This window comes from Furipterus horrens, unplaced genomic scaffold (assembly GCF_987537825.1).
Source record: "Furipterus horrens unplaced genomic scaffold, mFurHor1.1.pri manual_scaffold_3, whole genome shotgun sequence".
Taxonomy (NCBI): domain Eukaryota; kingdom Metazoa; phylum Chordata; class Mammalia; order Chiroptera; family Furipteridae; genus Furipterus; species Furipterus horrens.
This window is the reverse complement of record NW_028327173.1, coordinates 46,853,899-46,975,794: the sequence shown is the minus strand read 5'-3', so window position 1 is coordinate 46,975,794 and position 121,896 is coordinate 46,853,899. Positions and strand designations below refer to the sequence as shown.

The 121,896-nt window shown below is 40.0% G+C and overlaps 1 protein-coding gene, 1 long non-coding RNA gene and 1 pseudogene across 2 annotated transcripts; 1 reads left to right on the top strand and 2 right to left on the bottom strand.

The window, feature by feature from the left end:
* Positions 1 to 447: 447 nt before the first annotated feature.
* Positions 448 to 77,164, bottom strand: AK4 (adenylate kinase 4). Its single transcript, XM_090269567.1, has 5 exons — positions 76,809 to 77,164; positions 28,750 to 28,869; positions 5,525 to 5,697; positions 3,608 to 3,726; positions 448 to 1,963 (listed from the first exon to the last, which is right to left on the bottom strand). Exons 1-5 carry the CDS (start codon positions 76,951 to 76,953, stop codon positions 1,849 to 1,851), a joined length of 672 nt encoding a protein of 223 aa, XP_090125693.1. The 5' UTR covers positions 76,954 to 77,164; the 3' UTR covers positions 448 to 1,848.
* LOC150015037 (large ribosomal subunit protein eL27 pseudogene) lies at positions 2,238 to 2,626 on the top strand (annotated as a pseudogene).
* Positions 77,165 to 108,943: 31,779 nt separating the features above from the next.
* On the bottom strand, positions 108,944 to 110,993 carry LOC150015035 (uncharacterized). The gene is made up of 3 exons (XR_016509957.1): positions 110,786 to 110,993; positions 110,339 to 110,391; positions 108,944 to 109,011 (listed from the first exon to the last, which is right to left on the bottom strand). It is a non-coding gene; the product is annotated as an uncharacterized LOC150015035 (long non-coding RNA).
* Between the last annotated feature and the right edge of the window lie 10,903 nt (positions 110,994 to 121,896).

Genomic DNA, 121,896 nt, shown 5'->3' with positions numbered 1-121,896 from the left:
GTTGTGGCGGTAGAAAGAAAACTGAGAAAAGCTGTCCCTTCATTTACTTTTCTCAAAACAATTCATCTTTTTACAAAAATTTAATCTTTTTCAAAACATTGAAGGAGTTTGTTGGAGAAAACCACTGAACATGAAACAAGCATCGTCTTTCAAAGACCATGGGAAAGGTGTTCGTCTTTTATTGGTATCACCTAGCAAAGGGTCCTCGTTGCTGGGCAATCTCTGAAATAGCAGACACATCTGAGATATGTGGAGTGGCCCTGTCACAGGCTATAACTATCTGTTTTGCTGGAAGGAGAGAAAGAGGGAAGTGCAGGATGGAGGTGCACACTATGGAATCAGGGCTCAGGTCATTTGCCATTTCCTATACCTCTCCCCCAAACTCCAAAGGCAATGATTACATGGAAGTCACTCCCAGGAACAGTAAAGGACCCTCACTGGGGATAATCACAATGCATGCAGAAGGATATTTATTTTAAGGCAGCAGGAATAAATCTCATTGTCCTTCCCAGAGGAGAGCAAGAATTAATTATATAAGGTGGCCACCAAGTCTGGAAACCGAGCAAACCCTTAAGAAATGATTTATTGACATTACATTACAATGAATGACAAAATAATGTTATCTGTATTTTTAGACTTCATGGCCACCCTGCAGAATCTTTGGAATAAAAAAAAAATTAAGATTTTGTTTTCTCATAATTGTAAAGCTGTGTACTTCTTCTAGGCACAGCTAGTGCAGCATGTTTCCTCAACCTCGCAGGCTCCATTCCCTTCACCAACTATTTATAACGTGCATGGGTCGCTCACAGGAGAAAAACACGGTCAGCATTGACATTTAGCAGCATTTTCAAATACATTTTCTTTATCTTGAATAAAAAGTAAACTATTCTTCTAGTCCAGTAATTCCATATGGTCTTATTACATCTATATAGATGATATGATCTTTTAACATTTATGAAGGTGAATATTTCTTACTTTTTGAGGATTTAAAGAAGACTCTGAGGATTTTATTTTTGCACAAAAATAAAGGAAAGGTGTCCACCCATGAGATTCAGACCAGCAGTTGAAGGAGACCCTCCAAGAGCTCAGTTCCTGGTGCGTGAAGTGATTTGACATCAGCCCCTGGCTCTCAGCTCTTAGAAAGGATTTTCAGAGGGATAAAAGCAATAAGTATCTGTATAATTTAATAGCCTAGGAAGGGTAAAAATAAAAATAGCAGGAGCCAAATCCTTTCATTTCAGGATGTCTGAAAAGGAGAGATTCTATGGTGCATGGATGCAGAAAAGAAGGTGTCATTCCTAACAGAAAAAAATAAACTGTGGATACAGTCACTCAAAATCAGAGAAGCAAACACTGAGAGCAGTTGGCTTCAACCTCATGGTCTCCAGAGGGGCACATACCAGGGAACGTGGGACAAAGCCCAGCCTGCAGCCCTTGGCACCCTCAGGCCTACTGGTGCTATGGTTCTGCCGCCCTTAGGGGATGGGGAAAACCAGAGAGCACCACCACCAAGGGTAAAAGGCTGCTACTACGGCAACAACATGACTGTCAAACATCAGCTAGAGCTGGGGTTATACACCGTTTGAAATCCAGCCTGTACTCGCTTTCTTGTGAAGGGCTTGATGCACATGCTGAGACATCTTCAAGGTGTCTAGATGACCCTTCTTTCGAACGCAGAGAAGAGCCTCTTCATTAACTCTGTTTACTCGTTAGTTTTCATACCAGTTCAGCACTTAAACTAGAAAAGACACAGCTATCTCAGCTAGCTTTTAATTGGGACATGGCACCGATACTACACATACAATTGAAAGAATGACCACTTCTTCATGGTTCTTCCTCTGGGTGGGCTCAGTATGCTTCCTGTGACTGAATAGGCGTGATCTTGTTTGAGAAAAGCGTGTAAACATAGGGCCAGATTTTGTTAGTCTCCGTTCCGGAAAATTGGTGGAGCACTCCTCGGCTTCTGAAAAACAAAGCCAAACCCACAAAGGCATTTTAGGTTCCCTTTAAATATAATATTAGAGCCAAGGAAGGTCCCAGATAAAATACAATCATGATTCATGGTGTTTATCACACACCACGATGTGTCTAACCAGCCCCTTCAAATGCATCAACACCCCCCACTGGGTGTATCTAAATAAGACCACAGCTTTTCAATTCTGGTATACTTGCCACAATGCCACCTTTTATTCTTCCCTTTAAAACATATCAAAGACGGCCCCAGTGGCTACTGCTGAAATGGGCAAGTTTTGAAATCTGGGAATGTGGTGCTGGTCTTGGCCAGACGCTTCTCTGGACGCAAAACAGTCATTGTGAAGAACATCCCTACAGCCATGCACTGGTGGTTGGAATGGACTGCTATCCCCACAAAGTGACAGCTACCATGGACAAGAAGAAAATTTCCAAGAGGTCAAAGATCAAGTCTTTTGTGAAAGTCTATAACTACAATCACCTCCTGCCCACAAGGTACTCTGTGGATATCCCCTTGGACAACACTGTCATCAACAAGGACTTCTTCGGAGACCCTACTCTGAAACACAAGGCCCAACAGAAGGCCAAGGTCAAGTTCGAAGAGAGGTACAAGACCCGCAAGAACAAATGGTTCTTCCAGAAGTTGTGGTTTTAGATCTTTTCTGTCATTTAAAAAACAAACAAACAAACAAACAAAAACAACACCATTCAAAGAATAACATTATTCCTTGGAGACAATTTCAAATCCGCCTCACTACACACTCCTTAAAGGCAAATCACTGAGAAAATTTGGTACTCTAAAACCAGTATTTCGACAATGATTGTAAAATACAGGATGAGTCACAATAATCTGATCAGGAATCTGTGATCTAAAGATAAGCTAAATTATTTGGAGGTGACAAAGTCAAAAATGGACTATAGCAAAGGCTGTAAACTGCTATCCTGAGCTGAGTGCAGGTTCGCGTCTAGGTTTCATTTGTCTTACATGCTGTTACAATTTTAAAGTTTGTTGCTAATATAAAAATGGGGCTTTTTTTTTTTCCCCACACAAAGAGCCATATTTCTGCTTCTCTTGAAAAACAGGGCTCATTGGTCACAATGAGCCTGGGCGCCCCTGTGATGACAGCTGGCTGGAGCTGCGCAGAAGCTGTACAGTTCAACTGTCAGTCAACTGCCCCCATCAGGCTTGACACTCATTCCAGTTACCTGCCTGCCCCCTGCAGAATTTGCAATCTGCAGCTTATAGTTTTAGCTTTTCTTTGTTAAATTCCCCTTCCAGACACATGTAGGCCAGAGGTCCTTTCTAACCTTCTATCCAAATTAGATATTTATGTGCAGCAGTATCAAAATGTAAATCATTATTTTGGCCACTTAAAAAGAAAAATGAAAATAAGTCCAGATGCAATTTACAACCAGAGATGATCAGGTTCCAGAGCTGATAGTTTCAGCATAAAGTGCTGGGTGTTATCTCCCACACACAACTCCCGCATTTCATCTGACTTCTGGGGATGTGCTGGGCTTTTAGGGCTTATCTAGCTGAAAGAAACACTACCCCACCTCAACCCAAGGCCCTTCCCACGAGGCCCCACACTGTTCCCACTGGCCGGCTGCCATGAAAACACTGAAGCACGCTCACTTGTACAGCTCAATGACTGGCTTTGCCACGTCCTTGTACTGTCTCAGCCTGGCAGCAACTGCTTCAGGTTTATCGTCCTCCTGCTGGACCAACGGTTCACCAGTGACGTCATCAACCCCCTACAAAAAACAGAGAAACCAATTAATATGGGCAACAGCTGGGCCATTTCACGGGTAAAAATTTTCCAGGGCTAACACATGTATTCACCTTTGATTCCTACCACATAATGAGTTAGGCCTGGGCTACAATGGTAATGATGAAGGTACTTGAAAAAGAAATAGCACTCTTTAACCGCATGTTAACCTGATTTCACAAGAGCTGACATTAAATGTTTATTAACTTCTCAGATTCTTGCAAACATGTTCCAGTGCTGTTGATAAATGATATCTCCAATTCAGTTTAAATTTCCATTGCAGCCTCCTTCCCTCAATAAGCAACCTTCACACAATGTCACTCTGGCCCTCTAAATACACCTGAAACTCACTTGCTTTCTCAAGCCTGAGTTCCTAATATAGAAAATTAAATGTTTCAAGGAACCAATTGGTTTACTTAGGAAAAACACTAATCTAGGAGAGGGTATTTCAGTCCCATCTTGGCTAACTTTCAAATTCTATCATGTAGCTTTTCTAAACTTAATCCTACTCAGGATATTTTACTAAATCAAATAATAACTTATCTAAAGGTGAATTAAAACAGGCATATCATACACCCATAATAATCAGGAACAAACATTCTGAGAACTAAAAAAAAAAAAAAGATTGCAATTAAAAAAGAAAACTCTATTTTTGATGTATTTTAACCTCCTCAGGAATCATACTTACAAAGAGCAAATTCGACACACTGGAATTTTGCCTCCCTTGCCCACGGCTATTACCCACCAGGGGAGAGAGTCAAAAGAAATAAATCTGTCAAGAGGACCAAAAGGCTCAGGCAACTCAACTGGATAATCAGAAACTGGCTCTAAATTTGAAATGCACTGCAATTCCATTACAGCTCAGGGTCTTGGGTACGTAATTTACACTCAGGATTTATTGGTGAGCCACATAATCATCGTGTGTGTATTCTATGGCTGTTACCCTGACACACAGGAGCGACAGGGATGGGAGAGGTTGTACATCACCAATATCCCCCTCTCTTTTATTTGGCTGCAAAGCTCAGAAATCACTTCCAGGACTTCAGAGCACCAGCAAATACAACTGCTCCCAGAAAGAGCAGAATGATGTGAGGGCAGCAGCCTCGTCCTTCCTGGGGAGCTGGACCACAGCAGCTGGCTGAGTTGGCCCAGACAAGCACTTCCACTGCTGTCTTTGGAAGCAGCATTGGAACTACAGGTGTTCCTTTTGAGAAACTCAGTCTTTGGAAAGTAAGTTGGTGTTAAAGCTTCTCAAATGTTATGAGAACCTTTGCAAAAGCAGGTGTAGGCAGGCCAAAATGTGAAGCATTTGAGTTGCACCTCAGTGCATATTCAGAACCCTCTTTTCATCCCCATCCATTTTTCCCCCTATACTAAGCTTCCTGGGATGGAAAAGAGAAAGAGCTCTCATAAAGGAATTCCAGAACTACTTACATTTTTAAAAGAAGACTTCAAAAGGAGACTAGTGCACAGCCCAAATAGCAAGATTCAGTGGAGCTAGGAAGGCATCCTTGTTTGTTGTTAGGCTGTTTTTTAAAAGACTATTAATATTTCATATACTTAATAAAGATGAGAGTTCCATTTTTCAGAGATCCCATCCAGCAATCGATGTTACAAACTTTAATGTACATTCCTTGACTACTAGTGAACAAACGTTTTAAATATTTGTTGGCTATGTATATTTGCTCATTTTTGAATAGTTTTTCCTATCTTTTACCTGCTTAACAACTAAAATGTTTTGCCTCTTTCTTGTCAGTCTGTGAGAGTACTTTGCATTTTCTTACATGTGCATTAGGTGGATTGAAGTCCAGGTTATACACCCTTCCGCTAGGAGGGTGAATCCAACGGCGGCTGAGACGATCTTTGAGCGTTTCAAATGGAATGTTCAAAGTGATCACGAGATCCAGGTCACAGATTCTGTCCAGGGCTTCAGCCTGAACTAATGTCCTAGGAAAACCTAAATGCCAAAAATAAAACACAACAAATGCAAGACATTTTTTAATTCTAATTATTTGATGAAATATTATCTACCTCCAAAATTTAATATTAGGAGAAAATATGCTACTTCATAATGTGGTTCCAACATTTGGAATACTCCAAGATGAAGGAGTCACATGATAAGAGTAGAAAGCGCACTAAACTAACAATCGCTAGACTAGCCCCAGCTCTAGTCTCTTCTCTGCTCTTGATCTGTGTGACCTTGGACAAGCTACACCACCTCCATTTCCTCTTCTGTTAAAGAAGTGAAGGGTCAAAATTACATCTGTGTCATTTTAGCTTTAACAGTTTGAGTATATTATTCTTAGTTTACAGCAAAAACTTATGTGCATATTTTTTAAGAGCCTAAATCAATTAAAGTAGAATCCTTCACTCAGTCTTCATTGGCGTCTGCACCTTACCAAGGTGGGCAAAGATTCAGTCCCAAAAAGAACTGGTGCCTTTAAAACTATCTGGATACTGCAAAATTTATAAAGTCAGTCTCATGAGCATCTCTTCCTTTTTTTTCTTTAAGCGTAAACTCTTGATGACTCCTAATTATGTACCCCCACCTCGACCCTACCCCACCAAGGGATTAACCTTCTTTAAAGGTAACTCCGGGTTTGGCTGGGGTGGGACCACACAGCGGTATATTTTTCCTAAAGAGAATCATTTCAGGTTGTCAGCTCTGTTAAAAACCTTCCTGTATCTAATATCACTTTAAAACAAAATGTCTTTTAAATCTGAGAAAAAAGAGGTAAACAGAAAGCTAGAAAAAGCTGAACAGAAGTATAACAGGAAGTGCAACATTCAGAAGAGAAACTTTTTAAAATATGTTATTGGTTATGCTATTACAGTTGTCCCAATTTTTTCCCCTTTGACCCCTCTACCACTCCTTCCCTCCAGCAATCCCCTCCCTTATTTCATGTCCATGGGTCATGCATATAGTTCTTTGGCTTCTCCATTTCCAACGATGTTCTTAACATCTCCCTGTCTATTTTCTATCTATCAATTATGCTTCTTAATCCCTGCACCTTTTCCCCCAATCTCCCCCTTCCCCTTCCCAGCTGATAACCCTCCAAATGCTTTCTATACCTCTGATTATCTTCCTGTTCTGTTTGTTTGCCTGGTTTGTTTTTTTTTTTTTTTTTTTTAGATTCAGTTGTTAATAGTTGTCCATTTGTTGCTATTTTAATGTTCATAGTTTTAATCTTTTTCTTAAATAAGTCCCTTTAACATTTCATATAGTAAGGGCTTGGTGATGATGAACTCATTTAGCTTTACCTTGTCTGGGAAGCACTTCATCTGCCCTTCCATTCCAAATGATAGCTTTGCTGGATAAAGTAATCCCGGTTGTAGGTCCTTGCTTTTCTTCACATTGAATACTTCTTGCCAGTCCCTTCCTGCCTGCAAAGTTTCTTTTGAGAAATCAGCTGACAGTCTTATGAGAACGCCTTTGTAGGTAACTCTGATGTTCTCTTGCTGCTTTTAAGATTCTCTCTTTATCTTGAACCTTCGGCATTTTAATTATGATGTGTCTTGGTGTGGTCCTCTTTGGGTTCAACTTGTTTGGGACTCTGTGCTTCCTGTGCTCGCCAACCTATTTCCACCTTTCCATCATTTGAAATAATAAAGATGACAATGTAAAGATAGGTCTTCATGGCCCTAAAACACTTCATAATCAAAGAACTCCTTTTCTTACTACAAGGCAGTTGTTCAAACAAGAATGAACATGAATGTATTATGCCCTGTGTTGAAATCCCAAAGTGGTATGAATGTCAAGCTGATTTCAGAGTGCTTACTGAGTAAATGTGACAAAATCCATCCAAAGGCTGTCCTTATGCCCCTGCTGCAGATACCAACCACTGCTGGAAACTCTCTTCAATACTCCCTTCAAAGTCTTCCTTATTGTCTGTTCATGAGGTCAGGCCCCTCTCTCCCAGGCTCCTCATCAACCACCTTTTCCATTCTGAAACAGGCTCCTCTTGCCCTCCTCTTCACAGAGCAGGACTCTGGGTCATGGGTGACATTCCTGATTTTCATGGGTCCTGCATATTACCTAGTTGCAATCCAACTCACCTGTTCCCACAATTTCACCTTCAGGCTGCCCATGATATCATTGTCCTTATCTACACTTCCCTGCTTTATTCTTCTTTTGTCATTATCAAATGACATGAAGCTCAAAGATGACTTTGGCCACACCAACTTACTTTCAATATTGCTCTCTGTGCACCTCATTAGCTCTTCTCCATCGTTGACTGTGTCAAAGATATCTCTGCCTCAAGGCCTTTGCACTTGCTGTTCTACACCTAGAATGTTCTTCCAGCAGACCTCAGAATTTCTGAGTCCTTATCATTTGAGTTATCTATGCATATGTAACTAACTTCTCAGGGAGACTTCTTGAACTACTAGTATATTTAAAATAGACCCATTCTGCTCCCGTTTTCTATCTCATTACTTTTTTATTTTCTGTTATTTTTACTATAAACAATTTCTTAGTATTTACTTATTTTCTATCCCTACCTCACTTCCTGAGAAAAGGGACTTTGTCTTGGTCATTGCTATACCCTTTAGCTCCTAAAAAGAAATTGACACAGATGGGCAATTTAGTATAGGGCCTTATTTCCAAAGTTTTTGCCCTGATAAACTTGCTTATACTTTGCATCTAAGGTTGCAAGTTCATCAGAAATTATCTCCTACATCTTACAAAATTCAACATGTGTTCTGCAGTCCAGTGCAAGTCTGGGTCACAGTAAGTACAGAAACGAGAAAAAGCATTTAGGAATTTCATAGCAATTCCAGAGTAATTTTAAGTCTGTTGAATCTAAAATTTGGGCTTGAATTTGTTTTTTAATTTTTCTAGTAATTTGTTTTTGTTGTATTTGACAAAAGGATTGTTTTGCAATGGAGTGGAAAATAATAAAGCTGGACTTTCACTATTGATGGTTTGTTCTAAGTTTCCCTTGGAGCTTACTTTCTCATTTCTCCAATAAGGGAAACTATCCAACAACTCCAGTATATAACTTTTGATGATGTTTATTACAGAAGGAATATAAATTAAGTTGCATCTCTTCCCAACAGGACACAAGAATAGAGAGAACCAAACCTGCAGTACATTTCAACTCTACTCTTACGACATGGAAAGACAGAATAAGTTCAAACAGAGGTGGCAAAAGACTTATCTTGCAGGTAACATCTCAATTCACTGGCTGTCATGTGCTTAACCCAAGGTATATCCTTGTTCCCACTAGGCAATAGGGCTGTTCCAGTATTACAGACACATCAGAAGAAATTGCTTTCACATTCCCAGAGCTGTCCTCTTCTGATCCACTTTGCATTCAGGCTGGTTTCAACAGAGAAATTCATCAGAGACATTGGTATTTCTGATCTTGTATCCAGACTCTTGTGCTAACAGCCACCCAGCCACCCATCCTCCCACACTGACTCTGGCTATGCAGCCCCTTCATATAAAGGCATCCAAATGCTGGGAAATTATGCTGCAAAGTATGTTCATAGTGGCTTTCTTTTGCAGTGAAAAGATGAGTGATTCCTTTCTACTCTTCTATAGTTTCTAATTTTTCTAATTGAGCATACAGTATTTTCAGAATGGAACAAAACTCTTACCTTTAAGTAAAGAATTGCTGACTACTAGATTTTTTCAAATCCCAACATAATTTCTATTAGACCAGGTTTATGACTACTTGACATTTTGGGAACTGAAAGGTTAAATCGTATTTTGCCCAAATCTCCCAAATACACCATGGAAACCTTGGCCCTAGCCTTCGAAGGCAGCAATGCCTGGCACACAGTGGGTAAACATTTACATGTAACACTAGGGCAGCTGTCTTCTAGTCTTCCGTTCAGGAACCATACTTATTTGACTAGTTCACCTTATTTTAAAATCCCAGTGTAATTCCATGAAATTATATGACTCTTTAGAGCTCTGTAAACTCAATATGTAACCTTCTTTCTATTATGGAATGGCTTGATTGCTTTAACATCAATGTATTAAGCAACTTCGCTTTTGATTATTAAGTTTAACAACAAATTGAATTTTATAATTGCAGCTTTATAGCACCTGGGTATATTCTTGAGCCCCCAGATATATGATAGCTACCAGGTAGATAACAATGTGATGCTATCTGAGTCGCTAAAGAGCAAGATTGGACCCATGTAAGCCCTCAGGGCTCAATTCAACATATGGCTACACAGACTGGAGGGTAGGGAAGGAGTCTCAGAAGAGTTCAGATGAAACCATGCCTCTTTTATCTTTCCCATTAAATACCTTTACAATACTACATACCCTCAACTCAATCTTTCCTCTGCCTCCCTTCCCCCAAAAGCTCACTGTAGATCACAATGGGGATGCTAAAGAGAAAACAGTGGGAGCAGGCCAGGGCACTGTGCTATGTCTGTTAGTCGACTTTAGCCTTACTTCCCCTACACTGCACTGGGGCCTGGCCTAGAAGATGAACTTTCTGATATAAGATTTAAGATGTGTCTTAGTCCCCCTGTTATCCTCTGGTACTGTGCCTGGTACACTGTACAATGAAACCCCAGCAAAGAGAGGGCAGTGCACCTTCCACATAAAGGCACTCTCTCGCTGAGTGCCAGCTCCTGGCCAACTGGAATTAGAAAGGTTCCTGCAGCCAAAACAACCCCAAGATCAATCTCTATGCTCTTTCCCAAAATCCTTAAAAAAAAATTTTTTTTTTAAGCTGTAGCTTCCAGTAACCCTTACTAGAGCACAGAAAGAAAATAATAGAACTTCCATTGCATTTTTTTTTTGTTTTGTTTTTGTTCATTCTTTTCAAGCTTCTATTGTGGAGGATACATTTTATAATGGATATAATGAAATTGAATGCACACATAATTTATACATAAATATCTATATATTGAAGATGAACACTCAACATTTTTACTGCTAAGTATGCACAAAGAATTTTAGAGATCATGCTACTGAAGACCTGAGTTCTCAGCCCCAGGCCCTAGTCTTGTATTCTAGGATCACTAGCTACTACCCTAACAAGAAAACTTTGTTCATTATCCTTTGGATAGAGACTGAGAGCTGAAAAAAGTAGTAGTAAAGAATAGGGAGCTTTAAAAGAGAACATAAGCGTTTGTTCAACAAATAAAAGCTCAAATCTTGTTATTGGCTAACATTTCCTTGCAAGCCAATCTGCTCAGCTTCCCGACTGTTTCTGAACTCTGGGGCCCTCTGGAGGAATGGGTAGAAAATGCAGCTGTGTACAAAAAGGGGAACTCAGAATGAAACTATTTTGGGTAGTCCCTACCTCTTCGGCTCTCACATTCAGAACTGCTAAGCACCACAGAAAATAGTTCATTCTGGTGGCTTAGAGGTCTTCTGTTAGGACTATGGCTCTTTTGTCCTCCCAACCTCAAAATAGGTTCAAGTTAAAAGAACCATGCAAAATACAGAAGTTCAAGGAGAGTTAAAATTAAAGTTTTAAGATGTTAATACTGTTGGAATGCAACCATTTCAACAGTTTGGAACAGTAATTTTTAACCAGTGTGCCGCAGTACATTGGGGCACCATAGAATTTTTAAAACATGAAATACCTGACTGTTTAGTCAGGGGCACTGACCTCTTTTCCCTTAGATAGTCAAATAAAAACTTTGAAAAATGACAACAGTCAACACCACAATAGCCGTCCAGTGTGAATGAATCAAAATTATACCTAATTTTTTGTCAGATTAGCAAAAAAATATATTTTGTGCGTGCCACAGAATTTTAGTAATTAGTTTATGTGTGCATGAGATGAAAAGGTTGAAAATCGCCAGTTTAGAAGTACAAGCATTTCACAACTTTAAGAGTTCCCCAACTGATGGAATGAGTCAAAATTATCAGGGAAGAACTAAAGGGGAAAATAAGGGTTATAGGTGCCCAGGTTTCATCCCAGATTTTATCATGATAAGCTTTCATTTGGGTTCAAGTTAAAGAGACTAGTAAATCAGCATGAGGACTCAGCCTTACGTGGCTAATAGCACAAGAGTACCATGAGGCAGCATTGAAACACAACTTCCAGGGAACTAAGCTACACGTATTAGCTGTAACACAGAACCCAAGCCAAGAAAGGTATAGCTTTGCAGTTTTTCCACTCATGAGTGCCCTAGTTTTAGGAGCATTCACACAGACAAACAAGGCAACTCTGCTCAGGAGAAGCTGGACTAAACGGTTTTGAAGTCCAGAGTTCAATAATAATTCAGCAAACACAGAATAAAGATAAGTTTGAGCTTTTATAGAAGTATAAAAAAGACAGTAGGGGGCTAAAGATAGTTTATTCAATAAATGGCATTGGGAAAATTGGACAGATACATGCAGAAAAATGAAACTAGACCACCTTCTTATACCACACACAAGAATAAATTCAAAATGGATTAAAGACTTAAATGTCAGACCCCAAACCATAAAAACCCTAGAAGAAAACATAGGCAGCAAAACCTTGGACACTGCTTGCAGCACTATTTTATCTGATATATCGCTCCAGGTAAGGGGAACAAAAGAAACAATAAACAAATGGGACTATATCGAACTAAAAAGTTTTTGCACAGCAAAGGAAATCATCAACAAAATAAAAGGACAACCCAGAGAATGGGAGAACATAGCTCCCAATATATCTAATAAGGGGTTAATATCCAAAATTTATCAAGAACTTACAAAAGTCAACACCAAAAAAAAAAAAAACAACCCAATTAAACAATGGGCAAAGGACCTGAATAGACACTTCTCCAAAGAGGACATACAGACAGACAATAGACATTTGAAAAGATGCTCAATGTCACTAATCATTAGAGAAATGTAAATTAAAACCACAATGAGATATCATCTCACACCTGTCAGAATGGCCATCATCAATAAATCAACAAAAAACAAGTGCTGGGGAGGATGTGGAGAAAGGGGAACCCTTTTGCACTGTTGGTGGGAATGCAAACTGGTGCAGCCACTGTGGAAAGCAGTTTGGAGACACCTCAAAAAATTAAAAGTGGACCTGCCTTATGAACCAGCAATTTTATTTCTGGGAACATATCCAAAGGAACCCAAAACACTAATTCAAAAGAACATAAGCACCCTTAGGTTCACTGCAGCATTATTTACAATCACCAAGATCCGGAAGCAGCCCAAGTGTCCATCAGTAGATAGGTGGATAAAACAACTATGGGACATTTACACAATGGAATTCTACTCGGCAGTAAAAAAGAAGAAAGTCTTATCCTTTGTGACTGTATGGCTGGGCCTGGAGAACATTGTGCTAAGTGAAATAAGCCAGTCAGAGAAAGACAAATACCATATGATTTCACTCACATGTGGAATCTAATGCACTAACTGAACTAACAAGGGAAATGGGGAGAAACTCATAGATGGGAGAGCAGGATGACAGCTAGTGGAGGTTGAGAGGGTGGAGAAATTGAACAAAAAAGGAAAAAGGACTCAAGGACATGGACAACAGTGTGGTGATTGTGGAGGTAGGGAGGGAGTATAAGGGAATTAAATGGTGATGGAAAAGATACAATAAAATTTTTATTTGAAAATTTTTTTTAAAAAAGAGGCAGTAGGGAGACAGAATATCACCACCACCATCACCCAGCAGAACGTTTTCACATGGGAGAATGAGTGTCCTTTACAACAGAAGAGACAAAGTAGCATCCTAAGGTGAGACCAGATTTCCTTGAAGGCAGAAAGAGAGAGCATTCTGCATAGAGCTAGAGAGCATGTGGAGAGGAGGGTGGAGGAAAGGGTTAGGAAAGAGGATTCAAAAGGATCAGTGAAAGAGAATCAGGAGGAAGGAGGAAGGGAGTCGGTAACAGAAAAAGAATTGTATAAAAAGGATATTGAGGGAGGATTACCTTTCTATTAATAACCAAGCATCACAGAGATGAAAGGTATATATAAAGTATTTAAATGCATTTCGACTAAGAAATTATCCTCTCTTAAATAAATGATTTAGACAAGGCAGACTTTGATTACATCGGTAGGCCCAAGGAGAATTTGCCACTCTAGCTGTGGGTGTGTATTCTCCTTTAAATATGCTTGCTCTATTAAAATGAGGAGCTCCCTGAGGGCTGGGGCTGTGTGTATTCCTGAAGTGCCCAAGCAAAATACAATCAGTTCCATGTGGATGTTGTATTCCTGGTGGGCAGGGATTACTGAAAAAGTGGGTTAGATGCACACTCAAATTCAGTCAACAGGTGGCACCATTAATAATTTTTCCTTTTAAGAATTACGACCCAGTTCTGGTACGCTTCTATTTTTACTAAAAGTAATCCTCAAAGACATGCTTTCTACACGACTAGCATATTCCAGCTTCCTTAGATAGCCTATTCCAAGTGCATATATTCCATTAATTGTTGAGGAAACCAGAAAACCCAATAGGCAAAGTAAAATAAAAATCACATTTTAGGCACAGAAAGCTTATTCTCCTCCGCACTAAGTACACGTGAGACTGTTCCATCACTTGATTTGTTGCCGTGAGTATTGAAAACCTACCTCGTGCTTCTATACTAGTCTACCCCTACCCCTCGTCTTACAGCCCAGCCTAGAAAAGCTGCCCTGTCCTGTTGGATCAGACAGCCAATCCACATTGAAGACTAAAATTGTATGTAGTTAAATTTCTCCCCAAATATGGCATGCTATCTCATGAACTATGGCTGCCTACAGGTTGCTTTTTAGACATCCCCCTCACCCCCACCCCCGTAAAAAAGATTCACTAGGTGCAGGGAGATGTTGCTAAATTCCTGATTGGCATTGTGTTCCCAGCACTGCTGGCCACTGGGCCTTGGCACCTGCTCCTCTCAGCCATGCCAAGAGCCAGAGAGAGGGCAGCTGGTGCCACAGCAACAAGCTGTAGCAGTGGAAGGAAAAAGGGAACTAGGACGCTTCTGTTTTTCTAATTTGGAGTGCATTCACTCCAGAGGAAGGGAGCAGAGCCAGAGTCCACTGCCACATTCCCGAGCAGAAAAGCAAGCCCTCCATTTGATGAAAATAAAACGGCAATTCTGAAGGGTAACATCTGTCTGTAACTGGCAGCTTGTGAAAAGGCCACACAACATCAGGCCTCCTTTCTACCTCCACTAAGAACAAAATCTTACCATTTGTGACAATATGGATGGACCTAGAGAGTGTTATGCTAAGTGAACTAAGTCAGTCAGAGAGAGACAAACACCATATGATTTCACTTATATGAGATAGCTGAAGAGCACTATAAATGAACAAACGAAACAGAAACAGACTCACAGATACAGAGTACAGACTGATGGTTGCCAGAGGGGACGAGTGTTGGGTAATCTAGTAAAAAGCGGTGAAGGGATTGAAAAGTACATATTGATAGTTACAGAAGTCATGGAAATGTAAAGTACAGCATGAGAAATATAGTCAATAATATTGTAATAATTATTTATGGTGCCGGGTGAGTACTGGAAATATCAGGGGAACACTTTGTGAAGTGTATGACTGTCTAACCACTATGCTATACACCTGAAAGTAACAAAAAATAATACTGAATGTAAACTGTAATTTAAAAAATAATAAAAAGTAAAAAATATCTGGGGCCAACATGGAAGAGATCATCCATCTCTTCCCAGTTTGTTGGGAAAGCAAGAACCAAAATTACAAATGCAAGCCATGGTTCATCACAATTAACCCTTGAACGATTAACTAAAGCTGAAAGCAGCCATTTCAGTTATTCTTCCACAGTCTTCCCCTAACTCAGAGGCATTCAAACATTTCATGTCATCAACCAGAAGCCTCAACAGCAAGTTAAAATTAATCACCATCAAAACAAGTTTTATGAAGGCCTCTTCTCTCTCATAATTACTTTATCTCTTTACACAATATTTATTGGGATGTGTACCTAAGACCTCTATATTCCACTTCAGATGGTGAAAAAAAAGTTAGAAGCAGCTGTGCTCCAGATGTTGGCAAACAGAGCCGAGGCTACACCATGCTGCTTGTGAGCTCCCCATTTCCCACTGTGCTGAGAGTCCTCAGACACACTTCCTGCTCACTGAAACCTCGCTGGGACACTTGGAACTCCTCTATGGGATATCCTAGAGTTTAAGAGATTTGTAATAAATGGGTCCTGCTCTCAAGGAGCTTGTAGATTAGTGGTAAATGGTCTTAAAACCTAGATATGCTATAATCACTACTTACTGATCCACTGATAAAGAGAGATATCCCAGAAAATCTGGTTGTAAGCCATATGTCCTGCCTCTTCAAAGTGGCTTAGTGAAATAAAAGATGAATTCCTACGAGGCAGGCATTCTTGGGGAAATTTCTAAATGGCATTGAGATCCTCTGATATCAGCATGATGATTTTCCTTTTTAAGGACAGCTTATAATCTTTGTTTTTAAACACATTATACTAAAATCTTTCAGCCCTTTTCCCAGTAAGGGAGAGGCATACTGCATTAAGGAAGGATATGCCATCTGCAAATTCCTTCTGTAAAGGCTCTTCTTTTAAAGACTTCTGCTTGTTTGTTCTTTGAACGCAAGTCTCTATAAACAAATTAGGGGGAGATTGGTCCCACTGTATCTAAGCTAACATAAAAGGAATTGATACATAATTTCATCATACGCCCATGTTTTTGCTCCAAGGAAAATACAGAGGCTGAGTACCCCCCCACACACACACATAGGGTCAGCCACAGGGCGCAAGTGAGACCTCTCTATTATCCAGCATATCTATCAGCCTTTTCTACGTGTCAGACACAGTTGTAGTCTTGGCAATACAACCAGGACCAAAACAGACATTATCTGCTTTCTGAGGCCTACGTTGTCAGTGAGGATATCAGGAAGGCGGCAAACATCAAATACACAGATAAATGTGTAGTGTCACGTGATTATCAGCTGAGAAGGGAGCACAGCATGGGTAGATGGGATGGCTTAGGAAGGGCTCTCTGAGCTACCCTATCTGGGTAGAGACCTGAACGCAGCAATCCACATGGGTATCTGCAGGCAGCGCACTACAGGCAGAGGGCACAGGATGTGCAGAGGCTCTGCAGCATGAACGTGTGTGGCACATACAGATAGAAAAATGACTAAGTAGCAAAGGAATATAAACAAGCTTTGCTCAACCATGCCCTCAATTAAAGGGGCTGAACATGGAAGGCAAAAAGAAACACAGAAGAAAAACTTAAACAAAATATGATTTAAAAAAAAGAGTTCTGAAGGACACAAGGACGACTCAAGAATATCACAGTCAGCTGAACTGGTGGAACAACAGAGAGGCATTTTCAAACATGCAAGCTCATTGACTATATAGCACCTCTAAGCCCTCTGCAAAGAGGGAGGGAAAGAAAAGAAGGGAGAAAAAACTACCTAAAAAAATCCAGTCAATCAAGTGGTGAATGAAAAAGTTGTGTCAAAAAGAAGTACAGCTTTATTCAGATAGAATTCATTACCACAGAATTCACTCATTTAAAGTGCACAATGCAATGGTTTCTAGTATAGTCACAGATGTATAACCAAGAGATTAATCAAAATAAATGAACAGAGAGGTGGTAGTAGAGGGAAAAAACAATGCAGAAAAGTCATTTAAAATTTTTAAATGTAAGACAAGAGTGGGAAATTAATAATACAGAAGAAATTTATAATAAATATTAATAACAAAAGCCAACAAAAATTGGGAAGAAGGGGAAAGTAGGTAGAGAAAATATAAAGTATAATAAGAGGTTACTGTTCACTGTAGAAAGACAATATAGCCTGTCTAATCTGAAATGTGAAAATTAAAAACAAAAACAAATATGTCTATCCCCTAGGCTTTCAGTCTTAAAGAGCTCCCATAGGAATTAATATCTCTGGTGACAAAGAAAGGTTTACCTGAATTCAGTGATAATTCTTTTAGGTTCACGTTAGCTTTGGCTGTTGAATTTGAGTAAAATTGAATATTTTTCAAAAGTGTGTAAAGTATGATGTCATTTGTATACATTTCTATCTGTATTTGTGCATGGAGAGGTATCTAGAATGATGGTTCTTAATTGTTAACCCTGGTTATTCCTGGCTAGTGGGATTTGTTGCTTTTCCTTTCATTTTTCCTCTTGGTTTGAATGTGTTACAGTGATCATGTATTCCTTTTATAAAAAGAGTGTAAAAAGATAAAACTAAATTCTTTGCATTTTTCTACATCATATTCTATTTTTAACCCTAATCAACTTGTTCATCTTTCCGAAATCTGGATTTTCTTATTAGTGATTACACAGTCAACACAGTTTTACATTGGTTTGCTTTACATTACTAGGTAAGACGAGTCATTTTATTTAGTGATTTTTCCCAGAGTATAATTAATAAGGGGTAAATATGATCATCCTTAATTATTAAAATGACAACATTCTTAAGTTCTCAGCAGTTTACTATTGAAACGTTAAGTTCTCACAGGATCTTAACATTGACGGGAACAACACATTTCTACCACTGGACCACCCACTGCATCCCAGACCTGCACGTTGGCCAGTCCTTCCAAACCTATGCCATACATGCTCATACTTTATGGGTGAGAGACACAGAATCCAAGAAAGGTAACTGCTTGTTCAAGACTACACAGCTACTAAGTTATTCAGGCAGGTCTGACTCATAAGTTCACGCTTTTCCCACCACATTACCATTTTCTTAGCTTTGTGTACACTAAGTGCAAAACTAATTGTTTAATTTTAAACTAGCAAAGCATACCTCTCAGATGCTTTGGATGAAGCTTTGTAATATTTTCTCTTAGTTCATTCAATTCCCAAGACATCTGTTTCATAAATTAGGGAAGCAGACTCTCCTAGGATGGGAAGACAGTCTCATCTTGTACCTTTCTTTAGAGACTTCTTAATTAACTAGCAATAACAAATGGGATTAAGTGCAACTGAAAGTATATGACATGACCCAGTGCCCTGGCCAGTGTAGCTCAGTTGGTTGGAGTGTGATCCCACACGTCAAAAGGTTGCAGGTTTTATTCCCGGTCAGGGCTCGTACCTATGCTGTGGGTTTGATCCCCAGTCGGGATGCATGCGGAAGGCAACCAACTGTTGTTTCTCTCTCACATCTTTCTCCCTCTCTACCTCCCTTCCTCTGTCTCTAAAAAAAAAAAAAAAAAAAAAAAATGGAAGGGTATCCTTGGGTAAGGATTAAAATGAAAAAGAAAAAGAAAAAAAAAAAAAAAATACATGCCCCAAATATACAGAAGACATAGTTTAATGTCTAAAGTGTAGCTAAATTAAAATTTTTTAATCAAGTTTAAAAATGTTATTCACTCTTTTAAACTCAAAGTTTTAAATTTTATTTTTAACTTCCTTCCAACTCATATTTAATATTAACTTTGATATCTACTCAACTCCCTGTTTCTGAATTTCATCCAGTATTGAACTTTTGGCCCCACCGCTTTTCCAGCCTCTTTGCTCCTGTTTTTGGTCCTAGGATTTTCCAACTAGTTGTGGTTCCCGGAACACGTCCTGTGGTGTCACGCCTCTCTACCTACTTCTGCCTATGATGTTCCCTCTGACGAGCTGTAGTGTCACCTTCTTCAGGAAGTCTTCTTAGTATCTGTCTCTCTCCCAAAACAGGGTCAAGCCACTTTGTCCTCTCTGCTACCTCTCCCTTTTCGTCTCTTCACCTGTGCTTCCAAGACCCTATTCTGAAGCTGTTTATGCAGCATTTGCTCCTCCTGAACGATGAGGTCGGGACTGGTGCTGTTGCTTCCTCAGATGGACCCATTCCAAGCACATTGGGATGCACCAGAAATGTACTCTCTTCATTTTTTGATCTCTGAAACAAGTTTTTCTGGGGTGTGCTCAAATATCTGGATACATATGTTTTCCATATGGCCCTTAATGCTTACATAATAAAACCTAGTCATCATCTGAAAAACAACTGAATAAACAAAGTCAGGAGTGTCTGCTATATTAAGACTGCTCCTCATCTGAATGCAGCAGTCAGATCAATGAGAAGAAGTCTACCAGAAATGGACATGGGAACAGGGTCTCAGGAGAGAATCCAACCAAGTGAAGAAGAGACTCAAGGCTTTGCCATGTTTTACACTTAGATACTCTTGAGTTCATATTGACAAAATTGGTAAAAACCGAATTGTTATTATTTGGATTTAAATCAAAGACATAAAAGACGACCTTCACGGCCTAGGGTAGACCAAAGGCTGAATCACCACTAGACTCTAATTCCAAGAGGGCCAGGCCCTGCCCACTCTGCTGCTCTATTGTGATGTCTGGGCAGTGACTGAACCCACAACCCTTCAATATTCAGGATGACGCTCCAACCAACCTAGCCCCACCGACGTGGGTAGGGGTTATAATATCTTTAATGGAATCACCAGGTAAATATGGATATAAAGTCAGAACAGGCTATGCACTTTGAATAAGGCATGTCATATGTGAGAGTATACTAAATTTCAATCCAGGTGTCACCAGAATGACTCTTCACAACCTAACCCCCGCTGAGTGATTGTCTTTCCTGTATAACTCAACCAATACTGCTTTATTTAGAATACTCTTACCTCGTCTAATTTAGATACAGACACTCTTTCATTTCTTTTGCCTACGTTCCCCTGGTGAAGTCATGTGTTCTTTCTCAGAAAACTATTCAACCTGAAATTAATTATACGCCTACAAATCCTTTCATTTAAGAATATCCAAATACTTAATCATGTTAGGAAGCATAATCACACATAGGCCTCAGGTTTTATAATTCATTCCTCCAAGAATATTATATAAAAATGACAGATTTATTTTAAAGCGCAAATTTAAAGATGCAAAATTTTTGGAGAAGATTATTATGGCTATCTGGATATAATAACAACTTTTTACATCAACCAAACCCAACATATAAATGTTGATCCTTCATGAAACCCAAACATACAATAAACAAATACCTTGATCAAACTCTACTCTCAAAGAACTAAAATAATAATAAAAACAACAACAACAATAATGTGTCCACATAGAAAATGAGCAAAACAACAATCATTTAAGAGCTGCTGCCTGCCCAAATTGCCCCTCTAATAAGAATCTGGGGTGCGGGAAAAAACAAAACAGAACATTTGTCAGACAGTTACACTGTTTGGGGGCATGGATGGGTCCACAGCAATGCAGCACTTAAGATTATACAGACACCCATCTTTGTTCCTGCTGTCATTTTCACCAAGAATACCATTCATTTCTTGAAAAAAATCTTTCCTCGTACCTCTCAGAACAGATGCCATCTCATCTGTGCCATGCTTAGCTGAATATGTCTTCATCAGGAGCTCCTTGGTAAGCTATTCTACCTCCATCCTCTCTCTAATAACTTTTACTTTTTTCCTTCACTGACACTAACCCAGTGCAAAGTCAGTCATTGTATATTTTATTCACTTTAGAATTACACGGGATTTAACAGGCATTTCATCTTTTTATGTAGGTGTAATAAACATTTGTAGAATCATCAGAGCTACAAGGAGGGGCAAGTCATGAGTGTGTCAGGAAGGACGAGCCCGGTGAGGCACCGAAGATTCTGATTGTTCAGTCTCTGCTTGGCAGACATAACTGCCCCCGTACTGCAGTAGAGTCCCACCAATTCTATAACCACTCTCCATTCCTGAGGAACCACTCCGACTGCTTTAAATCTTCCATTCAAAGTATCTGAATATGCATCACTGCCTTAACAATGACCTAAGGTACAAAGGTTATTTGATAATACTTTTCAGGACTACACATCTGAAGGAAAATGAGTAAGATAATCTATTACCATCTCACACACATGTAGGCATACACACAAACACACACACAAAGTGAGAGACAGAGAAAGCCTAGTGCTTTCTTTCCCAAAGAGAATGTCTCCAGTGACCTTCCCAACAAACCTATTGTACATTTTACTCTTGAAACATATCCTACATTCATAAGGGCAATGGAAAAAAAATGGCCCTTGGCATTTCTTAAAAGATGTGATTCAGAACTTATGTTGATTATTGGCTTTTTTTCTGTAGACATGTGTTGGTTGCCCACACAGTGGGATCTAACACTCTTTGGAGTATCTGATTCAAAAAGAAAAATATGGAGGGGGTAAGGTCAGTCCGGTACAGTAAAACACATTTGCAGAATCAGAACAAAACACTCCACATCCAGCATCTGTAGTTTGTTTTCCCAGCATCCGCCCTTTATTTAGATACCAAGGGCTCCGAGTGAGCATGTGCCCTGGAATATCTCTGGTCTGAGGTCATTTAACTCTCAGGGAAAACAAACACACAAAAAACACTGTACACATTCAAGCCACTCAGACTTCTGTTTTTGTTTTTGTTTTTAACCCAGAATTACCTACAGAAAGCACCAGTTAGGATTCAACACTGCTCAGAACGAAATAAATGAAACGTACAACGATGGGCCGAATGACAACTCCCATTCTAAAGGTATCTTTATCTCCAATGAAACGGCTTCAATTACATTCCACTTATACTTCCAAATTTTAAAGCTGCTTTCTGTGAAAGCGAACTTTTGAAAAGTGTAAACTATTTTGATACCTACACCTAAAATCATCTGGCAGACAATTCTGTTACATTTTGCTACCTGGAGATAAATTAGGACTAAGTTTAAGAACATATAAGTTACTGTTTAAGTGCACAAGTTGGCATTCAAGTTTAGAAATGAAAAATGTCTAATATGAGCAAACCTCCCTAATGGCAGCCCCACCTTATTGCCAGACCTCTTTTAAAAAGTGAAGAATTTGTATTTGTTTTAAAAAACTGGTTATTATCCCCTAGTTACTACTTCACCTTAAGATCACCTAGTAAGTGGTAAAAACCTTTTCTATGCAGAAAAAAACATTTTATAAAAATTTGGAAGTCTTGTGCATTACATTTCTCTGGTGGAATATTTTTCTTAAAAATTAAAGAAAACTATTTTTTTAAATACTGCTCTCACACATTAAACTTCCAAGGAAATTAAAAAGAAAAAAAGAGGGAGGGAAAACCCCACATGCATGTACACATATTAACGCATAAAGGAGTGTTTCTTACCCAGCTGGAAAGCACACTGTGAAGGCGAGGTAGTGCTGAACTTATTTTAGCAAGGGCCTAGCTGACCAAACCACAGAGCATTCACCAACCCCATCCTCCAGCCCCCTTGGTGTTCCCTTGGCTTCCATCCACTGGACTCATTTCCACCCACCATTTGCAGGATGCCTCTCTCCAGCCATATGGACCAAGATGATGAGTCATCTGTCATCCAGAATTTTCCTCTTGACCTTCCCACATTCAATCACCTTTCACACACTCATCAGGCACATCCTCTGCAGAGCATGTGCCCTGCACTTAAGGATTTTAAGGCTGAACACGGAACTCAGCACTCCTGACACCCCTTACTTTGCCAGGGGAATTTATTCCAGAGCTTTAAAGAAAAATCAAAACTCAGAAAGTGACCGGATGGGCATTCAAGGAGAAACATACAAACAAAGACCATTAGGAGACTGATGTACTTTATTAAAAACAGGCCTATGATGTCAAAGAACTCCCCAAGAGGAGAAGTTATGGCAAAAACAAAGCACTAAAAAGATACATAAAACAAGCCATAACTGAAACTGACTAGTCAACTTTGCATAGCTAAATGTTTTTAAAACTACTTTTGAACTTAATTCTTCATGCAGTCACCAAGAAAAAATAAAGAAAGAACTATACATCATCTACAACAAATAATAGGACCTCATACTTATATAGCACTTACTATATAAGCACTTTGCATATAGTCACTTGATCCATACAAGCCCTTTTCTGATCCATTTTCCATCAGGAACAGGATGCACAGAGGTAAGATATCTGGCCCAAGGTCACACACGCTACCAGTGAGTGGCAGAGCTGAGATTCAAAACAGGCAGAAGGGCACTACCTGGGCTTCATTATTATTACACTAACCACCTTCCCCAAAATATGTAACATAGATGATCACTTTTTAAAACAGATTTTAAAAGTTTACTAAAAATGTCCACTTAAGTTGAGAAGCCTTATAATTAAAAAATTTAAATTCGGGAAATCAGTCTTAGGTGGTGGCAAAGCCAAAGTTTATCAGTCATGGCAAACACCTACGCAAGACGTATCGGAGGGCTAATTTTTGGGAGTTAAATGTGTAAACTGTGGAGAAATTAACCTGACTTAACAAATATAGAGAAGATGATGTTAGCCAAGGAACGCAAAAGGCTTGGAAGACAATTAAAGAAAACCCAGGACTGTGATACCTCACACCAGCCACAATCCTGTCCACTCTTCCTGCTCCATCTGCTCTCTCCCAAATGGTGTCTCCTTCCCATCACACTGCTACTGTTTAAATTTGGATTTTCAACACCCATTGGTCCAACTATTCTACCAATCTCTTTCTTGGCTTCTAGTCACCACTGCCTCCCTGCCCCAGTACCCAATATCCCCTCTGCTGCTAAGCAAACAGTCTTTCTGAGGCACATATCTGATCATGCCATGCCCCTACTTAACAATTCTTCAATGGTCCCAATAGCCAACAATGTCCAGCTCCACCATCTTTGTATGGAGTCAAATACTATCCACTCCAGGATTTCCCTTGCTGCCTCCCGCCTGGAGGCCCAGCAAACACCGGCTGTCACTTCTCTCTTACCCACTTCACACTGCCGCTCTGCTGAAAAACTCCACCTTCCAACCCTTATTCATCACCCTACAAAAGTTCTCTTATTTACCTCTTTTCCAAAAGTTGGTCCAATCCCTCCTCCCGCCAATACACCTTTCTCCATTAGGTCCTCAGGGTACCACATATATAGACTTCTATTATACTTCAGTAATTAATTTTTTACATACCTGACTCCCCTACTACAAATAAGCCCCTTAAAGAACAGCAACAAGGTGTTACATTTTTTTTTCAATTCTCACCCAAGAATAAGTTTTAATTGATGAGAGAGAGAGAAACTTCAATCGGTTGCCTCCTGTATGTGCCCTGACCGAGGATCAAACCCACAACCCAGGTATGTGCCGTAACCAGGAATCGAACCCACAACATCTTGGTGCATGGGCTGATGCTCCAACCAAGCCACCTGGCCAGAGTAGCAATGTCTTAACCATTTTATCAACAACACTTAGTAGTTCCTGACACACAGAAGATGCTTTATTCATTATTGCCAAATGAATAAACACAGGCCTTCTACAAGCCATTACAGCCTTTTTCTTAACAAAAGTTTTCATGTCAGTCTATTGGTGCCCTCCAGCGCTATGAAAACACAGTTCCAATTTTTTTTTAATGGGAGTTATTCTAATAAGATATGATCTACTTTACAGTCAACTTTTGAGAATACTTACAAAGTGAGGAACATGGTGAATAACAGTTCACAAAGAAAGCTCTACAGGAAAAATCTGGAGGTTCAGAAACTACCTCATGACATCTCCTTCTGTGAAGCATTAAATTACATTACCATATTAAATTTGACAAAATCCTGAAGTAAAGGAAACTGGTTAACTTTGGCACTTACTAACTTTGGACAAGTAACAAAACCCTATTTTGTCTCAGTTTTCTCATCTATTAAATGTAAAAATGTTACCCACTTCATACAGTTATTCTAGGGATTGAATGAGATAATATCAAGCGTTCAGAACAATTCTTGACACACAGTGTTTGCAATTTTTAATATTTAAACTGACATTTTTTAAAACACACTTGAATGCAAAGTCTTTTTTGTGTTCTAGCAATTATGAGCATTGTACATTACACACTTTGAGAAACACTGATATAGAATAAATACTCTACCATATTAGTCATTCTGGAGATTCATGGCTCTAGACTTTAGCACAAATATAGGCAATCTGATAGTTTAAATGTAGGACAGTTCCTCTGGTTTCTCTGTGGCTGGCACACATCAAGGTTTCAACTGTCACAGCTTCCCGAGGCTTCAGTTTCACCAAATTAAGACAGAATGAGTGCAAGGGGGTGAACTAAAGAAAAAGAGCTCTGCAACCGAAAGAAGTCTATTAGAGCTAAATCTCACCGTCACGTTTTTTGTTCATAGAAAGCAATATGTTCATCAAGTTTCTATTTTCTTTGCGCTAAGGAAATTTGCTACTTAGTAAGACAAACAATCCACCCAGTCTGTCTCTTTCCTTTGGTCAATCAAAAGATTTATACTGGGCAGGATCTGGTCAAGATGGCAGGGTAGGCAGACACGGCTCGCCTCTTCGCACAATCTCATCAAAATTACAACAAAAATACCGAACAACCATCGGCCAGAACCATAAGAAACCAAGTTGAGTAGAAATCTGACAACTATGGAATTAAAGAAACCATATCAATCAAGACGGGTTGGAGGGGCACAGATGAGGAATGGACTGGTCTCTCACCCACGTGTGGTGAATAAAAATTTGGAAGGGATATCTCAGGAGTAAGAAGTCCCAGCGCCACACCCGGCCCCCCCAGCCCAGGGTTTCAGTGCCAGGAAGATAAGTCCCACAACTTCTGCCTGCAAAAACAAGCAGGGATTGAGTCAGTAAAAGAAACTGCTAGAATCTCAAGCAGCTTGTCTTAAAGAACCACACATGGACTCACCTACTCAGACTCACTTCATCTGAGCTCCAGCACTGGGGCAGCAGCTTGAAAGGCACTAGTGGTATACAGTACAAAGAGAAACTGAAGTGTCTGACATCCAGGCGAGCAGAGACCATTGTCCCTTTTTTAAACCCCTCTCCCCCCACCACAGAGCCAGCAAGCTGGTGCCATATCTGAGACTCCACCAGTCAGGCTAACTCTGTTTGGCCTACCTTGGAGATCCCCAGAGACTCTGCCCCATGCAACTTACAGGCCCACCCAAGCTGTTTTTCCACATGAATGGCTGGTCTTGGCTCATGCTTCACAACTTCGTAAATCCTATCAAACAAGCAACAACTGATCTCAGAGAGCCCCAGGCCTGGCACTAGCAGCAGCCAGCCTAGATTCACAGCTTGGCTTCTCCTGGGAATCTCCAAGCCCAGCACAAGCAGCAGCCATATCAGATGCAGAGTTCAAAACACTGTTGATAAGGATGCTCAGAAAACTCATAGAGTATGGCAAAAAAATAAAGGAAGAAGTGAAGATTATACAAAGTGAAATAAAGAAAAATACACCGGGAACCAACAGTGATGGGAAGGAAGCTGAGATTCAAATCAATGATTTGGAAGAAGAAACAAGAATTGAAAAAAACAAGGAGAGGCTTAGGGACCTCTGGGACAACTTTAAATGTACCAACATCTGAATCATAGGGATGTCAGAGGAGAAGAGGAAGAGCAAAAAATTGAAAACTTATTTGAAAAAATAATAGAAGGAAACTTCCTTAATTTGGTGAAGGAAATAGACATTCAAGTCCAGGAAGCAGAGTGTGCCACACAAGTTGGATCCAAAGAGGACCACTCCAAGATATATCATAATTAAAATGCCAAAGGTTAAAGCTAAAAAGAGAATCTTAAAAGCAGCAAGAGAAAAGCAGAGAATTACCTACAAAGGAGTTCCCATAAGACTACAAGCTGATTTCTCAAAGAAACTTTGCAGGCAAAAAGAGGCTGGCAGGAAATTTTCCAAGTGATGAAAAGTAAAGGCCTACAACCAAGACTACTCTATCCAGCAAAGCCATCATTTAGAATTGAAGGGCAGAGAAAGTGCTTCCCAGACAAGGTAAAGCTAAAGGAGTTCATCATCACCAAGCCATTATTATATGAAATCTTAAAGGGACTTATTTTTTTAAAAAAGATCAAAACTATGAACATTAAAATGACAACAAACTCAAAACTACTGACAACTGAATCAAAAAACTAAAAACAAAAACAAAAACAAGGTAAGCAAACAACCAGAACAGAAACATTATCATGGGTATGGGGATCATTTGGAGGGTTATAGCTGAGAGTGGGAAGGGGGAGAAAGGGGGAAATAGTTCAGGGATCAGGAAGCATAACTGGTAGGAACAAAATAGACAGATGGACGTTAAGAATATTATAGGAAAGGGTGAAGCCAAAGAATTTATATGCACAACCCATGGATAGGAACTAAGTGGGAAGGATTGCTGGAGGGAAAGTGGGTTCTGGAAGGAAGGGGGCAGAGGGAAAAAAATTGAGACAACTGTAACAGCATAATCAATAAAATATACTTAACAAATAAAATAAAATAAAAGGTTTATACTGGGCAAACTTAAAATAAAAGATTCTGAATTCCAGCTTGCTGAAGTACAAAACTGTACAATATTTTGTGTGTGAGCCTCTGTATGTATTTCCTTGAGTGAAATATCATAATTGTCATGAAGGGATCCACCGTGTCAAAAAAGGTTAGGAACCACTAGGTTTTTAAGTCAGGTCTCTGTATTGTTTAAATACATATCAAAATCTAAATGTATCAAAGAGTATATACAGTCAAAGGTAAATCTCTCTCTCAACTAATCCTTACCCAGAGTTGACCATTGTTATCAGTTTTTTATATCCTTCCAAAAATAACACATGCATGTGTTTATAAATATATACAGTAATATACATTTCTTCCATTTTTTATGTAAATAGTAGTACATAATTTACACTAAACTGCAACTAGCTTTGTTCACTTCACAGTTTATCTTGAGATCTATCCATATTAATACACAAGTACTGACTATTTGGTTAATGAACATACCAAAATTTAAGGCACCCTTATGAGATATATTTAGGTTTTTACCAATGTCTTGCTATTTGTAAATAATGCTGAAAATAAACATTCTTGAAGATATATCTTTAGGGAGGAAACCCAGCCCAGAACTGCTGAAAAGTCTGAAGATTGCTAAGCTTCCCGCCAAGGGTTCTCATTTTATACTCTCAACAGTACTTATTTCCTACCTACTCAATAAAAGATTTTCAGATTTTCTGTCTTTCTTAATCTGACAGGTGAAAATGTCAATGGTTTTAAATTGTGTGGCCTATTATGAACAAAAGAACCTCTGATTTCAGATGTTATACTTATGATGACTTAGTCATGGAAACAAAAGGCATCATCAAAACTGGAAAACCAATGGAATTCAATAAAGGACAAACTAACACAGAAATGCAGCTTACCCACAAGCTGAACTCACCATCAAGTAGCCAATGCTGATCACGCCTGTTCTCCAGCTCCAACATCATCAGGCGTGTGATCACATGATCAGGAACCAAAAGACCTTTCTCTATGTACTGCTTTGCCATACCACCAACTTCTATTAAAAAGACAGGGAAAAAAAAGAGGCACTCAAAAAAAGCTTCAAAAACATAAAAAGCTTACAAACTTTTTTTGATAGTTTTGCCTTCTCTGCCATTCCTCCCTGTTGGTATGGGGCGAAAGTTAAAGAGAGATGTTTTTTGAGAAATGTTTTAAATATTGGCTTCAATAATGGCACTGTCTCCCTTTTTTCTCCCAAAGAATTATAAAAGCAGCTCCTGAAGATATACACAGACATAAATAAAAGAAAGTATAAATTAGACATAAAGTGAAAATAAGGGTAGAAAACAAAGTTGGAGTCTGGAGGGAGGAAGGTACATAAAAGGTCAGGAAAGAAGTCGGGTCACTTCCTAAAGCTGAGCCACAAATGGAGACTGAGCCTCCCAACAGTTTATGATAACAAGGAAATGTGATCAGCTACATGACTCATGGTATAGAAGACTAACAGAGCCTGAAAAGCACAACCATTCCTTAGAGACCAAAGAAAAAAATATTTCCACTTTTCCTAGAAAGAATGTTGGATAATATAAACAACACGTTTATTTCCTTCCTTGAGCCTCAGTATACGCCAATGGCACCTTGCTGACGTAATCACAGTAAAACTCACTGTTATCAGTAGATTGAAAAGTTCCTAAAGGAATGAGAATTTTTTTTAAAAATTACTTTCAGAGAAATGATGCTTCTATTTTAATTTAAAATAACAATTCCCTATTTATGGAACTTGTGAGTTGGCTTCAGCAGAAAAAATTATCAGTTTAAATTGGTTAAATTTCTAGAAACTGATTTTTTTAACCAAGATGAAGTCCTCTGCTCTCCAGAGAACTAATAGTGCACCATAAAGAACCATATTCCGACACACACAGGAGACTTCCAGCCAAGATAGAGGCCTAGACTGACACGCTCCATCTCCCTCTACAACTAAGAAGGAATACAACTACCACAAAACCAGAAATAACCAGAAGCTCCAGAAAATAAATGGAAGTCCAATATATGAAGTTATAAAGAAGTGGTGCTCCTCCAGAGAGGTAGGAGGGGCGAAGCCAGGCCAGAGAGGTCAAGCTGTGCAGGCAGTGGCAGCAGTGGCGACAGCAGTGGGACAGCAGTAAGCACAGACACCCGTATTTAAGGGGAGGCGAGAAGCACCTGGGGAGCAACCCTGACTGCAGACCAGACCTGTCAGTTTGTGATTCCGACGCCAGGGAAGGCAGACCCCCTTTGCCTTGGACTGTGAGGCCCAGAGGAAGTGGGGACAGAGGAGGAGGCTCCCGGTCTCTCGGCAGAGACTGAACGGCAGGAATCCAACTTGGACCCCCGCCCCCACGCAAAATACCATAACATGGTGAGAAGGGTCACCTGGTAGTGACGAGTGCATGGGACTCTGCCCCCTATAGCATAGGAGGTGTGACAGCCCTGTCCAGGAAGCAAAGGTAAACACAAAACTGTCAGGATGGCACAGATCATGATAGAGATCCCAGTGACGCAGCTAACCAGACAGCAAATATCTACTCTTAACAGCTCAGTAGATAGGAAATCTTTCTGAGGCACAGTTCAGAGCTTTGGTTATAAGAATGCTTACAGACCTAACAGCAGATCTTAAACAAGATGGGGAAGGAATGAAGGCTAGTCCTGCTGAAATGAACAAAAATACATATGAAACTAGTGGTGAGGGAAAGAAAACCAGGGATCAAATTAACAAATTGGAACATAGGGAAGGAAGAAACCGTCAACCAGTGCAGAAAGAGGAAACAAAAAGGGAGGAAAATGAGGAGAGGCTCAGAAACCTCTGGGACAGCTATAAGCAGGCCAACACCCAAATCATAGGGTTGCCAGAAGGTGAAGAAGAACTAGAAATTGAAAAATTATGTGAAAAAATAATGAAGCAGAACTTCCCTAACTTGGGGAAGGAAATAGACTTACAGGTCCAGGAAGCACAGAGTTCCAAAAAAACTGGACCCAGGAAGAACCACACCAAGATACATTATCATCAAAATGTCAAAAATTAAGGATAAAGAGAGAATCTTAAAACAGCAAGAGAGAAGAAGAGAATTACACACAAAGGGGTCCCAATAAGACTATCAGCTGATTTCTCAAAAGAAACTCTGCAGGCAAGAAGGGACTGGCAAGAAATATTCAAAGGAATGAAAAGTAAAAACCTACAACCATGATTACTCTATCCAGTGAAGCTGTGATTCAGAATAGAAGGGCAGAGAAAGTGCTTCCAGATCCAAACCACTGTTATATAAAAAGTTAAAGGGACTTGTTTATGAGAAAGAGGATCAAAACTATGAACATTAAAATGAAAACTGTATCACAACAACCAACAACAGAAGCTAGGGAACCAAAACAAAGGCAAATTAAGTAGGCAACAAGAGTGGGAAAAGAATTATAGGTATGGGGAACATTTTCGGGGGAGGTCAGCAGGGAGGGGTAAGGGGGGAAAGGGAGGGAGATGGTCAGGAATTAAGCATAGTAGGAAGTAGTAGACAGGAAGATGTTGAGAAGAACTATATGCACAACCAATGGGCATGGACTAAGGGGGGGAGTACAACTGCAGGGAGGGTGGTCACTGAGTGGAGGGGAACAAAGGGAAAAGAAATTGGGACAACTGTAACAGCATAATCAATACATAAAGCATATTTAAAAAAAAGAGAGAACCACATTCCTGAAAACCCAATCAGGTTCTTGTAAAAACATAAAGCAAAATTATATTATTGGAGGAAAAAAAGCTCAAGAATCATTTTGCCCCCACCTTCACCTTGAATTTAAGGTAGAGCCTTTCCTTTCCAAGACTGTGTATACACTCCTAATTCCAACTTCAACACAAATATGAGCTGTGAAGAGCTCTGTATCACTCGATCACTACTACTGGACAAAAGTAGCTCAAAGTTAGGTCCCATGACTCAGATTCAGTAACTCATTGAAAGAAGCAGAACACAAAAGATAACCACATTCCAGAATGTGGCTGAACATGAATGTTCACAGAACACATTCATTCAACAAGTTTTAATAGTCTGCAATGCTATGTAACAGGTAATATTCTACAAACGTAGCAGTGAAGAAAAGCTGCTTACTGATATTTAAAAGCAGGATTAGTCTCCTTAAGAGTCACAATAACAATCATTAACTGAGCATATGTTATGTCTCAGGCACTGCTTTAAGCACTGTATGGGTGTCTCATTTCATTTAATCCCCATATATCCTCACTTTCATGTAGGAGGAAATAGCCAATTTCTGTGACAGCTTTATTGAGATATAACACACACTATAACAATCATCATTTTAAAAGGTACAACTCAGTGGTTTTTAATACATTCTCAGGGATGTGCAATCATCATCACTACTGTGAATTCCAGAACATTTTTATCACGCCTTAAAGACACCCTGTACCCATTAACAATCACTTCCCATTTCCTCCTCCCTCTAGCCTGTGGCAACTGCTAACCTACATTGTCTCTTTACAGATTGGCCTATTCTGCACATCTCATAGAAACAGAATCACACAATATGTGGTATTTGTGTCTGGGTTCTTTGACCTAGCAGACTGATTTGAAGGTTCATTCATGCTGTACAATATATATAATGTGTCATTTATTTTTATGGCTGAATATTATTATTCGATTGTATGGATATATCATATTTTGTTTAGCCATTTGTCCACTGATGAACACTTGGATTGTTTCCACTTGGTTACATATGCTTTAAGTTCTCCTGGGTAATACCTGTAGGGTGGGTATGCATGTTTAGTATCTGAAAAATCACTGTCACATAATTATGCTTGGAGTGCCTGACAAGTTTGGTGCTGTCATACTGTGCAATGGTCAGACCAACCAGCCCCAAACCTTGTTCTAGTCCTATCCACCAAACTTTACACATCAGCAGATACACATCTTCCAAGGTGAGGGACCAGGGTGTGAAATGTCTCCAAACATCCCATGAGGAAAGAGTAAAAGAGTAGAGAATGCTTTCTTTGGAAAAGACCCAGAGAAGGACATGATAACAATTTACCCATGCCCTGACACTTTACACATGGCAAAGGTATTATTTTATTCAATCCCCAGGATTTGGAATTAGGACTAGTAGTGGAAATTACAAGTGGACAGAAAAAGTTGCCTAAGGAAATGTTTGAATGGAGACTCAAAGACTGTCTAGGAAGGCGTACTGTTAAGGGTTTCTGACAACTGGACTCGGGACTGGGCAACATACTTTTCCAAGTATTTTTGGCAGCCTTGGCTCTTCTCTGAAGCAGGACAGACATGTCCTCATTCTGATACAAAATCAAACTTCCACCACATCTCTCAATCCCCACCATGAAAACCTGGAAAGGTCAACAGCCAGAGAAAAAATGGATTTAACAACGTATCTGCAACTGAATAAAGACATTACTATAAGAACAAACAGAAATAAAACACATGGCTGCTCCAATTTCTCCAGTAGAATTCCACAGAAAAGCTGCAGACAAGCACACATTGTCTTTTTGTTCTGATTGCCTATAAAAGTACCTATAAATTGAGGGCAAAGTGGATACAGACAACAGAGCTGGACAAGTGTCCACAAAGCAGCAGATTCCCCAAATCACCAGAAACAGGTAACAAACTCAATGTTCTTTTCATTGTTCACACCAGAAAACACTGAGAAGGAAAGACCCCAGTAAAAAAGCTTGATTCCCTCCCTCACGAGGCTGCCTAGAACTAGGAGAAACCATTGGCACTCCCAATATCATCCCTTCTTCAAAAGATCTTTGAAAACGTCAAAACACGCACGCACCATCCCAGGCACAGTCAAAATGAAATGTAGCTTTGTGATTCCGCCAAATACGATTATCCCCCATTCTTAAGAATATTTTGGCACTGGTGTAGTTACTTAAAAAAATTAATAAAACAAAGAAAAACTTCATTCTATAAACTGTTTATCCTTGATATCGCTTTGATGAATCTTTTCTAGTTAAGAAAATAAGCTTTTTAAAACATCCTGGTTAAGAAATAGATAACAAGGACCATTAAAGAGGTGAAAATTATGGAAGAGAACTACTAAATTTGGGGCCTTTTGGCACTTAACTCAATGACTCATTTCAGATATGCAGTATCCACCCTTCCAGTGGCCTTGCTCGAAGCCAGGCTTTCTTCCTTCACACCAAAAAGACATGGTTTTAAAGCACTCCATGACACTTGCTATTGATAAGTATGAAGAAAATTCTGAATCTGGTGTAATGATCAAGAGCATATACTTCAGAGTCATCCTTCCTGGGTTTAAATCCTGCCACTGCCACTTAAGACTTTGGTTATATTGTGTGTTTTCCCCTCAGTTTCTTAATCTATAAATTGGGAATGATACCACCTAGGGTTTTTTTGGAAGTTGTACGTGGTTAATGTGTGTGAAGGACTTGGAATAATGCCTCTTTGCAAATTCATTCAAGGATATAGAGACATTAAGTATTTGCTCCTATATGCCAGGTGTTGTTCTAAGTAGTTTAAACACATGAACCTATTTAATCCTCATAAATATCTACAAGGTCAATGACATTATTTTCCCCATTTCATAAATAAGTCAACTGAAGCACAGAGAGGTTAAGCAACTTGCCCAAAGTAATTCAGCTACTAAGTGCTGGCACCAGAGTTCATTTTCTTAATCACTCATTACACTATACTGTCTCTCAATGTTTGTGAGCATTTCCTTGAACAGAAGTGCTTTGACTGTTAGAGTACATGTGTACTTTTGTGATTTATAAGAAATATATATATATGGTCCAAAGTGGGGCTCAGAGCTCCCAAAATCCTTGGGATTCCCTGAGTCATAAGAGCAATGTACACATCTTTCACTATAATACTTGGTCTCTTGTCCTTAGTTCCTGAAAATGTTCCAGAGCCCTAAAAGTGAAATGGGTATCCTGCTTTCATAATCCCCTTTCCACATCTGAGTTTACATTAATGAGGTGACTATTGGAAAGCACTTAAGTGTGGGCACTGGTTGCCAGAGGAACCAACCATGAATAGAGGGATATACTTTCCCACTCCCTGATTTCCTAGAAGGGGAGAAGAGGTGAAAGTTGACTCAATCACCAATGGCCAGTGACCTAATCAATCATGCCTCTATGTATTGTGGCCTTCATAGAAACCCAAACAAGAGAGGGTTAGGAGAGCTTCCAGGCTGGAGGACTACAGTACTTCCACATGCTAGACCCCAAACTCCATGAGCACAGAAGCTCCTTTGTTCCCCACCCCTCTCTGTGTTATCTTTTCATTTGGCTGTTGATTTGTATCTTTTACTATCCTTTGTAGTAAATTGGTAATCTAGTAAGTAAATGGGTTTCCTGAAATTTGCAAGCTTCTCTAGCAACAGAACCCAAAGAAGTCGTGGGCACCTCTGATTTATAGCATCTTAACTACAGGGTGAACTTGTAGGACTGAGCCCTTAACCTGTGGTATCTGACCCTGTTTCCAGACAGACAATGTCCAAATTGCACTGGAATGCATGACACCCTGCTGGAACTGGAGAATTGCTTGGTAGTGTGCAAACTTCCCCTTCTCCCCCAACGCACACACCCGCCACCATTGGAAACTGAGTGCAGAACCTTTGAACGTTCTTCTGAAATAGTGAAGTCCCTGTGTAAAGCGACAAGAATTCAATTTATTTGTGAACCTCTGGCAAAACCTGCCCCCTCGGTGACAGTATGCCCCATGGGGAAATACCTGGTCCTGTTCTGTATAACAACTTGCTTCCATCAGGTACTCTGTCTTCCACAAAATAAATAAAATACTTAACAGCCAGTTTTTCTGAGCAGCTGCTTCCTACCAAACTCTAAGCACCCCACAATCCTGTACGTCCAAGCGAGTGAACCTCCTCCTCTCCCCAGGGCCGTCTCCCTCCTCTCATCCATCTTCCACTCAACTTCCAGAGGAACCTCCCCAAAACACCAGTTGGCACAAATCACTCCCTCCTCCAACACCAGCAAAGCATTTCCTGGCCTGCAGGATGACGTTGAAACTCCTCAGACAGCCTTCGGAATCACTCTGGTCTGGCCCGGAAATACTCGTCACTCCCACCGCAGTTTCATTATTGCCCAACCCCGGACCCCTGCTCTGTGCCAGGCACAATGTGAGTAACACTGTGGTCCCTTCCCTCAAGCAGTGTGTAGACTCAAGGAGGGAAGGCGGGTCTGGAGAGAGGCAGCGCTCTGACGGAGAGGTGCCCAGGACAGGGACACAGAGGGGGACACCTCAGTCCAACCTCAGACCGAAGGAATGCTTCCCACCCTGGAGCTGGGCTTTGAGGGGCTGGCAGAAGTTGGCTGGAAGAGCCACCCTTCGAGTTCTGTGTGTACCAGCCATGTCAAAGCCATGAATTTCCCACTTCCTTCAGAACAGTAGTCCCCTCTTCTGTATTCCTCCAGATCCTGGGTTGAAGCTAATCCATAGGTGCCTCTGTACAGAGGAGGAAAAAAGATATCTCCTTCAGAAGATGTCCGTTCCTCCAGGCTGATGCAGCTGTACACCAGGGAACACAGCTTGGTAGACAGAACCAAGGCTGGACTGCTGGCCCCATACACACCCCTCCACCAGGTATCCTCCCACATCCCATGAAGGTCAGTCTGTACAACCATATGTTGTTGTACCTCTACCCACCTCTCACTCTTCTTGTTAAGCGGAAGGTGTTCACATGTCCTCCACACCACATTAGAATCCCTTTGAGGTCAGACACTATCTTATTTTAAGGATCAGTAAGGGTCACCATACTTGAGATACACTCTGCTAATGATACTATCATATCTTTAGACTCTTCATCTTCCTGTCCCCAATGTCCTACAAATTATTAGATGAACCTTCTTCTCACTACAACCCCTTTCATATCTTGTACCTATTGTATTGTTCAACCGTCATGATCATTGTAGTTGTGGCTTTAAGGCAATTAAAGTTCAGAAAAACCTTCTCAATCACACAGTAAGGATTATGAGCAGCAGTTTCCTTTAAATATTATCTTACAGTCTAATTCTTTGCCAAGCTTTGACTAATGGAGTAAAACAGAGTTTTGAATTAAGCAACATTCTGTTATCTGATTAGTCTATGTAACTGGACGTTTAATGGTTGTTGTCAATGGTTGTCACAACTATTGCTTCAGTCTATTCAAGCTGGGGCAGAAAGATTATTACCACAGGTTGCATTTGGATCCCAAGCCTGACCTCTTAACAAGAAAGGATCTGTTCCTACAAGTGGAAGTTTGCTCCTCCTGAAGCTGACATTTTAAAACACCTACAAAATGTGTATGAGTCAACTTTTAAATATTTCTGAGCTTATGACTCCAAAATACTCTGTAACAAAAGAAGCAGAAAGTTTAGCATGAAGAAAACAATTTATTTTCAAACTAACACATAGGTAGGTACTTGGAAGTCACCCCAGGTAAGGAGTTATACTGTACTAGACCACCCAAAATCTGCTGCCTGTTTTTGAGCCATCTCTTCTGGGTGTCTGGGTGACACAGATGATCTTTACCCTAAAGCTTTTCTGATAAATCACAAGACATTAGGAATGGCGACCTATTTCTAAACAAGGCAAGAAAGATAGCTTTATAATTTATTTAATATAAAATAATACAACACTTTGAAACCATAAAGTAAAACTTTAATCCAATTCGTTCTTTGTTTCTTTGGACACCAGACTAAGATTCCCCTGGGATCAAGTCACTGATCACGTGTTTCTTCTGAGAAACCGTGACTTCATACAGAGTACATCTGTCTTCAAAACCTTTCTTTTGCTATTAACTTTAGGGTATAATATGTAGCTCATCATAAGGACAACTATATAGGTATATTAACCAAAGGAAATGGTAGCTAAAATTATTTGAATCTGTGACCTATATAAGTAATCATTCCCTAAGTCAAAAGGTTAATAGAAAAAAATTTTCTTGTAACCTAGATTTGAACTCAAATTTATATAAAGTAAAAATGTACATCTCTTTACCACTAATTGTGAGATTAAAATAAAACTATAATGTGATTTATCTCTTTATTAAGGTACAACTGACAAACAACATAAAATCAGTTTCAGGGGTACAATGATTTAATATTTGTATATCAAATGTGGAACGATCACCACAGTCAGTATAGTTAACATCTGTCACTATACAGTTACAAATTTTTTCTTGTGATGAGAATTTTTAAGATCTACTCTATTAGCAACTTTCAAATACACAACACAGTATTATTAACTATAGTCACCATGCTGCATATTATATCCCTGTGATTTATTTATTTTATAACTGGAAATCTGTACATTTTAACCTGCTTCACCCCTTTTTCCCACCTCCAACCTCCAGCAACCATAAATCTGTTCTCTATATATGAGCTTGATTTTTTGTTTGTTTTGTTTTTTAGATTCCACATACAAGTGACGTCATACAGTTGATTTATTCTCGATATCTGCCTTTTGATCATGAGAAAATGTCCTTTTAAAAACACTGGAATGGCTTCATAACGAGGCAGAGTCAATATGATTTAAGGAATTGCCCTCAGCCTGGGAATCCACAATCTTGGCTCTCAGTTCTGCTTCCAGTTGACTGCCCACAGGACTGAACACATCAGTGTGCTTCAGTTTCCTCCTCTGTGTGAGCAAGTTAGACCTTTCTATCTCTGTCATCTCAGAGGTGGAATTCCAATTCCCTGTACCTGCCTTTGGGGTCATGTGTGAAGGTGAGTGGACTGGCTTGCCCAGTATGCCTCAAACCACACTTGTATCCTTTTAACCACCAAGATTCCACCTCTGCAGTGAGATAAGGGACCTCAGAGATTAAGGAGAATCTCCTTGCTTTCAAGGGCAGCCAGGGACTTCCAGGCAAGGTGGAGGCATAGGTAGACACACCTTGCCTCCTTCTGCAACCGTAAGAAGGATTACATCTACTTCCCCAGAACTACCAGAAATCGAAATGCATGGATGTCCAACAAACAAAGATAAAGAAGCAATACTCATCCAGACAGGTAGGAGGGGTGGAGGGGACATGGTGTGGTGGCCGTGTCAGTGGTGGCAGCAAGGCAGTGGCTGTGTCCAGCCATTGGAAAGAGCAGTCACACATTATAAAAGCCATGAGGGATACCTGGGGAGTGGTCCCAGTCCAAGGCCAGAATGCGCAGCTCAGATCTCCAGCACCAGGGAAAATAAAGCCACACTGCTTCTGGCTATGAAAACCAGTGGGGGCTAGGGTGGCGGAAGAAACTACCTATCTCTCATGAGAGCCTGTTTAGAGTTACCCTTGTTCTAGAACATTTGCAAATGCACCCACTCTGGGAACCATCACCAGAGCAACAGCTAGAGCGGTGCCAGTCACATATGGGAAGCAGGTAAAGTGATGGGAAAAGGGGTGAGTGCTGAGCAAGCAGCATTGTTCCCCCTCAGACCTCCCCCACATACAGTACCACAATATGGTGAAACAGGTTGTCAAGCACTGATGAATACCTAAGGCTCTGCCCTTTACAACATAACAAGTGCAAGAGCTCTACCTAAGACACAGAGGCTGTCAAGTTGAGGAGACAAAAAAGTATGGCCTAAAAGAGGGAGCAGCAGATCAAGGCTCCAGTGGAAGAACTAAGCAACAAGGAGATAGTCAACCTAATACACAGAGTTCAAAACTCTGGTGATAACAATGTTCACAAACTTGACAGATATCCTTGGTTATGGCAACTGCATAAGGGAAGAAGTGAAGGCTATACTAAGTGAAATGAAGAAAAATCCACACGAAACCAATGGTGTAGAGAAGGAACCTGGGGTGCAAACAACCATTTGGAACATAAGGAAGAAATAAACAGTCAACTAGTACAGAATGAAAAACAAAAATGGAAAAAAACAAGGAGAGGCTTAGGAACCTCTGGGATAACTTTAAACATACCTACATCCGAATCATAGGGGTGCCGGAAGGAGAAGAGGAAGAGCAAGAAATTAAAAACTTATTTGAAAGAATAATGAAGGAAAACTTCCCTAATTTGGAGAAGAAAATAGACATACAAGTCCAGGAAGCACAGAGTCCCAAACAAGCTAGACCCAAAGAGGACCACACCAAGACACATCATAATTAAAATGCCAAACGTTAAAGATAAAGAGAGAATCTTAAAAGCAGCAAGAGAAAAGCAGAGTTACCTACAAAGGGGTTCCTGTAAGACTTTCAGCTTATTTCTCAAAAGAAATTTTGCAGGCAAGAAGGGACTGGCAAGACATATTCCAAGTAATGAAAAGTAAGGGCCTACAATCAAGATCACTCTACCCAGCAAAGCTATCATTTATAACAGAAGGGCACATAAGGTGCTTCCCAGACAAGGTAAAGCTAAAGGAGTTCATCATCACCAAGACCTTATTATATGAAATGTTAAAGAGACACATTTAAGAAAAAGAGGATCAAAACTATGAATATTAAAATGACAACAAACTCATAACTATCAACAAATGAATCTAAAAAACAAACTAAGCAAACAACCAGAACAGGAATAGAACCATAGATACGGAGATCATATGGAGGGTTGTCAGTGGTGGAGTGGGGTTGGGGGAAATGGGGGAAAAGGTGCGGGGATCAAGAAGCATAACTGGTAGGTACAAAATAGACTGGGGGATGTTAAGAATAGTATAGGAAATGGAGAAGCCAAAGAACTTATATGCATGACCCATGGACATAAACTAAGGGAGGAGGGTTTACTAGAGGGAGAAGAGGTACCAGGCAGAGGGGGGCAAAGGGGAAAAAGTTGGGACAACTCTAATAGCATAATCAAGGGCAGCCAAGGCATGGATCATTAAACCCACTCTAGATGTGATGCGTGGAGTCTGGACCAGGACTCAGACTTGAATCATCTGTCAGTGTTCTGTGTATCATACCTTGCCTGGAAGACTTTCTGGGAATAAGGGCCAATGCTTTGTTAAGCTTTTTGCTCTTCTCTCTCTAGCCAGACTGGGTATTTACATTCATTTAGTCTAATTTTATAACTGGGTCCAGAAATGTGTGGGCAGTGGGTGTGTTTCTGTAATAGCCAAGATAAAAATATGCATGGACAAAAGCCACAACAACGTTTGGTAGGGGCGGGGTGGGGGGCTTGCATAACTGAGAAAGAAGGTGATTCAATACATAAGCACAAAGGACATCCAGCAGATTCATTATACATAAGCTTTCTCATTCCACCAGCAGATCAATTATTATTTGACCCTCCATACTGACTCAAAGAATAAAATAGTGCAATAATCTCATTTAGACTTTAAGTAAATCATGAAAGAAAAAGATGTTGGGATTTCATATGCCAAAAAATATTGGATGTCCTATGTTAGGAGTGTTTTCTTGGCCCATAATAGGAACACATGCCCGTATAAACACACCATGAACATCTGGCATAGGACCATACGCTGCCTCATATAAGTAGCAAAGGAGAAAAAGCAAATTGGGATGGAGGTAACAGAAGTTGGGCAAGGGAACAAATGGGAAAAGGCAAGTAATCTGGAAGGTTTGCCAAAATCATGAGTTTTAGACCCAAAATGTTTCACCATCTCCTCAAGCCCACATTCCACAAGTCGGCCTTGGAATCTACCATACCAGGCACTTTTAGCCCTGAGGGGTAGGATCATACTTCAAATTTACTGAGCTCTCCAGATTTCCTTTGCCTGCCCTATAACCTTATCCCAACCCAATTACTAGTCCCATTCAGAGGAATTTCACTTTTAAAGCAACATGAAAAGAAATTCCTTCCTTTGCAGAAGGCCCAGGGTGTGGATCTGGCTGTGCCAGGCACCTTTTCAGCTGCCTCTCTGTGCAGCATCTTGGCTGCAGATCAGCACAAGGGAAGCTGCTGTTTCCTCCAGGACCATCTGCTCCAACAAGATGGACTGCTACTGCTGCCCATGCGGGACTCTCCTCCCTCCCTCCCTCCCTCGGTCATAGCTCTCTGGCAGTGCTCTCATGGAGAACTACTAGGCCACCAAAGATGTGCCATGCTCACCAGCCTCCCAGAGCTGGCAGCGAACAGTTCTGCAAACAAAGGGGAAGAGAAAGAGACAGAGAGCTAATGCTAACACTCTTTTCCGACAGGGCTCCCAGTGGGGTCATGAGGTCCACTGAGTAGAGTGACATGCAATCATCCTTCAACACCCAGCAAGAACAATAATACTATCAAAGGGCAGCCACTATGAAACATAGAATAGAGGTTCCCCCAAAATTAAAAATCAAACCATTTCTGAGTATTTATCCAAAGAAAATGAAAGCATTAACTGAAAAAAGTATATGTACCCCCATGTTCATGGCAGCATTATTTACAATAGCCAAGATATGGAAACATGGAAACACCTTAAATGTCCATTGATAGATGAATGGGTAAAGATAAGGTACATATATACAATGGAAAATTACTCAGCCATAAAAATGAAATCTTGCCATTTGTGACAACAATGATGAACCTTGAAGGCATCATGCTAAATGAAATAAGTCAGTCAGAGAAAGACAAATCTTTTCATATGATCTCATTTAGATGTGAAATCTAAAAAACAAACAAAAAAAAAACTACCAAGCTCATAGATACAGAGAATAGACTGCTGGTTGCCAGGGGCAGAGGGTCAGGTGGTGAGGGATTGGGTAAAGTGGGTAAAAAGATACAAGCTTCCAGTTATAAAATAAATAAGTCATGGGGATATAATATATAGCATGGTGAGACTATAGTTAATAATACTGTGTTACATATTTTATTTTATTATCTTAAAGATTTATTTATTTATTTTTCAGACAGAGGGGAAGGGAGGGAGAAAGAGAGGCAGAAACATTGATGTGTGAGAGAAACAATCAGCTGCCTCTCACATGCCCCCCAACTGGGGACCTGGCCCACAACCCAGGCATGTGTCCTGACTGGGGATCAAACCAGCGACCCTTTCGTTCACAGGTCGGCACTCAATCCACTGAGCCACACCAGCCAGGGCCAGACGCACATTTTAAAATTTGCAATATTCTCCCTTTTTGCATACAAAACACTTTTTAGTTTTAAAAAACAAGAACCAAATACGTAGTGATTTTGACAGCAGTCAACAACCATGGTCCAGCATTTAACGCACAATTATTATATACCTTAGTACATAAGCAACTGTGTTGCTGGCTTATATACTTATTATACTATACTTTTTACATTATTATTTTGGAATGTACCATTTTTACTTACTTAAAAAATCTTTTGCTGGAAAACAGTATGTCATGTAATGCCTGCTACTGCCTTACAACTTGTGCTTACTGCCTCTCTTGATTGCATATTTTTCTCTTGTCCTTAACTTAATTTTGTATAATGACATGCTTACAGGCTTACAGCTTAGGAGCAATAGTCTATACCAGATAGCCTGGGTGTGCGGTAGGCTGTACCATTTCAGTTTGTATAAGTGCACCCCGTGATGTTCAAACAACGATGAAATGGACAAATGACTCATTTCTCAGAATGCACTTCCTTTGTCAAGTGGCACACAACTAAGGGACACACAACATTACATTAGTTTCAGGTGTACAGCATAATGATTTGATATTTGTATACATTGCAAAATGATCACCACAGTAAGTCTAGTAAGCATCTAATAACATACAAATTTACAGAATTCTTTTGTGTGTGATAAGAACTTTCTACTTAGCAACTATAAAATATGCACCACATCCCTGGCTGGTGTAGCTCAGTGGATTAAATGCTTGCCTGTGAGCTGAAAGGTCGCCAGTAGGATTTGTGGTAGGGCACAGGCCTGGGTTGTGGGCCAGGTCCCCATTGGGGTCACACAAGAGGCAACCACACATTGATGTTTCTCTTCCTCTCTTTCTTCCTCCCTTCCCCTTCCACTAAAAATAAACAATAAAATCTTTTTAAAAAATGTTTGTCTGTTTTGTGTATTTGTATGTATATACTTATTTGTAAGGTTAAATGAATTCCTACTGTTAAAAAAAGTGGTCTAGGAAGACAATTTTGGTGGCTCAAAGTTTAACACGTCATGAAAAGGACAGTCTCCTTAAGGAGAACTGCAAAAATGGATTAGAAGGCAGGAAGTTTTTAATAGAATTAGAAAACAAAGAACAAAAAAGAGAAAGATAGAAAACATCTCATTGGCTGGGGCAACATGGTCAACCTGGTTTAGGGTGAGAAAACCCAGAGCTGGCTTGGTGTCTGGGGATGCGCTGACTGGATACAATGCATTTCTCGTCAAGCAGAGCATTTGCAGGGACATAAAAGTTTCTAAGCTTCCGTGTAGTGATGTGGCACCCAGGCAGGGGCAGTTCCATCTTGGGCTGAGAAATTTATTTCAACACTATTATGGGTCACAGTTTTAAAAATTAAACACTGGGCCAAGCATTACTCTAATCCCTTACATGCATTATCTCATTCTTACAACACGGAGAGGGCAGCACCATTATTATCTTGATTTGTAGTGGAAGAGATGCAGATACAAAGTGCCTGAGCAACTTGCTGGCCAGCTTCCCAGACAGTGTGATCCGGGAGGCTGTACTCCTGACACATGCCCTACAGTGGGGTGGCTTCCCAGGCCCAGCCTGCAAAGCATTCCTCCACTTCCTCAAGCAATTAGTCTCTTCCTCCCAATTCCTCCCACACTGGAAGCCTTTGTTCTACCATCTGCCCTCTCCCCTATGAACACCTCCAGAGCAGGTCGTGTTCAGCTGAGTAACTTAAACTAAGCCTCAGGGAACTATGCATACCTTCAATAGTTCTTAGGCTGAATAAGTAAATAAATAAAGATGGGATTATTTTTAAAGGAATAAAGAAAAGCAAAATAAAATGTAGCAAATAATAGTAATAAACCTTGACACGTGAGGGTCTATCGGAGGCCAAGGAAACTTGTTTTAAAAATATTCCTCTCTTACATACTTGAAGGGAAATAAGACACTTTAAAATTGCAATCAGGTTAAACAGCACACAGATTAACATTTTAAAGCATCGGCCTATGCTTTTGTTCCAGGTCCTTTGTTCAGGGAAAACAATCTAATTAAAGTTTTGAGCTAGGCAAAGGTAGGGCTAGAATTTATTGTGGGGGTTAATAATGAAGAAAGAAATTGTTCTGGATAAAAAAAAAAAGGAACAGGTATTGGAGAATTGAAATCCAGGAAACAGAAAAAGAACAAATTCTCCAGAAGGGAAAAGACCAAGAAGGTAACAAATTGAACTCTAAGGTAGCGGAGGGGCTGGCAGGGCTAGAGGACAGGGCAGGGAATGACTGACAGGTCTTATTTAGGGCAGAGGCGTCTAAGCTACCATGCCAAAATCATGCCTGTGCCAGACTAATTCTTATCACCCACAGAACCTCCATACAATCACCTTATGTTAGGGTCCTTTAGGAGAGGAAAATAAATGTAGCATCCAACACTACCGCACAAAAGGGCAGCCTTTACGAGACTGGAAAGCAGAAGGGAAGAATTCCAGAGAAGCATGAAATCTGAGAAAGAGGTGAGTGGGGAGAGGAGTATAGAGACAGCGGACCCACCAAGCAGGTCATGAAGACCCAACCAAGTCTTTCTAATTCAGTAGATAATGCTGGAGGACCCGCCAAGTGCCACGGATTGTTACCCAGTGTCCCCAATCACTCCTACTGTGAGAGCACATCTGTTCCCACCAGTGCAGTCCATTTCTTGCTACAGTGACTCAAAACTAACAACCAGGTTTGCAAATCGTTAACACAGTCCAAGCTAGCCCCAAAGCAGAAGTGGTGAGAAGGAAGAGAAGACAGCCTAGGATTTCATCTTGAGACTCGGGAAGTCCTACCTCACTAACGAATTTAAAGATGAGCTGCCAAATTTCCCAATAGGAAACATTAAACCCTGCCCATTAAACCAAGTATGACTTTCAGAGTAAGGCGATGCATTCCCACAGTTGCCTCTATTCAACAGGAGTTCCTAGATATCTGAGAATATTTCCCTCATAAATCAAACTACACTGGCCCCTCGATTTCAACTTCTAAGCTTATTCTGTACTCAAATCTCTACATCTTCTTCTGCTACATATTGCTATTTCAAATAGCACATACATGAAATTGGATGCTCCACCAGATATACTAATTTTAGACTCACTTGAAAACTTTCACTCTTTCTCCACCTGCCAAATGAAAGGAGGAGAACAAAGCAGGCATATATAGCTCAGCTGCCACAGCTGTTCTCTAAAAACTGGTATAAAAAGAAGGTGATATACATTCTTTTTGAGACAAAAATTTCCCAACCCTGTTTTTGTTTTTATTTTTTATTTTTTTTAATGCTAAGCCAGAAGATGCCTGGAGTGTAAAAATGACCAAACTTGTGCAATTGAGTCACCCCGCCACTGCAAGGCAGTAATGTCTGGCAGCAGCCAACAACTCATGCTATGTGTCTCAAGTACATAACTGGATTCTACTACTTTGCAATTGAAAAATGAAAGGATAAAATTCTCAGATAAATGTAAATTTAACCAAAGCCAATGATAACTGCTATGATGATTATTAGTTTATTAATCTCTACCTATTTTATGCAAAGCATCAACATCCATTTCATCTAACGATTTCTTCTAATTTGTGCAGAAAGCATCACTGAATAAATCTGTGTCAAAAAGAAAAAAGACCCAAGAGAGAAAGAGAAGGAGGGAGGGAGGGAGAGTGAGGGAAAGAGAAAGAAAGAGGGAGAAGGAGGGATTGGGAGAGGGGGAGAGAGAGAGAGAGATCATTACAACAGGGATGCTGCCCCAACAGATAACAGCTGCCGCGCCTTGTGCGACACTTGCTGCCAAGAATAAAGCTTTAAAAAAAAAAAAAAAGATTCTGCAACTTTTTTCTGCCTTTCACGTGCTATTAACTATGAAACAGATTTCTAAGGCATGTTTATAATCAGGTCTATGTAACTAAAAGGAAATTGGAGCAGAACCTGATTTACAGAAAGATTCCATCATCATAATTTAACTTCCAGAAACACCACTTCCCACCCCACCCCCCTTGGGCTCCTGGCTTCTGTCACTTCGAACATCTCAAGCCCATTAGCAGCAATGGCAGCTACGGCTCAGCCACCATCTGTGTCTGCCTTTCACAGTCCTGGCCATCAAGGACAAGCAATGTTTCAGTGCTGTTTGGCTTGGCTAGTTTCCTCTAGACATAAGCTAAGTGTTCACATTTTTTATTCTCTGGGGTTGGAGCTCCAGCAGTATTTGAAACATGACATCCAGAACCTAAAACTGACCTTGATTATAAGATTTTTAAACTGGTACTCCAAGACACCTAACAGAAATCTCTATGCTGGAAAAACAAAATCCATCTACTAGGCTCCTGATTAAAAAATATCATTGGAATTGAAGTGAAACAAAGTCTGCCACCCCAAAATATGCCTTTGGGATATTGATTATTTTAAGCTGGTTATTTTCAAGATATAAAAAGAATTTAGACAGAGGGCCTGCTTCAGGAAGGGAACTATTACCACAGGTTTCTATAGTTTAATATGAACAAAGTGTGATAGACAGGAAGGAACCTAACAAATCCTCCTTGGGTACCCTTGGAAAGATGGCCCAACAAGCATTTATTTACCAAACATTTGCATTTCATTCTCCTGAATTGCAGTCTGGCCCTTTGAAGTCCCAAATCACAACCCCTCCCCACTCTCTCCTTAGCTCAAGATGACATGTAAGCCATTAACTGCCCCATCTTTCCTTGGGTACCCTAACTTAGGCGACCCCCATAAGTACATATGGAATAAATTTGGTCACTTTCTCCTGTTACTCTGCCCCACGTTAACTTTATTTAGTCCAGCCAGAAGAACACAGAATAGTAGTTGAAAATCAATTACCAACAACAAATACCAATACACTGGCTTGCTATGAAGGTGACACCCGCCTTAGACAAAAAACCGAAGATGGTGGGAAGAAAAAAAATACCTCTACTAATCAAGACAAATATTTTGTTGCAATATTTTAAAATAGCAAAATTAATACAAAACAACCCATGATGAAAAGCTATGAAAACTTTAAATAAAAGACAGGATCCAATCCTGCACTTGTACAACTCACTGACTTCATCCTAATATTGATCCTTTTGGATCCGGTCTCTATTTAAAATGTCGATATTAAAAGCTGGGGTACAAGCTACATTTATACAATGAACTACTTAGCCATAAAAAAGAAAGAAATTTTACCTTTTGCAACAACATGGATGGATCTGGAGAGATGCTAAGTGAAATAAGCCAGCCAGAGAAACACAATCACCATACTATTTCACTTATATGTGGAATCTAATGAACAAAATAAACCAACCTACAAAATAGAAACAGACTCATAGAAACAGAGAATAGACTGACAGCTGTCAGAGGGGAGCCGGAAATTCAGGGCTGGGTGCAAAAGGGGAAGGGATTAAGCAAAACAAACAAACAAACAAACTAACAAACAAACAAAAACCCTCACAGACAACAGTACGGTGATTATCAGAGGGAAAGAGGGCTGGGAGGAGGTGGAAGAGGGTTAGGGGGGGATGGAAGGAGACTTGACCTGGGGTTCAGAACACACAATACAATATACAGATAATATATTATAGAATAGTACGCCTGAAACCTATAATCTTATTAACCAATGTCACCCCAATAGATTCAATAAAAATAAAAAATAAATATAAATTAAAATTTAAAGAAAGAAAATAAATTGGTGTTTTGTTCATTGCATTGCAGGAAACTACTACTTAATTATTTTCTTTCTGGTGCCCTCAAATTTTTCACTCAAAGAGAGTGCCTCGCTACGCACCCTAGCTTTGGCCCTGCCACCAACCGTATGAGGTGGCTCTACAGTTACTCTCATTTGTAAGTGAGTAAACACAAAAGATTAGCTACTTTGCCCAAGATTGTAAAGCTAGGGTAGCCAGGTCAGATTCCAAACCAGCCTATGTGTCTCAGAGCCCATGCTCCTGAAACAGCTTACTACCTCTCACGGCTTTGCATCATCCCTAAGGCATTCAGCATGAACCTCAATAGTCCTGAATATGAAGAAATATGTGGAAAACAATTCCAATAAACTATAATTAATCACAATTTGGGCAGATTTAGTCATGACTTGTCGCTGATCAATGTCCTGCCATGTTGAGATAATTCCACCAAGCTCCTATAATTTTTCTAATTTGTCCCTAATTCTTCAGCCATCCTAACCCTGGAAATGAGCCAAGAGAGAGGATATCTGGCTCCTCACTTTAAAGGACAGGACTACAGACTGAGTAGCCAGAAGTATCTGGTGCCAGTATTTAAGGTTCTGAGCTGACCCCCGGTATATAATCTCAAAATACTGTCAGTTGTACGAGGCTAATTGAGCTAAAAGTGTACATTGCAGGACAATGTTCAGAAATACTCCCCAAGAAATGTGTTTATTCACAAAGAGAGTAGAATTCAGAAAGAAATCCACTTAGGTACAATGGTCTCACCACCTTTAGTCAGTTGTTAGTGATGGTGGACATTGCAGGACAATGGGTTGGGGACTGACTGTGGGAGAAGGGGTGGGCTGGGGGGGAGCAATGAGGGAAAAAGTGGGACAACTGTAATAGAAAAAAATACAAAGATAAAAATATTGATATTTCTTAAAAAAGAAAAAAAAAGGGGGTCATAATGAAGCAGGCTGAAAAAGAATCCAGAAATAATATGGGAAGAATGGTTGTGGGAACTAGGGCTATTTTTCTTGGGGAGGAAAAAAAGACAAAAGTTGGGGACGTGGTGCCTAGCAACTATTTTCAATTATGTGAAGAACTAGTGGATTTAATTTATGTGAGACCAAAAGACTGAAGTTGGATAAGTGGATGACAGTTTACGGGTAACAGTTTCAAGGAGCTGGCTTTCATCTCAGTGTAAGGAAAAAAATCTTCCAACAATTAGACCTGTCCAGCAATGAAAGAGCCTGCCTCAGAGGAGGCAAGTTGGCTGTCAGCTGCTATAGAAAGGATCTAGCACAGAATGGCCACTTGGACAGAAGGACTTAAAATCCCTTCCAATTCTAAGACATTAAGAAATGGAACAAATAATTAAACTTAACACATTCATTGTTATGCATAGTGTTTAGTTCCTAAAAACCTTAGAAAACTAAAACAAAACCATGAGCCTAATGGAAAGGTCTTATACTTTCATTTTATTCCAAGCTAGATTCTTGATATTTTTAATTACTAACCCACTGAAGTAATGCAAGTTAAAAATCAATGTCCCTTTTGGAAAAACTAAATTTTGTCCTGAGACATAATTATGTCCTGAGTATTTATAGCTACAATTTAAGAAAATTGAGAAACTACTCATATATGCCATCAATATTTTATAGCTATCCTGCAAACTACATTGGCTATTCTTACCAAGATCTATAGGTATCATGCAAAAGAAAAAATACAGAAGCAGTTGAGTTAAAATTTAGGAAAACAGAGCAAAGCAAACATTGAATCACATATACCAGCAGCCCAATACATTAAAAGACCTTGAGAAAATCTACCCAATCAAATACAGATAAAGTTCAAAAATGGTCCATCTTAATAGTGAAACAATTTTTATTTCTTTAAATCCTCATGCAAGGACACATTTCCATTGATTTTCAGAGACAGAAGGAGGAAGGGAGAGGGAGGGAGAGAGAAACATGGATGGCTGCGCCCACCCCACGCACCCCAATTGGAGATCAGACCCACAACTCAGGCATCTAGGCACGTACCCTGATGGGGAATCAAACCAGCAATGTTTTCGTGCACCGAACAACACTCCAACCAACTGAGCCATGCGGCCAGGGCCACACGATTTTTAAAAGCAATTTTGCATTCAGGGAGGTACACACATAACTTTAATGTAAGTATTTTTGTTTGGACAGAGATGGAAGAAAGACACATTGACAGATAAATAGGAGAACAACACAACTAATAACAGATTTTTTTAAAAGATTTTATTTAAGTATTTATTTTTAGAGAGATGGGAAGAGAGGGAGAGAAACATTGACCAGTTGCCTCTTGCTCACCTCCAACCGGGGACCTGGCCTGCAACTCAAGCATGTGCCCTGACTAGGAATTGAACTGACAACCCCTTGCTTTGCAGGCCAGTGCTCAATCCACTGAGCTACACCAACCAGAACTAATAAAGAGTTTAAAAACAGTGAGCGAGTACTTGTAGCCTTTGCTACACACATACACACATGTACATAGCCTAAATCCCACTGGATGGTGCCAGTGATTCCATTCCATGGACTACATTCACTGGGGAAGATTTTAAATGAAATCAAATCATTATGACTCCAGGGAAGAGGGGGAACAAACCACGGAGAGAAGCCTCCTACTTGCAATGCATTTTACAGAAATGACTCCATATGACCTTCCCAATAACCCTGTAAGGTAAGGATTCTTTACAAAGGAGGAAATAAAGTTAACTAAATTCCCCAAACTTTACAAAGCCAGTAAGAGGCTGAGCCAGAGGTATGTCTGACTCCAAAGCCCAACTATATTTCTTCTCTCTGCCACATGGCCAACTCCTGCACCTACCACCTGCTATGCCAAAACCCACCGGATACTTCCACCTGGAACTTACCACAAACACGCATGTATGTTAAAGTCCTTATCCTCCCCAGCTCTGGACTGCCCTTTCTGTGAAATGGGAACATGTTTCCCCACAATCGTTGAAGTTCAACCGTTCGAGAGGCTGCAGCTGGCTCTGCCTTTCCCGCCATTCCCACACACAATCACATTAAACACTGCCATCACTACCTCTACTTTCCCCCAAACCCCCTCCTTTCCCTTACTTCTACCCTATACCTGGTCTAAACTGTTGGGACATGACCTTAGCTGTGCTCCACTTTCTCTTCACTACAATCCACTGCATACTCTGCCATGATAAACAGCAATCATGCCACTAAAAGAGTTCGAGGAAGACACCGACTCCCACAGACTTCCTATTTATGAACTCAGTCTGGAACTACATGCAAGCCCCAAAGGACATTTCCAGCTTCCTGCCTATAATTCCTCCAACTCAAGATTTCAATCAGAATACCCTTAATTCTAATTACCTAGTTGCAGACAGGATATGATCCCTCCTGCTCCCTCTTTTCCACCTGCCAGAATCTTACACATCCCTCAAGGCTCCATTTTAATACCATCTCTACTATAGCTTTCATTTACTCTGTCATGCAGAGGTCTAATAAATGACTATTTTTAAAAATTGTTTTTAAAGATTTTATTTATTTACTTTTAGAGAGAGGGGAAGGAAAGGAGAGAAACATCGATGAGCGAGAGTTACATCAGTTGGTTGTCAACTGGGGACCTGGCCTGCAACCCAGGTAAGTGCCCTGAATGGAAATCAAACCAGCAACCTTTTGGTCCGCAGACCCATGCTCAATCCACTGAGTCACATCAGCCAGTGTACAAACAACTATTAAGCACTGAGAGTAGGTTAGACATTGGAGATACAAAAAGGAACTCAAAAGTTTATAACAATAGCTTCTCTCTTCACTGTTCTTATTAAAACTTTTTTACATTCATTTTTAATAGCACTCAGTATATTCTGACTTATAAAACAATTAATTGGGTTATGTTTTACTTTGTCAGTTTCCTAAAGGTGGAGACCATTTTTTATTCCCATTACAGGATGCTATTGGAATACACTGGTTTAGCAAGTACTTACTGACATTTAACTCGACCCATTTGTCTGTGTGGATACTGTAATACCCTTTAAACTGTTCTTCCTAGTTTCACTGCAGAACCTTCCAATTCAGTTTCCAAAGAGCCTGAGCGATCTATTAAAAATGTAAATCAGATTGCCAGTCCCACACTTAAAAACAATGACTTCAACTTGGATTAGGCAATGGTTTGTTATCTGTGACATCAAAAGCACAACAAAAGAAAAAAACAGATAAACTGCACTTCATGAGAATTAAAAATGTTTGTGCTTCCACGAACTTCATCAAGAAAAGTAAAAAGACAATCTACAGAATGGGAGAAAATACATACAAATCATATTATCTAATAAAAGACTTGCATCCAGAATATATAAAGAACTCAACAATAAAAGGACAAATGAGTTTATTTACAAGTGGACAAAGGTGGCCACAAACTCACAACTATCAATGACTGAATCTAAAATATAAAAACAAACTAAGCAAACAACCAGAAAAGGAACATAATTATAGGCAAGGGGATCATTTGGAGGGCTATCAGCTGGAAGGGGGAAGGGGGAGAAAGGAGGATATGATGCAGGGATCAAGAAGCATAATTGGTAGGAACAAAATAGACAGGGGGAAGTTAAGAATAATACAGGAAAAGGTGAAGCCAAAGAACTTACACACACGACCCATGGACATCAACTAAGCAGGGGAGGGGATTGCTGGAGGGAAGGGGGATACAGGGTCGACAGGGAAACGGGAAAAAAATTTGGGACAACAGCATAATCAATAAAATATACTTAAAAAAATAAAAATGGACAAAGGATTTTAACAGACATTTCTCCAAAGATATACAAATGGTCAATAGCACATGAGAAGACATTAGTCCTTAAGAGAAATGCAAATCAAAATCACAGTAAGATACCACTCCACAACCACTAGGTATCTAAAATAAAAAAGACAAACAATAAGCATTAACAAGAATGTAAAGAGAATCGGAATCTCATTCATTACTGGTGGGAATGCAAAATGGGGCAGTTGCTTTGAAAACAATTGGTAGTTCCTCAAAATGTTAAACATAGTATTAGCATATGACTCAGCAATTCCACTCCTAGATATGTACCCAAGAGAAATGAAAACATATATCCACACAAAAACTTGTATGTTCACAGCAGGAAACAACCCAGGAGACCATCACTAATGAATAAATAAACAAATGTGGTATAGCCATACAATCAAATATTATTCTGGCAATAAAAAGGAATTAAGTATTGATACATATTACAACACAGTTGAATCTTGAAAATATGCTGAAAGAAGCCAGATACAAAAATTTGCATATTATATAAGTCTATTTATATTTAGTATCCAGAATAAGCAAATTCATACAAATAATCAGTAGATTGGTGACTGCCAGGAGCTGAAAGGAGGGGCAATGGGGAATGACTGCTAATGGGTACAGGGTTTCTTTCTGCAATAATAAAAATATTCTGAAATTAGGTAGTGATGATGGTTGTCGTCGGCGGCGGCGGCGGCGGCGGCGGCGGCGGCAGCCATCCGTCTCGAGAGACGATGGTGTAGCTTCTTAAGAGTCTATCTGCACCGCCGAGAATGGCTGTGCAGTCCGACTCGGGAGTGACATGGTATCTGTCTCCTCCCGTGTTGAATCGACATCTTGTGATGACGCTGAAGCTACAGAGCCTGGGCAGGGTAATATGGAGGGTCTGCTGTTGCCCATGCAGCAGACCCCCCCTCTCTTCGCAGCTGAAGGGTCCAAGGGAAAGACGGAGTCGATACAGCTTGGGTTCAGGTGCGCCGCAGGAGTTGCCGGTGTTGACTACAACGTCAAACCGCCTTAGGGACTCCGGCTCCGAATTTTCTGTCGGGGTTTACTCCCTTAGCCTTTCCCCTGAAGAGGTATGCCACAAGGCAGCGGAGGTTTTTTGGAGTCAGAGTTTTCCTTCTCTGATGTACCCTGACTGGAAGATCGAACCAGCGACACTTAGCTCGCAGGCCGACGCTCAATCCACTGAGCTAAACCAGCCAGGGCGTGATGATGTACAACTCTATAAAATGTACTAAAAACCACTGATTTATACACTTTAAAAGAATATATTTTATTATGCAGGTTATGTCTCAGTGAAGATGTATATATAAAAAAACAAACAAAAATAACAACGAGACCAAAAAAAAAAAAAAACCAATTGCTTTCCATCAGTTATACTGAGGCTCAAACTCTTGGTCATGCCTCCCTTTCCAGCCTCCTCTTCTACCGTCTCCTCCTCACTCACAGTGCTGCAGAGACACCTGCTTTCTCTCCTCTCCAGTTAAGGAAAGCTCGCTCCTACATCAGGGTCTTCCCACTTGCTGTTCCCTGTACCCAAATCTTTACACATCTGGCTCCTACCCTCATTCAGAGTTCAGCTTTAACATCACACAAGAGAGACCTTCTCCAACTTCACCATCTAAAGTAGTCTTCCCAGTCACCATCCATCATTGCACTGTTGTAGTTATTTCGTAGTATTTATACAAAATATAAGGTATAAGACATAAGGAATACAAGGTTTCCTTTGTTTATAGCACATCTTCCCTCCTGCCATATAGGCTATCAAAATATTTGTTGAACTGAACTGACACTACTGAGTTTACTATTCAGATGGCAAGAAACTATAACTGAAGTTATGAAATAGATCATCTTACAGGTAGATGATAATGAATACCATAAGTATGGAATAGAAATAAGAGAAATTTCTAAGAAAATGATGTGCAGCTGAGACAGCTGTGGAAAAGCTTCACGGAAGCATGAAGACTAAAAATACACTTTGAGAAATTAATAGACGTGTGAAAGACATTACTGGAGAAAGGTACACTGAACAATGTCCTCTTCCTCCTGATCCATGATTTTAACACTGCACCCACACACATGCAACCCACCATGACTCATGAGATCATACCACAGAACCTAGAACTGGAACCCTAGATTGTAAGTGCCTCTGCCATGTTTTATTTTTGCATGCCTCCCAATATCTAATGCAGGTGTAGAAATATCTGTGTCATGATTAATGAAATATCAAGTTCAGGTATTATGCCAGAATTCTTACCATTATGATGAAAGGCAATTTCTACCTCTGCACAATTACAGGTTTCTATTTTGGACCTTTTTTGATCCTTTTTGGAAGCAAGAAGAGGAAGTCAGTGTTTGCTTTTTTTAGATTTCTTTTTTTAATGCTTTAGGGCCAGAACAACAACAAACCACGTATCTCTAGCCTGTCCCTAAAGAACCCACTAAATCTCAGTGCTCCTGTGGAGAACTAAGCTACAGTAATTCCCTGCTATCTACTGTCCCAGTGTGGCATTTATGAGGACTGAAGTGGACATTTCACTAGTTACTGTAATACCTGAATGGTAGCATGACATAATGGGAAGTTTTATCCCTAGCTATGAAGTCCCAAGTTTGAATGCTAACTTCTCTATTTAACTGGCTGTTTGACCTAAGGCAAGTAACTCAGCCTCTCTGAGGCCATTTCTTTATTTGTAAAATGATATAACACCTGCTCTGTAGATTAGTGTGTAGACAAAAGGATAATATCCGTGCATTAGCCAGTGCCAGGCATAGCACTGCTTGACCCACAGCAAATGTCAGTTATGAAGACCAAGTCTCAGGAATTACAAAAAGTGCCAGCATCACAGGTTGCTGGTCAAGAAAAGTGCTGAAGAACAGAAAATAGTTGATTTCTAGATTCTTGGCAATTTGATGAGTAGGAGTGACTCTGCATTATTTCAACACTATCACTCTCACTGGCTAAGTAAGGGATGCTTGACCTGTCATTTAACCAATGTAAGAATTCTTGGAATTTAGATGTCAGTCTGTTAAAATATAACATCAGCCATCTACTTGGACTTCATGAAGCTACACAAATGAGACCTTCTGTACCATGCCTTAAAGGCCAACCTCAGGACTAAATTTCAAATGTTTGTGGGGTGGTAAGCCACAGAGTAATCCCAAGCCTCTACTACACGCCCATGCTTTAAAAAAAAAAAAAAAAAATCTAGTTTGCTGCATGACAATACATGGTTGATATATCTGACGCATTGTGAAAGCATGCTGTCTAAAACTTTACAAGAAAACCATAATTTCCAAGTCTTTAAATCTTTTCACAACATGAACCACACACAATGCTCAAGAACAGGCTAGCATAATATCCTTTAACAAGTTACTTGGTAGATTTAAAGGACACAGGCAATTCATCCATCCTTTATAATGGGTGGATTTATAGCTAATAGTCTGCTTCCCGGTTTCCTAGTGTCATGATCAGTTGCCATCACTTGAGTTTCAGGAAGTTTGAAGAAGTTTAAAAGTTTCATTAACTAGGATGGCACAGCATTTGTATGTGTCTTAAAGATAGGCACAAGGAATGGAAGCTGGAAAAGGTGACATGGAGCAGAATTATAATACTCTCTTTGATACCACTTTAGCTCACCTGGAGTCATTTCACACAGCATTCTGAAGGTCAGCTTTTAACAGGTTAATGTGAACATCACTGTCCTACTTAAAACCCTTCGATACCTTCCCAATGTCATTAAATAAAATTCGATCCTTTCCAGGACCCGAAAGGCTCCATATGTTCATCCCTCTCACTTGACTTCCTTCTGCATGCCCTCACTCACTAGGATCCAAAGAAACTGCCTTTCTTTTTTTTTAAGTATATTTTATTGATTATGATATTACAGTTGTCCAAATTTTTATCCCTTTGCCCCCCTCAACTCTGTACCCCTCTTCCCTCTAGCAATCCCCCAATAGTTCATGTCCATGAGGTTGCATTTAAGTTCTTTGGCTTCTCCATTTCCTATATTATTCTTAACATTCCCCTATTTTGTACCTACCAATTATGTTTCTTGATCCCTGCACCATTTCTCCCTCTTTATCCTCCTTCCCACTCCCAGCTGATAACCCTCCAAATGATCCCCATACCTATGATTCTGTTCCTGTTCTGGTTGTTTGCTTAGTTTTTGTTGTGTTGTTGTTGTTTTTAGATTTAGTTATTGATAGTTTTGAGTCTGTTGTCATTTTAATGTTGATAGTTCTGATCATCTTTTTCTTAAATAAGTCCCCTTAACATTTCATGTAATAATGGCTTGGTGATGATGAACTCCTTTAGCTTTACCTTGTCTGGGAAGCACTTTATCTGCCCTTCCATTCTAAGTAATAGCTTTGCTGGACAGAGTAATCTTGGTTGTAGGTCCTTGCTTTTCATCACTTGAAATACTTCTTGTCAGTCTCTTCTCGCCTGCAAAGTTTCTTTTGAGAAATCAGCTGATAGTCTTATGGGAACACCTTTGAAGGTAACTCTGCTTTTCTCTTGCTGCTTTTAAGATTCTCTCTTTATCTTTAATGTTTGGCATTTTAATTATGATGTGTCTTGGTGTGGTCCTCTTTGGGTCCAACTTGTTTGGGACTCTGTGCTTCCTGGACTTGTATATCTATTTCCACCACCAAATTAGGAAAGTTTCCTTTCATTATTTTTTCAAATAAGTTTTCAATTTCTTGCTCTTCCTCTTTTCCTTCAGGTGTTGGTACATTTAAAGTTGTCCCAGAGTTTCCTAAGCCTCTCCCCATTGTTTTGCATTCTTGTTTTTTCTTTTTGTTCTGGCTGAATGTTTATTTCTTCCTTTTGTTCCAAATTGTTGATTTGAACCCTGGCTTCCTTCCCTTCACTGTTGGTTCCCTGTATATTTTTCTTTATTTCACTTTGTATAACATTCACTTCTTTCTTTACTTTTCTGCCTTACTCTATGAGTTCTCTGAGCATCCTTATCACCAGTGGTTTGAACTCTACATCTGATAGATTGACTATCTCCCTTTCTTTTAGTTCTTTTTCTTGGGTTTTGTTCTGTTCTTTCATTTGGGCATTGTTTCTTTCCCACCTCAGTTTGGTATTTGTTTCTGTGTATTAGGTAGAGCTGCTTTTACTCCCTGACTCAGTAGCTTCACCTGTGTAGCAAAGGCACCTTTAAATGCAAGGGGCAGAGTCTAAGGTAACTGCCTGGGCAGGGCCACATGTTTCCCTGCTTTGTGGCTCTGTTTGTGGTGGGGTACTGAGAGAGGGAACAATGCTGCTGCCTGACTTCTGGTGATTTGCCTGGTACTCGCTCCATTTCCAGTCACTTCACCCAATTCCTGTATGCAAAAGTCAGCCCTTCCAGCTGCTGCCCTGGGGTCTGTGTACGTTCTAAGACAATCGGGCTCTTTAAGGGGCAAAAATCTAGCAGTTTCTTCTGCTGTTCTGTGTGGGCCCTTTAAATGGCAAAAATCCACCTACTTCTTCAGCCCTCCCCAAACCCCACTAGATTTTATAGCTAGAGGTAATGGAGGTTTGTCTTCCTGATCCTCGAACCCTGGGCTGTGAGGTCTAGCCTGGGGCTGGGATTGCTCACTCCCACGGTATCCCTCCAGATTTTTATCCACCACACATGAATGTGGGACTGTCTATTCTGCAGCCCCTTGTCCGAGTCACACTGCCTCTCTTCCTGCCTTGACTGGAAGTTCTGCCTTTCTGTTCCTCCAATAAGCCATTCTTGTTTTCACCTTAGGGACTTAGAACTTGCTTCTCCCTAGAACACTCTGATCCTAGATTATTATGTGTTCATTCCTTTGGCTCTTCATCTCCTAGAGATGCCTTCCCTAATCAAAGGACCTAGAACAACCACCTTAGCCCTCATTACTAATTCATCAATATTTTATTTCCATCGCAACATACATATCTATCTAATATTATCCTGTTTATTCCATATGAACTCATCTGTCCTCTCAACTTTTTTGTCCCCTTCCCTCCCTGTCAACTTGCACTTCTAAGAACAAAGGAATATTTGAGTAGGTAGTCAAAAAATATCTGCTAAATGAATATTACCTAGAAATTTAAAAGGCTTTATAAGGAGCTCTAAAAAGAAAGAAAAATTATTATAATACATATATCTAAGTGGGAGGGGAAAAGTCATCAACTAATATAACCCCAAGTTAGTTTGTTGGGGGTAGCAGGGCAAAGACACAGAAAAGAAAAAAATTAAGTAACTTAGAATTTCCAAGAGTCAAGGTGGTTTTATGGGCAATTTTTATTGCCTCTTCAGTTTCTTCCACAGTTTCACATTTTCCAGATTTTCTAAAAGTAATGACTTTGATCAGATAAAGTTACTTTTCCAAAATGATCACACTGAAAGAATACTCAGATTCAACAGCTCCTGTGGCTAAGGCCAACCTCTGTCATGGAACACTTTATTCAAGTCATAAATAGTTTTCTACAAATATATGTGAAAACCTTCAAAGAAACCAGAAAAAAAGATAAGGGGATGTGGAATGGACCTGCAGAGTGAAGAGATGCCTCAAAACTGGTCAGACTCCTTGACCTGGACTGTATCCCTAGTCTCATCAAGCTTGAAAAAAAAAAAAAAGAATGTAGCATGTTCTGGAAATGCTGCAATAAGCCAAGACCCTGTAGGATCTACACAAAGGTCAATATAAAGTTGTGTCAGATACACTGCTGAACTCTGTCTTTCAAGTGTCTCTAATACAGCTTCTTTATCCTTTATCATCCAATTCTCAGAAGTTTTCACTTAGATAAAAAAAAAAAAAAAAAACGACTGATATTTATACTTAATGAATACAGGAAAAAAACAAAAATCCTGAGCCCTCTGAACTAGGTCATCTTTTCAGAGAAGAGAGACTCAGACCATAGTCTAATTTGAAATGCTAGTCCCATCTGCAAACCCAGCAAGAGCTGCAGTTAATATTAATTAAGAGCACAAACAGGTCTTTTCTCTTAGTCAAATATAGGATGCTTCCAAATGAAAATCTGCTAACTTTCCTGCACTTGAGATAGATCAAGTACAGAAGAAATGTGATTTGTAAAAATACCACTATTTATCCAACCCTTAACAGAGATTCTCACATCCTTCAAAGGAAGATTTCAGTCAGACACCACTCAACAAAGGAAGCTATCACTACATATAAAAAGTTTCAATGGGCCAAGCCAGGTGGCTCAGTTGGTTGATGCATTGTCCCATACACCAAATGGTTGCGGGTCTGATTTCTGGTCAAGGCACATACCTAGGTTGTGGGTTTGATCCCCATAACATACAGGAGGCAACCAACAGATGTTTCTCTCACACATCAATCTTTCTCTCTCCCTTCCTCCCTCTTTAAAAATCAATAAAACCATATCCTTCAGTGAGTCCATGTAGGTGTGTGCACTCATACACACACACACAAACTCAAGCTAATATTACTTATGAAGGAGTGTAGGACCCAGCTTTTGTCAATCTAAGAGAACTCTCCCTTCTATTTACTCATGCAATCAGCTAAAGAAAACATGAGCCAAAGATCTAGGGGGTAAGTCTTCAAATAAGGTATTTGATAAGTCTCAGCCTGCACTGCTTCAGGCAGACTAGGCAGAGCCAATGTGCAACAACTAACATGAGACTCTCTCAGAACCGTAGTGATCTGAGTTTGCCACCCCAAAATATGCATCTTTGGGATATTATTTTAGGCTCGTTAATTTTGAGAAACAGCAGAGATGGGAGAAGCTCTAAAAAACAAGTAGAAGTTACCCTTTATAAACTAAAATTATAGTTGTAAGGAAAATCTCCGTTTGTGAGGGTGTTTCCCTCACTGTACCAGGCTTGCCTTCACTATCGATGGAGAAGGCTATACTTAAATCTGCATAGCAATCCTACCTGTACTGTGCCTTTCCTGGTAACCTCCCATAAGTGACTCTCCACCCGCAACATCTTTTTTTGTCTTTAGCTGAAGGTATTTAAGGTGATGGCTTCCACCATTTTGGCTTGTTACTCAGTTTTCTTGGGTCTCCCCCATGTACACAGGAGATATACATGTTATTAAATGTTTATTTGTTTTTCTCCTGCTTATTTGCCTTACTTCAATTTGCCTTATGTCAATTTTTCCTCCCCAAAAGTTGGGGATCCAGGCAGGAGGTAAGCCTTCTTACCCTGTCAGACTCCCTGAACTCTTATCTTCCAGGCTCAGTGAAAGTTAGACATGGTGAGCTAATTTTAGACTGGCAGGAGAAAATATTGACGAAACTAGTTTCCTGGGCAAAAGTGAGTCTGGTAAATATTTGGTTTGACTCTTCTGGTTTTCTGTTGATCTTGCGCTTCCCAGAGATGGTAAAAACAGGGGCCCTCATGGTTCTGGTTTTCTGCCAGCCAGAGGATGCACATTCTTCTGGTGGAAAGTAGAGTAGGCTGCGGATCTGAAGATAGAGAATTTTTTTTTAAATGAAGTTACCCTACGCTACTCAAAGGGGGGTTGAGGGAAGAAACACATGGTTCCTTGTATTTTGCAACAGCTGTTTTTAACTCTGGTGACATAAAATATGCAACCAATAAGGGCTGCAGGGACTGTCAAGGAGATAGTAAGACCAATACCCAATAGATCTATGACTTAGACTAAGAAGAACACCAACTTGATCCAATAGGGCAATTAATTTCACCTTACAGTGAGCCCTAGCCTCAGTATATACCCACTGTAATGTATTAGCACATGCCCCGCACCGCCATGGGCATCATGACCAGAAATGGAAAGCCCATAAGAACACAAATTGGCAGATGGGGCTCTTTCAGGAAATCTCTACCCCTTTCCCAGAAAAATCCCAACTATTCCTCCCTGCTACTGAATGCCCTACCCCTCAATTAAATGACTCTCAATAAAAGAAGTAAATACCACCAGGAGAACTGCTCCACCTGTGGTATACCTTTCTCTCTATCCTACTGTAAGAGAGCAGCCAGAAGCCCCAAAATTTGCAGGGTGGGACTCAGTGGATCACAGCCATGTTCCTAAAAAATATGTAGTTTCTTAATATGTAAATAGCTATGGCCATTCCACATGCCAAGGAGATGCGAGGGGCTTTGACCATAGAATGGTGATGAAAAGCTTACAGGGCCTGCGCAAAATTCTGCAAGTGGCTGCAACGGGTCACCATACCCATTATGACATGGTCAGGGATTTAAAAATAAGGCAGCAGCCATTAAGAAGGAGAGAGCCACACGACGCAGGCAAAACAGGCGAAAACTCACCAATCAGTCACGGATGAACGGGAGCTACCCGTAAAGCTGAATTGTGTCTGGGAAATATGAAGCCACAGACTTCTATTTTCCTAAAGGGAAACAGTACCTCTGACTCTTCTGTTCTGATACTAGCCTGGTTTGGCAGGGGGAGGCAGGGCTATGTGTTTGGGGTGTTTAAAGAGAATGAGACTTAACAGCAGAAATCTGCCACTTATCTAAATCTGACTAACCTTTAAATAAAAAACGCCTTTCCTTTTTCACCAAACCGTGGTATTGAAAGCTATGCTTTTTGATGATGAGCATCGAGCCCATGGGTTCTTTTTCACTACTGTTTCACCAATAAACTTTCACTCACATATGTATTCTTCCCTGTGTGAAGCCAAGAACCCATGGTGGGTCACGAAACTCCAGGTTCCCGGACCTCCAGACCATCTGCGTGACTAGAAGTGAACTTCTGCATCTTGCAAGAGCTGCATCCTTTGCATTCTCTTGTGGGGGCCTCTTGCTTCCTTGGTTAAGCCATGAAAAGCTTATTGGTTTGAGTTGCTATCGAGATTACTAGATCCCACTATCAATGGCCTGATGATCATTTCTTTGAATTAAAAAAAGTTCTAATTGGAAAAATTTTTAGGGAGACTTCATCATCAAAAGCTGTTTCATGACCACCCATGGAAAGACTAAATACAGACAAATATAATAGCTAGCCTCCTTGATTCAAGCATTACTGAAATGAAGTAATTCTTTATATAAGTGGATCAACCTACAGAGTAATTTAGGTGGCAGCTCAATTCTTTGAGGAATTTAAAACAGCTGTCCTTGTTTTACAGCTTTGTCCTTACAGTACCAGAAACACTGGGAAACAAAATTTTCATTTAGTTAGATCTGACACTTGTTTTTGACTAACTTTTGGCATCTGAATCCAAAAATGACACCAGTTTTGCTCTATCACATCTTTTCAAAAGACAGGCTAGGAAATGCCAAAATGACATACTTGAAACAGTCTCCTTCAGTTGGCAAAGCTTTAACAAATTGCTTCATGAGACCCAGTTTTATGTGCAGAGGTGGGAATATAATGTTCTCTCTGTCAATAAGAGGCTCATGTAGAATGTTTGGATCACCAGGTTTGAGGTAGGTCTTGGAGGCCAATTCAACTCCACCCAATGCTTCTCACGAGCTCTGCTGTCCCACATACACAGAAAACAGGGATACTTGGTGTATCTGCGTTACTGACCAAAAAGGAAGAAGATCATTTTTGGGTCAACACAGATGATTCAATTGTGCTTGTGATATTTCAACAGATCAGTTACTCTCTTTATGTCTTCATATTCTTCATGAAAACAAACTGAATGACCAATTGGGACGGCACCAAATAAATTGCCATTGTGGAGGAGGATACACTTTAAGCTCTGCTTTGAGCTATCGATGAACAGTTGCCATTCAGTTGCGTTCTAGATTGGAATTCCCAATTTTTCACTAAAACCATGTACGTTGTGGCAATTCACAAAGCCACCATCACTTTAAAAGTACTGCAGAAATGCAATTTCTCTTGATCAAAAGTAGAATACCTTCACTCCTTCTTCAAGCAAGTTTTTCTCACGCAGTCTTGATGCTAGGAGTTCTGAAGCCTTTTTGGATAGTCCCAGATCTTGTGCCAAATCTGTTATCTCACACTGATCAAATCCCTTATGAACTGAGTCATCCTCAATTTCAAAATCTTCATTGTTGCTGTCACTTAGTTCTTCACCATACTCCTGTTTTTCAAAAGAGGGTAGTTCAGTGAAAACTGGCACTGGGATTTCAGCTCAATGGGGCACTGGGCATATAGCTGCTGAAGGTAGACTAGGATATTCTATTTTATATTTATTTTCCTTTTTCTACCCTGACGTTTTCACTATACAAAAGTAACAATCAGTTGAATGATCTCTGGGCTCTCACCAAACCATAGGTATAACAAATGGCAATTTATTACGTGTTTCCTTTGTCCACATCTGTAAACTCTCAACACACTGCTTGCTCACCTTGTGAGGAGCCCAAGATTTATCTTGATCACCAACTTTTACTTTAAAATATGCAAAATAGGCTTGCCTGACAAATGCGCTGATGTTTGTCCTTTGACTGGGAATGGTGAAACTGACACAGATATAACAAAATGAATCAGGGTTGTCTGGGCACTTACGATGAGAAATAGCAGAGGCAGACATGATCTGAAGGAAAGGAAATAAGTACGTATGTAATTTAAAAAATAAATTCTGCTAACTCCTTGTATACAGACAAGAACTCGGACTACACTTTGGAATACAATTCACTATATAGAGCGGCACACAACCTCTCACCACACAGTCTCATGCGTAACTGAATAGCCTAGACGAGTGTCAACCTGTCGCTGGTCTCCAAGGTCGTCCCCCACCCCTCCCCACTTGAGGGATGTTTGCTCTCAGCCAATAGGAGAGCACTAGTGCTTCCCTTGATACAGGCTAGATCCAGCCTAGAGTGGTCGCTTTAAGATAAGCTGTACAGAAAAAAATTGACAAGATGGAAGAAAACTGCAGTTTTGAAATCGGCACGCCTATTTAAGTCTAAAACAGCTGAAAAATCGAACTCAACAGCAATTATGTTAAAAATTCTTCCCCTCTGAAACTAAAGCCTACCAAACCTCCCCTGTTATCTCAAAAAGCTTATAAATATAGGCCTTAGAAATCCAAAGTCCTTTTAAGAGGAACTTGTATTTCTTTCCCTGTGCCTTTGAGATGTAAATACCTGGTTTGCTCCAGGAACTCTTTGCTAGGCCACCTTTACTAAATGTACATCTTAGAAAGGTAATTCCTTTTATTTCTTTTTTTAGAATTTTTAGAAAGTTTAGTAAGCATGTTCAACTATTACATATACTTTTATTTACTTGTTTATTTATTTTTATTTTAATAGAGGTAATTCTTACCTAAAGAAAAAAGGTGGGGGGAGAAAAGTCATTTGATTGGATTCACTCCTTTTAAAGAAGCCATCAAAGTCTCCGTTTGCATCAGTTTGTAAGTTCATGTGTCTGTAGATGTGTGGTATTTTCTAACCCCAGGTGGTATTAATAATTTGTAAAAAGAGTTCTATTTAATTGGCTTAAAAACAAGCAAACACTTATAAAAATTGGGTATTCTAGGTGTGGAAGGGAATGGGCCATATGCTAAGCCTGACAAGCTCAGGGGAGGTCTGCGTGATAGCCTTGCAAACTTGGAGACCTAAAGTTACCACAAAGGATAGTCTTAAATTAAAACATTAAATCAAAGTTGTTCATGGCACATAGTCATGCACTAGGCTCCAATATTCCCTGCCAAAAGTCAATCTTTATCTTAATTGAGCCAGTCTATTGTCTTTTTGCATCCACGATAACATACCTTGGGAGCCTTGAGGTAACTTCCCTTTATCCGGACCCCTCTGGGCACAACCACCACACCAGAGCAGAGGCAAAAAATCTCCTCATTGTTATTAACATGTTAATTGCTAACTATTAACTATCCCGTACCCAACTGTGTAAAAGAAGTATAAAAGGAGTATGTGTCTATCATTTTACTTTCTAGCCAATTCCAGAGGTTCCCCTCCGCCCCTGCTTTGCTTTCTCCCTCCTCCCTGATCTATCACCAACGGATTTCATTTAACCACCTTACGTCTTGTTTGATTGTAATATATGAAGGGGCAAACCTGCCATTTTCCCGTGCATTTTCTCAGCTTGTTGAGGTTTTGCTTGCCAGCAATTGTCATCAGTTTGCATCAAATAAACTCACAAAAATTCTTACATTGACATAGGCCTTCTCTCTGTCTCAAGAGTTCACCTGCCCCTTTCCCTTCCTCTTCTTCCCCCAGGCTCATTACCTTTGCCTTTCTCCCTCTTAACCTCCAAGGGCCCTTCTTCTGCCTCTGTAACTTATTTCCTGAGCCTAGGTAGCCCAGCTGGCTCACTTTTACTACTGCTGAAACTTTGGAAATAAACTCTCTCTTATAATTGAAAAAAAACCTGGGTATTCTAAAATTCTCAGAAATAAGAACATTAACTTAAATGCTTTTCTTTCAGGTTTATGTGGTTTGGTAAAAATGTTCAAAATTAAAACTTGTTTGTTAGTTTAATTAAAACAGATGTAGAGCCCTGGCCAGGGCTCAGTTGTATAAGGGACAAAGAAGCTAGTAATTCTCAAACCAGTTGAGATAATTAACAGATGAATCATGGAAAAGGGGCCAGGAAATGACATTCCGCAGCTCCTCACACATCTCTCTGGGATCAAAAGGGGGAAGATTGTCAACACCAAACACAGAAGAATGGGAAGATGTAGCTAGATAACTTTGCAAATAAGTTGGAGATAGACCTGTAACTAGATTACCCTTACTTAATGACACCCTGAGTTAAGTAGTTAATCACGTTAGATTGTGAACCCAGATTAACCAGTAATAGAGAAAGGGGGGAGAAGGAGAGAGGAGGTGGAGCTATTCACGTTAGTATAAAACCAGTTTTCTTTGTCTACTTTGCGCATGCATGCCCCTGGCTGGCTGTGCGCCCGACTCTGCAGACTCATGAGTAAACGCCTCGCTTTCCTGCTAAGGTCCTGTGTCCTGCTGTTTTATTGTGAGCATTTCTCACAGTTTGTTGGAGTATCATGCCATACACCAAAAAGTTGCAGGTTCGATCCCCAGTCAGGGCGCATACAGGAGTCAACCAATTGATGTTTTGCTCTCAAATCGATGTCTTTTTATTTCTCTCTCTCTCTCTAAAAATCAATAAACATATCCTTGGGTGAGGACTAAAAAAACAGATGTAGAGTTAGTATTCAATATAATACTTTTTATTCTACCTAGGATTATAAACTTGTCAGCAAAAATAATAACTTAGACTGATGGCTGACTTGGTCTAACATTTCATAAAGTTTTTGTGAGTAACCTAAACATAATTATTGAGAACAAGTAAAATAAATAGATGTAAGTGAATTTTAAAGTTTTTGTGAACTTTTCGGCAATGTTCATTTCATGGTATGTCTACTTAAATAGTTTCCCCAAATACTTTGGTAATTTGAAACCTTCAAGTTTTACTAAGTTGTACTAAATGATGAAAATTACTAAGTATATGGATCATTTCACAAAAAGACAAAATATCGAAATACTAATTGTTAAATAAGTCTAAATTTATCTACTTTAGCTCTTATTACAGAGAAAGTAAAAGATAAATTTGGGTTTGCTAGTAAACATAATCTTGGGTCAGACTGAATGATTGTAACATTAAAAAGGGCACATTTCTTGAAATTATAAAATATATTTGTCAATAAAAGGGCCTGTTTCTCGGTTATGAAATGTATTCATAAATTTGGCAATCTAAAGAATGCTAATTGCTTACTTTTCATTAAAAGTCAAGGTTTTTAAGGGTTAAAAATCCCTATAATATGTAATCAAAACTATAAGGATTAAGGGAGGAAATCTTTGAATGGAAGGAATGTAGGATGTGTTTTCAATTAAAAAGGGGGGAGTGATGGGGCATATGAGATATGGAGATGAGTTTTTGGTAAGGGAAATGATAGTAATTTTGTTTAAACTAGAATTTGAGGTTATAAAGGGCAAAACTAATATACAAAAGTTGAAGAGAAACAGAAAATTTTACCTTGTGTAATTAAATTGACCACAGTTGAGTTGTTGTTATAATGGTTTTAAAAATTAAGCTTCAATATCAATGGTATACTTATGTAAAACTAAAACTTAAATTTTCTTTTATTTGCTAAAAGAACAAAATTTTCTTGAATGGTCAGTCTCCTCTTATAAGAGATTGTAAAGGGTTTTCCTTTTTAAGTAATCTGTCCAGAAAGCAAATATTCTGTTTATGTTGTCTTAATCACATTCTTGAATACTTAAAAATACTGAATCTTCTCAGTGGTAAGAGCTAAACTTTGCTAACAATTATGTAACCTGTATTTGTCTTTGCAATCTTTTGTCACTTTAGTTAAATAATTCACTATTGTTTTATCATGACCTATGATCCAATTTAGTCAAGTGTTTTTAAAACACTAATATTTTTTGACAACTTCCCAAAATTCAAATTTTTAAAGTCTTTTTCCTAAATTAAAAATAACTTTGAGATTTTCCAAAAAGGCCCTTGAGTCATTTCAAAGGATATCTTTCTCTTAATAAAGGGTAATAAATTAATTTGGCTTATTTGGTATGTTGAATTGCTTGGGAACCAAGGTCAAAATAAGTGAAAATAATCTTCTAGAGTATGGGTAAAAAATGACTGTAAATTAAATCAATAGTTGGCACTGTGGGAAACCCAAGAAAGCCTCTTGGTTCTTCTAGGCTCCTGGACAAACTCCATTTTTCAGTATTTTGCATCCCTTCATCCACCATAGGGCAATTCAGCTGTACTTCATTCTGCTGCCACATTATGGCTTATCAATACATTCTTGTTGTTCTATGTATGTTTCCAGATGGGTTGAAGTCTTCCCATGCTGCAAGGCTGATGCCCTCACAGCGACAAAGAAACTGTTAGAAAATGTGTTTCCCACTCACTTGGAGTATACTGTCCAAAGTTTCTAATGTTTGAGGCACCCACTGCACTGGGCAAATCATACGAGCTTTGATGAAGGACTTGCAATCTTCTTAGAGTCATCATTATCACCCTCAATCATAAGTCAAGGTAAAGAAAACTAATGGAAAAACTGTATTCAAGTAGAACAAGTCTTATTTACATGGGAATGAATGAACTGATAAGGATGATTATACTGTTTATGACTTTGTGTTTGAAATATTGCTGATTTTTAAAATCTTTCACTTTTCACATATAAAGAAAGTTGTTTCTCTTCAACTACCTATGACAGATCGATTCGGTAAATTATAACTTTATGAACAGAATTAAAACACTTATCTTTTTCTCCCTACCTGATCCCTCCAGAATTTGGAGTCTTAGTGAGTATTCTTATTTTCATATCAATATAGTTCTTTGCATAAGTTCAGTAGGAACCTGTTTTCTGACTTCTGGTCAAGAGAGACACATAGGTAGACATGCTTCACCTCCTCGCACAACCATAGAAAGAATTACAATCAGATCTCAAAAACAAATAACCAGAATTGTCAGAAAATCAAGCTATGTGGAAGTCTGACAGCCAAAGATTTAAAGAAGTCACATTCATCCAGACAGGCAGGAAGGGCAGAGAGGTGGTATGGCTCGGACAAACAGCAGTTGTGGTGGCTGCAGTGGAAGGGACAGTCCCACATTCACATGCAGTGGGTAAAAATCAGGAGGGATACCCTGGGAGGAAGCAATCCCAGCTCCAGGCCAGACCACACAACCCAGGGTTCCAGCACTGGGGAGGATAAACTCCCATTACCTCTGGCTGTAAAAACCAGTGTGAGTTGAGTGAGCAGAGGAAACTGCCAGGTTTTGGCCACTTTAGGGTCAACATGGAGCAGCAGAAGAAATTTCCAGTTTTTTGCCATTTAAAGGGCCTGCATGGTCTTAGAACGTACAAAAAAACCAGGGCATCAACTGGAAGGGAGAAAAATGCACATGGGAAGTGCATGAAGTGACTAGAAACAGGGTGAGTGCCGGGAAAATAATCAGAAGCCAGGCAGCAGCATTACCCCTCTCTGAGCTCCCCATCATAAATGGTACCACAAAGGAGTGAAGTGAGTGGTCTCACCCTGGCAATTACCTAAGGCTCCCCCACACACATTTACAGGTGCCTTTGTTACACAGGCAAAGCTACTGAGCCAGGGAGTAAAAGCAGCTCTACCTAATACACAGAAACAAACACAGGGAGGCTGCCAAATCAAGAAGGCAAAGGAATATGGCCCTATGAAAGGACAGAACAAAACCCCAGAAAAAGAACTAAACGAAATGGAGATAGCCAACCTATCAGAATGTAGAGTTCAAAACACTGGTGATAAGGATGCTCAGAGAACTTGTAGAGTATGGCAAAAAAATAAAGGAAGAAATGAAGGTTACTCAAAGTGAAATAAAGAAAAATATACAGGGGACCAACAGTGAAGGGAAGGAAGCCAAGATTCCTCTGGGACAACTTTAAACATATCAACATCCAAATCATAGGGGTGCCAGAAGGAAAAGAGAAAGAGCAAGAAATTGAAAAATTATTTGAAAAAATAATGAAAGGAAACTTCCATAAGTTGGTGGAGGAAAAAGACATACAAGTCCAGGAAGCACAGAGTTCCAAACAAGTTGGACCCAAAGAGGACCACACCAAGACACATCATAATTAAAATGCCAATGGTTAAAGACAAAGAGAATCTTAAAAGCAGTAAGAGAAAAGCAGAAAGTTACCTTCAAAGGAGTTCCCATAAGACTATCAGCTGATTTCTCAAAAGAAACTTTGCAGACAAGAAGTATTCCAAGTGATGAAAAGCAAGGACCTACAACCAAGATTACTCTATCCAGCAAAGCTATTATTTAGAATGGAAGGGCAAATAAAGCGCTTCCCAGACAAGGTAAGCTAAAGAGTTCATAATCACCAAACCATTATTATATGAAATGTTAAAGGGACTTATTTAAGAAAAAGATCAAACCTATGAACATTAAAATGACAACAAACTCACAACTATCAACAACTGAATCTAAAAAACAAAAACAAAACAAAAACAAACTAAGCAAACAACCAGAACAGAAACAGAATCATAGGTATGGAGATCATTTGGAGGATTATCAGCTAGGAGCGGAAGGGGAGAAAGGGAGAAATGATGCAGGGATCAAGAAGCATAACTGGTAGGAACAAAATAGACAGGGGCATGTTAAAAACAGTATAGGGAAGGGAGAAGCTAAAGAACTTATATCCGTGACCCATGGACATGAACTAAGAGGGGAGATTGCTGGAGGGAAGTGGTATACTGGGTGGAGGGGGACAAAGGGGTAAAAATTGGGACAACTGTAACAACATAATCAATAAAATATACTTTTAAAAAAAAGAATCTGCTTCCTTGTAACAGGACTCAATTGGAAACACTGGTTTTATTACCAAGACTTTGACTGGAATGTCATGTTAGAGAGAAATATGCATAGAATCAAATATGATAAGACAGATTTATGGAACTAAGATTGACTTCGTGAGCCAGTAAAAAGCCTCTTAAAAATGCCAACCTGATATCTTCCTTACAGAGTTCCCAGTAGCCTGTAAGGTGAGTAAAGAAGGCCACTCCCTGGCAGGTACAGAATCCTCAAGATATTTCTGGTACCTCAGAAAGAGAGTACTACACCCAAATCTATAGATACTGGAGCTGAAGTCTAATGGCAAGTCCTTTGCTTGGCTTTTCTGGCTTCAAGGGGCTATTAAAAGTTCAATCTAGAGATTCCTTATGAATAATTCCAGCAAAGCAGATTTGTAAGAGCCTATATAGTTAATTACTATTTTTGCTGAATTTACACAAATAATTAGGCCAAATTTACTGAAACTAGACTTATTTTGCAAATAAATTAGTCTTAATTTGACTATCTTTGGTAAAAATGAGGGTGATTTTAGTGAGAAATATTTGTTTCAGTAATATATCTTTGCAGATATAAGAGTTTAGCACCATTCATTGTCTTTTGAGGTTTTGCTCCACTCTGTAAACTGAACGGGATTCCAAATTACTCAAATATTTGGCTGACCTCTGCAAACTAACGTTCCAAATTTTCTCTTGTCCTCTGACTTGGAACCACTGACAACTATAATTTCCCTTTTTTCTGAAGCCCTACAAACTGCAACTAGACGATTTCACATAAACTTAAGAGAAGTCACCAAAATCACTGCAATAGCTCATGTTTAGACAATCTCTGGACCTGACATAAGCCACTAAAAAAGTATGCCTGAGCACATGATGACATCAGAGACATTTCAATGTGCAAAGGAAGCCCTGCACCTGACATCTAGAAATCCTTAATGGCTGTCCCCTTGGCTCAGAAACAGATTTATAATTTGCTCCAATCACAAACCTTTGTTTTTTCTTTTGTCTCCATAGAAATGCCTCTTATTAATCACCTGATTGCTTGCTCAATATAGGACTGAGGTTTGGAGCCCACCTGCAAGACTACATCCTGAAATAAGACACAACTGCTTAACTGAACTGACCAATTCTCAAGACTGAGGCTAGTTTAATAAGATATAGAACAATCTGTCAACATTGCTTCTGGCACATGAAACTTCTTGAGGTTTCAAAAATGGGATTGAAGGGGAGCACCAACTGCCACCTCAAAATATGCCTCTTTGGAAAGTGATTATTTTAAACTGGTTAATTTTAAGAAACAGCAGACAGGGGAGAAGCTCTGTAAAACAAGTAGAAGTTACCCTTTGTAAAAACTATTTACATTTGTAAGGGAAACCTTTATTTGTGAAGGTGTTTCCCTCACTGTACCAGGCCCGCCTTCACTGTCAATGAAGAAGGCTTGGACTTAAATCTACATAACAGTTTTATCCTTGTTTGTTGTGCTTTTCCTGGTAACCTCCCATAACTGATTCTCCATCTCCAGCATCTTTTGTCTTAGCTGAGGTGGTATTTAAGGTGATGACTTCCGCCATTTTGGCAAGTTATGCAGTTTTCCTGGGTCTTCCCCATGTACGCAGGAGGTAAACATTCATGTTATTAAACTGTTATTTCTCTCCTGCTAATCTGCCTCATATCAATTTGATTATTAGACCAGCCAGAAGTACCTTGAAGGTGTTAAAGAGAAAATCACAGGCTCAAAATGGCATCACTGGTGCTAAAAGCCCATGATACCAAACCTAGACTTAATACCTGGTCTAAGTACATTTTCATCCTCTCCAGAGACATAATCTTAATCAACCAGTCTGGACTTTTCTGGTCAACACCAACAAGGTAATCTGTCACATGGATCATATATATCCCCTAGAAAAAGAAGAGGCATCTTAGTTATTAAAATAGTCATGGAGATGTAAAGTACAGCATAGGCAATCCATTCAATATTATAATAACTGTGTATGGTATTAGATGGGTACTAGACTTATTGGGCTAATCAGTTTGTAAGGTATATAAATGTCTAATCACTATGTTGTACACATGAAACTAATATATGTCAATTGTAATTGTAAATCAACTTCTTAAATATCATTTTTTAAGACCAATATAGGAATAAAAATAAAAGAGAAAATGTGCATGATAAAAACTCTTCCCATTGTCCCCACTCTCCTCCCCTTCCAAAAAAAAAGGTGATGTCCTGGCCCCAAAATAATCTTCTCTCTTTTGTGAATGGCTCCCTTGCCCAAACCTTCTTACTACAAAAATCTTCCATTTTGTAAACCCCTCTGAGTGCCCTTCTAGTTGCTAGATGGGATGTTGACCCATTTATGAATGCTTAATAAAGCCAATTTGATGTTTAAATTTACTCAGTTGAATTGTTTTTAACAAAGGGTAGAGAAAATCTTTTCCACACCGTGCTCCCCACCCCCCAAATCTTAAGTACAAACTTTTACCAGAAAGCCAAGCTAATTAAACAGAATGGATTTGATAACTGGAGGCTGTTTGACTCCTTCTGGAGAAGATGTAGGCAGAATTTCCCGACCTATGCCTTCAACGCAGACTTGTTGAACTCCTTTTATGTATTAGTTACTTGCCAGATCCCTCTCCTCTAAGTCTCTCAGTGGGAACTGGAACATGGTGAAAGTATCATAGAAGGGACAAGGGGCACAGGATAACCTTAAATTTTTCTATAGCTCCCAGCACCTAGGACACCGTCTGACACAGCACTCAGTAAATATCTATTGGATAAATCAGACAGACATTTGCTGTACTTCATTGTAACTATATGTGACAGACCCGAACCAACAAGCTATGTGCAAAGGAAAGAGACAAATTCTGCCAGGGCAGGTAGGGAAGGAAGATTTCCCAGAAGCCATGAGCAGCCCTTCCCTGAAGGAGCAGCTTTTCACCAGGCAGAGGCTGCAGGAAAGCCATGTGGACCAGAGTATGCCCTAATGGAAGCTGGAACAGATGGCCTGAGCTACTTTCCAATTCAAATTCCTACCAAGGTTTTATTTCCTGGGGTTTTGTTGTGTTTCATCATCTCCTTCAAACCTTCAACTATAAAGGGGGTACATACACGGGGGTTGTTGTGCTTCTCTACCAGGAAACTAGCTAAAAACAAACAGCAGGTAACAGAAAAATAAATACTGTGGAATGTTTTATTTACTAGGCAGTAAGCCTGTAAGACTCTTAGACCTTCTGAGAGAGAAAAATAATCTGAGAGCACCCTCCAAGTCCACTAAAAACAAGCCACTTTAAAAATAAATTGAAAAAAATTGCTATCCTTTATTTTTCTGCTTCTCTAAACGGGTTCATGCAAAAACTACTTGATTCCCAACAGGAAAAAAAGTACTATAAACATTTCATAGTCATTTCCTACTTCTGGGAGAAACACTAGGGAGTGAAGGGGTGGGGAGGGGGCATTTAAAGTTATTTGAAAGAGAATGAAAACTAAAATTCAGAACAAAGTTAAAATGAAAAAAAAAATGCGAATAAGGGAAAAGAGCAAGTGGAAAAATTTCAAAACCGCTAAGAAAGCAGAAATATGCCACTTCCCATCATATTCTCTTTAAAAATGGAAAGGGCCCCTAACCCAGCCCCAGGATGGACCGTGTGAAGCCCTTCATGCCAGAAGGAAACAGGTCACAAAGTCAGGGATAGAGAATGCTAAGAAATGGGCTCAATCCCACTCCGGCACTTCCTCCACCTCCCTGTCTCCGGCAAGCCCCACCTGATCACAAACCCTTAGAGTGAGAACCAGCCTTCCCGTTCCAGCACTGCACTCCCAGAAAACTGAAAGAACCATCCCAAACACGGGAAGAATAAAATTCCTTTGAATGTGGTATTAAAATTAAAATAGACCTAATAGAAGTGGCAAGTCTCCCCAGAGAAAATTCAAGTTGTAACCTGGTACACAGAACTCTTCCTTCTGAGAGACGTGTGCGGCGGAGGCCCGGAAAATTCTTGAAACTCACAGTAAAAACGTGCTTTCAGCACTGACCGGTGTGGCTGGGTGGGCTGGGCGCCCTCCCGCACCAGGAAAGGTCGCTGCTTGATCTGCAGCCAGGGCACTTGCCTGGGTTGCGGCTTAGGTACCCCACCGGGGCACTTACCCGAGACAACCATCGATATTTCTCTCCCTCTCTTTCTCCCTCCCTTCCCCTCTCTAAAAATAAACAAATAAAATATTTAAAAATAAAAACGTGCTTTTATTACCTGCCTAAGAGGTAACAAAACTCAGCCTTTGAGACTTAATTCCTAATTCCAGGACTGTTTTCCAGCACAGTCCTCCACCCACCTCTTCAAACTACTGCGTGCGTCAGTAAGGAAGCTCCCTGGATAATAACCACCTTGGACAACGCGAACAGAAGCGATTGTCAAGTATCCCGTTGCAATAACAAGTTTTCATAAAGGGGCTGCTAATTATGAGCATCTGCATCCCTGGAGGGCTGTGCGCCTCACAGCAACACAGCAGCTACCTCTTTTTAATGCCAATTAATGACCTGGCGTGAACGTGGGGCGGAAGGAGAGCCAGATGGCTATTCTGAAACCCTAAGAGATCGGGCCATCCATATCCCCAAATGCATCACGCACGCCAGAGTAGGCATTCGTAAAAAGCCGGTTCCATGGAACCTGGATTCAATCTGATAAGTCTGTAATTTATCAGATTGAATCCTAACCGCCAGGCCCAGGCTTGGGGAGGAGCGGAGGAGGGGACTTCGTGGTGAGAATTAACCTCAGAAGACGAGAAGGAACAGGCAGGCTTTTCAGAGCCATCCAGGGCTCCGTCTGGAGGCCCGAGGGGACATGAAGGGACTGGAACGGCGCGCGGCACCCAGCACCGTGGCGCCACAGGTTCCCCGTCGCGCAGCCGGGCGGACTCCCACAGGTGGGCGGCGCGCGGCCTGGGGGGCCTGGGCAAGAGGAGGGCGGGCCGGGATGGACCGGAGGCGCTGCGGGGGGCAGGGGCAGTTTTGCCTTAAGAAAGCGGGGGGCGAAAGGGGAGCTCGGCGTTGTCAGCTGCCTGGTTGTCGCTCTCTCAGCTGGGTGGTGACCGGCTTTTCCCCAAGGCTGAGGAAACCCGGGCGGAGAGAGAAGCCCGTGCACCTCCCACCCTCCTCCCAGCGAGCCTCGGCCTTCTCTCCGGGCGCCCGCGGCCCACCGGCTGCATGCGCCCCGGCACGTAGGAGCCTGCACGACCGCACGCGGGCGGGGGAGGAACGCCCGGGGCTGGGGAGACCTGGCCCCTCTCCGGCCGTTCCTCTGCCCGGCCTAATTGGGTCCCGCTTCAGTTCACACCCGCTCCTCGCCCCCCTCACCGGTGTTGCCTTTGATGTTCTCCCGCAAGAAGTGGCCGCTGGAGAGATGCTGGAGGCCAAAGTTCTGGGCGATCCGCTGGCACACGGTGCCCTTGCCCGAGCCGGGCGGCCCGAGGATGACCGCGCGCAGGAGTTTGGAAGCCATTGCCTTCCCGGGGAGTGGGGCAGCCACACGGGCAACCCGGACAGCAGCCTCGGAGAAGCCCCGGGAACTTTGTTTCTTCGGCCCCTGCTTCGAACACCCTCTGCTCGCTCCAGGACTCGCCGGCCGGCCGTCCCTGCAGGGGAAGGAGAGACTTTTGAGACAGCCCCTCCCCTCAGCCCCGCGGCAGGGCGGCTGGAAGGCGGAGTGAGGCGCCACGCTACACCTCCCCGCCCTCTTCGCCCCCACGCCGGGAGCTTGGAGAAGTCCCGCGCCCCCGCCCCTGGCGTGGTCAGCCTTCGGGACTTAGAGGTTGGTCCGGCCAGTCCCACCTCCATCCATCCCTCTGTCTCCCCACCCCATGCCGCGTCCGAGGAAGGGGCCGGGCATCCCCATGCCAGTCCCACACAGTGTGGAGCTGCGTCGGCGGTGACTCCAGGTGCACCCTCCCCACCCCGTCTGTCCACGCACCGGGCGCAGGGGCACTCAACCCCTGCCCGGGTCCTCGCACGTGGGCAGTGTTTATTTAGTCCGCGCCTCGGCCCCGCCCGGGCGGCTGTCACATCCTCCGAAGTCACAGCGGCTGCCGCCAGCGCGGACGACTCAGAGACCACCTCTGCCCAGGGTTGACAGATGCGTGCTTCTGCGCAGCAAGGAACCGGAATCCGGTCCCTCTCCACCCAAAGCAGTCACAGAAACACACACCTCGGCTGGGACACAGCGTGCGCTGGGACAGGCTTCCAGCCAGGATCCCGCTGGGCGGCGCCGCCTCCGCCCGGCCGCCCGCCCCCACTCCAGGTCCCGGCCGGCGGCGCGGGACTCGCGCCTTACGTAAGCCGAGGAGACCGGCTCTGCGCGAGAGGCCGGCCCGCGCCCGCTCCTCTGCCCGCCACTGTGCCACCCCGCCTTCCCCGGCCCACGTGCTCCCGAGACCCAGTAGAGGCTGTGGGGGCAAAGGCAGGTAGCGAAGACTCAAGGGACAGAAAACCCTTTTTGGTGGTCGCCTAGGGACCCGATCTATTGTTTAAGGGAAAGAAAAACACCACTTGTTGAGCGCCTACTGTGCGTCAGGTCGGTGTGCTAGGGACACTAGGTAATTTTCTTACGCAACGACCATTCCTGGTAGGGTATTCACAAGTGGGAAAAGGAGATTTGGGGTTTAGCCATTCATTTCCTTCATTGATTCATTCATTCAACTAACGCTTATTGAGTGCCTAGTGTGTGCCAGGCACAGGTGCTTGGATATAGCTGTGAACCAGAGATGGAATCCTGCCCTCGTGGAAGCCGTATTCCAGCGGGCATCTTAAACCCTCATCTTCCTGACTCCAAAGCCCACGGAGTGATTCTGAGGCATGCTCAGGTTTGAGAACCAGCACCAAGTATCTGCTACATATTATAAGGCATGTGGCAGGAAGAAGAGGGGAGATTTCTCCCCAGGCTCCTTGGGGCAAAAGGAAGGAGGGGGTGGATGATCACTCACCTGTGCTCAGGATCTTATAGCCAGCTGATCCAGGACGTCAGGTCTCTGCCGTTGACACTACACTTAACAATGCTTACAACTCATCAAGTGCAGATGGGTGGTATTTCCTCCCTGCCCTCCCCTGCATATCTAAATTTATATAATCGTAAATCAATTTCAACCCCACACAGCCTTCATTTCCCACTGGGACTACTGTGATAACCCTTGGCCCATTAGTCTCTGACTTCCGTCAGTTCATTCCTCATAGCTGCCAGAGATATAGCTAAAGTGCAAATCAATTTTATTATTTCCCCACCTCAGATATTATTATCCCTTCCGGATAAAGTAAAAAAAAAAAAGTCCCGCAGAGGAACACAGGTGCCTTCCATATATGTACCTTTGTTTTCCACCAGTTCCCCTTCTCTGCCCTCCTTCCACGGGCTTCCTGCCCTTGGGAATTCCATTGCAAGGTTCCGAGTGCCACCAGCCATGGCTTACAGATAGGGAAGGACAGTGTGGAGAAGCACCTCCTCTAGATTCCTGGTTGCTCTGTGTCAGAAGTCTGGGGGTGGGGGCAGAGCCTGGCACAGTATCCTTTCCCCACTCTGGAAGCCCTTTTCCTGCACACACACACACCTAGTATCTGACTACCTGGGAGCACATGCAAGCCACCAATGCCAGGGCAGCATTATTTCCATAGACTCATCCCCCTCTAAAATATCCGAGCTGGGAGTTGTTATACTGAGCCCCTTCAGCTCTTCACCTGGGAACAAAGAAGAGCTGCAGTGTTGGGGGCTGGCGGGAGTTGGGGGGCAGAAATCTCCCCTCTTCTTCCTGCCACATGCCCTATAATATATAGCAAATACTTGGTGCTGGTTCTCAAACCTGAGCATGCCTCAAAATCACTCCTTGGGCTTGTTAAAACAGATTGTTGAGTGTCACTCCCAGTTTCTGATTCTGTGGGTCTAAGGTGGACATTTCTAACAAGTTCTCAGGTAATGCTGTGGCTGCTGATCTGGAGACCACACTTTAAAAACCACTGCTGTAGTGAAATGAGCGTTGAGACATGGGAGGCAGTGGTCCCTTGATTCCTCTGCCTGCTGTGAGATGTTTGGTCCCTAAACTCTTCTCTTTCTAAAATGAAGTTGAATTTAGTACATCCCCAAAGGTCCCTTTGTATCTATCAAGAATTAATTCTGTAAGTTCCCACAGGAAATACAGCTTCTAGCCTCTGTAAAAACCTTGCCCTATCGCCCAATTCTTTTGCCTAGTTTTGAACTGCCTTTACCAACATCACCTTATAATGTCATGGAGTGCCCTTGGCCACTCACATGGTCCAAGGACCTTGTGCTTTAGGAGCTTAATAGTGAAACAGAAGGAGTTGTGACACAGGTAAACTCAGAAAAACCCATTGGGAATGGAACCTAACATCTCATAAAAGAGCGCTCACAGGACCTTCCCTGTGTGCATGGCCACATCAGGGCCCCACAGCTCAGCTACTAATCGGAAGCTAGAGAACCACAAGGAAAGGGTTGAGAGTCAAACTCCCCTGGGATTAGACTGCAGTGCTACCATTTACTAAGTCTGCAAGCTCTTGACCTCTGCAAGCCTAGTTTGCTTATCTATAAAAGGAAGATAATACTTACCTCATAGACTTGAGGCTGAAATGAGGTAATAATACATATAAAGGATTTACCACAGTGCTGGGCATATAATAAATATTTCATCATAAATATTATCACCATTATTAACAATGGGACAAATATTTAGCCTCTCTGATCTCAGTTCCCAAATTGTGAGGAATAAATGAGCTAATGTGACTAAGAACCTAGCAGGCTCCCTGACCTTAGGAAATGATAGCTATTCTTATCTCGTATACTCATATAATCAACTTCTTCCTATTTCCTTTGCCTATGGTTCTAAATGCATTTATAATTTACCACAATCTACAAAATAATACGCATCTATGTGTTTGTTTCCCCTATAGACAAACAAAACACTAAGGGCAGAGGCCAAATTTTAGTCATCATTCTATCCTCAAAAATATACAGCACTTTGCCTGTAATAAGTACTCTTAATGTTAGCAAGTCTCCCTCCTGTTGCCTCCCTGCAACTTCACTAGATGGTAATATGAAGTCTACATTTACACATTCCTTCATCAGATTCTCACAAGCTTGCAAAAAGGGTAATGTCTTTGATCCTGATTTACAGATGAGAAAACCAAGGTTCTAAGACGTTAGGTGAACCTCCCAAGGTCACAGAGCTAGTAGAGGGTACAGCAGGGACTATTCTCATTTGGGGTATAGCACTTTTGTTTGTTAAATTTCAGTCATTTTTATACTGCTTTCATAATTTTGCCATAAGCTTGTCTCACCTCACTCTTAACTGCTTATCCTGTTTTTTTATATCGACTCAATTTGTTTAAATAATTTATTTGAAAAAGAAACTATATATAACTCACTAACCATAAATAAAAGGATAAACTAAAATGAATACGAGAAAAATAAAATAGGGTTACCATACTCCAACTGAAACCTATTGAGTTTCTGAGTTTAATCTTTATTTAAAATAAAAAGTAAGGGAGATGTTTACCAAGTGTTTGAGAGGTATTTAAGCCATGTAACATCTAAATGAGACTTTGGTTTGTCTGTAATTGCATAGCTCAAAATGAAATTAGATAAAGAATACTTCTTTTGGTTATAGCACAACTTACATATTTCAAATGAACAAAATTAATATCATTTACAGTATTTTAAGATAAATTGCCTTTGAATGGGTGCTTCCTTTCCAGTACTTTGAGGTCTATAAGATGTATCTAGAAAATTTACTACTGTGGAAAATGAAGATTGCTTAAATCGAATGGGGGAAGGGTGGGCCTGGGTTTTGTTTTGTTTTGTTTTTTGTTTTTATTATTAATTGCGTAACACTATCCTTCAGGTGGCTGAAGGAGTTTCATATTTTCATTAGACATCATTAGGCACCAAAGCTCCTGCAGGACAACTTTGATACTATATAAATTCTGCCATTTTGCTAACGCTGATATGGCTCTCAGGTCTACCGCTCCAACAGAACTATTAACTCCGTTCATATTCATTTTTGTTACAAATCTTTCAAAGGGGTCTGCTTCTGAGTATTTAGGACCACATTCTATTTTAAGGCTGTATATTTGGTTCTCATAAATTGTCTGAGCCCATGGTGGCTGCCATCTTGTGTGGAATACTTTTTAAATATTTAGTTTAATGTTATCTGAAGCCAGATCCATGTGCCACCTAGAATCATCCCTAACACTATATGAAATTATCTCTTGCATCATCAGGGATGCATGCCACATACTCTTCTATACCTCAAATTGTACCTTTGAAATGTAATTTAATATAACTCGCAAGCATTTTTATTTATATATTTATTTATTTATATTTTTTTTCTTTTTTTTTTTCTTTTATTTTATTTTTTTTTAATTTTGGTTTTTCAATTACAGTTGTCCCCTTTTCCCCCAATTTCTCTCCCTCACCCAACCCACCCCCTCTCCCGCAATCATATCCCTCCCCGTTGTCCATGTCCATGAGTCTTTCATGCAGGCTCTTTAATTAATCCCTTCCCTTACTTATCCCCCTTCTCTCTCTCTCCCCTCCCCCCTATTGACTGCTATTCTGCTCTTTGTTCTATTTAGTTCCTTTGTTTGTGTTGTTCTTTAGTTTCCTGTATTAGGTGATATCATATGGTATTTTTCTTTCTTTGCCTGGCTTATTTCACTAAGCATAATTCTCTCTAGTTCCATCCATGTTGTTGCAAATGGTAGGAGTTCCTTCTTTCTTTCTGCTACATAGTATTCCATTGTGTAAATGTACCACAGTTTTTTGATCCACTCATCTACAGATGGGCACTTAGGTTGTTTCCAGCACTTAGCTATTGTAAACAGTGCTGCAATGAACATAGGAGTGCATAAGTTCTTTTGAATTGGTGTTTCAAGATTCTTCGGGTATAATCCTAGTAGTGGAGTCGCTGGTTCAAAAGGCAGTTCCATTTTTAATCTTTTGAGGTAATTCCATACTGTTCTCCATAGTGGCTGCACCAGTCTGCATTCCCACCAACAGTGCAGTAGGGTTCCCGTTTCTCCACATCCTCGCCAGCACTTGTTGCTTGTTGATTTGTTGATGATGGCCATTCTGACTGGTGTAAGGTGGTATCTCATTGTGGTTTTTATTTGCATCTCCCTGATGGCTAATGATGTTGAGCATTTTTTCATGTGTCTATGGACCTTCTGTATGTCCTCTTCGGAGAAGTGTTTGTTCAGGTCCCTTGCCCATTTTTTAATTGGGTTGTTTGTTTTCTTGATGTTGAGTCGTATCAGCTCTTTATATATTTTGGAAATCAGTCCCCTGTCTGTGATGTCATTGGCAAATATGTTTTCCCATATGGTTGGTTTCCTTTTCATCTTGCTGATGTTTTCTTTTGCTGAGCAGAAACTCTTCAGTTTGATGTAATCCCATTTATTTATTTTTTCCTTTATTTCTCTTGCTTTAGGAGATGTATCCATGAAGAGATTGTTACGTGAGATATCTGATATTTTCTTGCCTATGTTTTCCTCTAGGACTTTTATGGTGTCACGGCTTACATTTAAGTCTTTGATCCATCTTGAGTTTATTCTCGTGTGTGGTGTAAGTTGGTGGTCTAGTTTCATTTTTTTGCAGGTCCCTATCCAGTTCTCCCAGCACCATTTGTTAAAGAGGCTCTTCTCACTCCATTTTATGTTCCTTTCTCCTTTATCAAAGATTAGTTGACCATAGAGGCCTGGGTTTATTTCTGGACTCTCTATTCTGTTCCACTGATCTATATGTCTATTCTTATGCCAGTACCATACTGTTTTGATTACAGTGGCTTTGTAGTATTGTTTGATATCTGGTGTTGTGATTCCTCCTGCTGTGTTCTTCTGTCTCAAGATTGCTTTTGCTATTCGGGGTCTTTTTTGGTTCCATATGAATTTATGGAGTATTTGTTCTAGGTCTGTGAAATATGTCATTGGTATTTTAATAGGGATTGCATTGAATTTGTAAATTGCTTTGGGTAGTATGACCATTTTGATGATGTTGATTCTTCCCATCCAAGAACATGGTATTTGCTTCCATTTATTTGTTTCTTCCTTAATTTCTTTCTTCAATGTTATGTAATTTTCAGAGTACAGGTCTTTTATCTCTTTGGTTAAGTTTACTCCTAGGTACTTTATTTTTCTTGTTGCTATAGTAAATGGTATTTTCTTTTTTGTCTCTGTCTCTGCTATTTTATTGTTGGTGTACAGGAATGCCTTAGATTTCTGTATATTTATTTTGTACCCTGCGATTTTGCCAAATTCACTTATTATATTGAGTAGTTTTTAGTGGAGTTTATAGGATTTTCTAGGTATACTTTCATATCATCTGCATATAATGAAAGTTTCACTTCCTCTTTCCCAATTTGGATGCCTTTTATTTCTTTTTCTTGTCTGATTGCTGTGGCTAGGACTTCCAACACTATGTTGAAAAGGAGTGGAGAGAGTGGACAACCTTGTCTCGTTCCTGAGTTCAGGGGGAATGCTTTCAGTTTTTGTCCATTGAGTATGATGTTGGCCTCAGGCTTCTCATATATAGCCTTAATTATGTTAAGATATGCTCCCTTTATTCCCATTTTGCTGAGTGTTTTCATCATAAATGGGTGTTGTACTTTATCAAATGCTTTTTCTGCATCTATTGATATGATCATGTGATTTTTGTCTTTCATTCTGTTTAGGTGATGTATTATATTTATTGATTTGCGAATATTAAACCATCCTTGCATCCCTGGAATGAAGCCCACTTGATCATGATGTATGATCTTTTTGATGTGTTGCTGGATCCTGTTTGCCAATATTTTATTGAGGATTTTAGCATCGATGTTCATCAGTGATATTGGCCTGTAGTTTTCTTTCTTTGTTGTGTCTTGACCTGGTTTGGGGATTAGGATAATACTGGCTTCATAGAAAGAGTTTGGGATTTTCCCTTCTTCTTGAATTTTTTGGAACAGTTTGAGGAGGATAGGAGTTAGTTCTTCCCTGAATGTTTTGTAGAATTCGCCTGTGAAGCCATCCGGTCCAGGGCTTTTGTGTGCCGGGAGATTTTGGATTACAGTTTCAATTTCCTTTTTTGTTATTGGTTTGTTGAGACTTTCCACTTCTTCTTGATTTAGTTTTGGAAAGTTGTATGTTTCTAGAAATTTGTCCATTTCTTCTAGATTGTCAAATTTCTTGTCATACAGTTGTCTGAAGTAATTTCTAACTATCATTTGTATTTCTGAGGTATCAGTCGTGATTTCTCCTCTTTCATTTCTGATTTTGTTTATTTGTGTCTTCTCTCTTTTTTTCTTGATTAGACTGGCTAGAGGCTTGTCGATTTTGTTGATTTTTTCGAAGAACCAGCTCCTAGTTTTGTTGATCTTTTGGATTGTTTGTTTAGTCTCTATGTCATTTAGTTCTGCTCTGATCTTGATGATTTCATTCCTTTTTCTTGCCCTAGGCTTTGTTTGTTGTTGTTGTTCTAGTTCTTGTAGCATTGTGGTTAGGTTTTTTATTTGAGATTCTTCTAGCCTTTTCAGATATGCCTGTATTGCTATAAACTTCCCTCTCAGGACTGCTTTTGCTGTGTCCCACAGGTTTTGGGTTGTTGTGTGCTCATTATCATTAGTTTCTAGAAATTTCTTGATTGCTTCTTTGATGTCATTGTTAACCCATTCATTATTTAATAGCATGTTATTCAATCTCCATGAGTTTGGGTGTCTTTGATTTTTTCCTCTGAGGTTGATTTCTAGTTTCAAGGCATTGTGATCTGAAAAGATGCTTGATATGATTTCAATTTTCTTGAATTTGTTGAGGCTTGTTTTGTGACCTATCATGTGGTCTATCTTTGAAAATGTCCCATGTGCACTTGAAAAGAATGTATATTTTGCTTCTTTGGGGTGAAAAGTTCTATATATATCAGTTAGATCCATGTGGTTTAGTGTGTTGTTCAATGCCTGTATATCCTTGGTGTTTCTTTGCTTTGATGATCTGTCTATTGTTGATAATGGAGTGTTGAAGTCCCCTACTATGAGTGTGTTGTTGTTGATATCCGTTTTGTGGTCTTCTAGTATTTGCTTTATGTATTTGGGTGCTCCTATGTTGGGTGCATATATGTTTATCAAAGTCATATCTTCTTGATGGATTGTTCCTTTAAGTATTATGAAATGTCCTTCTTTGTCTCTTTTTATTGTCCTTGCTTTGAAATCCATTTTGTCTGGTATGAGAACTGCTACCCCGGCTTTTTTTTCCGGTCCGTTTGCTTGGAATATTTTTTTATATCCCTTTACTTTCAGTCTGTGTAAATCTTTTGTTTTGAGGTGTGTTTTATTTATTTATTTTTAGAGAAGGGGGAAGGGAGGGAGAAAGAGGGAGAGAAACATTAATATGTGGTTGCCTCTGGTTCTCCCCTAGCTGGGGACCTGGCCCGCAACACATATATGTGCCCTGACTGGGAATTGAACTGGTGATCCTTTGGTTCACAGGCTTGTACTCACTCTGCTGAGCCACACCAGCCAGGGCTCACCAGCATTTTTTAATGATGTGATTACCCCAACCACAGTTTACATATATGGTACTCATCCCACTTCAAAAGTTAAAACCCCAATGTTCTAGCTACCACCTCTTCATCACTTTCTATTATAATTTTTGGCTTATTTCTATTGTATTGGTTGGAAACAGTAGAATGTTTGAATATAGTGGCTTCATCTTTTTCATCATGGCCTCTACACAATGAAGTACAGCATGCAGGCACAGAAAGCAAATATTATTGAATGACTGGCTCACTGCTGAATGAATGAGTGGATAGTTGTTTCTCTCTTTGCCCTCTGTGAAGCTTCTCTGGATATACAGAAGAAAGGCTAGTGACTTGGACATCCAAGATTCACAAAAGAAAGCTGGAAAATAATAGGAAGAAGAAATAAGATTTCGGTCCCAGTGTACCCAGCTCCTTTCTCCCTGCTGGCACTCATTAAATACTCAAGAAACCAAATGGTTCATTGAGAGAATAAATGGTGGATAAAGAATTAACATGGCATTATTTGGGTACATACTGTCTGCTTACAAGCAAAAAAAATCATCTTATCCCCAAATTTTACTAGCCCACATGTTTATTAACCTATAATATCTTAACAGTTATTAAAAAGAGGCAGGAGCATTTATTTTACAAGCCTGCTCTCTGAAACAAACAAAAAAGTTCCCAAGCAGTTTTTTTAAAAAAAGAACTAGGAGGAAAGAAATCAACATACTTTGAACTTCCCCATCACGACCCCATTACACAGGGGAACAATTTTTAACATAATTCCTGTTGAGTTTGATTTTTCATATGCTTTGGACTTAAATAGGCATGCTGATTTCAAAAATGCAGATAGCTTTCTTCTATCACATCAAGATTTTTCTCTAAAGCTTATCTTAATGCCACTACTCTAGGTTGGATAGAGCCTGGATCAAGGGAAGCACTAGTGCTCTCCTATTTGCTGAGAGCAAACATCCCTCAAGAAGGGAGGGGTGGGGGTCGACCTTGAAGACCAGTGACAGGTTTATACCTGTCTAGGATATTCAGTTACACATGAGACAGTGTGGTGAGAGGTTGTGTACCGCTCTGTGTAGTGAATCGTATTCCAAAGTGTAGTCCGAGTTCTTGTCTGTATACAAGGAGTTAGCAGAATTTATTTTTTTATTTACATACGTACTTATTTCCTTTCCTTCAGATCATGTCTACCTCTGCTATTTCTCATTGTAAGTTCCCAAACAATCCTGATTCATTTTGTTATATCTGTGGCAGTTTCACCATTCCCAGTCAAAGGACAAACATCAACGTATTTGTCATGCAAGCCTATTTTGCATATTTTAAAGTAAAAGTTGGTGATCAAGATAAGTCTTGGGCCCCTCACAAGGTGAGCAAGCATTGTGTTGAGAGTTTACAGATGTGGACAAAGGAAACACGTAATAAATTGCCATTTGTTATACCTATGGTTTGGCGAGAGCCCAGAGATTATTCAACTGACTGTTACCTTTGTATAGTGAAAACATCAGGATAGAACAAGAAAAATAAATGTAAAATAGAGTATCCTAGTCTACCATCAGCTATATGCCCAGTGCCTCATTGAGCTGAAATCCCAGTGCCAGTTTTCATTGAACTACCCTCTTTTGAAAAACAGGAGTATGGTGAAGAACTAAGTGACAGGAATGATGAAGACTTTGAAATTGAAGATGACTCAATGTGTAAAGGATTTGATCAGTATGAGTTGAATGATTTGGCACGAGATCTGGGACGATCCAAAAAGGCTTCAGAACTCCTAGCATCAAGACTGCATGAGAAAAACTTGCTTGAAAAAAGAGCAAAGGTATTCTACTTTCGATCAAGAGAAAGTTCATTGCAGTACTTTCAAAGTGACAGTGGCTTTGTGAATTGCCATAACATACATGGTTTTAATGAAAAATTGGGAATTCCAATCTAGAACGCAACTGAATGGCGACTGTTCATCGACAGCTCAAAGCAGAGCTTGAAGTGTGTCCTCCTCCACAATGGCAATTTATTTGGTGCAGTCCCAACTGGTCATTCAGTTTGTTTTCATGAAGAATATGAAAACATAAAGAGAGTAACTGATCTGTTGAAATATCACAAGCACAATCGAATCATCTGTGTTGACCTGAAAATGATCTGCTTCCTTTTTGGTCAGTAACACAGATACACCAAGTATCCCTGTTTTCTGTGTATGTGGGACAGCAGAGCTCGTGAGAAGCATTGGGTGGAGTCGAATTGGCCTCCAAGATCTACCTCAAACCTGGTGATCCAAACATTCTACATGAGCCTCTTATTGACAGAGAGAACATTATATTCCCACCTCTGCACATAAAACTGGGTCTCATGAAGCAATTTGTTAAAGCTTTGCCAACTGAAGGAGACTGTTTCAAGTATGTCATTTTGGCATTTCCTAGCCTGTAGTTTGAAAAGATAAAATACCTTAATATGTCTGTTTGGTAGCAGAACTTTACTACTTGTACACAATTTGACTTACAGTAACAATATGTAGCCTTTATATGAATAAAATAACTCTGAATAAACAGTATACTCAGGTGATTTTTTTCTTATTTTCCTTTGTATGTACATTTTGTATGATTTTTGGGACAAAGGGAGGGTATCCTGTACCTTAAAAAGTTGATGTGACAGAGCAAAACTGGTGTTATTTTTGGATTCAGATGCCAAAAGTTAGTCAAAAACAAGTGTCAGACCTAACTCACCAAAAATTGTGTTCCCCAGTGTATTCTCCATGAGCGACAGACTATTTACAAATTGTTCCTGGGATAACAGTTTATGATAGAGGTGCTCTCTCAGGGGCTGAAGATGAACTCCCACCCTTGGTCTTTTCACCGGGAAACACTAGAAAGCAAAGTAACAACCACTGTGCTCTACCCTTCAAACATAATGATAGAATGATAGTATCTTGATCAGAACTTTGCTCAGACTTGTACACCTGGTAGTGGAGACGAAAAGGGCCATGCTGTTCCCACTCTTCACCTCACTTTTCTAACCACAATCACTGGCAGAATTGCTTCTAACAGTTGCCTTGGAGTTAGTAGGCATATCTGGAGATCAGACGCCTTTGGGTGTGTCTTCCCTCTGTGCAAAGTTAACTGCCAGGGGAAGTGCAATTTTCTTTCTGCTCCCACTGAATGAAGGGACTGAAACTGAATACTGAGTTTATTCTGCTAAAGTCTAGCTCATCAAGTCTGGGTGGAGAAGTCTTCTAAGTTTGGTCTTCTGATAAGGGCAGTAAAGATTATAATTCACATTTATGGAGTATATGTTATGTCCCAGGCCAGTGCTCTCGCCTCTCTTCTCCTCTCCCATCCTCTCCCCTCCCTCTCCCTCTCCCTCTCCCTCTCATCTCATTACTGTGCTATGCTGATTCAGAGACCTCTGGAGTAACAATGTTATTTTTGTGTTTTATAGATGAAGAAAGGAAGACACTAAGAGGTTAGGTAATTTATACCCCAGTGTCATTGAGCCAGTTAGTAACAGCTGGGATTTGATCCCAGGCATTAGGATCAAAGCACATACCCACTACACCCTATCCAGTCTCCCTAGTACTTGAGTGAAGAGAGTTCTAAGACGCTGTCAGGAGATCCTGTACCAGATTGTATAGAGAAATGCTAACAGGAAAGAGAAAGTCACTCATGCCCAGACTGGCTTGGCTACCTCAACAGCTGGGTGAGACAGCTAGAGTTCTATGAAAGATTCTTCCCACTAGTCCCTCCCTTTCAGGAATCTCCACAAATTTTAACTAATACTTTTCCTCCTGAACTTGGCAGTTCAACTGTCAGCCTTCTGCTGTCAAATTATTGCTGTGTCCCAGGTTTTGGTCTTGCTGCCAGACCCCTCTGACATGATGCTTGGCTCACTGTTGATCTGGCTCTCGAATGGCATTCCCACTTTGTTCTTCACCCAATAACCACAGGCTAGCCTATCAACTCCAGGGTCAAGTTCCAGCTGTCATCTCCCACCACTATCACCACCTGTCTATCACACCAATCCCAAACTTTTTTCCAGGTCCCCAGCCCAGGTCCTAGATACCACTTACCTGAGTGTTCATTATGGACAAGTCATTCTGAGAGACAAACCAAAAGGATAGAAAGGGAGTATAATTTAAAAGGTGTCTTGTTGGAGAGTTGCCCAGAAAACCCAGAGCAGAACAAAGTTTAGAAATATGATGACCAGTTGTAAGAAAGATGATTAAATAAGGGTTTCTAAGTGAATCCCAAATATAGAAAGACAATTTAGCACAGAGATCAGTGGATGGGCTCTAGAGACAGATTGACAAATTCAACTCTTGGTTCTACCACTTACTTTAGCAGTTCCTTAATCGGTGCTTTATTTTTTCTACTAAAAAAAATGGAAATAGTAGTATTTCCTATCTCATGCAGTTGTTGGGAACTTAAATGGGTTAGTATATCAAAGACTGGGAACAACACCTGGCATGTAGTAAGCACTATATAACCGTAAATTTCATTGTTATTGGCTCTTCAATCACCGTAAAGGTCAATGTACTTCATGACACTAGAGACAAGTTCTTGGAAGAATTAAGCTGTGCCAGACAAATATATTCCACTACCAGGACTGTCTTCTGAGGATGCTCATGTGATTTGTTTCTGCAGTTTGTTTTCACACAAAGACTTTCATATGTTTGAAAATAGCCATCTTGTTCCACCTGAAGCTTCTCTTCTTGGTGCTAAATATTCTGAATTGCTCAGCCATTCCGTAAGTAATATAGTATCCTGCTGGAAACTAGCAAAAGAGTGTGTCTTTTGCTGCTTAAGTAAGAAATACCAGAAAGTTCTGTTCATCCTCAAAAGATTTATAAATAGACAACATACAGAAAGAACTTTTTCTTTTTAATGAAATAAAATAATAATAGCTAACATATATTGAATATTTCTATTCCATCTACTAGACTTTATTTTGAACTACACAAATCCCTTGAAGTTTTTAGATGATCCACAGAAAATCCCCCAAGAGGATGATACAGAATTTTCAACAAGGTAGATTATATTTCTGTCCATGAAATATAATGATTCCCCTTCATGAAATAGCCCTCCCCATCCTGTTATGTCAGGAATAGCCATGTGAGTTACTTTGGCAAATGAAAGCAGAAGCTTTAAGAGCCAGGATTCCCCATGCCGCTTTCCTCTTTGTCACAATGGTCAGCAAATGGCTTGAGCCCCAAAGTAAAAATGACTCTACCTCCATAGAAAAAAACTGAAATATGACATACATGTAACATAAGCAAGAATTATATTGTTATTGTTCTAATCCACCAAGATTTTTTAAAATTGTTATTTATTCTCATACAGAACCCAGGCATGTGCTCTGCCAGGAATAGAACTGGTGACCTTTCACTTTGCAGAACAATGTCCAACCAACTGAACCTCATCAGTCAGGGCAGCCACCAAGGTTTTTTGAGATCATTTATTATCACAGCATAAGCTAGCCTATCTTAACTACTACCTCCTCAGTCTTTGATGCTAAATGTTGTACAGAAGTCTTCTTGATTATACTCAGATAATATGATGCAGAATTCATTACTATCTGGGTCTCTTTTGGATGAATATGTTTTTTCTGAGATACATAGCAACACATGAGACATTCTAAATGTAGTCTGATAAGCAGTCGCTTGACTATATTTATTCTATAGCAGGATAATATTGTCCCATAGTCTTTCTTTCTCTTTTTGTATCAGCTAAGTAATTTTATGCCCATTCCCTTATGAAGAAATAATTCAGCAGAAGAGAATTTTAGGCTGGAACCCCCCCCCACCCCCAGAAGAAGAAGAAAAAGTGCTTAGATAGTATAATTAATTTGGGAGTCTGCAAACTGTTGAAGTCTCTTTACTCCTCATCCATGGACTAGGAAAAATCCCCTGGGCTAGGGTCAGGAGAGAGGCAAAAGAGAACTTAAGTGGAAATGATTCCCTGGAAAAAGCAGAACCTGAACATCTCTTTACTTCCCAGAATTGAGCCCTATAGGGAGGATAAAAGACACAGAAGTTAGCTTGGAAAGATTCAAGTGCTGGGAAGACTTGTGTCCTCTTTCCCAGGGAGCACCTGGAGAAGTGGCAAGACCCCAGAATGAAGTGTATCACAGAATGGAGTGACTCACATGCAGGTCTTATTCAGCAAGCACAGGATTTTTGAACAATTTGATTTCAAATGACTTTGAGTGGAGTGTGCCTTCTCCAGGTTCTTCAGTCTTCACTCCCTATTATCTTACACCTGGCCTATGATACTGACTTGCCTCTAAAGGCATTTGAGTTTAAAATCCCTGACTTAACAGGTAGACATGATAAAACTTCATCACATGGCTCCCCATATGCCTCAGGAAAATCATGCCATTTATGAGAGGGAGAGAGAGAGAAACACTAGGGAACACAATTTTCATTGAGTTAGATCTGACACTTGTTTTTGACTAACTTTTGGCATCTGAATCCAAAAATGACACTAGTTTTGCTCTATCACATCAACTTTTTAAGGTACAGGATACCCTCCTTTTGTCCCCAAAATTATACAAAATGTACATACAAAGGAAAATAAGAAAAAAAATCACCTGAGTATACTGTTTATTCAGAGTTATTTTATTCATATAAAGGCTACATATTGTTACTGTAAGTCAAATTGTGTACAAGTAGTAAAGTTCTGCTACCAAACAGACATTTTAAGGTAGTTTATCTTTTCAAACTACAGGCTAGGAAATGCCAAAATGACATACTTGAAACAGTCTCCTTCAGTTGGCAAAGCTTTAACAAATTGCTTCATGAGACCCAGTTTTATGTGCAGAGGTGGGAATATAATGTTCTCTCTGTCAATAAGAGGCTCATGTAGAATGTTTGGATCACCAGGTTTGAGGTAGATCTTGGAGGCCAATTCGACTCCACCCAATGCTTCTCACGAGCTCTGCTGTCCCACATACACAGAAAACAGGGATACTTGGTGTATCTGCGTTACTGACCAAAAAGGAAGCAGATCATTTTCAGGTCAACACAGATGATTCGATTATGCTTGTGATATTTCAACAGATCAGTTACTCTCTTTATGTCTTCATATTCTTCATGAAAACAAACTGAATGGGCAATTGGGACGGCACCAAATAAATCACCATTGTGGAAGAGGACACACTTCAAGCTCCGCTTTGAGCTATAGATGAACAGTCGCCATTCAGTTGCGTTCTAGACTGGAATTCCCAATTTTTCACTAAAACCATGTACGTTATGGCAATTCACAAAGCCACTGTCACTTCAAAAGTACTGCAGAAATGCACTTCCTTTTGACCAAAAGTAGGATGCCTTCACTCCTTTTTCAAGCAAGTTTTTCTCGTGCAGTCTTGATGCTAGGAGTTCTGAAGCCTTTTTGGATAGTCCTAAATCTCATGCCAAATCATTCAACTCATGCTGATCAAATCCCTTACGAACTGAGTCGTCTTCAATTTCAAAATCTTCATTGTTGCTGTCACTTAGTTCTTCACCATACTCCTGCTTTTTGAAAGAGGGTAGTTCAATGAAAACTGGCACTGGGATTTCAGCTCAATGAGGCACTGGGCATATAGCTGATGGTAGACTAGGATACTCTATTTTACATTTATTTTTCTTATTCTATTCTGACGTTTTCACTATACAAAGGTAACAGTCAGTTGAATGATCTCTGGGTTCTTGCCAAACCATAGGTATAACAAATGGCAATTTATCACGTGTTTCCTTCGTCCACATACGTAACCTCTCAACATACTGATTGCACATCTTGTGAGGGGCTCAAGACTTATCTTGATCACCAAGTTTTACTTTAAAATATGCAAAGTAGGCTTGCCTGACAAATGCGCTGATGTTTGTCCTTTGGGAATGGTGAAACTGCCACAGATATAACAAAATGAATCAGGGTTGTTTAGGCACTTCCAATGAGAAATAGCAGAGGCAGACATGATTTGAAGGAAAGGAAATAAGTATGTATATAAATAAAAAAATAAATTCTGCTAACTCCTTGTATACAGACAAGAACTTGGACTACACTTCAAAATATGATTCACTATACAGAGCAGCACACAACCTCTCACCACACTGTCTCATGTGTAACTGAATAGCCTAGACAAGTAAGAACCTGTCTCTGGTCTCCATGGTCATCCCCCGCCCTGCCCCACTTGAGGGATGTTTGCTCTCAGCCAATAGGAGAGCACTAGTGTTTCCCTTGATCCAGGTTCAATCCAGCCAGAGTGGTTGCATAAGATAAGCTTTAGAGAAAAAATTTGATGTGATAGAAGAAAACTATCTGCAGTTTTGAAACCAGCATGTCTATTTAAGTCTAAAACAGCTGAAAAATTAATCTCATCAGGAATTATGTTAAAAATTGTTCCCCCATGTAATAAAACCAAGAGGATCCCATAGTCTCATGTTCAGGTACAGGTAGAAGTCCCCAGATTGCTATGACACTTCCAAAGTCCTACTCTCCACCAAAGGTGAGGTAAAGCACAGAGACACTGAATTGACTAACATTAAGTTTCTACCACTTAGCAAAATAAATGTTTTGGGTTGGATATTTTGGAATTCAGGAATGGATAAGTGACCCAATTCTTAGGAATTATGAGTAATAACAATTTTATAGAAGTTTCTAGGAAGGTTCATAGTAACCAACAGGAGCCGACAATCTTTTTTTCAAACAAAATGTTTTTGCAGCCCAATTGTTGTCGATGGCCACCCTACAGTCATGATGGGACCAGAATTAGTTTGAAGCCAACAGTGTGAATGACAGCAGAAAGGTGAAAAGAACTTGGTCCTTAATAACATGTCAGCTTCTAAACCAACCCTGGATTTTTCCCTATTTTGGACTTCCTCTTACATTAACCAATAAATTTTTTATTGTTTAAATCAGTTTGAGTTGGATTTTCTATTGCCCACAGTTAAAACATCATAAGCTTATAAGAAATATTTATCTTATAGAAAAATAGTTACTATTTTTTACATCACAGTTGAAGGACTAACTTTTTTTTTTTTTTGATAAAATTTCATATAACCTAAAAATGAAGTTCCTTTTTTGTCAGACTCAGTAAGTATGCACTCAGACTGACATAAAACTCCAAAGACACTTTTAATACTCATTTATGGATAAGCACTAAACTAGATAATTCCCACTGTCTAGTTCTTCCGTATTCATTTATTGAACAGTAATTAGTGAGTGGCTACTGAATGCCAGGCACTATAGCAATTCTGAGAACACAATGGTGGTCAAAAGAGGCCCTGTTTTCATTGATTATCAGGTACAAGGAATTCAAGTTAGAAGTGGTTTAAATGCCTCTGCCATGAACCCTTTAAATGAAAGGAAAAAATGTGGGTTAAATTCTTAGATGAAGGAGAATTCAACAAGGAAGGCACTCCAAACACTAGGCAAATGGAGTCCAGATCGAGTTAGTTGTGGAGTCAAAAATCTCAGGAGAGTTTTAAATGGGAACAAGCCTCTTAAGGATGCTTTGTCCTAAGGGAGAGTGCCTCTGGCCTTATTCAAGGCTTTTCTCCAATTGGATCCAGAAAACACTATTTTTCTTTCTTCCCCACATAAATATATATAAACAAGCCACTTTTCAATTTATTCACTCAACCAAAATTACTGAGTTCCTATTATATTCCAGCTTCTAAGCTAGGTATAAGGGATACAGAATTGAATAGGTTCCCTACCTTAATGAAGTTTAAGTTTAAGGGGAGAGTCAGACATACAACAAAAATGAAACAAAACAAAAAGTTTGAAAGAATGGCCTGATGTGTCAAAGAGACCTTAATCAGAAACTGGGTCCGGCATTTATAAGCTAGGTGATTTCAATCCATTGGTTAACCTTAATTCCCTTACATCTACAAAGGGAATAATAATAATAATAATACCTATTCCATAAGGTTTTTTTTTAATAATTAAATGCTTTTTGAAAAAAAGTCATATATCAAACACATAGTAAGTACTCAATAAATATTAGTTACTATTACTATTGATTCAACATTATCTTTTAAAAAAAGATTTATTTGTTTATTTTCAGAGAGAAGGGAAGGGAGGGAGAAAGAGAGGGAGAGAAATAGCGTTGCCTCTCACATGCGCCCTACTGGGGACCTGGCCCTAAACTGATGCATGTGCCCTCACAGGGAATCAAACCAGTAACCTTTCAGTTCCGCAGTCGGTGCTCAATCCACTGAGCCATACTAGCCAGGGCAACACTACCTTTCAAGCACTGTTCCAGATGCTTGTGATACATCAGTGAATAAAAAAGACAAAAATCTCTGTCCTTATGCAGTTTACATTACTATTTTCAGACAATATAATAGATACAATGAAGGTGTGTATAAAACTTGCTATTATATCTCCAGAATCTGGTTTTCTTAGCTTGGGACTTGCCCAGATCCTGAGAAAAGGAATAGGGTACAAGTCCTTTTTTTGAGAGGTAACCCTAGAAAGCATGGTGAGGGAGAGGAAAGCAAACAAGGAAAGGGAGGGAAGCCATTACTGTGCATGTGAATTTGAAGGTCACCTCTGTGGGCAGCTGGTACTTGTTCTCACAGGGACCCTCTGAGTCATTGTGTAGAACACACCTCAGCACTGTCCTGGGATATTAGCTCCTCAACTTGTTCCTCATTGGTAGAAGGTTGCTCCTGAGGCATCTCTCAAGCAGGGTGACACAAGAAGCCACCTGCACGCACAGGAATTGTCTGCATTTGATCTCACCGTAGGGTTAAAGGGACATGGGTGAGGACCCCACAGCTCTGCTACATTAGCACTGTGCCGGGCATGCGGGTGGCACTACATAAGTACATAAAAGAAAACGAAAAGGTGAAATCATTTAAGTGTATCTGAGGGAGACAAAGGAGCCTTTCTAGAGAAATTCATAATTTCTGAGGTTGGATTTTAAGGATGTGTCTGCTAAGGGGACAGAAGTACAGAGTGTATCCCAGGGGAAGGGAATAACATCAAGGTTATGGATTACAGAAAGAGAAAAAGATTCAGAATTACTAGAGGTTGAAAGAGTAAAGGATTAAGTAAAGGCAGGAGAGAGGGCAGGAGCCAGGTCCCAGAAAGATTTCTATACAGTCCTAACCAGTTAGATTTTATATTAAGGGAATGGAGACTCATTGAGTTATACAAGTACAGAAGCAATGTGAATTTTGGAAAGATAAATTTGTCCTCCTTGCAGACACCCCAGTAGAATGGATTGAGTCTAGTGTTGGGTAAACTAATTAGAGTGATGTTAATAAAATTCTAGGAGAGACAGTGGAGGTGAGATAGAACAAGAGTCAAATATAAGAATCACCTAAATGCCCTGGTAGGGTAGCTCAGTTGGTTGAAGCAACTTCCTGATGCATCAGGATTGCAGGTTCAATCCCTGGCCAGGGTACATACAAGCATCAACTGGTGAATGCATAAATGAGTGGAACAAGAGATTAATGTTTCTCTCTCTCTCTCTCTCTTTCTCTCTCTCTAAAGAGAGAAAAATAATTTTTTTTAATTTTTAATTAAATTTAAAATTTTTTTAATTACCTAAGAAATAATATATATTGGTTATATGTAGGGGAAGAGAAAGAAGAAAGAAAGATGGTCAGGTTTCTGGCTTTTATGATTGAAAAAAGTGGCACCCCTCACTGAGCCAGAAAACACAGAAGGAGAACAGGTGAAGGGGTGAGGAATTCTTTTCACATATATTATATCAGGGGTCTTTGAACTTTTATGAAGCATTACCTCCTAAAATAATTTAGACACATATAACCCTAACACATTTTTATATTGCCTGTTAAATTTTTTTTTTCTCTCAGCGTGGTTGCCTCTCACTTGCGCCCCCAACTGGGGACCTGAAATGCGACCTAGTAATGTGCCCTGACTGGGAATCGAACCAGCGACACTTGGCTCGCAAGCTGACGCTCAATCCACTGAGCCACAGCAGCCAGGGCCTTGACTGTTAAAATTGTTTATCATAAATGTCAAAAGTGTCAAGGAGTATAATTTCCAGCCATACTGTAATACTGACATTAAAAAAAACTAATATCATTATTTTATTTTATTTATTTATTTTATTTTTAGAGAGGGGAAGGGAAAGAGAAAGAGAGGGAGAAAAACATTTATGTGAAATAAACATCGATCGGTTGCCTCTTCTAGCTCCCCTTTGCCCTGGGTTGGGACCAAACCGCAACTCATGCCTGTGCCCTGACTGGGGAGCTAACCTGCCATCTTTCAGTTTGCGGGCTGACATCAACACCCAACCAACTGAGCCACACTGGTCAGGGATATATCACTCTTTTAAAAGTATTGGAATCTAAATACCATAGCAAATTGATAGTCACTATGATCCTCTTGAAAAGTATGTGAACAAGTTCTTTTTTGACAGTCAGATTTTTACATCAATCCTTTTGTATCTCGAACGAACATATCCATCCCACTTCCCCACATATCCCCCTTTTATTGTGATGCAATATATTTTTATTTTTGAAAGTCTTTTCTTGATTACCCTAAAATATTTGGGAACATTTATATATATCAATTTTAATAATTTCCCATGACCTTAAACTTTTTAATATCTTAATTCTACAATAGCAAAAAAAAAAAAAATTAAGAAATATGCAGAGGATGTGGCCAGACATTTTTCCAAACAAAATATACAGATGACCAACAGGTGTATAAAAAGGAGCCCAACATCACTAATCATCGGGGAAATACAAATCAAAAACACAATGAAATATATTACCTCACACCTGTTAAAATACTTAAGAAAGAACTCAAGTCTAGGAATTAAGTTATCATTATAATTATTAGTTATATACTACTAAAAAAAAACAATGCATAACTATTTTGATCAAAATTATTAAATAAATATAACATTTTATTACAACCGCCTCTCTTACTAAGATAAATTATAATTTTAAAAATTGGCTCACGTGAATATTATTGCTAGACTGTGATAGTGTTCAGCATTAATTCCACCTTATTTTCCATGTTTAGAGATATAAGTGTTGAGAAAACTTGTTCACATAAATCAAAGGCTGGAAATAGAAGTGTTGTTGCAGCAGTATCATTCAATTCTTTGAACTCCTTCCAAGTTATATTCCAAAAACCACAGAGTGATTTATTATTAAAATGCATTTTTTAGTCATCTGTTAGCTGAAACTTGATTCTTCCCTTAATTCTGTTGCAAAAAAGTTACAAGTACCTTATTTACAAAAGGGTTTGTTATCTAGTCATGAGTGTCATTCACTTTCTGGATTTCTGCGAAGTTTATCAAAAAGGCTTTCTCAAGAATTTTCAAATGATTATTAAATCATACCTGTTCCTTTTCCACCTAGAGTCATTTTGATTAGCCTGATATGCTCAGTGAGGATTAGCAAATGAAAACATTAATTTCAAAATACCTTTGTTAATAAAAATTTTGGCAAACAATTTTTCTCAATTAGATCATGTAATTTAAATATAATTTATTCAAAACTTAGTACTATATTTTTAGCTCATTTGATTTATGGAAAATATCCACCTACCATCTAACTGCCAAAGTCAGCCCTCACTGTCAAACCAACCGGCCAAATATCACATTTTTTTTCTGTGTCAGAAAAGATCTGACTACATTTTTCTATTCAAATAAACATGTTAAGACACATCCCCATGACAACCATTTCATTTCTGAATTCAATGAGAAAGAGAGAAGAGAACCCTACTGAGAGTTTGTTCCTCAATGAAATGGAATATATAAAATGTCATTCTATTTAATATTTAAAAAATCCCTCTTACTTTGGGTTTCTTGTTTGCGTGTGTGTTTCTGCCATACACAAGAGTCTATGTCAGAAGTGATAGATTCTTTGACAACAGTCAGGGGGTGGAAAAGCTGAGGTAGTTAAGTAAAAATTGTGTAACTTGATTCAAAACTTCCCAACAGGGGCCAAAATAGGCCATTCCAGATGTCACCTCTCATTCTTCAGAGTCCGTGTGAAAGTCGGGAACAAAACATAAACCCTGCTTTGGTGCACACTGCCTGGATCAGAAAAGGGGTAGCCTAACCCAATATTTTGAATGGCCTCTGGCGCTCTGGAGGTGCTACACCGTGTGCAAGGTATATGATACAATGAGGACAAGTACAGCTTTTTATTTTATCAAATGGGATGTGGCTGATTATAAAAGTGAGAAAGAGAAAGAAAACTGGCGTAATACCTCAACACACAGCTTCTTCTCAGAGAAATCTTTTCTTGCAAAATTACATATGGAAAATAAGATCCAGGAACTGATTCCCCTAAAAATTCTCTCTGCTGTTATACCTTTTGAACAGTCTTTGCATTTGTCTTTGAAAATCATTTGACTCATTTAAACCATTTGATGTTCACAACGGCTCTATAAGTTCTGTACTTAAAACAGCTATTAACATGACTCTCATTTAACAGAAAAATAAACCAAGGTTTTTATGCCAATTACCCACAGTCACTTGAACACAGTTGAATCGACATCCTGGCTTCTTTCAGCAGAGCTCCCTGCCAAGCAGAATAATGCACAACCCCAGCACTACTGCCTTTCCACCTGGAAGGCTTCTGCTATTCCTCTCTGCCTCTTCACAGAATGTTGGACTAAAATGATTTCTGTCAATTTCTCATTGAGGTTCAATTAGTGTTTTAACTCTGGCTCAAGTTGATTTTTTTCCTCCAACAATTCATTAAGAAAAAAATATTTAAAATACATCTAAATGTTAAAAAATGTTTTATACCCACCTGTATAGCCATCACCTAGATTCTATCACTAATATTTTACCATACCTGCTAGGCTTTTTTTTTTTTTTTTTTTTTTTTTTTCATTCTGGAATGTAAAGCTCTTCTTAATTAAAGTATAGTTGGTATACAATGTTATATTAGTTTCAGGTATATAACACTGAGATTTCACATTTATATACCTTACAAAGTGATCACCACAAAAAGTCCCCTATCCATCTGTCACCATACAAAGTTATTGTGATACTATTGACTGTGTCCCCTATGCTGTACTTTACATCCCTGTGACTTATTTATGTTATAGCTTTAAGTCTGTACCTCTTAATCCCCTTCACCTTTCTGCCCATACCCCCACTGCCCAACTCTCTCCTGCCAGGCTTATTTTTAAACAAGCCTTGGGCAGCTTACATTCCCCCCCTGTTATAAAACAGGAAAATCCCACTGTACCTTCATCCAAGGTGTTTTCAAAGATTTAACGTTCTAAACCACAGAAAATTATAAATATAAATTTTCTCATCTCCACTGGTTAAGGTCAGTCATTTAGTCCAGTGGTACCAGGGCTAGAAGTACATTAGAATCACCTGGGGAGTTTTTAAAATATACTAGTACCCTGGCTCTATCCCAGATCAAATGAGTCAGAATCTCTGGGAGAAGATACAGTATTTTAGGTTTCAATTAACCAACAAGTAATTAATGAGTACCAAGTATGTCAGGCACCATTGTAGGCATTGGGAAGAATATGGAAGGTCCCTTCCCTCATGGAGCACCACCCTCTCGCCTCGCCCCAGAATTTTTTTCTAAACATCATGTTCCAGCCCCTCCCGTCTAATTCTCCTTCCCTCTCAGACTTCTGGATTTTTGTTAAGGACCCAGAATATTCTTCTCCTTCTCTGACTAGAGAGTACCTGCTCATGCCTCAAGGTTCAGTTTACTGTCACCTCCTCTGGAGCCCCACCCTGATAGCTCAGTTAATTACATCCATCTCAGGAGTCCTAATGCTGGTTTTTCATGCCCAAGTTAACACAGGATATAGCACACTGTGTCAAGGTTTCTGATTTCGTGTGTGGGACTCCGCTACTGTGAATAGGCAGAGACTGTTGCGTTTGACCTGATAATCTCATTATGTAGAAAAGTGCCTAGATCATGACACAGTTTCAGTTTTTTCTTTTACGAAAGAGGATTTTTTTTTTTTTTTAAATCCTCAACCAATGATATTTTTTCACTGCTGCAACCTTTCAGTGTACGGAACAACACTCCAACCGACTGAGCCACAACCAGCCGAGGCCAAGTTTCAAAATGTCAAACAAACAAAGAAAAGGCCAGTTGATAGGATACTGAACCTAAGGCAGTCCCCACCACCATGCATGGCATGTTTCCTGAGGCTCATTCTGAATTCCTGTCAGATAACTTGTTTGATGGTTTGAGGGAATAGAAGCTAGACTTTGCGGTGGACAGACCCAAGATAATTAAGGGCTCTGGAGGCTTACAAGTTTTTTTTTTTTTAATTTTTTGAAATCCTGCATTGCAAACTCTTCGCTGAAAATAGAATCAATAGAATGTGTAATGGGGAACGTCCTAGAGAAGACATGGTATGAAAGAAACTGCTGGGCTTGACACAGATAGTGTAGGCTTTGAAGTCTCACCTCCACCCCTACTATCTATTTGACTCAGGCAGTTTACTAAACCTCTCTGAACCTAAGTTTCTTTACCTATAAAATCAAACAAATATTTTCACCCTCTTCTCTCTGCATTAGACTGCAAGCTTCTTCCTGAAGAATTACATTAATAGCTGACACTTACTGAGTGCTTACTGTATGTCAGACACGTTGCTAACTCCTTTACAATTTAACACACAAACCCTTCAAGGTACTATTATCATTCCTTTTTTACAGGTCATGGAACCAAAACACATTAAGTGAGTTGTCAATGATTATACAGCTAGAGAAGAGTAGACTCAAATCCAGATAATTTTACTTCTAAACCTTCTTCCTCCAAAGCCTGAACTCTTTCTTTTTTCCTGTTCTATTTTATCTTTTTATTGTTGTTCTAGTACAGGTGTCCCATTTTCCCCCATTGCTCTCCCCTGTCCCGCCCACTGCCCCCAAACTCTTTCCTTATATCTACATTCCTTAAACGTTTTTGCTCATTTTGTACCTTTTTGTATTGACATCTAGAATTTTTTTTTATCATTCGTTTAAATAATTGCAACAACTACAATTTCCTGGGTATTATAAATATTGACATTTTAAAACTATTACATCACCTTTTTGGGGTAGTGAGGGAGTGGTTAACATGTCCTAACTTTTTTTTTTCCTGTTACCATTATCACAATCTACAAATCAGGGCAATATGCCTTATCTAAAAAAAAGAAAGAAAGAGAGAGAGAAAAAGGGAAAAAAAGCTACAACTTTTAAAGGGGCACAAAAATGTACATCTAATTGACACTATATTGTATTAATTATTAACTGCACTTTTTTCCAGCTGTGACTATGACAATCCTGAACAAGAGAGTTTCTTGTTTAAGTTGCAGTAACTTTCCTGGCTATGGATGATTGTCATTCCTTTTGTAGCAGATTTTGATAGTTCCTCTAATGCATTTGGGATGACTACCTGAAAGTAACCTGCAACTTTCCTTACAACTCTGCTCTCTCTCCTGTTAAGAACCATAGCCCTTTTCTGCTGAGTTTTTAGGAGCTTCTACTACCATATCCACTATGTCTACCATCAGACTCATACTTACCACCATAAGGACTGCCCCCCTTTATTGGTCCATAATTTGATTGCTGTTGTCCACTATAATTTCCAAAATCTTTATAGTTCCCACCCCCACTATAGTTACCACTACCAAAACTTTCTCCTTTGTTGTAAGCCTTATATCCTCCAGCACTGCCACCATACCTCCACCCTGGTTTCCACATCCTGGTCTATCACCCCTCTACTATTACACTATAACCAGAAATACATCTGCCATAGTTGCCACCATCTCTTGCAAATCTACTATATCTACTATTACGTCCTTTAGAACTACCTGCATTACCGCCATTACCATAGCTGCTCCACTGAACTTTCCACCGTGACCCATAAAATTGCTGATCCCTCCATGACCGCTCTGTGACCCAGAAGATTGCATTTCTTTTTTAGAAAGAGCCTTTTTTACTTGGCAGTTATGCCCATTAATAGTGTAGTATTTCTGAACAACAATTGTATGAACTGCATCATAATCAGCAAAATGACAAAAGCAAATCCTCTTGTTTCAATTCTGTTTGTCTTCCATAACTTTTATGGTTTCAATCTTACCAAACTTTTTGAAGTAATCTCTCAAATTACATTCTTCTGTATCATCCTTAATACCACCAACAAAAATTTTGCTCCATGGTTAGAGGGGAGGGACATCAGGCTTTAGGGAATCCTCTTTAGAAACAGAATCTGGTTCCATTACATGTCCACCAGCCTGGTCTAGACACATTGCTGCAGCCACCCCTTCAACATAAGAGTAAGTTACGAAATCAAAGCCTCTGGAACATTTTGCCTGGGGGTCTCATCTAAATCCCATCCTCTCAGTTATGTCCCCTTGTGTATTTTCCACCTCTCCCTCTAGTGTTTTCCTATTCTGATTATACATGCCAGCTCAAGTCTATCATATCTTGAGCCCTCCCTTTTTCCTTCTCTTCTAGAAAGAATTGTTTCCACTCCCTATCTCCTCTTCCTTATCATGCCTTAGCCTATTTCAGTCTGAATTCTGTCCCAACCACCTCACTGAAATTCCTTTTATCAAGATGACTATGTTTATCTCTCTCGACTATGTTTATTGAAGGCTGACTCTATGCCAGGCACTGGGAATATAGCCACAAACAAACAAACTAACTAAAATCCCTATACATACATATTTCCCGTTGTAGTAGGGGTAGCAGATGATTAACTAATAAATATTCTAAAGTCAAGTAGAGAAAACTACCATGATGAGAAACTCATCTGCATGAGGGGCTGGAATGAGACAGGGATGCTAGGTGAGATAAAGTGATCAAAGAAGTCCTCTGAAAAGGAAATGTTTGAGGCACAGCTCTGATCAAAATAAGGGTGTAAGGCACCCTTATTCTGGGGGATAAGAAGAATTTTAAAAGGAGGACAGCAAGTTCAAAGGCCTAAATGAGAAGGAAGAAAGGACTTCTATTTCTTAAAACCAATCAAAGAACATTTCTCAATATTAACCTTATTTGACTCTGCAACATTCACCAGCTATTGACTTCTTCCATCTGGAAAATTCTTTCTATAGGCTTTACTATGCCATGTTTCTGTGGTTTTCCTGCTTCTTCTCTGTCCATCTCACTTCACTTCTGTTCTTGAGCACCTCATCTGCTACCTAATTTTTTACTTTATTGAGAAATAATTGACAAGTATGATTGTATGTATTTAAAATGTACAATGTGATGACTTGATGTATGTTGTGGAATTATTACCAACATCAAGATAATTAACACATCCATCACCTCACATAGTTAACCCTTATTTGTGTGTGGTAAGAATGCTTAAGACCTACTCTCAGCAACTTTTTAGTGCACAATACTGTATTATTAACTGTAGTCACCATGCTGCATATAAGATCCTCAGAACTTATTCTTTATACCTTTTGACCTGCATTATTCTCTTTCCCCCACCCCCTAGCCTCTGGCAACCACCATTGTATTCTTTGTTTCTATGAAATTGGTTGTTTTTTTTCAATTTCTCATATAAATGATGCCAAACATTTTTTTTTTTTTGTCTGTCTGGATGGCTTATTTCACTTAGCATAATGCCCTTCAGTTTCATCCATGTGGTTACAAATGGCACCTAATTCTTAAACACATATACATACTGTTTTCCTATGGCTTAGTCTCTGACCTCCCATTCTATTACTCTGTATTCTCTCACTGAATGATCTCAGCCATGCTTTCGGCTTCAACTACCACTCACATATTGAGAAAACCAAGGTTTATATTTATTTCTAATGCATACTTACTTTCTGAACTCCAGATTTATAGATGTTATGCTGACCTCTACTTGGATATATCTGAGGAACTTCAGACTCATTCTGTCTGAAGATGAGCTCATCATCTTCTTTCTTAAAGCAACTCCTTGTGTAGTATTCCCTCTCTAAATTAGTGGGAAGTACCATCTACCTAAATGTCTCTGGGATTCCTCCCACTTCCTTTCCCTCTAAGTTTAGAGTCACAGGGCCAGTCTACTCTCTCTGCTCTCTAGTTCTCCATGCCCGATGCCACTGCCTAATGCAGGTCCTCCCCCACCATTTCTTGCCATTTTATACTGACTTGCCAACTTCCAAGCTGGCCTCCGTGTGTCCAGTTTGTTACTCCTGACCTTTTTTTTTTTTTTCATTCTTTCCTACGGTGTTAATTCCTATGCCAAAAAGTCACAAATTCTACATGGACTACTATCTATGAACTTCAGGTTTATACATTTGATGTTTATCCATGACTAAAATTCAGTGTAACTGTATGAACCAGAACTGTGAGGCTCATTACTGACATTTAATTCTTCATTAAAGCCTCTCAAAATCAATCATATATCCACCTTGCCTCCAAATATGCTCATTCCTCTCTTACTCGACTTCCCTTAAACTAGCAAACCCTTCTTTCATGTTCCCTGACCTTATTTTCTGCATTGACTCTGAAAAGATTTTTATGAAATGTATATCCAATATTGTTACTCTGCATTTAAAATTTTCCCCATTTCCATTCAGATAAAAACAAACTCCTTAGTGAGGAACATACGGTTTTTCAAGCTCTAGCTCCTACCTATCTCTCCAATTTCATATTCCATTACTCCACACAGGGACCTATAGTTCTACCACTGTAAGTCAATTACACTCACAACTTTAAAACATCATGTTCTCACTGATCTCCAGGCCTTTGTATATGCTGTGCCTTCTCTACAGTCAGTGCTGGCAAAAGTCTATTCAATCTTAAAGTTAGCTTAATCTCACTAGCCTCTTTTCACTTCTCACACTCCCAGGTATTGCTATGGTAGGTGCTTCTCTCTGTTCTGTGTTGCCTGAGTACTTGTGCATATCTCTGTTCTTTCCTTATAATTTTAAGTCTACTGATTTTTTTTTCTTCCCCTTATTTATAAGCTCTTTTAGCCTAGGTCTGTGTCTTTCCTCTTTGTGTGTGTGTGTGTGTGTGTGTGTGTGTGTGTGTGTGTGTGTGTGTCTTTCCTCCTTATGCCCAGAGCCTAGCTTGGGGTCTAACACACAGGAAGCTTTCAGTAAATATTCTTTTGAAGGCATAGAGGGAAAAAAGAAATAACCAAACCCAACTGTGTTAAGGAGGAATGTGGTAACTAGGAACAAGATGAGGCCAGACCCAGCAAACAGACCAGATGTCTTAAAATCCCTTCCAACCTGGAGCTGTGATGAGTCTCTGGGATGAGAAAACATGAAAATCATAATGAGAGAGGACATTTGGTGTGACTCATCTCATTCGTCTCACTCCTTTTTCCCTCTGGTCTACAAAAAGAAAGATACATTCAGATCCTTAACAAGGAACAGTTTTAGAGGTGCCATTATTTAACTATTTACCTATTAAAGCCCAGCAATGCTCCTCTTTTTTATTATCTGCCTTTTCATGAAGAAAAAAAAAAAAAGGAACAAAAGACTTACTGGAGGAATATGTAATTGTTTAATCTCAGCCTCTCTAGTACCCTCTAACAACCCAGCAAACTGGTGATTCTTAGTCCTTGCTGAATTTCACAGGATATGTTATCCTTGCCCATTCTACTGCAGGAGAATAATGGTGTGGGGAAGGAAGAGAAAGGGACATTATTTTTCCAGGCCTTCTTCCCAACAAAGAGGAAAGAGTTATTGCCAAAGGGCTATGTGTTTTGCTAGGCAATGAATCTTTTTCTCTGGTAAAAGCTAAAATCCTCTGGTGAACCCAGAAATTTGACTTTTGGAAATCTCTCTACTAAATTAAAATTATGAATACATAAGAACATAGATACATGACTCTTCCTTGCAATATGATTTAAAGTTGAAGTTGCAAGAGACAAAAACCCTAGAAACTACTTAGATATTTATTATAGAGAAATATATAAATAAAATATATATATAAACTATGGATATTATGCAAAAACAAGTTTTTTTTACCAATATTTAAACTTTATTTTTATTGTTGACACTATTTCAGATGTCCCCATTTTCTTCTCCTTTAACTGCCTCCACTAAGCCCCAGCTTCCCCCTTCCCTCTGGGCATCACTAAAAATAAGTTAAATCTATATGTATTTACCTGGAGTGGTTTAAATAAAACATGGGTGAAAAAAAAACAAATTATTTTTTTTTAGTTTGTAAGCCCCTTCTTAAAAGAACATGGCAAAAATCTCTAAATAAGTGAATATGTATACATATTATACACACACATATATGGTATATGTGGTATGTGTGTATATAGATACATACACACACATAAGTAAGGGTGTGAAAAGATATATACCAAAGTATTCATGTTTGTTGCAGAGGGCAGAATAAGCAGAAGGGAATATTGATGATTGTTTTACACAGTGGTATTATTTGGTTTGTTGCCTCAAACAGGCATTAGTTTTATATTTCAGAATGAAAATCCAAATTTTAAAAGTCCCACACACACACAAACACACACACACACATACACGGAGAAAAAGGGAAAACAGAAGCTAAAACCCTGTGGCTGAGTTCCATAAGCCTTTTCTTAAGTCAGCCAGCCTACTGGGTGAAAGCACCAAGGTCTGTGGAAGTCCAGGCCCTGGAATGGACCATCCAAACTCTGTGTTCTGGGGAAGGAGAAGTAGAAAAAGGCAGTTTGATTGCCTGTTGGCTCTGAACCAAAGGAATTGCTAGGGTGGGAGTGGAATTTTTTCATGGCAAAGGAAGAGGAAAAATCAGATCACATTTCCTACAGGCAGAGCCCTATTTATTCAGGAAGATCTTGGGGGCTCTTGGCTGTTCATAACAGAAGTATGTTCATTGAGTCATGCCTTAATTTTCACTGTTACAAATCTTTTCTTTCTTCCTTTCTCTTCCTTCCTGTCTCTTCATTTCCTCTTTTCTGTTTTCTTTTCTTTTTCTTTCTTTTCTTTCCTTTTCCTTCCATTTCTTTTCTTTTTCTTTCTTTCTTTTTCTTTCTTTCTTCCTTCCTTCCTTTCTTTTCTTCTTTCTTTTTTCTTTCTTTTCTTTCTTCCTTCCTTCCTTCCTTCCTTCCTTTCTTCCTTTCTTTCTTTCCTCTCTTTCTCTTTCTTTTGCCTTCAATTTTGAAGGTGTTTCTTCCTAGAATGCAAATTAGAAAACTGCCCTGGAGAAGTGCCATGTGTGACCATTATTAGACTAAGCACACAAGGAACTTAGGGCAAACAAACATGAAGAGCTATTAGTTCAGCAAGGAAAGTTACATCCTCCAATAGAATCGGGCCATCTACTCTCATCTCTACGGATATACTAATAACACTTGACACCATTTCTGGAGGGCTTACTCTCAGTTATGTGTTCTCTCATTTCATATAACCTCCAGAGTGTCCCTAGGAGGAAGGGGCTTCATTTTCTCAGCTTAAATGAACAAACAGGCTAAGTAACTTTTGTATGTCATACAGGCAGTAAGTTATTATGACCAGGCACCAACCTCCAGATTCCATCCTCTTTGCCCACATACACGGCCTCTCTTTATGTCACCCAAAAGTGATCACAATCTCTACTTGGATGGACAGGTAATGTCAGGCTCACTATTTTTAGAGGCAAATTATGAGGACTATTTTTTACGATGGCTGTCTTCAGTTCAAGTGTCACTCAGAATATACCTAATCTCTAGGTCTCTTTTACCTGTTCTTAGCACTTTCAACTGTCTCCTTGTTTCTCACCATCCTGTCCCTACTCCTCTTCACACTCTCTGCCCTTGTCAGCTTCCCAACTTAATTTTGTGGCCAGAACTGAAAACAATACCCCACTGTAAACTCTGTGATGGAAAAGAATGTATCTGTCCTGTTCCCCAGATAAAGCAAGACTTTTGTCTCATTCTGGATAGTTTCAAAGTTAGCTAATGCCGTCTAGGTCACTGCTACATTTACTGGCAATCCATCCACCTCCACACCAACAACCTACCCAGATTTCACTGCCACTCGAGTCACTAACACTCTCTAAAAAAGACTGGTATGTAGCCAGGTAGGTCTTCCCCCAGGTGTTTTTGTAAAATCGGCTTGTTTTAATTTTTTGCCTCTAGAGAGAGTGTGCTATAGTGGAAAGAGTGTAATCTTTGACCATATACACACATATCTGGGCTTTACTATTTACTGACTGCATAACCTTGGATCAATCACTTAGCCCCTCTGAGCTTCTGTATTCAGCCTCTGTAAAATAGGGATAATAATGCCTCTTACACAGAAATTTCTTGAGGATTAAATAACATATGCAAGGTACCTAACACATGTGAAAAGCTTCACAAATTGTTAATTTACCCAAAATAAATTTCCATGTTAAGTTCTTACACTGTACAGGGTGGGGCAAAAGTAGGTTTATATTGGTGAGTACATGAAACAGAGTGGATTCTTGTATTGTTATTTACTACCTATTGTACCATTTTCCATACGAACAACTGTAAACTTACCTTTGCCCCATCCTCTATGTACCACTTAATCACTTAAGGACATGGTATTCAATCTGAAAAGCAGAGAGAAAGAAGAATATATAAAAATTCTGGTGTTTAAATAAAACAAAAACCTAGGAATTAAAACAACTAAAAAAAAAAAAAAAAAAAACAAGCAGAAGATCAAGGCTGTTCTGTAGAAAACCACTTAGTCAGGTATTGCCCTTGCATAGTTCCAGGCCCAGCACAAATGACATACAGCCTGCAGTTATGAAACATTGAGGGCACAAAGAGCCATCAGGTAAGACAGGTGACATTGTGATGCCTCCGGACCAAGCTTCCATGGCATCAGAAAGATAAACCCAAGCCAGTCAGGAAAGAATCAGGATGAGTTTTCTGGGAGTTAATCCATTCACTTATTCAATGAACATAATAGAACACCCAATATATGCCAGCTGCTTTGCTTACCTGCTGCCAACACAGGAAGGAGAAAGTCTAAGTTTCTGCCTCCCAGCAGCTCCAAGTCTAGCCAGGAAGACAGTAGCACAGATGCTCTCCGGACGGTGGGGTAAGTGCACAAATATTTGTGCAAAGTCCAGTGGAGGCACAAAGGACTAGAGAAGGTGTCAGTAAAATAATCCCTCTTATTCCTAAAATCTTACAGTTGAGCAAGGGGAGAGATGTTATCTGAAAAAGTAGTGAGCTGAGACTCAGGAGATGGGAGCTCTGATCCCTTCCTGCTTCTCTTGGACTCTGCACATGTATTTTCAGCTCTTAGGGACTACAAATGTCCCAACTGAACTACATGTTTCTTAAGGCTCAGGCAGTGACTTAAGCTCTCTGTCTAAGTTTCCTGGCTGAAAAATGGGGACAGCAATATTACCTACCTCATAGTATTCAATGGCTTAATATTTGCAAAAGTACTCAGAACAGGGCCTGATTCACAATAAGCGCTATAAGCCTGTTAAATAAAATAAATATAACTATTATAATTGTTTGTCACCGGGTCTCTATTTTAGACCTCTGAGTGAGAGGAATTAAAGGACTTTTTAAGGACCCTACAAGCCCCAGCAATGACTCATGTCATCACACTGTGCTGCCCACCACCTTCCTTATTACGGTCACCTACCAACACTCGGGTCGCTAATTTAGCTCCTGGTACACCATGACTCTCCCATTATTATTCTGTGATTTTCTTACCCACACAGACAATTCTTTTTGCTTCATCCCTCTGCATCCCTTCACTTCTCCTTTTCACTCTCCTGCCTGAGGAGTGCATGAGCATTGGTTACTGACAGAATGCAGTCTATTTCTATGTTTCCTTAGGGAGTTCCCATTTAATCCTAGTGTGTACAGAGCTATGCATAAAATATAGATTTTTGAATATGTCTTCAGTTTTTCTGATAAAGGAACTAAATGGGCCATAACATAGTGAGTTGAAATAACAGAGTTACTTACAAATTAAGTGAATCAATTCCCTTCCTAAAACAAACATATTTTATTTTAGATGTTTCTTAGTTGAAAGATGCAGACCTTGGAGACTACATAGGTAGCCTCTATTTAATATTACATTAAATGAATGGATGAGGGTGGGGAGAGCCTTTGTATTGAGTAGCTCAAAAAGAATCTATGTATGCCTCAAGAAGGCTGTAATTTTATTATGGCAAGAGACAGGAAATCTGTTAAAATTTTAGGCTCTTCCTTCCCTTCTAGATTCTCTTATCCTTGTGCTTTCCAAGTTAATAAAATATCCCTCCACTCCTGCTTCCTCATCTTTACCATGCTCCTCACCCACCATCGTGGGCTGCTTCTCATGTGGGTTTGGTCAAGGAGTTCTTTAGCCATCAGGACCGAGGCAGCTTCTCTACCCTCAGCCCTTGCTTTGCTGAGCGTGGGAATGTGGGACCGAACTGCTCCCTAAATCATCTAGAGCCCTGGGTCCCTGCTCTCGCCCACTCTTCAATTCCAGCCTTCCAGAATCTTGATTTTCTGACCCTGCCTCTGCAGCTCCAGGAGGCTCCAAAAACCTCACTTGTACCTGAATTCCCCACTGGGCAGAGAGCTCTCCTCTGACCCACATCTGCTTGTTTGGGTTCTCATACCTACTTAGCCCTTGCTGGGATGCCAGCTCTGTCACTAGTTGTGAGACCTGGGACAAGTGACCTAAGCTTTCTGAAGCTTCATTTTCTTGGTCTTATTCCTTTTTATTTTAGTTAAAAATATTTTACTGATTTTCAATTACAGTACTAAAGATTTATGCTTCACTTCCTCCATGATCAATGGCATAAATTAAGACAACAAAAGAATATTTTTTCTATGTAACTTTCAACAGGAATTGAATCTGCAACATATAGTACATTAAGAAAATGATGCCATAGTGAAGTAAACAACTTAAAAAAACAAGCAAAGAAAGTGCAATAAAAAAAGAAATAGAGCGAAGGAGAAAGAGAAAGAGAGGGAGAGAAAGGGAGGGAGGGAGAGAAGAAAAGAGGAGGGTAGGAAGGAAAGGAGAGGAAAAGAACTTCCATTTTCTGAATCTCCTCAGAGCTCTTATGAGGCAAAACAAATGTGAAAGATCGATACAGGTGTGACTATAGATTAGGATATAGAGATACACAAACATTCAAGAAACATCAGGTCTCTTCTATGTCTGCCTTTCACATATCTCAGCTGCAAGTGCCATGTCCACTGCTTCAGGCCTCCTTGGCTCTCCGTGAAAGCCCAGGTTTCCCATCCCTTCAGAGATGATCCTATGTGTCTACCAGCCTGTGCCATCTTCTCTCTCTTCATCTTCCTCCCTAGCCTGTGACACTGAGGTCTCTGCTTGCACCACGATTGAGCCAGGACACCTACCAACAGTTCCATCTGTTTAGGTCATCATCTTCTCTTCTTCCTAATCCTCAAATGCTCAAAATCACACTCTGCAAACATCACTGGTGCTCAGAAGTTCAGTCTGAGGGCCAGCAGCAGCAGTATCCCCTGGAGCGTCCTAGACATGCAGAATGTGCTGCCCTACCCAGACCTACTTAACAAGTTACTGTATTTTAACAAGATCACCAGGTGATTCATAAGTGCCCTACAATTAAAAAAGTTGTGATATTAAGCATGTCACCGCTACGGACAACCATATGTGTTGGTCTTGTTTAATTCAACTGGAGAACTCTAGGAGCCGATATAGTTACCCCACAAGAGAGGAAAGAGCTGGGGTGCTTATCCCATAAGACTATAGTTAAGAGTTGTTCCCTGGAAACATTAACTCCACGGAAGTTTCAGGCTGCAGCAGGTGAGAGCACAGGGGTCACTGGCATCTAGAAAATGCCCTCTGGCAAAGAGACCTAGGCACCGGCAGTTGACATTCAGGTCAGAAATCAGAAATCCAGTTAAAGTAAAGGGATATGGCAGGACACTGACAGCATCTGCTATCAGGACCCTGGTGAGGAGTGAGGGAGGAAGGACTGCTTGAGACCTTTCCATTGCAAACATAAAACACAATCCACCTCAAACAGATAAAAGGACTGTCTTGCATTTGTAAAACACCTTGCGTTTTTAAATTCTTCTTTCACTTTTCTATCACACCAGCCCTGAGGAGATGCCCCTACAACGTCGCACAACTCCCGTGTGGGCCCCAATGTCCATCCCTGGGATGGGGTTCCTACAGTTACAGGGCATCCTCCTGCCTGAGAGGCAGGGACGATAGGAATGCTAGTGATGGTAAAGTTGTCACTCTGTCTCCATTTGACAGATAAAGAGACCTTAAACTCACTTTAATCAGGGGCAGAATTGAATGAGAAGATAAGCAGAGGCCAGAAACCCCACCCCCTTCCAGGAGGCGGTGTGTTTAGAATGTGTGGTATAGTTACTGGTCTGGTCTCTACTCCTCTGGCTCCTTCTTGTCTGTTAGGACTGACTGCACCTGAACAACTCCACCCGCAAGCTGCCCCTAATGCAGCTCCATGAGCAAAGTCAGAGGCAAGAAAACAGCTGGGCTCGGCAAAGGGCCCTCTGACACTCCATCCCCCGAGCAATGGGGAAGGAAAGGCCCTGAGCTTTGCTCTGCCACTAACTTCCTGCAAGGCTGCAGCCAAGCCATTTAGCCTCTCAACCTTCATTTGCCGTGTGTGTAAAATAGTTCGACTCTCTTGTCGACACAGAGATAAACTAGGAGAAAGTCTCATCAGACTGTAAAGTGCTATAAAAAATAAGATATTATCATTGTTGTCATTAATATCTCGTTTCTCTGAACAAATGTGCCTGTGTCAGAACCACACAATAGCACTTACATTTTCAGCCACCGCTGCATTTCAAATGACCTGCCATTCCCTGCAGGGGCTGTGTTCTTTCTTCTCTCCATGCCTATGTCTCTCTATCTCTGCTCATGTTGACTCTTACTTATCTCCTACTAGACCTTCAGGACTGCGCTCCAAGGACGCTTATTCCAGGCATTCTTTCCCGGCCACCACCCTCTACAGTATGAACACATGTCCCATCTCGTGGTTCCCAGGGCTCCCCTCTGTTGCCTGCTGCCTTCTTTGTCTCACCCAGCAAAACAGAAACTCTGGCAGTGCTGGACAACTGTATTATTCTCTTAGGGCTGCCATAACAAATCACCTGGGTCGGTAAAACTACAGGAATTTGTTTTTTCAAAAGTCGGGAGGTTGGAATGTTGAGATCAAGATCACAGTGTCAGTAGAACTGGTTTCTTCTATGCCTCTCTCCTTGACTTGTAGGTGGCCAGCTCCCTGTGTCTGCGTTCTAATCTCTTCTTCACAGGACACCAGTTAGACTGGATTAGAGAACATCCCAAAGACCCCAGTTTAAAGTAATCACTTCTTTAAAGACCCTCTCTCCAAATACAGTTACATTCTGAGGGACTAGAAGTTAGGGCTTCAACACATGAGTTCTTTGGGGAAACAACCCAACACACAGCAGGGACCTAGCTTTTAAGTCCCTACAACTCTTGACTGACCCAGAAAACGTGTGCGGTAAGTGCTAGTTCATTCACTGGATGAAGAAATGAATGGCTGTGAATTATACTTACTTTCTCAACCAGAGCATAAGCTACTTGAAGACAATGAAAGCACACTGGATCTGGAATTGGGGGACCTGGATTATTCTTTGCTTTATATTAATAAAGAAGGAGCTCCTTCTGGCAACAGCATCAAAATATGCCCTTTAACCTGGATCTAACATGCCTGCTTCTCTCCTAAAGGCAGTAGATATTCAGGGCATTTACTTTTCACAATGCCTACAGCACTTGCCAAATTCCAAGCTCCTACAATTTCAACTTAAGAAAATGCCATTTGCTGCTCAAAAATTTATTGTCGGCCTCCCTTTGCCAGCTACATTCTTCCAGTGAAAAGCCGTGTTCCCCTGCAGGTAAGTGGTTCTTCCTTAGCCACTTAGTAATCACTGGAAAATCTATTGTTTTTACTATTGTAGCTTGATTGCTCCTTGCTGTTAATTCAGCCTAATAGCATTTTGGAATTGGAAAGAGATTTAGAAATCATGGAACTTGGAGTTTTAGACCCAAGTTTGGATCCTGCCTCCTTGGACAAAAGAAGGTTTCCTCATCTGTCAAATGAGGAGAGTAATATTTCACAGACATATTCAGAGTATTAAATAGGATAACAAGGGCCTTGTACATAAGAGGATTAAAATACTATTGATTTTTTTCCTCTTTTCATTTTGTAGGTGAGTAAATCAAGGCCCAGATCAGTAGAAAGCTCTAAGCAATATCAAATCACCAGTCTTTAATACAAGCCAGAGTTCAAATACTGATGTCTTAATTTTTTTTTTTTTATTTCATTGTGGTAAGAACACTTAGCATGAGATCTAAGTGTACAAGATATTATTGTTGACTCTAGGTACAGCGTTGTACAATAGATCTCTAGAACTTATTCATCTTGCTTAACTGAAACTTCATGCTATTGATTAGCAACTCCCCATTTTCCTCTCTCCCTGCCAATGACAACCACTATTCTACCCATTGATTTGATGAATTTGACTGTTTTAGATATCTCACATAAGTGGAATCATGCAGTATTTGTCTTTCTCTAATGACCTTGCTTAATTTAGTATAATAGCCTCATGATTCATCCATGTTGTCACATATCATAGGATTTCCTTCTTTTTTAAGTCTGAATAGCATTTCATTAGTATGTATTGTCTCTAATGCCTTGATTTCAAGTCCAAGACTAATTCTTTTGCCCCCATGCTGGGTTTATAAAATCTCTTAACTACCCACTAAGGAAGTAATTATTTTTAAACAACAAGCAGATATCTCAGTTGGCAAGTCACCAAGTATAGAACAGCAAACACTTTAAAAAGAAGTGCACCAGCTTTCTGTAAGAGATGGGCATCCAACACTCAGGGGTCTCGTGGACAAGTGAAGACAGCTTCCTTTGGAATGCTCTGCCATCCAGCCTAGTCTAGCCAGTGACAGAAGTTTAAAATTCAGGCCTAAAGGTGAAGTCATGCAAAATGTGTTTCCCCATAGTAAACTCACTTATGCACTCCTGCTTGCAGCATTATTTTCCAGATGTTTCTGGAACTTTAGGCAGAGGATTAATACCTCTACTTGAGGCTGACCCTCATGTTGTCAACTCAATACTGGGAACACTGGGCACCCTTTGCAAAATGGAGCTGTCTGCCTTCCTGTACACACCTCCTCAGAGGAAAGGTGGGGAGATGTTGTGGGACGTGACAGGCAGGGTAAGTTGCTTCATCTTTGAATTTGTGTTATCGGGGAGGGTCATTACCTTGGGAGTTGTGGTTGCCACAGAGACGCTTCACTCAGATCTCCCTTCAAGGAAGAAGTTCCTACTCAGCTTCAAGGAGTACAGTTAGCTGATGGCTTCTCATTAGCATGTCAGGATCTGCCTCAGATTCGAGCTGAGGTTGTTACAGAGTGGGGGCCTCCCCAAATCCCTAGAGCCTACAGGTTGGGGGATGGGGAGAAGGGAACACTTTTTAAGATGCCTTTGCATAACTATGGCTAGTAGCTAGTGTCTTAGTTATGCAAATGGTTTTGGTTCTTCCGAGGCCCCAAGGAGATGGGAGGGTTTTTGACCATGGAATGGTGTGGAAAGAGCATACAGAGCCTATGCAAGTTTCTGTGAATGGTCAGAACTGGTTACTACACCCACTGCATCATAGGGCATGGTCAGGGATTTAAAAATAAGGCGGCAACCATTTTAGAGAGGAGAGGAGATCCACGCAGTTTGCAAGGAGGGCAGAGAAGAATGCCATGCGGCTTTGAAATGGCAAAGAGAGAATCATTCATGATCCAGTGCGATATGGCACATGTTTTCCTGAACTGTTATATGGAGGCTGATGACATCGTACCCCAGATCCTAAGGAGAGAGCTGACAGATAAGGGATGGGGAACTTCTGGGCATGTTTTTGGCTTTTAGCCTTTTGGGGAGCAAGAGAAGTGCTGGGTCCCATGGGAGAACAGGGCTCTGAGCTGAAGTGCTCACTACCTTCCCCAGGTTGGAATATTGTAAATAAAGACCTGTTTTCCTCAACACTAGTTGTTGGGTTTTACACCAAGGTGCCACGTGAAAAAATCCCCTTTCTCTCTGTAACAAGGTCATGCTCGTTTTCAGCAACTTCCATCCAACAACTAAGCATGGTGGGAGTACTGGGCCCTGGCTGTTCCTGCCTAATGTGGGACTCTTGTAATGGGCAATCCTTGTTCCAGAGCTTCCCAGTGGGTCATCCAAGAATTTTCATATCTACATTATAATCTGAGGCTCTTCCTGCACAATTCTGCTTCTTCCCCCCTTTTATCTTTTATAGGTATTATCTACAACAAGTCTCTAGCACTCATAACTCTGGCTCAGTGGACCCTACTGACAGTTTTACACACACACACTCATACTCACACTCACAGGTAAGGGACCCATGAGTATCACTAACACCTAAGTCATCTCTGCAGCATGGAAGAACCTACTCATTTGCTAACATATGCTAAGTACATACTGTGTGCAAGAACATTGTTTCTATACTTAACAAAGTCCTGTCTAATGGGGGAGACAGAGGGAAATGGATCAGCAAAATACATTGTAATATCTTTGTGCATAAAAGAATGCTTCTAATTGTTTAAGTAAATGAAAACCTCTAATGAGTTCCCAAAGTTCTCATCCCACTGTTTTCCACAGTTAAGTAAATATTCCTCTTGCAATCGTGTTTATTATTTTGCTTTGTAAAGCTTTTGCTACTGACACAAGAAAGTTAAACCAGAATATACATCCAACTGGGAAATTTTGATAAATTCTAAATTAGGGAGCTGAATTCATGAATTCATGAATAACAGAGTTGATTATTATATTGTCCTTAGTATTCCAGTTTCTTGTATTTTGTTGGTTTTGGGCTCTGAAATGACTGATGATCAGCAGACCTAAAAATGACAGTAATAACTGAAGTCCAGAAATAATAAGGCTTAAGACCACAGTCACATTAAAGCCAATAGTAATAACAAGTCTCCACCCATATATTAAAACCTTGGCTCACTCATTCTATCTGTACCCTAAGGAACAAAAAAGCAAGCAACTTCTGAGAGGAGAACCAAGAATACAACCAAGGAGCCCTTATTCTGTAGCATCATAGTGGGATTCTCTCTGTTCTAAGAAACTCTAAAAGGATTTGTTGCCATCTTGGGGGAGTTCACAGCAAGGTGGATGTTGGGCTTAATATTAGTTTTCTTAATCACTTATAAAAGGTCCAGGGTTGTAGCTTTGTATTTTTGAAACAGAAGTATACAGCTACGTGTATAACTATCTGTCTATATCTATCTGTTTATCTATCTATAATAGTCTGTATGGAAAAAATCCAGCCATTGTTAATATAATGAGAATGACTTGTGCGACACTGATGTAACTTGGCAGTCAAGGAGAGTGGACTGGAATTTGCATGTGTGAATAATAATGACTTCACTGTGCTAATCAGTGGGGGCAGTAGATGCGGTTGAATGAGCATGTGTACTGTCTGGCCCTCACATTCAAAATGACGGAGCAAGTAAAGTAACAAATCAGCATCAAATTTTGCATTAAGCTTTCCAGTCAGGGCACATGACTAGGTTGCACGTAAGGTCCCCAGTTGGGGATGCAAGTGAGAGGCAACCACACAGTGATGTTTCTCTCCCTCTCTTTCTCTTTTCCCCTCTCTCTAGAAATAAATAAATAAACAAAAAATAAATAGATTATTAAAAAAATTTTTTTTTGCATTAAGCTTGAACATTCCTCCCAGAAACTATTCAGATGATTCAGAAGATCATAGCTATGGGCAACTGGTGATTGGCAGCTTTACCACAACAACATGGCTGCTCATGCAGTGCATCTTGTGCAGTTTTTTTGTGAAACATCAAATCACCCAGGTGATTCAGTCCCCCTACAGCCCAGATTTGGCGCACTGCAACTTCTGGCTTTTCCCAAAACTAAAATCACCTTTGAAAGGGAAGAGATTTCAGAGCACTGAAGAAATTCAGGAAAATATGATGGGGCAGCTGATAGCATTGAGAGAACTGTGTGAGGTCCCAAAGAGCCTACTTTGAAGGGAACTGAGGCGTCATTGTTCTATGTACAATGTTTCTTGTATCTTGTGTCTTCTTCTATACATACCAGGTCTGTCCAGAAGGTATCCAATTATGTACTATGAAAAATAGAGACAATTATTGAAGAAGATACAAGAAACATTGTGCATTGTATGTATATATATTTCATATGAAATTCAGAAACAGTCAGAACTCATCTATGGTGATAGAAATCAGAACATCTGTTACCTAGGATAGGGTGAGACAGATTGACAAGAAAGAGACACTTTCTGGACAATGGAAAAGTTCTATATCTTAATTAGCATGGTGGTTACAAGGGGATAAACAATTGTCAAAACTCATTGAACTGTACACCTAAGATTTGTGCAATTTATTGTACATAAATTATACTTTTAAAAAATCCTAATGCCTAGGCCACACTGTAGTCTAATTAAATCAGTTTCTGTGGGTAGAATCTAGGCACAGGTATTTTTTTAAAGCTCCCCAAAAGGGGCCTCCTCTTCCACAACTAAAAACTCTACCATGGAGTTTCCATTAAAAAAAAGAAAACACAAAACAAAAATTTTTCTTTTTGTATCTTTTAAAATACCTAACTCAAACCAGAGCCAAGTTTTTAAAAATGATTACTATTTCTCCCACTCCGTTCATATTTTTTAATGTATCACCATTGACAATGAAAAAGGAAAGGGGACTAACATTTACTGAGCACTCACCATACACCAGGCACTTTACACTCATTGTCTAATCTTTGGAACAATCCTTTTGGTAATTATTATCTCCATTCTGGAAAAGAAATCATGAGAGTCCAAAAAGGTAGGTAATGTGCCAAAAATTTTGCCAAAAAAAATTTTTTTCCCTTTTGTTCTGGGAATGTCTTTATTACTTCTTTGAAATCTCTGCAACTTTTTTTTATACAGAATACTGGACCTCTTAGATTGACCCTCTAATTCTTTCATTACTTACTATTATTCATCTCTCCTGTTTTCTTGAAGATTTCCTCAATGTTATATCCCAATCCATTTACTATGTTATGATCCTTTTTAAAAATTTTTTCAAGAGCGCTTTCATGTTTCCTGTTTTTTCTTTTCTTTTAAAAATGGTTTCATGGTTCTGTTCTCCAGATTTTTGCAGTGTCTTATCTCTCTGAGGATATTTTTCTTTTCTATATAATATATATACTTTGTAAAGATTTTATTTATTTATTTTTAGAGAGAGGGAAAGGGAGGGAGAAAGAGAGGGAGAGAAACATCCACCTGTGAGAGAAGCATTGCCTCTCTCACGCCTCCAGCTGGGGACCTAGCCTGCAACTCAGGCATGCACCCTGATTTGGAACCTAACCAGCAACCTTTCAGTTCGTAAGCCAGCGCTCAATCCACTGAGCCACACCAGCCAGGGCTCTCTGAGGATATTAATTTGAAATGTTCTTTTGCCTGTACTGTCTCTGTTTCCTCTGACTGAATGTTTTTTCTGTCTGTGTGCGTGTGTGCGTGCACGCAGGGGCGTGCACGCGTTTATTGTCATGGCGGAGACTTCCTTCAGATGTCTAGTTTTCCTGGGCTATCCATTCATATTGGAGGAGGAGGCACTAGAGGGCTAGTTGGAAGCTCTCAGTGTGGGTTCATGGTAGGACAACTAGGTGGCTGGCTGGACTCTTTCACAGGGGAGCCCCAATTGTCAGTATTAAATGGCACAGTTTCATTGCTTGTTTTCCAGAAAAGGATCCTTTAGTCTTGACCCTCCCACTTGTAGGATTATGTGCCAACCGGTCCAGTCCCAGAGCTGGGTGCCGTGTAGTACTGTAGTGGCGAGAGGTGTGTGGCAAGCAGGCTGAGCAACACAATTCAGAATGCCGGCTCCTACTCATTATTTATCCCAATCCTTTTCGCTATCCCCACAAAGTCCAGAGTCTCTCAGTGTCTCCAGAATCCATCGTTCTGTCTCCTGCATGAGTTGGGAAGGGGACACAGTAAGTCACTTGATTATAACAAGAATGGCTGGTTTCCTGACTATATAATGGCCCTTTTCA

What these genes read in the sequence shown, in the direction of transcription:
- AK4 (XM_090269567.1), bottom strand. Translation starts at nt 76,953, where the DNA reads ATGGCTTCCAAACTCCTGCGCGCGGTCATCCTCGGGCCGCCCGGCTCG. An exon ending in TCAGCATTGGCTACTTGATG is followed by an intron (nt 5,698 to 28,749) that starts GTGAGTTCAGCT and finishes TTTGGCATTTAG; the next exon opens with GTTTTCCTAGGACATTAGTT. An exon ending in CCAGTCATTGAGCTGTACAA is followed by an intron (nt 1,964 to 3,607) that starts GTGAGCGTGCTT and finishes TTTGTTTTTCAG; the next exon opens with AAGCCGAGGAGTGCTCCACC.